The 121,896-nt window shown below is 37.9% G+C and overlaps 1 protein-coding gene and 1 pseudogene across 7 annotated transcripts; one reads left to right on the top strand and one right to left on the bottom strand.

The window, feature by feature from the left end:
• Positions 1-10,635: 10,635 nt before the first annotated feature.
• Positions 10,636-63,612, top strand: CSNK1A1 (casein kinase 1 alpha 1). Of its 7 annotated transcripts, none has more exons than XM_072630676.1 (11): positions 10,636-12,186; positions 12,696-12,802; positions 30,006-30,132; positions 33,235-33,333; positions 35,698-35,781; positions 40,814-40,953; positions 44,416-44,494; positions 46,717-46,791; positions 48,306-48,412; positions 51,189-51,337; positions 61,057-63,612. In XM_072630676.1, exons 1-11 carry the CDS (start codon positions 12,064-12,066, stop codon positions 61,062-61,064), a joined length of 1,098 nt encoding a protein of 365 aa, XP_072486777.1. In that variant the 5' UTR covers positions 10,636-12,063; the 3' UTR covers positions 61,065-63,612. The 7 variants fall into 7 exon arrangements, with proteins under 7 accessions (XP_072486777.1, XP_072486779.1, XP_072486776.1 ...); XM_072630678.1 differs by having other exon boundaries at positions 51,189-51,301; positions 61,057-62,564; XM_072630675.1 differs by lacking the exon at positions 61,057-63,612 and adding an exon at positions 58,342-58,371.
• Positions 63,613-93,802: 30,190 nt separating this feature from the next.
• LOC140518486 (large ribosomal subunit protein eL32-like) lies at positions 93,803-94,353 on the bottom strand (annotated as a pseudogene).
• Positions 94,354-121,896: the final 27,543 nt, after the last annotated feature.

Here is a 121,896-nt window from a genome sequence, read left to right as displayed (position 1 = left end):
TGTTTCCAGTTCTTTGACATAATAAAGGTGCTGTTATAAATATCTTTGTGCATATGGGTCCTTTCCTTTCCATCTTTCTTTGATCATCCTGGGGTATAAGCCTAATAGTTACATTGCTGGACTAAAGGGTATGTGACTGGATCATTTCAAAGTCCCACCAATATTGTATTTATGTGACCATCTTCCCATAATTCTTCTGATAACTAGAATTTCCTCCTTTTTTTTTGTTATCTGGGGTTTAAAGTGGAACTTCAATATTATTTTAATTTTAATTTCTCTTATTAGTTATTGGGAGAATTTTTTTTCTATGATTGTTTTTAGTTTATTTTTCGTCTTTGAAAATCGCCTTTGACCATTAATCTATTGGGGAATGTTATCTTGTTCTTATATTTATGTATCAATTCCCCATATGTTTGGATGTCTGACTTTTATCAGAGAAATTTGCTGCAAAGATTTTCCCAATTAGCAGTTGTCTTTCTAATGTTAACTGCATCAATTTAATTTGTGGAGAAACAAACCTTTTCAGTTTAATGTAATCAAAATTGTCAATTTTATCTTCTGTTTTCTGTATTCCTTGTTTGGCTAAGAATTCTTCCACTATCCATAGTTATGAAGAATATCATCTTCTCTGGTCCTCTAATTTTATGATGTGACCTTTTATATCTAGGTCATTTATACATTTGGAGCTTATTCTAGTATTGTGGTATGAATGATGGTCTAAACTTGAATTCTGCTAGACTGCCTTCTAGGTTTCTCAGCAGTTTTTGTCAAATACTGAGTCCCTATCCCAGGAAGTAGAGCCTTTCAGTTTATCAAACACTGTATTATATCCTATTGCTTCTGGGTCCCATGTATCTAATCTGTTCTACTGATTGACTTTCCTATATATTTTTTAACCAGTAACAAATCATTTCAATGATTACAGCTTTGTACTATAGTTTAAGATCTGATACTAGTAAGCCCCCTTCATCCTTTTTCCATTATTTCTTCATGAGGTTCTTGACTTTTTGTTCTTCCACATAAATTTGGCTATGTATATGTGTATGTATATATATGTGTATGCATACATATATATACATGTATGTAATATGTATTTAACTCTACAAAGTTACCTTTTGGTAGCTTGATTGTTATGTCACTAAACCTAGAAATTAATTTAAATATTTATCATAGCTGTTTGTCTTTAGTTTCGTTTCTCTGCTTTTTCTCTCCCTGGTTTAGGCATTGGAATCATACTTATCTGATAGAAGGTTTGGTAGGAACTCTTCTTTCCTCATTTTGGTAAATAATTTATACTGGAATTTTTCTTTGAACATTTGGTAGAATTCACTTGTATATCCATTGGTCCTGGGGTTTTTCTTTAAGAGTTCATTTATGAATTATTTAAATTCCTTTCTGAGATTATCAGGCTAGTTTGACCAAAATGGGGGCTTTTTGAAGGAGAATAATTATGAATTAAGACTGAAAAGGTAGGTAGAAGCCAGATAGTGCAAGGCCTCAAAGGCTGGAATTTTGTCTTTTATCTTAGAGGCAGCAGGAATTGTTGAAGATGTTTGATTTGAGGTTGAGGAGTTTTGAGGATGGATAGGAGGGATCATGTCCAATGTCAGATTTGTGTTCTGACAATATCAAATAGGCACCTGTATGGAGGATAGATTGGAAAGGGCAGATTGGATGCCAGAATTCCATTTAGGAGGGACATTGTTATTTTAAGGCTGATAGGGCATAAACTAGGCTTTTTTTGAGTGGAGACTAATGTGAAGGACAGAAAGTAAAATATACAAGTATTGGCAACTGCTTTGGTATGAGGGGTAAAGAAGAGGAAAAATCAAGGATAACTCCAACATAGTAAACTAGGTCATGGAAAACCTCCCAGAATTCCTGAATAAAATCCTTCTAGCATCACAGCAAAGGTTTCTTAGTATAGGAGTCACTCAATTGATAGTTAGGTTCTAATAATTGTGAAGATCCAAAGGTCTTTTTGGTCAAAAAGTAATTTGATTTAGATCAGAAAGTTAGGAAGCCTTCTGGAAAATTGCATGAGAACTTCCCAAGGGTATTGATTACTTTGATGGAAAGTGATCCATTTGTATCTACCTACTCCTGAAGCCATTTGTTTTACTTTCAAAGGGAGGTAAGAGTAACCTTGACCATAGCATTTTCCCTGAGATATCTGGAATTCTCTTTGTGAGCTGGGTCAGTAGCTTTTGGCAAGCAGTGCTCTGAGCTTGCTGAGTGGCCAGCTCTGTTGCAGAGTAAGCATTGTTTCCACCAGAGGCTCTCTTCATGTGGGGAAAAATAGGATGGGCTAAGGGGGATACCAATGGGAACCTAGCTTATAAGACCTAAGGTCAACTATGATTGGTTTACAAGACTCTTTACCCTCTGGCTGATGAGGTGGTTGAAGGAAGAAGGAGGTAAAGATTGAGGGTTGTGGTCAGTTTCAGTGATATAAAGACATGTGCAAGTACATGTGTAATGAAAAAAAGAGCTGGATTTGACGGCAGAAAACCTGGATTCAAGTTTTGGTTCAAGGACTGCTATGCTGTTTGCCTTGGGCAGGTTACTTTACTTCCTTGAGTTTCTTTTCTTTTTTTTTTTTTAAATTTTTAAAAATTTAATTAATTTTTTTTTTCACTTTTCAGCAATCACTTCCATATGTCTTAAATTTTCTCCCCCTCCCTCTCCCCTCCCTCTCCAAGAATCTTATATGGATTCTACATATACATTCTTATTAAATACATTTTCACATTAGTCATGTTGCATAAAAGAATTAAAACAAACAGGAGAAACTTGAGAAAAACCAAAACAAAACATAACACAAGAGAAAACAGTCTGCTTCATTCTATATTCTGATTCCATAGTTCTTTCTCTGGATATGGATGGTATTTTGCCTCAAGAGTCCTTTGGGAATGTTGTAGGTCCTTGCATTGCTGTGAAGGGCTTAGTCTGTCAGAAACAGTCCTCATATACTGTGGCTATTATTGTGTACAATGTTCTCCTGGTTCTGTTCATTTCACTCAGCATCAGTTAGTCCTTCCTGGCCTCTCTGAAGTCCTCCTGTTCATCATTTCTTATAGCACAACAGTATTCCATTACATTCATATACCACAACTTGTTCAACTATTCCCCAATTGACAGGCATTCCCTCAATTTCCAGTTCTTGGCCACCACAAAGAGAGCTGCTATAAATACTTTTGTACATTTGGGACCTTTTCCCATTTTTATGATCTCTTTGGGATACAGTCCTAGAAGGGATATTGCTGGGTCAGATGGTATGCACATTTTTGTAGTCCTTTAGGCAGAGTTCCAAATTGCTCCAGAATGGATGGATCAGCTCTCAGGTCTACCAACAGTGAATTAGCGTTCCAACTCTCCCACATCTTCTCCAACATTTATCATCTTCCTGTTTTGTCATATTAGTGATTCTGATAGGTGTGATATGGTACCGCAGAGTTGTTTTGATTTGCATCTCCCTAATCAATAATGATTTAGAGCTTTTTTCATATGACTCTGGATACTTTAATTTCTTCCTCTGAAAACTGCCTGTTTATATCCTTTGACCATTTATCAATTAGGGAATGACTTGTATTCTTGTACATTTGATTCAGTTCTCTATTTTAAAAATGAGGCCTTTATCACAGACACTAGTTGCAAAAATTCTTTCCCAGTTTTCTGTTTCCCTCCTAATCTTGGTTGCATTGGCTTTGTCTGTGCAAAAACTTTTCAATTTCATGTAATCAAAATTATCCATTTTGTACTTCACAATGTTCTCTCTCCCTTATTTGGTCATAAATTTCTCCATTCTCCATAAATCTGAAAAATACACTATCCTTTGCTCCCCTAATTTGTTTATAGTATCAGCCTTTAAACCTAGATCATGTATCCATTTGGACTTTATTCTTGTGTACAGTGTCAGGCATTGGTCTATGCCCAGTTTCTGCCTTACTATTCTCTAGTTTTCCCAAGAGTTTTTGTCACACAGTGAGTTCTTATCCCAGAAGCTGAAGTCCTTGGGTTTATCAAACAGTAGACTGCTATATTCATTGACTACTGTGTCTTGTGTACCTAACCTATTCCACTGGTCTACCCCTCTGTTTCTTAGCTGGGATCAAGCAGTTTTGATGATTGCTCCTGTAATACAATTTGAAATGTGGTAGGACTCGACAAACTTCCCTAGCATTTTTTTCATTAATTCCCCTGATATTCTGGACCTTTTGTTTTTCCAGATGAATTTTCTAGCTGCTTCATTCATGAAAAGAAGTGATTGAACTAGGTCATCTCCAAAGTCCCAAGTAGCAAGCTGGATGGTACCTGATTTGATGACAAATTTGGTGGGGGTCTATCCCAGAGAAGACAGATAGTAGCCAGGCATAAGGACTCAAGGGGAAATCTTTCCTCAAGTGAAAATATAGATGAAGACAGTTTCCAGGAAGTAGATTAATTGGGTATAAGGATAAGATGAAGGAGGGTGACAGTCACAATTGTCAGAACTGTCAATGGGAGTGGCATGTCTTCAGCTCCATGGCAACCTCTATTTTTACCAGAGCATATGGTCACACTCTCCCCTCCCTGCTTAATGTTTACAGCTATACTAGGAACCGGCTCTGATACACTGCACTGTCCTGGCTTTCCTCCAATCTTTCTGGCTCACTTGTGAGCTCTTTTTCCACTTCTATTTCTTGTTCTTCTCCTTGTACACTCACTCAAGTCATTTGCTCAATTGCATATGGTCTCAGGTTCTCCACCGAGGATTCCAATTCTCAATATATTCAATAGATTCTTAATGGGTATTGCTATGTGCAAGGTACTCTAGGGGAGAGAAAGATGTGTAAGACAAAGTTGTTGCCCTTTGAGGAATCTCCAATGTAATAGGAGCAATAAATGTAGAGGAAGAACTATGATCAGAGACACTTTGTAATAATGTATCAGGATAATTAGTGACACAAGGCAGTAAAGTTGTCAAATAAGTACTATATTTAGTAAGTTATACAGGAGCCTAGAGGATAATATGTAACATCATTTTTTTAAACCTCTTCCCTCCCCTGAGGGAATCAATCAAAAGCTGTGGAGGAGCATGGGGGCATAGGTCTGGGAAATACTGTACTCCTTTATTTTCATGGTGATGGGGTCTCAAATCTAACAATCATTTTTTTGCAAAATAACACAAAAAGTAATTTGCATTCATTCAGGCTTTCTCGATATGATTACTGCCCAGCATGATTCTATCAGAATCGTGAGTCTAGGCCCAGAACTGAGTTGGAAGACTCATTAATAGGGAGTAGCTGCATGACACTTGGGAAGGTGTGCAGTGCTTTTAATGACTACAAGATTTTCGTTAACAACAATAAGCATCTATTAAACAACGTTTATGTTAGGCACTATGCTAAATGCTAGGAATATAAAGGCTGTATTGTAAAGGAGTTCATAGTCTAATGGTTGAAACAATATACAAACAGGATATACATAGGCTAAATTGTAAATAATTTCAAAGGAAAGGCACTAAAATTAAGGTGGACTAGGAAAAACTTCTTGCAGAAAGTAGGACTTTATCAGAGATTTGAAGGAAGCCATGGCAGTTAGGAGTCAGAGATGAGGAGGACAGAATTCCAGGCACTGGGCAAGACCATGAAAATGCCTGAGGTGAGAGATGGAGTGTCTTGTTCAAGGAACCATGGACTGAAGGGTATATTAAAGGGTATGTGTAAAGTGTAAGACAACTGAATAGTAGGACTATAGAGGGTTTTACAAGTCAAATAATATTTTAAGTTTGATCCTTGAGGGAATAGCAAGTTACTGGAGTTCATTGCGTTGGTTTGGAGGTGGGGGGCATATGCGACTCAGCCAGACTCCTGCTTTATGAAGATCAGTTTGACCACTGATTGGTGCATGGACTGGGTTGGGGAGGAGACTTGAGGCAAGTAGACCAAACCAGCAGGCTATTATAACAGTCCAGGTGTGAGGTGATAGTGAGCCTCTACCAAGGTGGTAGCACTGTCAGAGGACAAAGCAAGGTGCATATGAGATATGTTACGGAAGTAGAAATGACAGGAATTGACAAATATTTCTTTCTTTGTTTTAATTCATTTTGAACTTAAATACAAAAAGAACACCCCCCCCCCAAAAAACCTAACAAAAACCAAACACCATTTCCATGTACACAATACAACACAAAAAGAGGATTCAATATAAAACCATGAATTTCCATTTCAGACTGTTTACTTTTTTTTTATATAATAAATACTACACATCATTTTCAAAGCCAACCTGCTTTTCTGTGCTTCCTTCTAAGTTTTCTTTTGTTCTCCGATGTGTACTTTTTATTATTTTTCTCCTTCTCTCCTTCTTCCACCTAAGAGAAGACTACCATTAAATACAACTACACATGTACATAAAACCATATTATACATACTTCTATTTAAGAGTTCTTTCTCTGGAGGCAGATAGCATTTTTCTCCATAGGTCCTTTGGAGTTGATTTGAGTATTTACAATACTCAAAATTACTTAGTTGTTCAAAGTTGTTCTTAAAACAATATTGCCGTTACTGTGTGTAACATTCTTTTGGTTTCGCTCACTTCACTCTTCATTATTTCATGCAAGTCTTTCCATGCTTCTTCTAAAATCAACCAGCTAATCATTTCTGATAGTACAGTAGTATTCCATCACAATCATATACCACAACTTGTTTAGCCATTTCCCAATTGACAGGCATCCCCTCAATTTCCAGTTCTTTGTTACCACAAAGAGAGCTGCAATAAATATTTCATAACATATAAGTTCTTTTCCTTTTTCTCTTATCTCCAAGGCTACACACAATTTTATAATTCTTTGGGTATAATTGCAGATTTCTCTCCAAAATGGTTGGACTAGTTCACAATTCCAACAACAGCGAATTAGTGTCTGACAACTGTTTCAACTGAGAATGTGGAGTCAAGGATGACATTCAGGTTTCAAGCCTCAGCGGATGGTGATACCTTAGTTAGGAACTAAGAAGAGGAAAGGATTGAAGCAAAGATGTGTTCAATTTTGGACATGCTGAAATTAAGTTATCTAAGGCACATCTAGCTCAAGATGTCTAAAAGTCAGTTGGAGATATAAGACTAGGCCCCTGGAGCACCTCCCTCCCTCTGGTTGGAGAGTGTAGATGAACACTAAAGAACTCTTCCCATCTCCTCCCTATTTAACTCAGAAACTCTCATCTCAGATCATTTCCACCACCCTGCTAGGTAATACCCCAATACTTTTCATCTTTTTATGCAATGTCTCCCCCATTAGGTCATGAGCTGCTTGAGGGCAGGGACTAGCTTATGCCTTTCTTTGTATCTCAGTACCTGGCACATACCTTAGTAAGTGCTTTTCAAATATTATCTCATTTGATACTCATCACAACCTTGAGAGGTAGATGGTCTTATCCTCATTTTACGGTTGAGGAAACTGAGGCAGTGATAAATGACTTGCCCAGGGTCCCACAGCTTATAAGAATCTGAGGATGGATTTGAATTCAATTCAATTGATTGACTCCGCTGTGCCACCTAGCTACCTAGGCTGCAGCAGATTACAAATGAAGAATTGTACACTAGAAGCATATATTACTGAAGAGATGAGTACTTGGAAAAAGTAGGCCAGTCATATAGCGAACGTGAGGGAAAATGGATAAATTACGTGATACACTGATATCTATGTAATGTTAAGAAATATGAATGAAGGACCCCTGGCACACAGTCTGTTCAGTTGTTCAATCATCTTCCAGTCATGTCTGACAGTGACTTGCCCTAGGTAATGAAGCTACTAAGTATCCTGTCAGGTCTTTCTGACTCCAGGCCAGGTTCTCTATCCTCTAGGCCACTAGCTGTCCACTTAGTATGTACTTAATGTAATAAATGTTGAGTGGATTTCCTGGGGAGGATTTATGAGAAGATGTAAGTTAGCACTCCAATGTGAAGACTTTCCTGATCCCTCTCATTTTGAGAATGCTCTCTCTCTCTATGTACATGTATATGTATATACATATATAATGTAATCCTCTTATATGAGGTTTTTTTCCTGATCTGCCCATTTGTTTATGTTTTTACCCTCCCCATCTCCCCTTCCACTTTCAGGAACCATAATCAAACCATAATCAAATCACTACTGTCATTTGCTACTGCTGGCTAACCTACTCCCCTGAGCCTCCAAGTACATCCAGATAACTTCAAGCAAAAATATTCCTTCCTGGTCACTATTTACCTTTAGGAATGATCTCCCCCATTAGATATAATCCTTGGAGGCAAAGACTATCTTATTTTTGTATTTGTGTCCTCACTATTGAGCCCAGTGAGGTATAGTATATGCAAAGGAACAGAAGTGAGAAAGGGTAGAATGATCTGAGAATGAGGATTAGTCCATTTGGCTGAAATGTAGAATGTATGAAGGAGTGAAGAAGGCAGTAGTGAACAAGTGAAGGTTTTTGAGATAGAATAGCATGGGTCAGGTCTAGGCATTAATGGTACTCTGGCAGTGATGGGATGGAGTCAGGAGGGAGTCAGAATTTCAACCTGGTCTTCTGACACAAGTCCAGCTGTTTTCCAATATAACTGACATTTATACAAAATTTTAACATATGCAAAGCACTTCACATATATTATTTCATTTAATATAATGTTGCCTTTTATTTAGTGATTATTTTGATGTGAAGGAAGCAGAGGAAGGGGTGAGAGAACAGAGAGTAGATACTATGGAGGGGATAATGCTTTTGGTTTGGGACATTTTTAGGGGATAGTGGGTTATCTGGATGGATACTGAAGTATATATGTTAGTTCAGTAGAATTGGAGAAGCAGAACTGGAGTTGAGGTGAGACATCTTGACAGAACACATAAAACTGGATATATCTGTGTAGTAGAAAAGAACATTGGATTTAGAAGAACTAGGTTTAAATCCTCAATGTGTAAATTATGGGCTACTATGCTTAAGCTTCAATTTTTCACCTTGCTTTTTAAAGTGAACAATGGATAGAATTTATGCTATTTATATTATGGGATTATTAGGAAAGCTCTTGATGAACTGTATGGCACTATATAAAAGTGAAAGCCATTGAGGTGGCAGTTAAAGTCAAGAGAATGGGTTTACTCTGGAGGGAACATAAGGAGAGAAGAGCAGGAGAGGCACCACCGTACTTTAGAAAGAATGAAGTCAGGGAGCCCTAGGTTCAAATCTGCCTCCAGCATTGACAAGGTGTGTGACTTGGGGCAAATCATTTAACTCCCTGATGCTTTCAGCTGCTTCCCTGGCAAAAACTGGAAGCTGGATTAATTGCTTTAACAATACCTTCTAGTATTGTTAAATCTAGGATTGTGGTCCTGTGAGTAAAGTCTTGCGGAGTTTACAATGTTAGGGTTTGGAGGAGTCACTGAAGAGAGAAAAAGAAACCCTACACTTCAGAGCTCTTCAAATTAAAGGGAGACTTTCAAGATGAGGGTGAATAACATATTCTTGGGAAACTTTATTTTCTAAGGCACCATTATCATTATTAATAGGTTGGCATGGATGAATCTCCACTCTATTCTACTACTAATTGTAATGTCTTGCATTTATATAACACTTTACAACTTATTCAACACAGCACATTTTTCAAATAGCCATGTTGGAGGTAATATGTATAATATTATTTAAAGATGAGAAATCTGGGCTTAAGTAATTTTTTCATACTTTGTGCGTGTTGAAGATTTGAACTAAGGTATGTGTGCTCTTTTTTTCATTGTGTTGCACATTTCTGCTTGGTTAAGTATCATACAGCAGTGTTGGTATCTTGCTAGACTTTTTTCTTGAACACAAAAAAGCACAGAGGTATCTCTGAAGCATAAAAGGTACCAAATTAAAATGTTTATTAGCTTTGTTATAGCCTTATAACATCTTTGATAATATCTCTTCTGAGCTACTTTGGAAGAAATATAGTGTGAAAACATACTTAGACTTGAATAGATTCAAATTTTAGTTCTGACACTCTTCAGATTCTATAATACCTAGCACTTTGCAAAGTGCTTTATATGCATTAACTCATGTAATTCTTAAACTCTTTGTGAAATAGGTGCCATTATAGGTTAGGAAACATTAGTCACAAAGCTAATAAATGTCTGAACCAGGATTCAGACTTGGGTTTTCTGAAGTCAAAGGCCAGTACTCTATCCACTGTGAGGTGGGGACAATCTCTCCTTTCCTCAACTGTAAACTTACAGGTCTGTTGTAGGGAGAAGGCTTTGTAAAATTCAAAGTGACATAGCAATACAAGTTCTTATTTCAAGTAATGTTACGCTTCCTATCAAATTCTTTGAATTTTCAGTTTGGCTTTCAAACTGCCTTTCGCTATTTTCCATCACTTGGCCAACCTCCGTAGTATAATTATTTATTTTCTAAACTATTTAAATTTCTAAAAGTTTTAAGTTTCTTTTATAAGGGCAGTAGAAAGATAAAAACCCCTCCTAACCGAGAACTACGCCTGGCTAGGTAACCCGATGCGGTGAGGCCACAAACCCCGCAGAAAGGTCATTCTGGATAGTCAATAGGCCATTGATGCGAGAACAATGAAGATGGCCAGGTTGTGCAGCCCAGAGCCAGGCAACCATCCAAGGGATAACCTTGGTAAAGCGCTTACAAAGCAAGGCATTGTTAGCATTATCAGGCTGGAGCCAAAACCTGGGGAGGAACAAAGGATTATAAAAAGGGTCCGGGAGAGGCTGGGGCTGGGGTTTACGACCCTGAGGTAGTTCCCCGGGAAAAACCACTACCGTCTACACTGCATCAGCTCGTTTCTTTCCGGAACATCCGCGTGGCCCCAGGGGCAGCTGCCACTGACTCACTGTTCGACCTTGGGAAAGTCAGTTCCTCTCTGGGGGCCTCAGTTTCCCCATTTGGAAAATGAGAGGGTTGGGGCTCCGTGACGTAGGCCAAGGTCCTTTCCAGCTCGCGGGCCTGGCTCTATGATTCACCGGCCCTATCTGGAGAGAAATCGCCTCCTCCTCGCAGGTCCCCACCCAAGACTGCCCGGCCGACAGCTTTCTCCCCACCTCCGCCCCGAGTCGGCGTCGCTTTGCCCCCGGGGTGGGGCGGGGCGGGGCTAGGGAGGCCGCAGACCCAGAGCTTCCTACCGCGGGGCCAGGTCAGGCCCGGGGTCCGCGCCAGCCTCACACCGCGGCGTGGGCCTTCTACCAGCAGCTACTAAGGGAGCCTGGGTGGGTCATGCCCACCCTCCGAGGCTTGAGCCCAGGAAAAGCAGGCTACCGAGAAAGAGAAGGAGCGAGGCCGGCCGGGGCCCGTCGATGACTAACGCCACAAACTCTCCCTGGCGGCGGCGGCAGCCGCTGCAACGACTACTACACCCTAGGCCCGGGGCAAACGCCCTACTACTAGTCGAGGAGGCGACGCGCATGCGCCCTCGGCTTTCTCTGGCCCCTCCCCCTTTTCTGCCCGAGCTACGCCCATGCGCAAACCCTCTGGCTACGGCCTGACGCTGCCGGCGTGAGACGAAGCTCACACCAATCAAGTTCCTTCTCCTCTTCACCCACGGTGTCTCGCGCCCGGCGATCCCCTTCCCAGGGTCCTTTGCGCTGTGAAGAAGCGGCTTCTGTGGGCTGGGGGCATTTTGTGTCGGCTGTAGCCAGAGGAACAAGATGGCGGCTTCGGCCGAGTGACCGTGGTCCTAGCGGGTGGGACCCGGCAGCGGCACTGGCGGCGGGTGGGCTACGCCCTCTGACTGCCTCTTTTTCGGCTCGGAACGTCGCCCTGAGCCCGCGGGGGCCCTTCTAACGGGGGGCGGGGGGAACACCCTGGAAAAGCTGCCCGGCCCGGAACCACGACCCTCCCGGGAGCCTGAGGAGGGAGAAGCCGAGCTCTGCGTGGCGGCGGCGGCGGCAGCGACAGGGCTCCCCCGGGACGCCTCAGCGTCGTCTTCACCGGGGAAAACAGGCTTTTTATTTTGGGGGTTTAGTTTTATTGAGTGCCACCATCTCCGGTCTCTGGCAGCTCGAGCCTGGTGGGTGAGACCCGCCTGATTCCCCCCAGGTCCCCGCGCCCCCCTCCCGCCGCCAGGATGGCGAGCAGCAGCGGCTCCAAGGCCGAATTCATCGTCGGAGGGAAATATAAACTGGTGCGGAAGATCGGGTCCGGCTCCTTCGGGGACATCTACCTGGCCATTAACATCACCAACGGCGAGGTAAGCGGCCGGGGCGGGGGGCGAGCCGCCCTTCTCCGCCGGCTCCGTGGGCGCCTCGGGAGCAGGCCCCGCCCGGCCCAAGTTTTCGCTTTGCCCTGTGAACCTTTTCCTAAGAGGGTTAAAAAAAACCCACTTTCGTTGGAGCTAGGGGACAACTATGATACGGCGGCTAAGTTTCTCAGCCTTTTAAAATCTTTTTCCAACGTTTAAACAATACATACCGAAAAAAGTTCAACACTTAATATATAACCTCAAGATACTCATTCTCCGGACCCTTCTTTCCCTTCCCCCACTTTGTAATAATTAGGGTAGCTTCCGACCCCCCATAGGTCATATTATTATTGGATGATTGTGCATCCGAGGAGGCCCTCTCCAGGCCGGGTGCCCCGCTGTACGGGGACGAGGGAGGATGGCTCGTGTTCCCCAAGGCCCTATTTCCCCCGATGGTGGGAATTGGAAGTTTACGAGCCGTGCCTCCACCCCCTGAGCGTCCCCTCTCTCCCCCGCAGGAAGTGGCCGTGAAGCTGGAGTCGCAGAAGGCCAGGCATCCCCAGCTGCTGTACGAGAGCAAGCTCTATAAGATTCTGCAAGGTGGGGTTGGCATTCCCCACATACGGTAAGGGCCGCGCGGGGCTGGGGGCTGGGGAGTCCGGGGCCCGAGGCGGCGTGGCGCTTGGAAGCTCCGCGGCAGCCAGTGCTTTGTTCCTGCGGGGACACCTGGCTGTTTTCTTAGAGCCTTGACTTGAGCCTGCGCGCCGAAGTGGAAGGTTCCGTGGCCGGGCTCCTCCGGCTGGGGCTGCTATTGGATCTGGATTGGGAAATGGCTGCTCTTTTGTTGTGTTTTTGTTCCAACATGTCCTCCTCCTCCGCTTAGAAAATGGCGGATCGATGTGACTCAACCCCATTTTCCTGCCCTTTTCTTTTGACTGTGGTAACAGGTCTGACTTGGTTGGGGCTCCTTCCTCTTCTTAGAGAGGATTGTACCTGTGAAAGAAGGAGAAGAGAGCTTGGGAGCTCCAGGGGTGGCAGACAGTGACTTCTCATTTGTAGTCTCTGAACTAGACGCTGTGTGAAATTGTTACATTGGGCCATGGCTACTGTTTCCACGTTTATTGAATCATTTTCATGTCATCAGTTAACTAGAAAATGTCTTTTAAAGTCGGTAGGAAGGTTCTAATTTTTCTCTCTGATGCAGTGGCAGTTGGACGTCAACAGCTGAGTTGACTAACGTTTCCTGAAGAAAAAAACTTAAATCATTATTCTACATCTTGATCAATTAACCTGTTGAATTATCTTTATGGTGAAACTGTGAATCGAGGGAAATAAGGACAACTTCAGATGGGAATACCTGTAAAACAGATTTGATTATTCTTCATTTGTTCTATTACACTTAATAGATTTTTACAAAATTTGGATTTGGAGTTCATCAGAAGATCCTTTTGACCACACTCCAAAACGCTGAAATGACAACTGTCACAGTGTTTTTAAACTTGTGGAATTCAGATAGTGATGACCAGTAATTAATGAACAGCTGTTTGTCTTGACATAAAGATCAGATTATATCTATATCGATATAGATATTAATTTTGAGGATGTATGTACCAGAAAATTCACTTGCCCCTTGAGTTAATCCTCAGTTGTTTTTATAGGAAAATGAAATAAAAAGTTTTAGTGGTTGCTAAGTAGTCATCAAGTTTTTATTATGAAAAGCAGCCTGTTTTTATTTTGCTTGCTTTCTTAAGTGTGACAGCCAGGTGGAGTGGAAAGAACACTGAATTTTGGTGTTCTGTTACTTGTTTTTTGGTTAATTTCTTAACATTTTTTGTCTTGAGTTTTTCCTCACTTGTCAAATGTAAAGGAATTGGGCTAATTGAATTCTAAGGTTCCTTCCAGGTTCAAATCTAAGATCCTAAACATGGCAAAGGGGATAGTATTGGGCTTGGAGTCAGGAAGTTCTAAGTTCTAATTTGTCCTCAGCCACTAGTAGTGTGATTCTGGGCAAGTCACTTCACCCTGTTTGCTTGTTTCCTCATCTGTAAAATGAGTTGGAAAAGGAAATAGCAAACCATTTAAATATCTTTGCCAAGAAAGTCCCAAATGGGGTCAGAAAGAGTTGGACAGACTGAAAACAACTAAACTACAAAAAAGTTAATCACATCTCCTTTACTCCAATTATGTAGGCCAAAAAGTGAAATTTCATAGTGTAGAATGGGAATTTAATTAGCTTATTTGCCTTTTCTTCAGGAAGAAAAAGTAGTGAAAAAAGGGTTTTCTGATTTCATTTACAACATGCCCAATTTACTTTCTTGAAAAGCAATGTTCTTTTTTTCTTAATGGAATGCTTAAAAATTTGAATAATGTAGTTTTGTTAGCCATGATTGAGAGTCCCTAAAATTCTCACCCAAAATATGATGCAGAATTTCCACATTGGGCACAAAATTGAAACATTCTTGGTTTACTTTTTGCTTTCATTTTTCAATTGATTTAAAACTTAACTTCCCTTCCTTCCCCCCAAAACAACAACCTCAAAGCAACAAAACTCTGTACTCTCATGTATTTCCTTGTTCACTTCAAAGATGAGAAATTGCAAAACATCTTTGCAACTATTGTTCAAGTTCTCTGGGAAATGCCCCCAATATGGTGCGGACCTTCTTCTCTCTTGAAGTTGACAGAGTTAGATTTTAGTTCATGACTTAGCTTTGCTTTTCTCCGATGATGAGAATCTTGAAGTTAGATGTATTATCCTACATCAGTTTTGTCTTAATAAATTGAATTTTGGGGATATGACATTGTTTGAGAGGCCAAGGAAGAAGGAAATAGGATAACAATGCTATTGTCCTATTTGTTTTATCTTAATTTAAGTTTCAGAGGTTATGGGCTAATAGCTAACTGATTTGAATGTCTGTAAATGGTTTATTTCATGATTTTATAATCTTAAAATATACTTGTAAAGTTCATGGGATCATAGATTTTGAGGTGACAGTCAGGTGTCTTCATTTTACTGAGATTAGTGGTTGTTACATGCCAAAGTTCACACACAGTAATGTTGGTAGATCTGTATTCAAACTCAGGCTTTTAAATACTTTGCTTTTTTTACAGGGTTATGCTACTTCAACTGAATTTTTTGGTGTCAGTTTTAAAAAACTATTTAAGTGGTCTGTTAGTGGTGTGGTGTATAGGATTTGAGCATGTATAGCCCCTGCCATCTAATTTCTGTTAAGACATAAGGTACTAAACAAGTAATTGAGTAAGGTGGAATCTTGATGGTTAAGTTGAGTGGGGCTGGGGAAATTACCACCTGGATTTATAGGTAAGGAAGGCTTTATAGTTTTTAGGGACCATTTAGGAGGGAGAAATGTTTATTACTCCAGAGAGATAAGATAGTCCTGAGTCTGACAAATAGGAATCTAAGAGAAGAAATGGGACTTAGTAAAATTGTAAGGTAGTGTAGTAGTTATGAAATAAAAAAATTTGAGGTTGAATGGAAGGGTTTATAAGAAAGATTTGTCTTAACCTTGATATATTATTGTTAGGACATCTTTTCCTTTTTATGGTTCGGAGATATTTTGCTTTTTACAACTGCCCAGCTTGTGCCCAATTTAAAAAGGCAGTGATTTCCAAACTTGGGAGATTTAAATTTAACACTTTTTATTAGTGTTTTATGCTGTCTCCTCCCTCAAGCACAAAAGTCATGTTTTGTGTATTTTAATGAATTTAACTTTGAAATGAATTTAAAAATGAATTTAACTGTAAAAATTTTTGGCATCTCTTAGAGATAATTTAAGATGGCCTTGAGTGACCTAAACATTGGCTGTGAGTCACTGACCTACATAACACTCTTCTCTGTTAGGGTCATTATTGTGTAATTTGAGGGAACCGTTTATAGAATCAAAAACATTACTTCCATTTTAGAGAGCAGAAGCAAGATGCTGTCTGGTGAGATTTTGGTCCGTAGGCCTTCTCACTTGGCATCTGATACTAATTAAATATTGATCTGGTACTCTCAAATCTTTAAATTTGGGGAAAGGGGAACTTTAATAAAATTCAAGGATAAGATTAAAAAGTCCCTTTCTTCATAATGTTCTTTTCTGCTTATAGTCCTAAAGCAGTAAGATCATCTAACAATCCCTTTGTAGTTAGGTGAATCTCAAACTGGCTAGAAATTAATAGAAGGTATCTAGGTTAGTGCAGTGGAAAGAGCACTGTACCTGGAGTCATGGATTTAAAGTTCAGATATGCCATATGACCTAGTATGACCCACAGCAAGTCACCACCCTCAGCTTCAGTTTCCTCACCTGGAAAATGGAGATAATAGCAGCACCCATCTCCCAGGATTGTTGTGAGGATGAAATGAGATGATACTTGAAAAGTGCTTTGGAAACCTTAAAATAACATATAAATACTGGCTATAATTATTGTTGTTAGCTATTAATGAATTGAATTTTGGGGATATGACATTATTTGAGAGGCCAAGGATGAAAGAAATAGGATAACAGTACTATTGTCCTATCTTTTTTATCTTAATTTAAATGTCAGAGATTATGGGCTAATGGCTAACTGATTTAATTGTCTGTAAAACACTTGCTACTCTTTGATGAAGCCTGATGTGAGGAATAAAAAGGTATTCAATTAATTTTTTTAAAAAAACATTTAAAATTTTATTTTGCACATACATAATTTATAAACCTTTTGTGAGAGAATTTAGAAATCTAAAGTACTTTCAGAATTTTGAATTCAAATAATTGTCTTCCCCTTGAAAATTTAAACCATTTTTTGTTAAAATTTTATATTCTGTGACAACAATTTTCAGTAATCTCAAGTAGATAATTCCATAATCCCCCTTATGCTTGCATGGTTACTGGAGGATTAGGTGACACCCACATTATGTGGTTCCTGTTACGAGGAGATCACAGAGAACTAGATACCTTATGTTGAATTTCTACTTGTGGATTAGAATGGAATGATTTAATTATAAAATAAAGAATTTTAGAGTTGTAAAGGAGATAATCTAGTCAAATCCTTTATTTTAGATATAAAACATCCTGGGCCCCAGGGGCTAATTAGTGAACCAGTGACTGTAGAGACCCCTTAGATCACTCATCCTGTTCACACTGTAATCACTTGCTATCAGTCAAAATATGAATGGCCAAGATGGAATAATTTCTGCTTTTAAACCCTGCTTTTGCATTTCATTCTTAAACTCATATTTGATTTATAGGCTAAGCTTTGGCCTACCTCATTTATGTGGGTTGAGAATGGGAAATTAAGTTCAAATAGGATTGGATTTGTTTAATTTGGGGTCTACATTGAAAGGAAGTATTGTCACCCATTGTAAGGTGAATGAATGACTTTCCTATACTAAATGACTTTTTTTTATATATACTTTGTGTGCAGTTGACTGTGGATTATTGATTGTTATGCTTCTGGAGCATGAGCTCTGGTAAACTGGATGAAGAAAGTTTCCAGTGTGGCTTAGTGATATGGAATATGTGTGTCTCTCTGAGGACCAGCTTAGCTAAGTTTAGAGTAGTCAGTTCTCTTCCAGCTTGGCTTAAGGAGAAATTTATTGGTCACAGCCATTCCCAATGACTATGTACTAAATGGTAGTGTGGTTATGATCTCTTGATGCAGATAGTAACCATGCTGATGAAATCTTTGGTCCTTTCAGTGTAGATTTAATTTTACAATATAATTTATATGTCAGTTTTCATTTTCCCTCAAAATTTTAGTATGAATTTGGACGTTGAATTATGGAAGAATGATTTGTCTTCTGAATAGAAAATCTAGAAGGGGAGGCAGTCTATTCTTAATGGAAAGAGCATTAGATTTTGAGTTGGAGGACCTGGATTCTAGTTCTGCTACTTAGTGCTTATGTGACCATATGCAGCTACTTAACCCTGTAGGCCTTACTTATCAGTAAAATGAAGGGGTTGAGTGCAAACCAATGATGAACTACCTTTCAGAGGGTCTCTGAGGTCAAAATACTGAAATGTAATTTGCCTTTTAAAATACCTCTCCCTTTTCTAATTACGTATCTTTGTGAATCCAGATTTCTTCATATGCTTTCAGACATGTCACAACAGATTGAATGCAGAAACAGAATCCAACTGTCTTCTATAAGCCAGATATTAAAGAGATTTACAAAAAATATGTTAAGCCTGACACTCTTCTCATTAAATTTTTTATATCTTAGAAAAGTTACTTTTCATGAAAGTATGTTATTTTATGTCTATTTGTAACAAACTCATGTTATTATAAATGAATTAATACATATTTACAACTTTATCAATTTTAGTTTTTAATGTGATAATATTGATAGGTGTTAAATATGTAAACAAAAGCTCTTTGGGGTCCTAAATTATTAAGACTATAAAATGTTCTGAGACCAAAATATTTGAGAATTATTGGATTAGAATCAGGGGTGGGCCACCTGTGGCCTCAAGGCTTCAGAGCTGCAGGTTTCCCACCTCTGTACTCTCAAATTTGCAGTTCTTTGAAAAAATATTATTGATCCTCAGATGTGTTTGTCCTTTGTTGTCGAAGAAGACCATGCCATCAGAGAAAAAATGACATGACTTGTACCTGACTTTGTTTTGAGTGAGGGAAGGCTGTGCAGGTCACCAGCCTCACTTCTCCTCTAGAGCCATCTGAATCTAGTGACCAGATATTCATCAGGATGATTGGAGATGATCCAGGATGAGGCAGTTGGGGTTAAGAGGTTTTGTGAAAGGTGGTGCTGCATTGGACTTAATGGCTGGAAATTTGAACTTTCCTCTTGTACAGACTAATCACCTTTCATCTATGCTATTCTTTATAACCTCCTGCTTGGTTTCCCCTGCTATAATCATTTCCCTCTCCAAATCCATCCAGCTGCCAAATTGTTATTTCTATAAGGCACAACTCCCTCAAATAAAAACCTTATGCCCCCTAGGATAAAACACAAAGACGTCACCTTGACATTTAAAACTTTCGACATACCTTTCTAGTCTTATTTAATATTACTTTCTATCATGTACTCTCCATTCCATTCTAACTGGCTTATACAACATTCTCTGTCCTGTGTCTGGAATTCAAATTTCTTAGAGAATCCTGAACTCATCCTTAAAATCCATTTTCCTGAATCATCACCAGGCATCCTCACTTAATAGCACTTTACTGTGCTGAAGTTAACTTTATATTTATTTTTATATTTTATTTGTTATATTTGTGTATTTTATTTGTATTTTCTTCTGTCCATGCTATATTTCCCTCAGTAGAATGTAGGTTCCTTTAGGGCAGAGACTAGTTTTATCCCTAACTTTTTGCACATAGTGACTACTAGATGTTCCTTTGAGAAAATATGTACTTTATGAAGATTATTTGAAGCTTGAACAGTATTCTTTCAGTGATTACCTAAAGCTGATACAGGTTATTTCAAAACTCATTGCATTTTTAATCTTTAATAACTACAGAAGTGTATATGCTTTTAAAATTACTTGAAAGCTTAATTATTTAATATTCTTTTATATTTTTTGTGTGAATTTTGAATAAAAGTTTTAAAATTGGGTTACACATCTCTCCCTCCCTCTTGCTCCTTCTGTATCCAGTGAGAAGGCAAGCACAGATCAATTATGCATGTGAAATCATTAAAATACATTTCTATATTAGCCATATTATGTTTTTTAAAAAGCAAGAAAATTAGAGTGAGAAAACTATATTTCAATTTGCAGTCACGTTCATCAATTCTTTTTCTGGAGGTGGATGGCATTATTCATCGTGAGCCCTTTGGAATTTCCTTCTATTGATCAGAGAGTAGTCAAGTCTTTCACAGTTAATCATCATTACAGTGTTGCTGTTACTGTGTACAACGATCTGGTTCTGCTCATTTCACTCTGTATCAGTTCATATAGGTCTTCCCATGTTTTTCTGAAACCATCCCTGTCATCATTTATTATAGGACAGCAGTACTGCCTCAATCATATGCCGCAACATGTTCAGCTATTTCCTAATTGATTGGCATTCCCTCAATTTCCAATTCTTTGCCACTGCAAACAGAGCTGCTATAGATATTTTTGTGCATTTGGATCCTTTTCCCTTTAAAAAAAAAAATTCTTTGGAATACAGACCTACAAGTGGTACTGCAGGGTCAAAGCGGGGAGGGGGGGCAGTATGCACAGTTTTTTAGCTTTTTGGAATTAGTTTCCAATTGTTTTCGAGAATGATTGGACCACTTCACAACTCCACCAACAGTTTGTTAGTCTACCTGTTTTTCATCCCTTCAACATTTGTCATTTCTAATAGGTGTGAGATGAGCAATGACTTGAAGAACTAAACCTTAATATATGGCATAGATTGTTCTGTCATGCTAAATATGACACTAGTACTTCTTAATTTGCATTTCTCTAATCAATAGTGACTTAGAACATTTCTTCTTATGACTGTGGAGAGCTTTGATATCTTCCAAAACTCCTCATATTCTTTGACAGTTTATCAATTGGGAAATAACTCTTTAAAACTGACTCAATTCCCTATATGTTTAGGAAAAGAGGCTTTATCAGAGAACCTTGCTTTAAAAACTTTTGGTAATACCTCCTTGCCTCTGGTACATTTTATCAAAATGTAGTTTCTCTGCTTGTTAAAGATTTCTTCAGTAAATTTTTGTATCTTTTACCATGAGGCCAGTTCTGTTTTTTAAGGTGGTATTTTCTTCGGTATTTTTTGTTATGTCTTTTACCAAGCTGGATCTCTTTTCATAATTTGCTTGCTTGACTCATTTCTTTTCCCAGTTTTCCTGCCATCACTTTCAGCTCTTTATCTTATTTTTCAAATAATTCTTGTTGGGTTTGGATCCAACTAGCATTTTTGAGGATTTGCTTATAGCCGTTTTCATATTGTTGTTGTCTGAGTTATTGGCTTGGAGTTCCCCGCCACTGTAGTAGCTTTTATGGTCAAGTTCTTCTTTGTTGTCATTTGCTCATTTTTCTAGGCTGTATCTGGAAGTCTACAAGTTTTCAGTGTGTACAAGCTTGTGTGATCATTGGTCTCCTGATTTGTGCTTTTTGTGAAGGACCACAAATGTTCCTCTCCAGCCCTGAATTTTGATCCAGAATAAAGATTGGTAAATAGAGTTGCTAGCAGCATGCAGTGCCAGCAGTGGGTCCCCTCATCACTTGACAGACTCCCTTATCTTTGGACTGAGAGCTCCCAAAGCTGCTGCTGCTTGTTGCAGCTATCTCCAGAGCCTGTACCAGCTGCATTGAATGTGCTACTGGATGGTTCTCACTCCAGTGTCCTAGACTTTCTGCTGTCTTCCTTAGTCTGGAGAAATGTCTTATCCTGAGCTTTTGTTGGTTCTGCTGCTCCAGAATTCAGTTTGAGGCTTTATTGTGAAGTTGTTTGTAGAAGAATGTTTTCATGGCTCCCCCTACCTCCTAGTCAACCTTAATAAATTTTTAATTTTTTGTATGATGCTTTCTTAAGTGTAGAGGTAGAGGAGATCCTCTTGCTTGGTCATCTTGGTCATGTGATCTCCATTAGATTTTCCTGTGGAGTTATGTCAAAAAAGTCAGGTACTTCATCAGAACTTTTGGGTGATCTTAAAGACAGGGATTGCAAGTGTAGTCTTTTTAGTTACTGAAGAGTAGCTGATGAGAGTTATAGCTTGGTTAGTTGATTTCTAATTAGAAATACCAGCACTTTAAAATTTTAAATGTTATTTTTTGTGTGTTTATATAAAGCATTTATACTTTTGAAGTTATTAAAGTTTAAAACTTCACTAAGACTTTTGGGATACCTTTTATTTGCTTGTTGTGTACTGGTGGATAGTACTATGAAAGGGCAGTATAGTGGAACTGAACAAATGTTTGGAAGTCAGAAACAGGTTATATTATATGATTGTGATGGAATACTACTGTGATAGAAGAAATGATGAACTGGTTGATTTTAGAAAAACATGGAAAGACTTGCATGAAATGAAGAGTTGAAATGAGCAGAACCACGAGAATGTTATGCACAGTAACAGCAATATTGTTCTAAGAACAACTTTGAATGACTGTTATTTTGAGTATTATAAACACTCAAATACAAAGGGCCTATGAGGAAAGATGCTACCCATATCCAGAAAAAGAACCGTTAAATAGGAGTATATATTGTGTGGTTTTACATCCATACGTATATGCTTGTATTTGTATAGCCTTCTTAGGGCGGGGTAGGGAGGGAGAGAGAAAAAAATAAAAGATGTGCATCAGAGAACAAAAGACAACTTGGAAGGAAGCACAGAAAAGCTGGGCTGCTTTGAAAATAATGTGTAGTATTTATTACATAATTTTAAAAAAAGTAAAGACTGAAATGGAAATTCATGGTTTTATATTGAATCCTCTTACGTTGTGCTATTGTACATGGAAATATTATTTGATTTGTTTGGTCTTTGTATTTATGTACTAAAGGAATAAGAAAAATAAGTTGGAAAAAAAAAGGAAGTCAGAAAATTCCTTCCTTGACTCTATCCTTTGTTAAACTTTGAATAAAATCTGTGGTGTCTATACTGCCTATTTTCTAGAAGATTATGGGTCATTTACCTCAGAGGGACGTACTAAAAACTTAAATGACGATATAGAACGTCGTGGAACATAAACATTCATTGAGTACATAAATACGTTCATAGGATTTGAATGATTCCATTACCCAGTCTAGAGATTTTCAGTTCTATATAAATTTAGGGATACATTGGGTAATCCTTTCACATGAGTTGGGGACTGAAACCTTATTCAAGGAATAGGATTTTGTGCTGTCTTTCTCCAGAGAAAGAATCGATGGAGTCTGAATGAAGATTGAAGCATAATTTTTTTCTTTGCTTTCTTGTGGGTTTTTTGTTGTTGTTCTGTGTGGGTGTTGGTCATTTGAGTGTATTTTAAATACTGTAGGTCAGCCATATCAAACTGGCATGCCACAAAACTGAGTGGAGCTGAACGAGATTAAAATGTAATTGGAAGCCATTTAACAAAATAGATGAAAATACAATAAAATGTAGATAATACTAATTTGAGGCTCTTTATATTTGAGTTTGATATCAGTGCTATTGATGAAGTGTTATTTCTCCTTTTTTTGTAAATATTTTTTTCAAATTATATGTAAAGATAGTTTTCAACATTCATTTTTAAATAAACTCTTGAGTTCCAAATTTTTCTCCCTTCCTTCCTAAGATGGCAAGCAATCTGATAGGGTTATGCATGTGCAATGATGTTAAGCATGTTTTCAGTTTGGAGTTGGCACAAAGTACTCTAGACTTTACCCAGTATTTCTTCCTTGGAGCATTTATTTGCCTTTGCCCAATTAAAAAAAGTTGCTAAACAAATTAATAGTAAAAATGAGATTGGAAGAAGGGGTAGTGTGTGTGAATATTTGACCTACCTGGAAGGATTTATACTCGATAGGATTCATTTACATTATAAATTGTGCTAATTATAAATAGTCTTTACCTGAACATGAGAATTGTCATAGATGGCTAGTTTTTTAAAAATTGCTATAGGATTCAGAATAATTTTTCAGTTCAGTAATGTGTTTTACTGTGGGAAATATATTTAGGTGTTTGGGTAGCTGTTTGATTATCCATGAAGTCATTCTCAAATGACTGGGGGTAGGTGGGCTATCTCAGACTTACCTAGTTTTCCATAATAAAACTCTTAAAATATATCGATTATCCATTACTCAGTCTAAACCCTTCTTGGGCTTGTATATATTTTCAGTAATGTGCAACTGTCTTTCAGGATAGTAATGAGCTGCAGAAATTTATTATCTACTCTTTTAAGTACTTTATTATGCATGTTAGAAAATAAAACTGTACATATTATAGGATATTATTCAGTCTGGCTTCCCACTTAACATTTAGTTCATACCAATGAAGTTTTTACTGTATTTGTGATAGATGTGCCGCATGCCAGTCTTCTGCATGTTTGCTTCTTTTAAAATTCTGTATTCAAATATGAAACAATGGACATTTTCTTATACGTAGTAGAATAGAAAAAGAGGATTGTACTGTGTCTTTTTAGTCTTCTGTTCTCTGCATTAAAAAAAAAAAAAACCTCAATTGACTCACTTTTCATCTTTCCCCCACCTTAATCCTGTTCTCTTTTATACTCCTACCCCAACCCAACCAGGGTGGGGAGGAGGGGTAAGAAAAACAAAGCCTTTGTAACAGAGCAAAACTAAGTCTCGTATGACTTGAGTATGAAAATTTATTATCTTATCCTGTATCCTTGGTAGCATCCTTCATCAGTCTTCTAGAATTGTAGTTAAGCCTTCTTAAGTTAAGAAAATTCTCAAATCTTTCATAGATTCTTTTATAATGTTAAATAAAATTTTCAATTCCAGTTTTTAGCATAGTACCTGCAATGTAGTTGGTGATTAATGCATGTTTATTGAGTGAATTTATGCATATCTAACCAGGCTTCTTTGGAAAACTCCATTTTATCATTTGAAATGACAGAAATATATTTCAATACGTTTGTGACGTAATTTCTTTAGCCAGTCCCTATCAGATGGGCACCCTCTTAGTTTCTGGTTCCTTGCTACTATAAGAGAGTTGCTTTTGAATGTTAGGATGGTTTCCCCTTTCTTTGGTCTCCTTGGCGCCTAGTAGAAGCATTGCTAGGTAAAGGGTATTATTTCTGCATGCAGATTATTGTGTTTCTTGTCTGGTAAAAGAAGGAAAAAGTAAAAGGCTGGTAGCAGTAGCTTTACTAGCACCTTTTTCTTAGGGAAAAAAGTTGGGAATATTTCCCTATTGTTAATTTAAAATTTTTTTAAAAATTTCACTCCTAGGGCTGGTGAGAAATTTGGCCACTAACCAGCTTTTTCAGTTTTATATAAGCAGGCACACTTGTAAATTTTTAAATTTCTCATCATATAGAAACAGTTGAAGAAAAAGGGGTTTGGGGAAAGTAATAACCTTGGTCAATCCATCAGTGTTTTGGAGCTTTTGTAAGCTCCACTGTAAGTGGCAGTCACAGATAAGAAGAAATGGAATACTTTGCTCCTGTTACTGTCTAATAATAGCATTTACATAGCTCTTGACAAATATGTCATTTGAGATTAACAATTCTGCAAGATAGATGCTATTGTTATATCTATTTTAGAAATGAGTAAACTGAGTCGGATTAAATAACTTGTCTAGGGACACAGGTTTTCTTGACTCCTAAGTCCTAGCTGCCTCTGTCTAGTTGTAGATATATACATTCAAAAATTACTAAAGACCCTTTTGTAAGGAATTAAAAAACGTGTGGTCCATACTCTTAAATTTTTGTAAGTAAGGCTGTGATCCAGAATATTGTGAACTGTTTTTTATAGATGAAATAGAAATTGAGAAATACATCTTAAAGGCAATAAGAATTGCATTAGTAAGAAAGGAAGAGAAAAGTTATCATTATGATATCGTACAGATCATCTAATCTAAGCCCTCTTATTTTTATTTTACTGAGAAGGACTTGTCAGGAATTAGTACAATGCCTAGAATATAAATGCTTGCTAGTTTGACAGTGTAGTGATCCTTTTATTGTGTTATAAGGTGGGAAGGGTCAATGACTGAAATCAACATCTTGGAATCTTAGATGTAGGACTTTGAAGGGATTGCAGGCATCTAATACAACACCCTAATTTTTACATATCATAAATAGTGACTTTGGAATGGGAGACCATCTCATTAAAGTTGGAAGTTTTTGTGTTTGGAAATTGTGGAGAAATAAAGATGGATAGGTTAGATTAATCTAGTCAGAGTAGGAAAATTACATGATAAAATCCATTTTAGGAAGATTAACGTGGCGTTTAGTCGGTCCTATGGACTAATCTAAATCTGAGATATTCCAAGGAAGAATTGAAAACAACTGTATATGGGAGAAATAGGTTGCTGAAATGTTTGGAATTAGGGTGACTATAATAGAGGTACTGAAATCCCCAAGATATTTTTTGGGCTTACCTTAAACCTTTTCACAGTTTAAGTATAACTTTGAATTTAAAAGTCTCAACAATAAAAATTAACATTTTCTAATCATCAATACTGTGTACTTTCTTGTTTGTGACAAATATTTCTTCATAGGAATGGTTATCTGTTTGTTTTTTTTTTTTTTGATAGGTCTTTAAGAACTCTGTGCTATGCTGTAGAGGAATGAGTAACAATCCTTCTAGCTATCAAGTCTTGGTTTATTTTCTGAGGAATTGGGATGTTCTGTAGCAGTAGCTTATCAGGTTTTGCTGTGTTTTTTTGTTTGTTTTCTTTTGTTTTTTAACCATGATTTCTTTTGCTGTTCTGATTTGGCAGATCCTCTTTTATCTTTGCGTATTTGTCAAAAACATGTGACTTTTTTATATACCAGCAATTGCTGCAGTATCACTAATGGTCATGAAAATGTCTTCTTCTGTGCTCTTTGAGAGCTGCTATTTTAAAAGTTGATTATTTTTATTTTTAGGTAATAAATTTGAGAATAGATCAGTCCGCCCTATTCCCCTTTGAGCAAATGCAAAAGAAAAAAATAAGGAAAAAACAAAGCCTTCAATACCTAACAGGCAAAGCGAATTTTTCACATTGGGTATATCTGAAAATGTGTATCTTTCTGCCTTTTAAATTCATCATTTCTCTGTTAGGAGATTAGTGGTATGTTTCATCTACATTCTTGTTGACTTGTGGTTTATCAAAGTGTCTGTCAGAATCCTAAAGTATTTCAAAGTTGTTCTTCTATGATGTTTTTGTATAAATTGTTCTCCTAGTTTTTGCTCACTTCACTTGACATCTGTTCATAAAAGTCTTCCTAGTTTCCTCAGAAATTGTCCACTTCGTAATTTCTTATGGTACAGTAATACTCCATTACATTCATATTCCATAATTTGTTTAGCTGTTGCTCAATTGGAGGGTTCCCCCTTTACTTTCTAGTTTGGGCTACCATGAAAAGAGATAATTTTTTTTTTACGCATATACCTTTTCTTCTTTGTATATAGGTCTAGTTGAAATGTAGGTGGATGAAAGCAATATGCAGTTTGGTGACTTTCGAGGTATAGTTCCAAATTATTTTTTAGAATGACTGGACCAAAGCACAGCTCTACCAAACAATGTACTAGATCTGTGAAGTAGAAAACTTATGGTTGCTTTAATTTTTAGTGATTTTTTAGAACATTTTTTTGTTTGGCTATTGATAGCTTGGATTTCTTCTTTTGAAAACTATCCTTATCTAGTAACCATTTACCTCCTGGAAAATGAAAGAGCTGCTAGTTTTGCACATTTGCACATTGCTAGTTTTCTTGGAGTAAGAAGCTCAGCAGAAAAGAACAATGAAAATGGTATGGCATGGAAATCCAGCTTGATACAGTTTTGTCTGGTCAAGGTTATTGAACCACTGATTCTGCCTTATGTTGGAAGCAACACAACATGACTATTGCTGTCACAAAATCAGTCCCTGTCAAAATTGCTTCTCGTTCCAACTAATTCTCATACTACTGTAAATAACAATAAAAAAGTCACTATATGATTAATACCAAATAATTTTGCAAATACTTTAAATAATATCCCACCAATGGAAGGACCATCTATTGTTCATTGAAGTGATGGGGAAAACCTAAATCTGTTAAGCATTTAAGTGCCTGCTATGCCAAGCACTGACTGCATTAAATGCTAGAGATAAAAATATAGAATCCTGCATTTTAAGGCATGTTGTGATTTGTCCCCTCCCAGGTAAAAAGTGGCAGATAATTGAATCGAGTTACTCCAGATCCAGTTTAGTATTCTGTTACATTCATTCATCACAATTGTTCTACCATTTCAATGTCAGTAAACAGTTTTGTTTGTTTCCATTACCAAAGGTGCTGCTGTGGATATTTTGTTGCACACCTTATTAGACCTTGCTGCCTTCCATGGGCCTGTAATGATGCCTATAATAATATAGTTGAATCGAAAAATAAGTAATGCAGTCTTTATTTCATTTCTCTTTATGTCCCTGTCCCCTACACAGTAAATGCCTCATGTTATATAGACAGTGAGCCTGCAGTGTTCTTTTGGTTTCCCCTCTAGTCATTTTCAAATGTTGAGAATTAACTCCTAGGTGATTCTACAATATGATAATAAAATTAGGATCCTTTAGCGGTCTTTCTCCTCTTAATTGGGATCTACATGTATCTGGAGTCTACTTGATTAAGATTACACAAGAGTCAGCAGTTGTTTGGGGATACCACTGTGGCTTATGGTTCTAGGTGGCGTAGGGAAGTATCCAGAATTGGTCTTGCTTGCATGGCTCTTACGTTGAGAAGACATGCATGAAATCATGAAGAGGACAAGTATAAGTATCTCTAGCTTCTAAATAGATTGTTCACTAAAATACCTGCTATGTGCCAGGTACTGCTAAGCACTGGAGATTACAAAGACAGGCAAAAACAGCCCCCTTCCCTTCAAGGAAGTAGTAGATTGTGAGCTATGTACAAATAAATTATATACAGAACAAATTGGAGATAATCTCAAAGGGAAGGCATTAAGGAGGATCAGAAAAATACATATCTTTTTTCAGGATCTTTGAAGAGAAATTACCTTAAAAAGGTATTTTTGAATGATAGGTTCCTAAGGCTAGCCCACAAAAACTTAATTGAAATTCTGTACTTTTGAAGCGAAAAGGGGCAGTAATCCCCCTAAATACCATTAAGCACAAGTTAAAAAAACAAGGAATTTAAAATACGCTGGGTTAAAAGATGTGGAGTGCCAGTTTTTGCAGATTCATTTGATTTAGAAAGGGATAAGGAGATAAGTGAGACTTACTGAAAATTTTGAAGGATACTTTTGAGGAACTTCAGTAAAATGTAATGTTCAACAGTTGAGAATACCTACTTCCAACTACAGGAAGTGTTATTATAAGTATTTCCCTTTGTCTTTGACTTCCTCTGGGTCTGTTTGTAAGTACACCAAACATTTATTGAGCAACTGTTTGGCACTAGACACAAACTGATCTTAATGTATAAAATTAACAATTTAAGAGTGTATGCAATTGAGAAGTTAAAAAGCAGATATAAGAATTTCATTAAAGGCGTAGAGATCTCTTGATGTTAGAAACATCATTTTTGCAGGAGAATTCTTAAACATGTTTCATCCATCTTTTTGACAATACATTTCTGTTTGATCTTGCATGAACTTGATGACCTGTTTGGAATAATTCATCATCTAGCTTAATATACACTAGTTCCTGATAATATAATGGTAATATTAGTACATTGTGGTAATACAGTTATTATGAGTAATAACTTTCAAATGATTTTTATAGCATTTTCTTTTAAGAAATACTAATTGAACAAAGGTACTAATTAAGAATTAGTTAGTTGTGTCCTAACTAAAAACAGTGGGTTTAGACTCAAGCAAATAAAACAGTAACTTAAGATTTGTTAGCATTTGCCTGAGTATTTTTCATTTTATAAATAAGTAATAGTGGAAGAAATGCTTCACTTGAAATAAGACTGGGGTTCAAATCCTACCTCAGACACTTAATGGCTAATGTGACTGGGCAAATAACTCTTCAGAGTCTGTTTCTTCTTGTGTAAATTGGGATAATAATACTTGGGGGGTTTTTTGCCTCCCATAGTGGTTGTGAAGAAAATGCTTTGCAAGCACTATCATGCTGTATAGATGTGAATAGTTGGTGGAAGAGAAGCCCAGGTCTCTGTTCTTTATATCTTTCTACCTCTTTAATCACATGAGACATTTTTAAAAGGAAAATTAATGTTATTCCTGAGATTATATAAATTACTTTACAGCTCTACCATTAGTTAATGGAAAATTTAGTTAATTTTTCATACCAAACTTTTATATCTTTATTTTGCAGGTGGTATGGTCAAGAAAAAGACTATAATGTTCTAGTCATGGATCTTCTTGGACCGAGTCTTGAAGACCTCTTCAATTTCTGTTCCCGCAGGTTCACAATGAAAACAGTACTTATGTTAGCTGACCAGGTATGTAAAGTTTATAAAGAATAGTTGTAATTAAAATTGATGTAATAGAACAGCATTTAGCATAATTCTGATACGTTAGTAATTTGTAATATGATCCTGTTTGCCCCTGTAGAAAACATTTAGTCTAGGAATCATGTAAGGTGTCCCCAAAGCCTTGGTACAGTTTCAAGCTATTCTGTCAAACTTTGCCACAGCTTGAAAAAAGAAAGTTACAAGTTTTCAACCAACAGATAATTTCTTTTGTTAAGTTCGACAAACTGGCTGAAAGGAACAAACACTGACTCATACCCTTCCCTACTCTATTATTCCTTCTTAGACTGGAAGCAAGAAGAAGGGCTCTTCGTTTAAAGCAGACTCTATATTGCTGTCATGGTTCTGCAGCTTTTTGTCAGGTTGGAAAGTTAGAAAAGAAGACAGTATGATATTATGTAGAGAATACTGGTGTAGGAAGTGAAGTTTTGGGTTCTTTCGGGGAGCTGTCAGTGACTTGAATCAGTTAGTTTCTGGGCTTCAGAGTCGCTCATCTATAAATGAATGAGTTTAGACTACATATAAGATCTCTTCTGTCTTTAACATTATATGATTCTCTGAGACAGATCTTTCCTTGAGCTTCTTTCTTGATAATTGTTTTCACAAGGTCTTAAACTAAGGTGTTTCTAAGGATGTTCATCTGAGAGAAGCCCTAAGTGGGAATGGGCCTTCCTTCCTCCAACTGAAACGAAAGCTTACAGGAATTAATGTGGGTATATGCATTTTAAGACAATTCTTTGTAGTTAGGATGGAGAGTGCACAAGATTTAGATAAATTTTTTGTTAGGCTTCTATGAATCAATTTTTCAGGTTCTTTCACAGATAGGTATACTGCATTTAGGAAGTAAAGGATAGGGAAAGGGAACATAATAGTAGATAGAATTAGAAGCAAAAGAGAGAAGGGAAAGTGCCTTGAAAAAAATCGGTTGGACATTTATGGCAAATTATTGATATAAGGTAAATTGGCACTTGAGCATGAAATCAGAGATGGAAATATATTGAAATATTCAGGGAGAGTTTGGTGTGATTTGGGAAATACGGTGGATGAGAAGATGTGTTTTGACTGCTAGTGAGATCTTGTGAGATCTCGGCCTCACAGTAAAATGAGAGGACAGTAAAAACTTAGAATTTTGAAAAAGTTTACGTAAAGGCGAGGGGTAATGGGGCAGGAAGGAAGCATCTTAAATCAATAATTGTCTCCAGTTTTTTTTAATTTTGAAAACTAAAGTTTGTTTTGTAGATTAGATTTTAATATTAGTGGTTTTCAGAATTTAATGATCACTTAAATTTATAAAACACTTTATAGTTATGCAAACTTTTGATGTCCATTATTATTTGATCTTCACAACATGAGAATGGTATAAAAATTTCAGATTCATAAGTGCAAAATTAAAATGGACTTGAAAAATAATGTAGAAATTCAAGTGGTGTCTACATTTTATAGATGAGGAAATGGAAGCGCAGAGAAGTTTAAACTTGCCCAGTCACAAAGCTAATATAAGGGGGAAGTGAAGAAAACAAGTATTTATTAAATGCCTATTGTGCTCTTTACAAACATTATCTCATTTGAATAAAGCTCATATGTGGCAAAAGACCCATGTCTTCTAATATCAAATCAAGTGCCTTTTGTATTATACCAATTACCTTTCAGAGTTCTTATTAGGAACCTCTTAGAACATCAAAAGTATTTTTACATTAAACCCTTTGAGAAGTCAGGAGTATTATTTATACTTTTGGGACAGTCCTAAGTAAAATTATGATTATTGGTACTCCCTTATTGAAGGTAAAAACCATTGTTTCCACTTGTACAGACAAGTTATCTGTAATTATAATTTGTCTACCAGTTGACTAATATACTGAAAATCAGAGTTTTTATGAACTGAATTTGATAGTATTTTTCCTCTGGAAAAGAAAAGCCAGAGCAAAGAAATGATGTTACTCACTATATATAATTCCTAGCTCATTATTCTCAATAGGTGTTCATTAAAGAGTTTTAGTCCTAATTTCAGAGGATATCTATATCAAGATTTAAGGGTAAGATTATGAGATATATATATATATATACACACATATACATATAAATATACATATGTATATATAGCTTTAAAAAAGCATCCTTTAGCAAAAAATAGGCAAATGAAAAATAGGTGAAGATATTCCGAGTACTAAAGACCAAAAAAATCCAGATAGTGAAACGAAGTACCTGTTTTGTAATTCAGTAAGCATTTATTGAAGTACTTACTACCACATGCCACATTGTTAGGTCTTTGGGATGTTAACATAGAAATGAAAGCCCCAGCCTTCAGTGAGCTTACCTTGTACTAGAGAATACAACATATATACAAGTAAGAACAAAGAATATATGAAGGAATTTCAGGATGGAGACAGCATTAATAACTGAAGCCCAGGAAAGGCCCTTGGTATGAGCTGGAACAAGAACTGCACTTTGAAGCTGAGGCAGAAGAGGGAGGGAATGTAGTTCAGATATGACTGGACACTTGAGCAAAGGCATGGAAATGGGAGATGCAGTATCATACTGGGAATAGCCAGCACAACATTATGACTGGAATGGGAGTGTACATTAATGGAAGTAATATAAACAAGAGGCAGAAAACTACTATATATTCCTATGTATCACCATTTTTTTTCTTCCAACTATTTTCTCTCCCCCCCCCCCTTTCCTCCTTCTTACTTACTACGTTAAAAAAAAATCATGAGAATTAAAGGGCTATAAATGTTATTTTTATGATGCATTAGCTGTGTGTTTGTGTGTATGTTCATTATACTACAAAGAAATCCTTTGATGTTCTTATGAACTGTTAATAGAAAAAGAGACTAGCCATTGGATCTATAAGAACTCTTGGACCAATGTCAAATGGTGACTTTTTGCAAGAATGTGTTTGGTTTTTTAATCTGTATAATTTTCTAAAATATTTCTCTTATGACCTAAAAGGGGTTGCTGAAGAGGGCTGAGGTGCACTTTATAGTGTTTATGAACTTTTTGGTCAAATGAACTTGTTTATAACTAGGATGTCCTTTTTTATTTTAACTCAGTTCTTTTTTTTTTTTCCAGATGATCAGTAGAATTGAATTTGTGCATACAAAGAATTTTATACACAGAGACATTAAACCAGATAATTTCCTAATGGGTATTGGGCGTCACTGTAATAAGGTTAGTCCGGTGTTCTTTGCATGAAAGAACAAAGTATATCTCTCTAATCTGTGATAAAATTTCAGCTTAAAAAAATCCTTAGTACTTAAATTAGATATTTGTAATTGCTTATGAAGATTGTTCCACAAAGACCAAATCACCTAACTCCTAACTTGTTAACTTTTGGTTGTTTGCCAACTCCTTTAGCCAAGACAGTTAGTTAGATCTCCATATGGAAATGTTTAACCTAAAAGTCCAAGTGCTCTATAAAGAAACCTAATTGTCTATGTTGTTAAACTTCTGAACTGCTGTGTTCACCATTCACATATTAAAATAGTGGAAGTCCCCATATATTTTTGTAAATATTGAAATTTGATAATAACTTTGTGGCTCTCAGTTTTGGATTTCCTGACATATGTGTTTGTGCCAGCATTGGAACTACTGACCCACCTGTGGCATTAAAGTTTGCTGACTGAGTATGGTTGGTAATCAGAATTTTTAGCCCCTGAATCAGTGACAATGAGAGTGCCACCCTTGAGCCTGTTTCAGAAGTAATTGACAATTTTATCTGTATGTTGCACTTGCCCAGATGCTAAGTTGGGAGGGCTTTTTTTTTTTTTTAAAGAAGCAATTTAGAAAAGTGAAATTGTCATAAAACCACTTTTATACTTTGGGATTTCTGAGAGCTGTTGAACTTATGTGGTGAGTGGGTTTTAGTTAGTGATGCATGATTGCAGTCAAAAACCGTGTAATCGTATAGAAACTTTCTCTTCAATGATTAGTTTTGTTGAGTGAATTGCTTAATTTACCGATTCAATGTTCAGCTCGGGCAGACAGGCAGCATTGGCAATGCACTAAGCATGCTGTGTTCTGATAGAAATTCTCAACTACAGGACAACTATACATTATTTTTTTAAATTGGAAGCAAGATTCCCATTGTTTTGTTAAGTTATCACAATGTTTGGTATTTTTAAGCTCTAGCTGCAAATGTTTACCTTTGTTTGCCTGTATGAATGCCAACTTGAAGCATTAGACATGGAATTGGTTGCTAATGTGTGAGATGTTAGTGTCGATCTGACTTAGTTTTATAGATATAAATTTTTTTGGTTGAGAAACTGAGCTTTTTAACAGTAATCAACAATCTACACGTAACTTGTTAAATCTTGCCCATTCCCAAGTTACATAGTTTTTGACTTGTTATTTCTTTACTATAAACTAGCCAGGGTCTTAGATATCCTGGAAAAAAATCTGATAGTAATTCAGTTGGAGGAAAAATGAACTATTTGTTTTAATTTTTTAGCAGTTTTGTCAATTTCTCAATCTTTCCCCATATTTGGCCATTTCCTGACCCCCTTCCCTTCATTTCCCTATCTCCATTAACTTGACTCTCCCCCTCTTAATACCCACTGTCTGCACAGTCATGCTGAATTGACATTGCAGTATCTTGTTTTTACTTTAAATTGAAATAATGGCCCAGAATATGCTGCTTTGCATTTTAAGAAATAGTTTTGCTAGTCACGTAGATGTAATAGGAAGCCCAAATTACTCCCACCTATGTTCTGTCTTTTCTGAGTGACAGCCATAAAAATATCAGGGATTTGTCTTATATAATTTATATATATTCTGGCATAGACCTGCAGTATTTTGCTTATTTAAGAATCAAGCAACAGATCATTTTAGATTAAGAATTGATTCATTTTAGCAGCTTCCAAATGTAAAGTAGTGTTTTATCTGTAGGTGATTTTTAGTGTTTTCTATACTATAGTAAGTAAAACCAGCTGAGTAAAGACTGGATTCTGTGGTAATCTTGTTCCAGTAGTTTTTATTAATAGAAAAATTATTTTTTTAATAAATGATTTTTAACCAAATTTATTATTTGGAAAATTGTTCTGAATGGATATTAAGGAGTGACTGCTCCTATCTTTAAAAGGTGAATTTATTCACCTCTGCCAATAATCAGCCCTGCATGCTTATGAAAATAAACTTTTAAGGTGACTAAATGCCTTCTACCTCTTCCTTACTGAAGATTTTTTCCCCTATATACTTTTTTTGGGGGAAGGGCAGTTTGTGGTATAAAAGATTGCAAAAAATAAATTCCTTTTTTAAAACAGAGCCAAATGTCACCATTGCTATCCCTGTTTACAGCAGTGGCACTATATACAGTGACACTTACAATTAAGTTTTTTCTAGGATTCAAATTTTCTTGAGCATGTGATTCTTCTCAATATTTCAAAAACTGAGAAGCTCCAGTGCTTGGTGGAAGAAGGATGGCATTTGGCTACCCTTTTCTTTCTCTGATGCCTCGGTGTTGCCTGTCTGCGCCGGCCATTGTTGCAATGTAAGCAATCCTGTTTGATGCACTGCCACCCTCTATTGTCTGTTTAGTGTTTAGAATCTCCAGTGGGGAAGAGGAAAAGAAGCATGACTGTTAGTACTTCTCAGGACCCATCTTTCTCAGGATTAAACCAGGTCTGAAACTGTCTCCTATTCCAACCTCAACCCCAAATTCATGTGCTTTTTTTGGTTTTATTTTTTTGTTTTGTTTGATTTCTGGAGAATGTAGACCTTGCTCAAGCACCTCTTACGTTGGCATTATTCAGACATACTTGGCAAACATGTAACGTTACTAAGATGTTTCTTTGTGGCTGTTGCTTAAACTATAAAGTTTAGAGAAAAGTATGTGTAAATAGGATTAATTTTAGATATCTAACATCTATGTGAGAAAATGCTGTGTAGTTCTGGCATCAAAAATTATTTAGAGTGTCATTTGGGTTGAATTTAAGGGAATAAATAGCCCTGTTTATTTTATTAAAATGGTACTTGGAATAGCAGATCTTAATGCATGGGGGAAACATAGCTGGTTTTAGCTACATCTCAATACTCTGTATCTGAAATTGCTTCTGAAAACTCCCTTGTGTCCCTTTTTTCTGACCTTAATGAGTTTCAGGTAAGTCAATTTAAGTTTCAGATCTTGGGCATTTGGTAAAACGATTGATCCTAGTTCTATATTCCTTTTTTCTCTACTTAGGAACTAAATGGCTGTTCAGTACACTAAATGTTTTGGAACCAGAAATCTTGGTAAAAAGTCATACTACATTAGTATCTCAGTGATAGTAGTAACTGAACTTTGTTTAATACTTTATAGCTACAAAATGTTTCATACTTTTAACTCACTCCTTACAACAGCCTCTGTGTGGTACAATTATTGCCCTTAATTTTACAGGTGAGGAGATGAGATTCAGAGAAGTGAAATTGATTTGTTTGAGAACAGTTAGCTAGTCAAATAGTGGAGCAGGGACTCAAACCTGGGGCTTTTGGTTCCAAGTCCAGTGGTACTATACTGTCTCACATCTCAGTAATGTGTTTAGAATGTTCATAATCCTGTTAAATATGAGATGCCCAATCTGATCATTAAGATAAACCAGAAGTTGGATAGCTGTGTAACTGATAAAATATGAGAAAATAAGAGTCTTTCTTGCATGTGTTACAAAATATCTTTTCATTGTTTATTAAAGTAGTGAAAATAGAGTGCCTCCATCACTAGATTTCTTCCCCAAAAAAGGACAAATAACTCAAGGTTGAATGGCTTTCATATATCATATGATCATGCATGTACTTTTTAAAGGCTGCTTGAGAGTCTAAATACAGTCAACTCTTCTTTAACTGTGCTGATGAAGGAGAACGCTGGACTTACATATATAATATGTTCCCCTTTCCCCTCTCCCCTTTCAAATTCTTCGAGCTTTGAATGTTAGTAAACTTTCAATTAAGATTTCACTGTGTATTATAGACTAAAATTTTAATCCCAGACTGAGCTTTTGATGTTGTCCACATAAATACTTTTGGTTCAACCTTTCCTTTGCATTCCTTTGTTGCTAAATGCTCAAGAAGTAAAAATTAATTTGAATTGTAACAAAGCAAAACCATAATAAGAAAAATACATTTACTTGGTGTTACACACGTTCCCCATTTGTGAGTATAGATAATCAAGAGTTGACTTACATTTTACAGATTTTGCAGCATTTTTACTTTTTAGTTAATTTGAAAATGTGCTTATTTTTCCAGTTGGATGGGTAAGTTAGATGAAATTTAGGAGTAGTGGAAGATGAGTTAAAGTTTAGCCACAGATTTTAAAAAATGGCAGCATGTAGTTGTGTTGACCATGTTATTTTCTTCTATTTACTAAAGTTGGAAAAGATCTTGAGGAGAAAAGTACCTTTATTGAATGAAAAATTCATCTCCCTGAATATTGTAATTTCTTTGCCTTCTTTATCAGAGACAGCTTTTTGGAATAATTAGATTGTTTAGAGCATATATGTAATTTTTCTTTGAATAGGCAGTTAGTAGAAACCTGGGCAGCTTTCATTACCAAATTAGTTTAGTTTTGCATATGTAGGTTTATCAAAAGGCCTCCTTTTAAAGACCCACCATTGGTGACCTACCTACCTGATTTACCTGTTAATGTCTTTATTTTATTGAATCTTAAGACTTCCTGGGTCTACCTAATTATTTACTATTTCAGAACAGTGTTATCTTCTGACATAACCACATTTGATCATTTGATTTCTTTGAAACAGGTCATATTAAGTGAAATAACATTGTTTGAGACATTTTGTTACTGTTTACTGTTCCATTGTTTAAATGAGTTGTATTTCTGGGTGAAGGAGGGCAGGGTTTGGTGAGGTGATAAGGGTTGGAGAACTAGGCAGACACACAAGATGATTAGAATAGCTGAGGCAGTGGGTTTAGGATGGGTTGGATAGATTGATCTTTTGTGGTTGTGCCATGTCAATTTAATTGAGATTTTAAGGTGGGCTTTGTTATTTTATTGAAGATACTATTTCATAGTTGCGTTAGAGCAATTGTATATGTCATACATCTATATGCAGTTGTTTAGAAGAATTAAATTATATTGCATATAATCTCTTTAGGGATTTACATAAGCATTGTTTATTGTCACTAGTGAGGGAGAGTATGGACTTGGTTTTGGAAGAAAAGTTTAGAGACGTGCTAATTTGTATTTTGACCCCTTTTACTGATTTACCTTTTCTTCACTTAAGATAATTTTCTTTAGTAGTCATAATAGGATTTTTTCTTTACTTATTGCTAGCGAAGTTGGAGTTCAGTTGTCTCAACCTGACAGTGGAGTTAGGAGAACTTATTTGGATGTTCAGCGAGACAACATATTTCATTGAGAATATTCTCATGACAAGTACGGTTTTCCATTAAATTTATAAAAAGATGTCCAGTTCTGGTTTTTAATAAAACTGTTAATCTGAAAGTATCTTTGTAATTTCTTACAATACATGCAACTGTTGTACTTTACCTTAGCTATATGTGAGATTTTTACATTTTATTTATACATACATACCTACAAATATACGTACATACATACACATATATGTATCAACTGTAAAGTTGAATTCCTCCTTTCATGCTTTCACTTTTTTCACATGCTTTCAGGGAAGGGAATCCTGACTTATGGTTTCATCAATGTAGGATGCTCCTGGTACACAGATGCCCTCCATCAATGTAGTTGGACAGCTCTGTAATGTGTTAGAGGCATGATGTGAATGAACCTTGTGGAATCTTCCTGATTCTAGGGCAGGGCTGGCCCTTTACACACTAAATCCATGCTGCTTCTTGGTTGATAGACTAGACTATCAAAGGGAACTGCTATGTAAAATATTTCAATTCTGCAGACTTGTTTTACTTGTTTCCTCATTTCTTGATAAGTTTCTTAGTATTGATCATGTGTTGGGGGAAATTTAAATTTTAATAACTAGATTATACATATGTACATATACATATGTGTGTATGTACATACATATGGAGAGAGACACTTGTATTATTGTACAGTGTTAGAAAAGACTAAAAATAATCTCTTCATTTTGTAAATAGAAGCCCAAAGAGAATGATGGTTCTTGATTCTTTTGCCTCATTGAACTTTATTTTGTGAACAGAACTTAGAAATTATAATCATCATTTTTACTTAGGAATTCATTTAAACTTGTTTAAATATTTGAGTCTTCTGTCAGTTTTCTTTAAAAGAAAAATCTTTATATTGATGTTAACCTGATTTCTTAATATTTAATGCCTTTGTGATCCCTTACTACAAGGAAAGGGTAAATGTAAATAGTTTTTAATCTTATTTGGAAAGCTTTGAATACTAAATTATAAATAAGAATGTCAGTTGGTTCATTTATAGTAAAACAAAGGAAACATGTTAACAATTCCACTTTTGGGGAGTCAGAGTTTTACTGTCCTCAACAGTTCAAAACATAGCCACATACAGGCCTCTTGATGGCCAAAAAAGTTACTAACCAACCTTACATGCTATATGCCATAAAAGAGAGAGCTCACTGAGAACATCCTGACTTCATAGACTCCTAGGATTGTAACTGTTAACACTACTTTGTGTACTCCTTAAACGCTTACTAAGCTGCTTTTCAAGCCAGCTGAAGATTAGAAATAGGGAGAAGTGATAGCACAGAGGCATGACTAAAAAGCTGGTATAACGGCTGTGTAAGGGCAGTAATACCTGTACTTACCTCACGGGCCCTAAAGATACTGTTTTATTACAAGACTATAAATAATGTTCTTCATGGTTGTGAATTACCAGGAAAAGATTACTTTATATTCAGAACACTGTAAAAAGACAGTTTATTTTAGATTTTCATCCAAAATAGTTTAAGGTTTTAAAAACACTTCTAGATACTGTGTGAGTGATGCAGCACTATCTATCTGAGGTTCTGTAAGATCAATTGAATTTTACTCCTCAGTTCAATAGTGTATAAACCTTTTAGTTCATTTAGTCTCTTGGTTAATTTTAGCTTATTTCATTTTCAGTGCTTAGCAAAATGCTCGTTAGAAATTAAGCCACTTTGATATATAGGCATTTAACTTCATGATTAAATACATAGTCACCTTGAATTAGTCAGTGTGTGATGCATGATTCTGTAGAAGTACTGTTAATTTTGTTTGCAACTATATGTTTCGTTTATGTAAAACTTTTAAATGTATAGTTATTTCAGAAAATCAGATTTTTGGCATGTTGAGCAGCATACATAGCATTAGTAGATAAAATGGGAATTTGTTGGTTAAAATACATGTGAAATAAATGAGATTTCAAAAATAATATTTCAGTTAGGATTTCGTGGCTTTGTGGGAAATTAGCACTTCAGTAGTATATACATTTATATAAAGAAGAGGCTACATGCCTGTTTAGCAAAGAAGCTAAATACATTTAAGGGTTAATGAACTTGGCATGCTGAATAGTGCAAATGACAAAATGCTTGAGCTAGTTGTGTTTTTATCTAATGGTTTATTGGTGAAGGCTAATAAAAAAATCTTACTGTAATAAGTGTCTTTAACTGTCCTTCAGATATTTTATTTTGAAATGTTTGCATCAAAATAAGGGTAACCATATTTGATGAATGAGAAGATAGGATTTGAAGTAAAGTGTTTGTAAACCTAACTTATCTTCATTTCTTTTTTAAAGTTATTCCTTATTGACTTTGGTTTGGCCAAAAAGTACAGAGACAACAGAACAAGACAACACATACCATACAGAGAAGATAAAAATCTCACTGGCACTGCCCGTTATGCCAGCATCAATGCACACCTTGGCATTGAGCAGAGGTAACTTTTTAAAGTTGACTATGCTTTCCAGAGGCTGTATGTAGTAACTGTTCCTAAAGTTTGTAGGTATTAATTACTTTTGTCCTGTGAGGATAATCCTGTGGCAGAGGATTTGAAGGGTGCTTATAAATCTTGTACCTGCTACCTTGCAGAGAATAGAAGGCTAATTAAATGAAGTCTGTTTTTTATTATTGTTGCTTTTTTTTTTTTTGCATGAGAATGTCTTGGCAGGATTTTATAATAGAAAATCTTAGAGGCACAAATGCACTATGATTTCATTTTGATTCTAAGTTATATGAAGCAATTGCCTCCTATGGGGACTAATATTTTCATTAAAAAAATTTCCTTACAAATGGAATCACTCTTTAGGATCCTTGAATGTTTGAATCCAAAGAAGGAGCTTTAGGTATAATCACATATAGATGAGGAAGCTGAGATCCAGGAAAAAGGTAGTATCTTTTTCCAAGGTTATACAAGGTTGACTTAGTGCCAGAGGTTCTAATTAAGAAACCATGTCTTTTTTACTAGTAGTCATTCTACTACTACTTCAACTACTCGGTGCTGTCTCTTAGATTTATTTTGCTTTCTGTGCTTCATAAATAATTTTTAGGTTTTTCATTTAACCTTACATCTGTCTGGTTTGTTTTCTGTGGAATTTTTTGAATAGCAATCATTTGTGGCTTTCTTTTGTCTTATTAGTAATTGAGATATAGTATGGATCAATGCAGTGGATGTTGAATTTACAGTCTTGAAGGCTTGGGTTTAAATCTTGAATTTACTACTTTATTATTTGACTTTTGAAGTTCCATCCAGTTCTAAATCTGTGATACTGTGAAATCTTAAAGCATCATTTTTTTCTGGTGTTGTACTGCCATTTGTTTTAATATGTGACTTTATGTGTCTTAGAATTTGAAAGGAAGTATCTTCCTCATTATAAATGTAATGCCAGCCAAAGTAGGTGTTTAGGGAGTAGTGGGGAGGCAGTATACAAACAACATTTAAAGTGATTGACACTAGAAGCTGAGTAGAGGCAAGGTTTATAAAGAAGAATTGACATTTGAAATATTTATACTTTAGGTCTATATAATACCTTCTTTTATATAATTCTTCAAAGTTTTTACATGTCTGTAGAGCTTTACAACCTCTTACGCATGCCCTTCCAACTCCCCCTAGTTTTCTCAGCTGTAAAATTTCTATTACATTTAATAGGAAAGGAAAATAGTTATACCATTTAATTAGTGTCTAATCGGTAGTCATTTTTCTATAATTCTATATAATTTCTGTAATTCACTACTGAGACATGTTATTTAGAGATGCTGATAAAACTGAAAATATTTAGTTGGTAAGTGTGGTGTGGTTAGATTAAGCGCACTGATCTTGGGAGTTCTGAAGACCGGAATCCAAATTACATCTCAAATGCTTGTGAACTGTAAGGAAGTCACTTAACTTCTTTTTACCTCAGTTTCCACATCTGTAAAATGGCTCCTTAACTGATAAGTATAATTTATTAACAATTCAAAGGTGAAGTCATTCAGTAGTCTAGTTATGATTTTGGGGTATGATAAAATCTCAGTTGTCAGGGGCCATAGAGGCTATCCTAATGCACACCTGAACAAAAATCCTTTGTAGAACATACCTCATAACTCAAGTGAGAGTTTAATACCACCTAAGACAGCCTAGTCGACTTTTAGGTAGCTTTAATTATAAGGAATATCTACTTTAGACTGAATAGAATAAAAGTCTGTTCCCCTTGTGGTATGATAGTCCTTGAAATACTTGAAGATAGCTGTCATGTACTCTTCTGAACTAACCAATCCAGTCCCTTTAACCTCTTCCTCATATGACCTAATTTTAAGACCCTTTATTGACCTGTTTTTTCTGTGGATATTCATCAGAAGCATCCTTTCATAAAATATGCCTAGAAGTAAGTACAATTCTGCTATTGTGGTCCGAACAGAATAGGATTATCATTGCCTAGTCTCGACGTTATTCTTCATATTTCTTCTTGCTGTGGTCCTGTAGATTTTATTAACTTAGCTGCCCATCGTTGTTGATCATTGAGTTTTTTTGTCCCGTCAAAACCCCAAAGATTTTTTTACACAGACTATTGTCTAGACACAATTCCTTTATGTGTTATTTTTGAAGTAGTGTTTGGGTTTTTTTTCTTTTGGTAAACAAGTGCAAACTTTCATATGTTGCCGTTTAAATCACATCTTATAGATTCTGCCTAGTGTTTTATCTAGCTTATCTTTTTAGATCTTGGCTCTTTTATTCAGCGTATTAGCTTTTCTTTCCTCCTTTTATCTGCAAATTTAATAATTATGTTGTCTATGCCTTTATTGGTTATTACTTTGGGGGGAACAGGCTAGACTAGTAACTTCTGTAGTGAATGAGGGACTTTGATGAGGAAACTGCACTTGGATCTTGCTTTTCAATTTATGGAGCACTACAAGAGCATTGAAAGAAAGTGACTTACCTAGTGGCACACAGCTGTTTTCTCTGAAGCTAGACTTGATTCTGAACTTTTCTGGGTCTTCCTAATTTTGAAGTAGATTCTCATCTTCTGCCCTGTGCTGCCTCTCCTTGGGCCTCTGGGACTCTTCACAAATCATCAATAAAAATATGAAACAGCACAAGGCCAAATACATATCCTCTGGAGCATGAGACTTGAGAATGACTTCCAAATTGATACTGAAATGAAGTTTTGAGTCTGAGTTGTACTGTTATTTAGTCTATATCTTACTATTTTCTCACATAACAGAATGAGAAACTATGTCAAATGCTTTGTTGAATCTGTTATGTTATACAATAATAGTTTTGTCTAAGTCAGTCATTTTTAAAATAGTGGCACTTGGTTCTTTAGTTGTATATGTAAAGATGTGTTAAACTTTTTTTTTTAAATCTATATGTGTGAACTTGAAGTAGTTGAGGATTTTTTTGCTTTTAGTGAGGGTAGTGTTCAGTTGGTAAAGATCATACTTCAAAATCCAGATACCTGAAGGTAATTTTCTTAGATTGTGGTTACTTAGGAAAGTTTTAGAAGCATTCTCACTTAAACTCTAGGTACTGTTAATTTTAAAAACTGAATTCATGCATTTTATCCTGCTGTGCTACTGAACACACCTGTTTTAATTTTACTGTGTTCTTGCAAAGCTGCCAGATGGTGCTGCAGCTTCCAATAAAGTTATAACTTGTCTGAATTGTTTTGTTGTTGTTAAAGTCAAGTTGTCAAGCACTGCAAAAAGTTTGTTGTTTCATTGACTAATAATTCTTAACATTTCCTCCATTTATATAATCTAGTCATTTGTTTAGAAAACAGCCTGGTATTAACTTTTCCTTTCAAGTTTTTTAAATTTCTTATTTTATCATTGCCAATTCACAAAGATATTCTTTCAAAAATAGTATGTGTATTATATATATGCACACACACAGTTCCTAAAGTTCTTTTCCCTTCTTCTTTAGTCGTCGTGATGATATGGAGTCTCTAGGATATGTGTTGATGTATTTTAATAGGACCAGCCTGCCCTGGCAAGGATTAAAGGTAGGTCATGCTCCTGCTAGGCAAGGACTCTTAACCTGAGGTCTGTGAACTTGTTTTTTAAACACAACTGCAATTTAATATAACTGGATTTCCTTTGCAATATTATGTACCTTATTTTATGCATTTTCAAGCAGTATTTTGATGAATTCATAGGTTTCACCATACTGCCAGTGGGGTCCATCACACAGGCACGCACGCATGCACGCACACACACGCACGCGCACACACACGGTTAAGAACTCCTGTACTTATAGTACAGGACTTATTTTTTTATAGCATAAAGAACATAGATAAGTCTGTCTTAATTGATTTATTGGGAGGAAAAAGTAAGAGAATTCTGGAGGGTTGGGGAGATGGGGAATTCTAAGACTTTGGGGCTTACTTGTCTTTTAGTAGCAGTTGATGAAAGGACCTTTTTCCCTTGTCCTGAGATCTTTTCCCACCAGCATCTGAAGGGATGTAGTTGCAGAGATTTTAGCTACCTGACCCATGCCACATTTTGTGCTGTATCTTGCTGCCTCATAGGCTGGCTCTCACTTGCTCTGGTGGTGCTCTTACCTGTTGAAGATGGCTCTTACACTGTATGCAAGTTTTTCCCCTGAACTGTGAGTGAGTGGGGCTGGGCTGGAAGCAGATCTTGTTTTCTGAGATGTGCCTCTGTTTTCAGGGCTCTTCTTCCTCAAATAGGGCTCCCTCGGCACCTCCCTTCCCACCTCCCACACTCACTTTTATCCCTGATAGAAGCTTATGACTTTTTTTCATTGACAAACTACACCCTGTCACTGTCACTTCATTTGGGCGGGAATATGAGCTGAGCTAATCTTCATTTTACTTCATAATTTGCAAACTACATTGTATATTTTTATATACATTATATATATGTATATGATTTATATCCATTATATGATGTTATATTTATATATTGTTTTTACATTTAAATCTCACAGCAACTCTTTGAGGTAGATGTTATTTTATTGATGAAGAAATTCAGGCTCAGAGTCCAAATATTTTTGTGCACATTCTTGTAGGGCTGAGACTTGACCTCATATCTTTCAGACTGTAAGCGTAACATTCTTTCCACTCTGCCATTCTGCCCTTTTAATAATGTTGGTCTGTTATGCTGTGAAGAATAAACATACTTTTTGTGTAAAGAAAAGTTGAAAGTATTTCTTTGAAAGTATTTAGCTTTTTCTAGTAGGTAAAATTCTTGCTATTTGACTTTTTTTTTTTTAAAATGAATTAACAACACTCCCATAAATTCTGGATCACTATATTTAAGTACAAGTAGTGAACATTGAAAATAGTTTTCGTCTAGTTTTGATTTTTCTGTTATATTTGTATTGGACAAAAGTATTTTGTTTTGTAAGAAAAAAACATTAGACAGTATTAAATTACACTGGATTAGGAGACTTCTATTGTTGTTTCTCCCTTCTCTCCCAGTGTTTTTGGGGACACATCTATAAAACCTGTGATTTCACTGGTGGGTGGAAGAGTGAGGAAGCGCCTTCTAATAATGTCCATTGTCAATCCTTTTGTAACTTTACTGTCTTAGAGAGTTGCATGGAATATTCAGGAATTGATGGATTTGCCAAAGAGAAAATAGCCGGTGTCTGTCAGAAACAAGACTCAGTCCCAAGTCTTGTCAACAAACTTTCTATCCACTGAGTCTCCTTATGTCTCTTACTTAATCATGTAGGGGAGAGAAGGAAGTTACCATGATCAGGAGATTGTTTTCCTGTGGTATGAGGTTCAGTTTTGCACAGGTGCTATGCTGACCAATGAGATTTCCCCATGGGAAACTCAACTGTACAGTTTGTGGTGTCATTAAAAGATCTTTGTGGGTGATTCTTCTGACTGGGACAAGCAGATTTCCCCTACTCTTGCTCTTCACAACTTAGGATACTTAATGAATAGCTGTAGCTTACAATGACGCCCCCCCCCCCCCCCCCCCCCCCCCCCCACTTTGCTAGATTTGCCTTTAGATAGCAGGCCCAAATACATTCCTGAAAACTTGCTGCTTTATATGACCAGCCACAGTACAGGTGCTTTTATGTACCCTTTGAGAACTCAGAATTGATGTACGTTTCAAAACAGAATATAGGACATTAGGCTCAAATATTCTGAACTTTGTATTTAATTCATTTGCTTATTTAAAAAATTCCTGTCATTGTGGCCCCTTTATAATCTGTCAATGACCATATTGTGTTTCTCATGTTCCATAGGCTGCAACAAAGAAACAAAAGTATGAAAAGATTAGTGAAAAGAAGATGTCCACTCCTGTTGAAGTTTTATGTAAGGTGAGATGCATTTAATTGAATAGCAATCAAAAATAATTTATGACAAGCATTAAAACTAGAATTTACCGTCAGGGTTGTCAGTTACCTTTGTGAATTTGCTTTGCTTTATGCTAATGCCATAGTATTTTAATTGACTTTACAGTAAATTGGCCCTATGTGGGTGATACAGAAGGTAGCCCATGATGCCAACATTTATTTTAGTCTGTTTAGGCTAATTGCTATAGGGCCATAGATTATGGTAGAGAGATTCATGTTAAAGAGGTAAAGATAGACTTTGAGAAAAAGGTGTAGACATAAACTCTTCTGATCAAATTCTGCTAAGCAATGAAAAAGATATCCAGTGTATTTATGTTGGCTGAGGGAGTCTTCAGAAGAAAGAAGTGGTAGATATAGTAAAGAGTAGAAGCACAGGAGTGGACAGAAAGACTCTTGATTTCTGCATATTTTCAAAGGAATTAAAACTCATTTTATCTGAAAGGAGTAAGATGAGAAAAGGAAAAAAAAACTTACATCCTATCACACATTTTATATTGTATGCTTATAGAATCGCTATGTTTTTTATGTATCATATAAAACCCATGCCTGAAATACTAACAAGTTTTGTGTAACTACTGTATACCCTTGATTCATGGGAATATAAGGTATGTTGTGTGCTTTAAAGGAACTTACTTTGTTAGGGAGAGATCTGATATGTGGTTGTGGTGTATATGTGTTTCTGGAGGTATGTATTCCTGGGTTCCTAAATAAGCAAATTGACTTTTAAAATTAAGTGTACTAAAGAAATAAAATTATTTTTCATATCTCCATTTTTCCTTTCCCTAAGATGGGGAAAGGCAGATGGTAAGGTTTGCATCACATGTTGCATGCTTCTAAATATCTAGAAGTTTTCTCTTAATGTAAAATATTAAGGGAAGATTTTGGAGATAGAGAAACAGTTGGATAGAAAGGTAAAAAGGTAAGAATGGATTAGGACAGAGGACATGTATCTGCTATGTGCCCATTTCCTATCTCATTTGACTCCTGTAACATCAGAAAGCACTTGAGTGCTTTGCAGTATTTATGGCAGTGTGCTGGGAGAGACAATTGCAGTTATGCATTCCATTGAGTCTTAAAAGACAACACATTTCAAAGTCCAAGATAGAAGGGGTAGAAATGTATTCATCAAATGTCAGAAACATTACCTTATAACTAATTTGCCCTAAAACTATGTGTATAACTACAATTTAGCAGTGTGGTTACTACTTGTAAGGTTGGGAAGTTTGATTCCCTTGGGGTCCCTTCCCACTATGCCAGTTGGTGCAATTGAGAAATTATTATTAAGTAATGAACAAGGAAATATGATACTGGTTACATAGCACAGGCAAATCAAATTTTAGAGTAGTTGGTTTTAAATTTTTAGATCTTGTGAATTGGTAAACATAGCACCCTGTTTAATCACACATATAAGTGTGTGTTTTCTATTAAGCATGCAGTATACTTCTTCAACTCACCTGTTTTCATTCTTGATCCTATAGGGATTTCCAGCAGAATTTGCCATGTATCTAAACTATTGTCGTGGACTACGCTTTGAAGAAGCACCAGATTATATGTATTTGAGGCAACTATTTCGTATTCTTTTCAGGTCAGTTTTGAAATTGTTGAGAATAAAGCATCCCACCCAAATTGCTTCATAATGCAGCCATTCCTTTTACTTACACTGTACCGTGTCAGAATGAACTAAAAGTTATCTAAGGCTTTACTAAAATAAATATGTTAACATCTATTGTGTTATCTACCAAAAAATTATGATGAGGATCCAGGTATAAAGAAATTTGGACTATTTAAATGATGATAATGATAATTTTCCAAGATTTCAAGGGAAACATTTTGAGTAAGTACAAATTTCATAGGAAATTGAGAGGCAGTATAGAATAGTAGTGCCATAGGATTGGCGCACAGTAAACTTGATTTACAGTCCTGTTTACTAGTTGTTGACTTGGGCAAATTATCTTCTTAAGTATCTGCCCCACTTACCTCATTAGGCTACTGACAGGATCATGTGGCATTACTGTGAAAATATATTATTAACTATAAATCTTTTTTACTAATGTAATGATTGCAAATGATAATGACATTTTTTCCAGTACTCATGGAGTAAAACTTTAGATTAGATCTTTTGCTTGAGTATAGTAATGGGGGGGGGGGGGGGAGTCAAACTTTTTTTACTTAAGCAAGCACTGAATTTTGAACCTAGTTGTGTACTGAGATGCTTGGTAGCATCATTTGTTAGGTTAGAGGGAAGACCTACTGTTTTATATATGTATGTGTACCATTATAAAGTGCTTAGCACAGGTGGTATAGATAGATATCTGTATCTATGGCATTATAAAGTGCTTAGTACAGATATATATATGGAAAGAGATCTATATTTATATGTGTGTGTATACATATCTCTGTATATACCATTATAAAGTGCTTAGCATAGTGCCTGGCACATAAGGGCTATATAAATGTTAGCTATTGTTATTATTGTTACTGAGCCACCAGAAAAGAGCATTTGAAATTAGCAATTGTAGGGCCACAATTAAGATTTCCAGATGTTTACTTGGATTTTATTGGCTTTTTCTACTTTTTCTCAAGGTTATGAAACTTGATGTTAGAAATAAACTACAAATTTACAACAGTTGGAGTCTTCTCAGAGATAAACTGTTCATGGAGATGAAGTAACCAAAATGCCTTTGTCATTTTTCTTCCCTTTCTCAGAGATTTTCCTAGTCTTTAGATCTTTATCTGAGCCAAGTGTTGATTTTAACCTTGTTATCACTACTCCTTTCTTTATACACTTTATCATACTACTTGATAACCCATCTTGAAAGGAAGAGGTAGGGGTGTGTGTTGGGTGTGTGGGCGTGTGCGCTAGCACCTGACTAGCTTAACAAAAACAGGGACCACAAGCATGTGAGTGATCGTGTGTGAGATCTATATCATGACAGAAATTAGGGTTAGGTAGTATACTTGGCTTCATCTCAGTGTGAGTTTGGGTTTTTGAGGTTTAACCTGTGTTTTTTTTCTTGCCTTTTAATGTTTGAAGCTTATATAAATATATTATGGAAATATATATTTGAAGTGGTTTTCCACATATACACAAACTTTTTTTATTGCTCTATTTTCATGTCTTAAGATACAGGAATAAGGTGCCAGTGATGGCCAAATTGTCTCTTAATCGGAGAAAATGTTCTTGTGGCTGATGTTATTCGTTTCTCTGATAAACCTCTAAATCCATGCTGGCATTTCCCCAGCCAATATAGATATCTTCCTCATAGGCTTCTTGTTCTATAAATATAATTTACAATCCCAATTTGTGGGATACAGCTGTGGTTTGATCACTGCATTTGGAATTACTAGCTGAGTTTTAAAAGTCCTACTCTGTAATTCACTAGCTTTGTGACATATTAAAATCATTTAAAGCCTCTTTTTACTCATCAGTAAATTAGGTGTGAATACCTTCACTAACTATCTCACTCAGGTTTCTTCTGATATAAAAGATGTATTAAGCACTTCATAAATTATAAAGTGCTATACAAATGCCAGCTGTTGCCACTTTGCTTCTTTTTTTTAAGTCAGATCTTTTTGATTTATCAGCCTTATAGTTGACAGTACTTATTTGAGACGTTTTTTAGACTGCTGCTGTTGTCACTACTTCCCTCTTGCCCCTCAGTATTTCAGTAGTAAGTGCTATTTCATCTGAGGTGATTGGGATACTATATATTGTTATCAAATTTTGATCCTGCTCTGGTGTGTGTGCATGTGTATGCATATGTGAGTATATACATATGCATGTTTATACACATTATGCGTTTATGTACACATCCACAAATAGTAGTTTGAGGGCTTTGGGATTTTGTTACATGAGGGTTTTTTTGGAGGAAAGAAGTAAAGAAAGTTAATCTCTGAACTTTTGCAAGACTTGCACAGTAAAACACTTGGAAGAAAGAATACTTTGATACCATGCATCCTATATCTAAAGAGAGGATGAATTACCAGACTAGTTCTGAACTAATTTATAGGAAGGCAAAAAAATCTGTTAACATGAATTGTATTTTTATTTCATTTAAAATTTTTAAAATTGGATTTTTATTTTCAGTTCCTACTTTTCCCTCTCCTCTTCCCCCTCCACCCCCCATTTCCCCCACCTCTGAGGAGGCAAGAAGTACTATTCTTATTATATATGAGAAGAAAAAAAGTATGCTTCAGTATATTATCTGAGAATATCAGTTCTTTATATGAAGATGTATAGCATAAAAATAAATTTTATTAGCCCTTAAGACATAAATTGGTATATGAATTGTCTGTCCTTGATATTTGAGTGTAACAGTTACCAAGTATTGGTATGAAAGAAATTATTTTTCCCTCCCCAGGACTCTGAACCACCAGTATGACTACACATTTGATTGGACAATGTTAAAGCAGAAAGCAGCCCAGCAGGCAGCCTCTTCCAGTGGGCAGGGTCAGCAGGCCCAAACCCCCACAGGCAAGCAAACTGACAAAACCAAGAGTAACATGAAAGGTTAGTAGCCAAGAACCAAGTGACGTTTCAGGGAAAAAATTTGAACACACAATTTGGGTCAGTCAGTAATTTATAAGTGTTAGATCAAGGAGGTGGTTTAAAATACACACACACATTTGGCTCTTGATTTCAAAAAATCAGACGTCCTTGGAAAATTTGACTACTAACTTTAAACCCAAAATGTCCTTGTTCATATATATATATGTATATATATATGTGTGTGTATATGTGTCCATATATATATGTATATATATATATTTTCATATATATGTGTGTATATTTATATCATTTCTCTTGGGATGTTGGGTCATTTTTAACAACTGCATCTTTTTACTCATGCATTAACCCCCTTTCCAAACAAGAACCATGACTTGGTGTTGGGAATGTGATCAATGAATTATTCAATCCAAAATCCTAGACCTAACACTTGTTGATTTTTTTTGCCCCCTTTTTAGGGAATGGATTTGGTTAGCCATGCTATATTCAAACTAACAGTTAAGATTTTTTCTTTGCATGATAATTTGGCAGTAAATGTGGAAAATTGTGAGTATGATATCACTAGGTGAAAAGGTAGCATTACTATGAATGCTCATGCTCATATGAATGAGTGCTTCTTAGTTGAAAAGAATTTTACTGAATTAGATATTTAGATAATGGAGGTATTGAATAAATCTTTATGTATAGCTGTATCAGTTATTGTATAAATTCCAAATATTTAAGGGATTACAGCTTAAGGATTTTAAAGAAAATATGCAAGTTACTTGGATTATAATTTAGAGGTTCATTATATTCTCTTTATACTTAGAGCTTGCGACTTGAAGGTACCTATTTTCATGGGGCAGGGGCTGGGGCTGGGGCTGCTGCATTACTGGTATCTTGCCCTCTTTACTTACTACTTTGTTTTCAGGGAGCAGAGGTTTTATGGCACTTGCACTCATTATGTCAACTGCCTTGAAACCCCACTTTCTTTATGCATTCTTTTTCCTTGGGGGCCTCCTGGAAATTTTGCTTGACAATCCTGGAAATGGTGATGGGATTTGATTTTTTTTTTATGGGGGGAGAGGTGATGTCTTCATTGTTACATGAATTGATTGAGTTTGAATATAGTCTTCGGTTTGCCCTTGGTCTGTAATCTGATTAAAACTTCTTATAATAACCAACTTTCAAGTCAAAAGGTAAAAGATACTAAATCTAAGTTAGTTTCAGAAGCCATAATTTGCTGACGTTGTCCTTATTTTAGTGGCTAATCTTCAGTGTACACAATAAACTCATAATGAAGTTATCAAAGAAAAAGCCACAATTAAAAACAAAGGAGAGCAAAATGTAAGCAGCATACAAAGGAGAATTTGTTTCTCCCCTGAGTTAGATTTGAGGTGGTCTTTCTGTGGTATAAAAAATAACAGTTTAAATTTGGGTTTTGTAGGTAATAGAAAAATTCAGTTGGAAATCAGAGTTAAACTAACACATATTGCTTACTGGGACCAAAAATAGGTTTCTGAGAAAAAGAGAGGAGGCAGCAAGTATAGATTGAAGCTGTGGAATCCACTGGATGAATCCGCTCTCTGGGTAGAGTTTGAATCTGCCTAGAATTGTTTCTCAGGAAAGTTAATATTTAAACCAGTGACCATCACTTTGTTTCTTAATATTAATAATTGCCCTTGTAAAATTCAGACTAGAATTTATTTTTAATTTGTAGTTGTACAGTGACTAGAGGAGAACTGTCAGAATTAATTGAAGGAACTAGGGATATTTAGCCAAGAAAAGATAAAACAAAGGGAACATTAATCCATGCCTGCAGATACCTGAAGGACTGTCATGTGGCAAAAATACTAGACATAATTCTATATAGCTCCAATAATTCTGCTTAAAAATTGGAATGCCTTGTTTTCTTGGATTTTTTGAGTTGCCTGTCAGTGAATGTTGTATAAGGCTGTGATTCTTGAGTTTATTGAGAGGTTATACTAGATGATCTCTGAGGTTCCTTTCTTATTTTGAGATTATTGAAATTGATGCATTTCTCTTGCATAGTTGTTGCTATGAATAGAGTTAACAATGCAGGTTTGAAGAAGTAATTAATGACATGATTAAAATGGAAAGAGTGGCAAGTATTGCCTGCTTGACCAGTGCCTTGGTAATAGGTTTTATTTAGGGCTTACTGTGTCTCTTACGCATGCCAGTTATTAGATTTATACTAATTGTAGTAGTGTTATTGAAGGAAATAACTGGTGTCCGTGAGTTATGACTCATTAGGGGAGGGTAGCTCTGGTGTAATTTTCCTTACAAATGAAATAATTTGTTACTGCAATAAACTGAAAGAAATTTTCAAAAGCTAGTGAACATCCATTTTGGAAACTAAACATACTCCAAATTATATTGGAATATCAGTTAACCTGGAGCATTTTAATTCAGGCATTAGGTAACTTTCAGAAAGAATTAGTAAAGCATTAGTTTTGAAAGCTAGAGATTTTTTTATTGTATTAGTCACCTGGCTGCTTAAAGGTTGCATGTCCTGAAATATTCCTGATAAGTAAACAATGTTACACCATTGCCCTTCCAGTAACAGTTCACTCCACTTTTGGAGAACTCTTAATTGTTGGGGAATTTGTCCCAGTTCTGCTTTTTTCATGTTATAACTAACAATAATGTCCTTTTCTATGTTAAATACAGTATAGGTTTCTGAACCACTAAACAAGCAGAAGTAAGACCTTTTATTTCTAGATCTCAAAGGAAAGATTCTGGGTGTATCGAATTCATATTTACTTGTAAAAATATTATAAAAATTATTTTTAAAAATGTCTATGTAATGGGGATTTTTCTCTTAAGCAACTTTAATTTTTGCAAAATAATCATATTAGTCTGCTAGTTTTCTGACAAATGATACATTCCTTCTCCTTAACAAAAAAAGATGGCCATAAAGATTTGTTTATAAAGTAAGAGTTTTTGTATCTTTTTAACCTGAAGCAGCTCACATTTCATTGACTGTCCTTTCAGAGAGACAGTCCAGGGAGAAAATATTTGCCCCTTATGTAAAATATTACTTGTGATCAAATGCCCCCACATCCCAAATGACCAACAGTTATTACTTGAGATCCCTTGCATGTCAGGTGCTGTGATGTGTAGTAGTTTCTGTGGGTTGGCAACTAGGGAAATCTTCTCACTGGCATAAGACCTTTTGCTTTTGTAGTTAGTTTTAGTTATTATTATAGTTAGAGATAATCTTTTCTCTGCAATGTTTTCCTAGCATTTTTAAGAATTTGTAAATTGGGGAAATTTTAGTCACTTGTCTACATTTGGATAGTTGGTAGCATTTTTGGTTGGCTTCAAAATTCTTTGTTTCATATTCTCTAAATGAAGTTGAATTATTTTAAATCAAAATTCTAGTGCAAGATAGTTAAAGAAAATTCAAAGCCCCAGACTGTTCTTGCAGTACTGGCTTTTATATAGCGAATATTATTTGTTTCCTAGTTATGAACTTTGCTTGACTTTTCAGAAAGTTAAATTATGCTTTTAGAAAACCTGTCAGTCATTTAAAAAAGTGTTAAGTAACCAGTATTTCTTTTCTTTTGTTTGGATCCTACAAAATCCAAGCATCAAAGAAATCCCAACTTCCTATATGTTCGTTTTTCTTCATTCCCTCATTTCTAGGAAAAAAAATTGTTTTCCTTTAGTAGCTTCCTCTCTTGCATATTCTTTTTTTCCTACTTTGAAACATACTACTAACCTGCTTAATAGAGCATTCTAAGATGAACAGACCTTTTCTTTAACAAATATTTTTACAAGTGACTAAATTAAACAAGCTTTCTGTTGTCTGAAAGTGGCTGGTCGTTCACTCTTCAGTCAACCGTCAACCCCCTTCCTTTTCCTCCTTAGTTCCTTAGCCATGATTCCTCTTTGACTTCTTTCCTAAGACAGGTGTGCTGGATTGTCATATTCTTAATGCTGTGTCTAAATAGTGAAGTGAAACTGCCAGTGGGCCCTTACACCCAATAAAGATACTGAAAAAATAGAAATACACATTTTTTAGTCAATTAAAAACTCATTTTTCTCTTTGCACATCTACTTTACTAATACTGGAATATTTTTTGAGAACTTAAATTTCCTACAGGAAGAAATTCAGGAGATAAGTTACAGTTAACCTGAATAAATAAGGGTGTAACTCTTAGAAGTAATGAAATTTACTAAGGGTGGTACAGGATAAAACTGTTCACTTAATTCTAAGGGCCCAAACAACTCATTTCCCCCCTAGAACTGGAAGAGGGAGATTCAGGGAGTAAATATATTAGAAAAAAGTACAAGTTTTGTTGTCTTTAGTTGGAGTATGCTGTTTTGATTTTGCCAGTCAAAAAGCATTTGTGTCTACCAGGGCTTTTTTGATCTTATAAGAGCTAAATGAGGGTTTAACATAAATTTTGATGGACAATAACTTTTAATAATGAGTACCTAAATAAATATACAAAATGGTGCTATCAAGAGCACTTCATACTAATTTTTAGAAAGAAAACTTGAGTAGAACCTATAAAGTTAGTAAATTAGATACCTGTGACATTAAAAAAAGATAAACAGGGTGTTCCAGAAGTCTACCAAAGCTTAAAACTTTTTGAGACACCCTTTATTTTGATGCATGTCACGAGTAGGACCCTGTTCAACACTTTTATCAGCAACTTGGATGAAGACATTGATGAAACACGTTCATTAAGTTTGCAGTTTAAAATCTAGAAGGAACCAGGTAATATGCTGGATGACAGAGTCTGGATTCAAAAATACCTCAACAGGCTTGTTGGGTGGAAACTGGTAATGTGAAATTTAATAGGTGTAAATGTAACCTTGAAATTTATGTTAAAAATGGCTTAAAGCCGTTAGTATGAAACTGAATTTTGAGTTTGTGTTATCTACAGGCTTAGCATAAGTTTAGCTGTGCAGTATAGCTATCAAAAATGAGAATACATTTTTCACCTGAATTAGTAAAAGTTTGTGTTCAGAATTTAGCAAGATGATAAATTTTTACTGTGCTTTTTTTTTTTTTTTTTTTTGCTACAGTATTATTTTTTCAAGAGGTACATAGGTGAGATATATCCAGAGGAAGAGGGTGTTCAGGGTGCAGGGTGCTTACAGGTCTTTTGGCTATGTCGTGAATTTCTTTTGAAGGAATCTAGAGATGTTTTGTCCTAGAAAAAGAGCACATGGAATGGAAGCGTGGGTAAGAGAATGATGAACATAACTTGAACTGTGTGAAGAATTGTTACATAGAAGAGAAAGTAGACTATCTTTGTTTCAGAGAACAGAATTAAACCTATAGATAGAAGTTTAAAGGGAGATAGATTTCAGGCATAAATTATAAGGGCGACCTTAAAGGTAAAATAGAGCTGTTAAAGATGGAATGTGCTTTGATGACACATTGATGACAAGAGTCGTCACAGGTTGTGATGATAAAGGAAATCCCTTGCAGTTTTGAAAGGTTCAACCGGGTTTCAGCTGGATTCTAGAATGAAACGTGAAGGAATATAATTCATTTGCATTGTATCATAAAATAATAACACTGGTATCTTTTGATAGAAAGAAAAGGCAAGAATATGTTCTAAGGAATGTTGGAAGCGTGAAAAAATTGTTTGTTTGTTACTTCCCAGATCTCTCAATCTGATGTTTAAATATGCTTAGCATTTTTACTAAATACTGCTATAGTCTAGAGAGCAAAGCCAGTATGTAATATAGTTTGTTGACTTGAGATGATCTTTCTCTGCATTGGGAGAATGTTGGCATTCAAAACAAACAGAGTGATACTATTTCATCATGCCTACCTTACCAGTTTCTTTTCTTACCCTCCACTGTTTACCGGACTTCAGCTTCAGTTTTTGTTCTACCATGACTTTTTCTCACTTCACCAATTACTGCTGGAAACATGTCTGGTTACTTAGTAGCATAGTGCAAGTCACAGGCGAAGATCATGAACCGTGTCTGGAAATGCTAATCTACTCAGGAAAAAAATCTGTTGAGTCTAATGAGGTGCCAGAAGAACTGTTACTGCCTGCTGGAATCTAGAAAAGTTGAACAATAACGCTGGATTGTAAAGATCTAAAAAATACCAACAAGAAAGAAGATAAATGTCAAAGAATCTATTGTGATTTGAACTCCCATCTTTTCTAAAAACTCACTGAATCCTTCATACTCTTGGCATTGCTATATTTCTGAGTAGCTCTATAACGAGGGAGAAGGCCTTGTGAATAGCTAACTGGAGTACGATGTTGCTGTAACACAGTGATGATGTGGAGTAGCTTCCAATTGGAAGAGGAATCAGTCCAGCGGTCTATAATGCAGAATGTCTTCCAATTGGGAGAGGAGTCAGTATAACAGGTATTACTTTCAAATAAAACAACTTCACAAATCTCTAAAATGGTGACCTTTGTTATAGTAAAGCTTTGAAAGCATTTAAGTTCATTAAGTTTTATTGTGGTCATCTTTGAGCTAAGTGAGATAAATATTGTACCTGCTATGTTTAATCCTTACTTGTCCTTGTTGTAAAGATAAGAATAAGGCTGTTTCCTTTATCTCTTCCCACCTACTGGCTGTTTTTTAAAGTTAACTGTGGGAAGGCAGCATTGCTGTTATTAATTTAACTTTGTATGCTGCTGTCGTAGAGTTCAGGTTCTAGAATTTTCAAAGTTGATTTAATTAAATTTTGGGTTATTAAAAAACTGTTTGAAATGTGGTATAATAATGAAGAGTGGAAAACTCCCCTTTTGTGTTTTTAAGGTATTGCTAGTTTTTCTTTAATCATTGGGATCCTAAATTGTTAAGGCCTTGCTTCCTGTACTAGATAAATAAGGATCAGTTGACACCAATTTTTGATTATTGTTCCGATTTGATACTAAATGGGAAAAGTGGAAATTTATAGTGCAGGAACATCAGCAAAGACTGCACATATGTGGGCTAATATATAATATTTAAACTTAAGGGCTCTACTGACATATAAAACTTAACAATTTTTTTCTTCTTTTTAATATTTATAGGTTTGGGAGAAACTTCAAAGTAAAGAAAAATAGCCAGATGCATACCACTTACTTTTGGACTATCACCTTAACTTCAAGCTCTGGTTTTACTGTTTCCAGGAGGAGAATGATTTAGCCCTTAGTTTAGCTGAAGTTTCCGTGAAGATGGCATCTTTAAGCGACCTTTATCTTTTGGAAGCCAGGATGTTCCTGGCTTCGTCTGGACTGAAAGATAAAAGCCAAGGAATAAAGGATTATGCTAACTGGCAAAAGAATTCAAGAGATTATTTAATGCTTGAAGATGAGATGCAAAGCCCAAATGTTAAATATATGGTGGATATGCGTATTGGTTCTCCTTTCCTCCCCTATTCCTCACCCCAAATAAATGTTTATTGAGCTCCACTGAAATCCTAGGATAATTTACTAGAGGAGTGATCATCCTTGGGTGGAATAGCCTACTGTTGATCCTTTTGGAAAGTTGAATCTGGAATTAACTACCACTACTTCCAATAACACTGACCCAATGGCCCCTCCTTAAACATTTGTCTCTAAAGAAAGTGGTCTAGTTGGCACAGAATAATTTTCAAAATAAGTCAGATTAAATGAAACAGAAGTCTTGTATAATTGTAGTTTGGATACTTCTAAAAAATGGAAGCAAGATTGACCTTCCCCTTTTTCACTTTCCTTCTCAAAAAAGTGGATGAATATAATAGTTCAGCCTTTAATTATGTTAGAAATTATGGCCCCATTTCTAGTTTAATGTTAGATTCTGGTCATATGATAACTAAAGATTCACATTTTCACAAGGCTTCTTTAAAAAAAAGATATATTTTTAGGTTATAACAGCAAAATTTTCAAGAATTACTGCAGGCTTTACGATTAGAAAAACAAAAACAAAATCTCATGTCCAGTTAACTTGCAGTTTGGGGTCTGGCCATGAAAGAATTGGGTTTGCCTTGAATTGTACTATTTCATGTAATTCTTTTAATTTAGGTAATTGAGCATGGCCTTTTTATATTGATTTGGGAATTGGATCTACAGGCTTTATTTTTTAAAAAATATATGTCTAGGTTATCCCAAGTAAAATTATAATCTGAACAGCAACAAACCTTTATATGTACCAGTCAGTGCATACTCATCAGGTAGTATAATAGATACTACTTCTTGTCTCAGTAATATTAAGAGAATCACATAAAATTTTGAAAATATAAACAGTTAAAGAGATAAGTTGTAAGTTGCAGTTTGATATATAGCTATTCAAGAGAGTCACGTAGAAGTACATGGATTGTCTAGCAAGTAAAATATAGAGGAGGGAAGGATCAGATCTGATTGAGTAGAGAGTCTGAGAAAAATTTCATGGAAGAGGTAGGACCTATGCACAATGCTTAAAAATAACCAAAGGGTTTACTTCAGTTGTGAAGAAAGGGTTAAAGGATAGGCGCTGATGGTATGTTTTTCATACTAGGTGGAAGTAAGCTTATTCTGTGGAGTTGTACATGTTGAAAAACAGGAGGCATTTCTGTGTTTCCTTCTTCTGCCTTTCCTTAGAAATTTAGAAGTCCTGTCCATATTCATCCTCATTCAGAGTGTTCAATTGCTGGTGTGAGGAAGAATGTCGCATTTCTTTTTTTCCATCACCTCTGCCTTTTCTTTACATGGAACAAAATAACCATTTAAATGATGCCTCACAACCTCTCCTAGCATAAATAAAAATACTTTTCTGTGATAGAAGTTTTTGGTATTACTACATATGGTGGTTTTGGAAAATGAGGTGTTTCTTTATATGTAAAGCTTAAGTTTGCCAGATGGATTTTGGAGTGCGGCAGTGATAGTTATTCTTTCAGTGGCTACTTTTAAGGGCAAGTGAGGCATTTTCATAAAAGTGATTGACTTTAATGCCTCTAAAGTGGGATCCAGTTTGACATCTATTTTTAAAAAAAGGAATCTAAAGATGAAAGTGAAAACCAATTTAATCAAGAGGCAAGAGAGGTATCAATTGCTGATGAAAAGTAATTATAACTTAGTCAAAGTGACAGTAAGCTCATTTACCTGGCTTGGCTACTAGTGCTAGGAAGAGTTTTGTTGAACATTGAATGAAAGTACAGAGACATAAATAGACATAAAAATCTGGTACTTTGGTTATTGTAAGATTGGGGAAATTCTATAGAAAACTAGCTAAATTTAAGCAACATGTTCCTATCAGTTTTTGAAATCAATTAAACTAAACCCTCAAGGATTTAGTAGGAAAAAAAGGATGTTTTGTAAGACCTATGTTGTCTATCAGTCTTCAAGGATGCAACCCAGACTTTCTTGATCAGATTGCCTTGGACCAAATTCAGTCAAATAAAAACAAATTACAAGCAATAAGGGTATTTTTTGCTTATTAAACCTAAATTATCCCAGTTTGATGAACATTAGCTAATTTACAGTTGTTAAAACAATCCACAATTTAGGCTTACCCTAATCAAATATCCCTTCCATTTGAGAATTGGACACTACTAGACAAGATTTGCCAGGCTATAGAGCCATAACATGCAGTATTTAGATGAGAAAACAATCTTCTAATTATGAAAGTGCATTCCTTAACTTTAAGAATACAGTTCCAAAGGCTAACAGGAGAAACTCCATTTCTCAGATTAATTTTTAGCTTGGCTCAGTACCCCTGCTCTGGATTTAGTTTCTCTTTTTCAGTTTGAATTAACTCTTGTTTCTCTCTTCTCTGTCTCTTTTGGGCAGGTTTCTAAACATGAAGAGGAACAGATGAAGCAGAGCAGATGATCAGAGCAGGACTTGTTACTCCCCAAATCTAGAAATTTTAGTTCATATGTACTGTACCAGTGGTTGTGGGCAACCATTTACTTGGTGTAAAGAACTTAATTTCAGTATAAACTGGCTCTGGTCAGCATTGGTGATGCTGCATTCTGAGTTGTAGCCGCTGTAATTGTGAATGTTAACTGAGATAGTGAAACATGGTGTCCAGTTTTCTATTGCATTTTTTCAAGTGGAAAAGTTAACGAAATGGTTGACACACAAGTGGTGGAGAAATTGTGCATATGCCAATTTTTTGTTCCCTTTTATTTTGAACTACACTGCTTTGAGATCTCGTTTAAGAAGAACGGCATGAACAGTTTTCAACCACAGTTGTGATTATTGTAAATGTTCACAATTGTGCGCTCCTAGGGTTTTCCCCCTTTCTAGGGTTTGAAAGTTGTAAACTTACACATTCTTAAAATTGTTGGCTTCTGTGTGCAAGTCAGCTGATGTGGTAGCAACCAAAGATTCCAGTTTTTAAGCATATGAAAGACTCTGCCTGCTTACCGTGCTAGAATTAGCAGCATCTAAAAGTGAGGACTTAAGAAAAACTTAGTGACTACTAGATTATCTTTAGGACTCTGCATTAACTCTATAATGTTCTTGGTATAAAAAAGAAAAACAACATATTTGTCACAGAAATTTAGTTTAACATCTTACAACTAAACCTGTATGTAAGTTGCTTAGATCAATGTAATCACTGTAAACATCTATATGGTCTGGGATTTTGTTTTTATTTTGAAATGGGAGCTTTTTTGTTTACAAGTTCATTAAAAACTAAAAAAATGTTTCTGTAAAAAAATATTTTTTTTAAAAGAAATGCCTTGCTAATTCATTGATAGAATCAACATCTCCCCAATTTTTTTTAATAGACTACTTGATGGCCATTGTTAAATAAGTCATATTACTTTGCAAATCATTTTAGATTTAGTGTTGTACCTTTTTTTTTTAAATAAATTTTGTATTTTTTTTCCTCAAGGGAGAAGGCATTCTTGATTTTTTTTTTTTAAGTTCTTGCATTAGTAGTGCAACTGCAGGACTGGTGTTGGTAACTCTGGTGTTGCCATTGACTAAACAGCTGGACTGATTTGTGTTGTTCCTTTTAAAAATAAGAATGGAAGTGTTAAAGGATTTTGCAAACCAAGGAGATTTTCTTTCAAATTCTTGTGAAGTGGCTACGACCAGATTGTTTCTTGTTCTTAGATTGCCTCACACTGTAGTGTTCTCATGATTACTATCCCCAGCCCTCCAAGGCGGCCTGTGTGAGTGCTTTTTCCAGCTTATTTGCGCGTTTTCTTTTTCTCTTATCTCTGACCCAGCAGAAAGAAAAAAATTCTATGATTGCTGGTAATCCTTTAAACAGTGTAATTTATTCATTTATAGCATGTCAGAATAAATTAAAAAAAAAAACATTGTCTGAAAATGCTACCAGATGCCTATGTGTAAATGTGGTGTTTTGTACATTAACTTTGTTAAGACTGTAAATTTACACACGTTAAGGTTTAGTTTTGTGCCCTTTAATTCGTTTAGTTTTTTTTTTCTTTTTTTTTGGAAACTGCCTTAGCAATAATTTCACAATTGCCACATTCAGCCATTAAGGTATATATATCAGAACTTCAATACTGAAAGCATCTTAATAAATGAACTCTTGGGGGTAGTCAGCTTATGGTAATGATTTCCTTTTTTTTTTTCTTAACCTTTCTAGTTTGTTATGGTGTTAGTTGCTTTATTAATAAACCCTTTCTTTGGTACTTTAGCTAGAAATCACTCTCATAAAGCTATTTTTAAGTATGGTTTGTGTAAAAGAAAAAAGGAAAGGAAAAAGTTTGGCTTGGTTAAAGGTTTTACCAAGTTGAACTTCCTCTGGCAAATATTTTCCAGTGCTTTCATTTACTATGCACTTAGACTATGCACTTTTTCTGAAATATTTTTGTAACACTTAAACCTTTTTGTATTTTTGCCATTTGAAAAGGTTGTGGTGTAGTCCATTTGTAATTAAGTTACAGATTTAAGACTGTTTAGCTTTGTAAATCAAAATGTAGGTATTTGTCCTGAGTGTATTGTCATTCCATCTGCAGCTGGAGCTGGAATCCCATTCATCTTGTAGCTACCATTCCTTTTCTTCACAGTTTGACAAAAGAAGAATTTGAAATTCAGTGAATGCACTAACAAATCCTGACTGGAGAGGAATCTCATTTGAACAAAATATAAATTACGCTTTTCCACTAAAATGATGGTACAAGTTGAAGACAAGACACTCTGAAATTGGACAGCCTGACCACTTATGACTCCACAGTGGCTTACTCAACTGAACTCTAGGTTATTCCTATTCTGTTCACCCATTGGAGGTGCTGTTTAAAAAATGTTGGGAGATGGCCATTCTAACTATTGTTTGAATGTCTCTGTTTGGGAAGAAATAACAAGCAAATAAAAGTGGAGGGAGAGTCTGGTTATCTCTTCCCCATATTACTGTGGATATGATCTTATGGCCTACAAATGCCTTTTTAAAGGGGTTGTTTACTGTGAATTTACCACTGGTAAGCTTAAAAGTTGAGTTTCTGTTATTCTTATTGTCCCTGCCATACTGCCATTATATTGTCCTATTATAACAAAGTTCTGGCAATAGTCTATTCCCCCTAAATTCTTAAATGACAATTCTTGTGATAAAAGAGGTTTAAATCATTGCTCATATTAACAGGGTGAACCTCAAGGAGGCAAGGAAACTGGAACCTGCTTCATGATCTTAATTATTGAAAGAAACAGCTAAGTTCAGTTATTTTCCCTCACTTAGGGTATTGAATGAGTGGTTCACATGTTGCAGTGTCCTCAGTTTCTTAAATAACCAGTTCTGATTTGATTACCCAATTTGCTCGTACATTTTCCAAAGTAAACATTTATATGTATAATTAAATGGAAGGCTATTTTAAAAATTTAGTTTAGGTTACTGTATGGCTAATTGATATATTCTTTTCTATTAACTGGAACACAGGACTAAGATTTTTAGCATCTTTTTGTGCTCCAAGTGGCAAGAGTTTGTTTGGTCATAAATCTGTGGGTTAGTCATGTGCCTTGAGATTGAACTTTTTTGAGTCATATTGAACTATAAAGTTGTCTAAGTTACATGTTTGCCAGTGAAATGAAATTGTTGCTCTCCCTGTACAGCTAATCATACCCTTCCTCATGCCATACTTCATCACATTGCTTTTCATTGAAGTGTATCTACATAGTTTCACTACATTGCTTTTCAGATCACCATTCACGTTTAAAAATAATCTAAAATATTTATGTTCCCCATAAACTCCCACACAGAATGCCACCATATTTTTTGTGTGTGCCTGAACATAATTCTTATGAAATAGCCCCATGTTCTCTGGGCTTGTTTTTGTGGTGGGGAGGGATTCTGGAACCAATTAGTCAGGCTATGTCTTTTATAGAGCTAACAAATATACACAGTTTAGTATGAATGTGTTTTAACTTGCTAATGCTTAACTAATGTTATTAATAATGGGTTGGGTTTTGTTTTGGGGTTTTTTGGTCAGGAACTGACCAAGTACTTTATTGTTACACAGCATTTTCTATTTTAGACTAAATGTGGGAGGCAGGTATATACCTCAGAGCAAAAGTCTGAAATGTCCATTTACTTCTGTAATATAAATGACTCTAATGACTAATTTACCAATTGCCAATTTAAAATAGAAGACTTTTTCTTAAAACATTGAAACAAAGTAATATTTTAATTTTCCTTTATAAATTCACAATAAGCCAAGTCAGTTCCCCTCGTTTTATTTACTTTTGTTTGCCATCCCCCCTGTATGTCTGCTTGGAGATTTTATGGGGACTTGAATCCATATAAATATAAAAATTATTATCTGGGATAAAGTAGGCAATCGAACTCAATAAAGACAGTTAATTATTTTATTTTTAAGGGTAGAAAATCTGTCCTTGATTGTATGGATTAGGACTATACCATTTTGAAAAGCAGATACGAATGTACAGGTAAAAGGACAGACCAAAAGATTTCATTGGTATGGGGAACATTCCCAATGCTGAAGTACTCTTTGATTATGACCTCTTTAAGTACCGAGGTCAAGTGAAGTGACTGTAACAGGTTTGCTCAGGGTATGTCAGAGGTGAGACTGGAACCCACTTAGATGGCCTAGAGGCCAGCTCTTCACTATACCAAGCTGCCTCATGTAAAAATACATTCTTTAAAGTTTTAAGGAGAAATTAAAGAAAAACATATGAAGTTACTTTAGGATTTCATTTTTACTTCTCTTTTTTTTTACATCCCTCACCTTTTTTTAAAGTCTGAAATTTAATAAATTGCCACTCACTGTCCTATTGCTCCCTTTAGTTTGTAATTTGTAGTGAAATTTTAGGTGCTTCCATGCACTCTCTTTTTATTATAAAAGCTTGGATTCATTATTGAAGCAGGGCAATTAAAGTGTACAGTTTTTTCTTCAAACCTGCCACCTTCAGATCTGAGTAGAAAAGCTTTGCTTTGGAGTGTGCTATTATTAGCTTAAACTGGTGCAAAGTTTTGTGCACTGTCAGAATTAGATTATATATTTGTAGGTGGGACTTGCCAAGGAGTGTGGAAAAGAAACTTAATTTTAAAATGTGCATTTTATGCAGTTCAGAATAAAAATCTGTATATCTCTAATAATTGGAAAACAAGCTAGTGTGGGGTTTTAATTTTGAGCAAGTTAAGGGTTTTGCTTGCAATTTTCTAGGTAAGCCAGTCATTTGCAATTAAGACTAATGTCTTGGCTTGACTCTTAGGGTACATATACCTGAGAATTTATTATAATTCTGAGCCAAATCAAAACTTGCTGATTAGTCAGTAAATGTGTACTCAAAAATTGTACAGAAATTTTCTTATCAGGGAAAGCAAAATGTAATAACATGGCAATGTATATTTTTAAGCATAAATAGTAACTTCTAGAGTGGACTTTTGTTTTAATAAGTGTTGGTGAATTTGCCATTTGTTTTAAGTCTTAGGTTAGATATAATTACACTTTATAACAGGACCATAATATTTTTAATTTTATGTAAATATGTCAAGAGTAATCCTATAGAAGAAATACTTTAGGCCTTGCCAAGGTACTTTTTTTAATGCTTGTTAGTACCTTAGTACCTTGTTTTATGTCTTAGTAACACTAATGGTCATTAAAGTTGGAGTTGTTAATCAACTATCTCCAGTTTTTTACTTTTACCCTTTACCACCTCAAAGATAGCCCCCAGGACCTGGCTTACGTTCCTGTGCTGCTTGCTTGTCTTCAGGAACCCTGTGTGGAAGGCAGTGCAGGAATTTCATAAGGGAGGAGGTACAGGCTCAAAGATATGATTAGCCTGGTGTCAGTAAGTGGACAAGTCACATTAAGACAGGCATATGACTACATAGAGAATGAAGAATGAAACTAAATGATTTTCTCTTGTAATTTGTTGAAAAAGCGACTACTGGCTAGTCCAGTCTTTTGTTTCCTGCTTGACAAACTAGAATCCCTATTAGCACATTAGTTCACAATTCTAGAATGTGTGGCATTTTAAAAACTGGGTCTAAAGTAGTACTTATGCTTTTGCTATATGAAGCAAAATTTAGCTGTCCTTAAAAAGAAGGCAGTGCCACGCTTGGTATCTGAGATCATCTGGGTTTGAATCTTAGCTTTGCTGCTTCCTTTCTTTTATGGCCTTGGGCAGGTCTCTTTACCTTTGTGGGTTTCAGGCCCTAATTACTTTCATCTTCAATATGACCCCAAGCAGTACAATCAGTTCTACTTAAATTTATCACCTCATTTCCCCCCATAAACTTTTTAGCTCTTTTGATGAGTGGAGTGGTAGGAAAACAAGAGTGCCTTGGTGGAAAGAATATAAAGGTGTCAAAGGAAGTTTAAGGGAATCCTCCAAGAGCCACTTAACAGAAGTTACTAGTAAAGACGTGAAGGTCATGCAACAGGCCTAAAGATGTGAAGTGGCTTGTCTAACCAAGGTCACGTAGCTGGCCTCTGAACTGCACATCAAAGTATTGATTGTACTATTCTGCCTAAGCTAGTTGGATCAAGGAGAACTGGGGGCTGACTGAGAAGTCACTTATCTGAAAGTTTTGACTGTGGTCTGATTCCTAGTCTGGTGCTTAGGACATTTTTCTAATTTTCATGTAATTCAAACGTGGCTTCATAGAGTCATTTATGTAGTTTTGCCAAAAGCAAGGACAAAGAGAAGAGTAAATTTTGTTTCTTGAAAAACTTAGGGGAGTCAGAACTGTTAACTTAAAATCAGGTGGTATTATGGCCTGTTTTCATTGCACTTTTCTCTGAGAAAGTACTAAGATTTGCTTGTTTTCTTTGGAAAACAACTGGACCAAGTTGGCATTTATTTAGGTCTGGATCATTTCAGTGTATCCAGAGTTGTTGGGGTTGATGTTTTCTCAGAAATTTCCAGTTTTGCTCTTTGCAAATAATCCAGGGCCTGTGCTTTGAACATAATTGAGATGGCATTATTTAATGCCTGGTTTTGAGGATAGAATATGTCCCTAAACATTTTCTTAGTATGTTATGTGTGATGCATACAAAACTGGTAGTTAAATTTTTCAGTTTTCTGTTTATGTGCAAACTTCACAAATTCTATGAAGTAAAAATGTTGAGTCACACACTGTTGGAGTTAAATACCTGTTTGTTAGAAAGTGTAGTGTACCAAATGTACTTTGTTTCACTCAGATGCAAGACCAGTTTGCATTGTCTAGTCTAAATCTTTCTGGAGGTAATAGAAAGTAGAGGCCCTTTTTAAAAGGCTCCTTTATGAAAAATGCCTTTTTCAGTAGTTTTGGAAACTCAAAGTCAGTGTGTAGTGTGCTCATATTTAATAAAGTAATATTTAACTATCTCTAGTGATTGGAATTACAGCCCCTCTATAACTTTGTAAATGGTCTTAGAGCTGCTGTTAGAAAACTGTTCTGTGACCAGTCTGGTAATGAGCATCTTTGAAGTGTGTCTAGGCCAGTCTTTGTATGACTAGCATAATCAGTTATCCTTATACACCAGGCCCAGACTCAAAACTTTTTGTGTGTATTAAAACACTGATTTATTTTTTGGTCTGCAATGCATTGAGGTACAGAACACCTCAAAAAAGACCTCAAATAGGAATTTTTAAACACATAGAATGATGAAATATGTAGATCACTGGGTATAGTATTAACGTCACTATATAATTTTTGGGATAATGAGGTTTTTCCCCTCAAAAAAATATGTGAGCAATGATATTTTCAGTATTTAGAAACCTTGAAAAGGGACCCATATCCCCAGATATAAAGCAGGTTATTGTTACAATTTCATGTGTATACAATATGAGTGTAATTCACTTAAACCCCTATGGAAGAAAACATCCATGATAGAAGTAAGGCAGTGAGACAATTCATTTTACAGAAGGATTATTTGAATATAGCAGATTCATATTAGAATAAAAGCTTTAGGGATTCAGAGAAAGGAGAGCTCATCAAATTGGAATGTTAGTGTGAGATGAATGTAGTCTTGATAGGTTACAGGTATCAAAGGAATCCCATAAATTCAGTTCGAAGTGCTGTATGTAAAGCATTATTCTAATATAAACTTATGTATTTGACAGTCATCTTACTGGACAAGGTGTTACATATACCCTGTTCATACATTCACTTGTGTCCACTCATGGTGACCCCATTTGGAGTTTTCTTCACAGAGGTACTGGATTGGTTCGCCACTGAATCCATTTCATTTTACATATGAAGAAACTGAGGCAAAAGGGCTAAGCGACTTGCCCTGGGTCACAGAGCTAGTAAGTGTATGAGGCTAGATTTGAACTTGGGAAGATGAGTCCAGGCCAGGCACTCTATACCCTGTGCTGCCTAGATGCCCTACAATATGTCTTGATTTAAAAACAACCAACATAGCTAGACAACAGCATGTGTGTAGAAAAGACCTAGAGGTTTCAGTGCACTAAAAGTTTAACCTAGTAGCTGCTAATTATACTTAGCTTTGCAAAAAGGTAGAAAGAGAGCTAGACCATCCACCCATCCCTTCACTTGGCCATTTTCATTCAGCCCCATCACATAACAAAAACTCTTGAGTAGTGCTTTTCTCAAGACAATAGACAATGCAGAGCTGAGACTTGACCTTCTTTTGTCTGATTTCATCAGTGCTCTTTTTGCTGCCCCAAAATAGACCAAAAAAGGCAATGAGCTCTTGGGCCACATTCCCAGAAGTTGTATCCAGGGCCTGCATTGTTGAAGCTCCACGGGCGCTGGGGACTGGGTTTAGTTCCAGACATTTTGTAAGGATGATTATGAGGTGGAGAATATCAAATGTTCCTCTGGAAAAGTGCAGATTTAGGGTGGGTAGTGAAATCATCACCTTTAAATATTTGAAGGGTTGACCACAATCCCCTCTCAGATGCCTGGTGATCCAGGAAGTCATTTAACCTTTTGGTTACCTCATAATACCTCCCTCAGGGTTCTGAGTATCAAGCGAAATGTGTGAAGTCTTCTACAGACCTTAAAGTACTATATAGAGACATTAAATATTTCATAGCCCCAGAAGCTATGGGACTTCTAGGGAGTCCCATAGACTAGGGAGTCCCTAGCAAACTAGGGAGCAGTGAACAAGTTACAGTGAAAAGAGCTCTATGTGTAGAAATGTGAGAATTTGGCTTTGTATTTTGTCCTGACTCACTGCCTATGAGAACTTGGACTAGTCACCTAAATTCCTCTGAATCTCAAGGTCCTCATTCCCAAAAGGAGGGGAATTGTACTTGGCAGAAATCTCTAAGGTCCCTTCCATCTTTAAATCTGTAATTCTCTGGTCCTAAGTAACAAAGAGGCTGATTTCAGCTCCATCTAATTTAATCAGAAACTTGGAAGTAGAATGGGAAATGTTGGGAATATTATAGATGGGATCTCTGCTCAGGTAAGTATTAGACTGGCTGACCTCTAAAATTCTTCAAATTCGGAGGTTCTAGGGAATACACATTAAGCATATACTATGTGCCAGACATTGCTAAGTGCTCTAGAGCTATCATTTGGTCCTCACAAAAACCTTGGAAGGTAGGCGCTGTCATCCCCATTTTACAGGTGAAGAAACTGAGGCAGATAGTAACTTGCCCTGCATCATACCCCTGAGACCCTGAGGTCAGATGTGAACTTTGGTCATGACTTCAGGCCTGGCACTATAAACTGTGTAGCTGACTCAAACTTTCAGGACAAAAGTAAAAGCCACTTCCCTCGACCTCCACCCAACCACCATCCCAGTCACTTTCTGTCCTCCATTTTATCAAAGTTTACCCTTTTTTTAAAAAAATCTTGTATTTAAATAAAAAATCCATGTATTAATGGATAACTCAAAAATTCAGACATACATAAACATACTAAGATTTATACGTATATATGAGTGCATGTATGTATACATAAGTAGCTATATGTATGTATTAGTTGTCATCTTTGCCATTTACGATGTGAGGTGAAATGGCATTTTAATTTTTATTTTGGTGATTTGGAACATTTTTAGATGGTGGTTGATACCTTGCACCTCCTCTTTGAAAACTTCCTATAATTTGATTATGTACTGTGGTTAAAGTCTGTTTAAAAACCTATTCAAACATAGTTGGAGTTCAGGTTTTTAACAAGAAAATTAAAAATTTTCCCATACTTATCCCAGGGAGAAAAGTGACAAGCTATGAAGATCAATAATGATTTATGCATGTGGTAAGGTCATTGAGATCATGGAATGTTAGCTAGATAGGAATTTAATGACCCAATTGTCCGGTCTTTGAAATAGGGAGGAATCAAAGACCCTTATGAAGAAAGTGACTTACCTGAAATCACACGAAGAATAACCAAAAGAAAGTGCCAGTATGGATTTCTGCTAACACCCAAACCAAGGCTCTTTGTTCTCCATCTTTGCATTTCCAGTGTTTGGATTGCGGAAAGGTGAACTTGCATTTCTGTTCAAATGTCACAGATTTCCTTAGAGTAGTGGGTTTTGTTTTGTTTTTTTTTACTACAATATAGGTCTAGAGATAAATCAAATATAATTTCCTGATCTGATGGCAAAAGAAAAAAATCTCATTACTGTTGCCTTTCTCTAAGATACCCTAATGGTTACAATCAGTGTTCTTAAGCCTGCCACATCCCAAGCCCTGCTTGGAAGAGGAAAAAATGTGCCCCAGTCATGGACATACATCTATGAGAATCAAAAAGTCTTTCTTGTTCTGAGGACTCTTGTCTTAACAGTGACAGTGCTGCTATTTAATGAAACTCAGCTAATATTAACATGGAGTGCTGGACCTAGATAGAAAGACCCAAGCTCAAATGTGGCCTTAGACATAGCCTAGCTGTGTAACCCTTTGCAAGTCATTTAACCTCTTTACCTTGGTTTCCTCATCTGTAAAATGGAGATAACACCTATTTCCCAAGGTTTTTAGGAGAGTAAACGAGGTATTTCTAAAGTGCTTGGCACAGTTCCTGGTATGTAGTAAGCACTATATCAACGTTAGCTATTATTGTTACATGAGATAGTGTTTGAAAGTGTTTAGCGTGATCCTTGGCACCTATTTTAATTCTAGGTACAGAACCAGACGGTGGCAGATCTGGGAGGAACATTAGAGAGCATCTAATCTAAATCTCTTAGGAGGAAATTGGGGCCCAGAAGGGGGAAGGCAATCTTAGAAGTGTTTACTTTCAAGTTAAAGTGCAATATTACTATCAGTAAATGCAAACTTTAGCAGAAAGCTTGCTTGTTGGCTATAAATGGATGTTAAATTCTTTTTCCTTTTGTGCCTGCTTTTCTTACTCAAGCTTGGGATATGCAGTTGTAATTCTTAAAAAAACAAAAAAACAAACCCACCATTCATACTGCTGTCAAAATAAAATCTCTCATAGGCATTTTAATGTTAAAGGGTATTGCAGTCCAAGATTGGAGTGGCACAGTGGGAAAAGATGTGTCTAGGAGTTGGGAGATCTGGATTCTAGTTTGGATTGTTATTTTACTGTGCGACCTTGGGCAAGTCACTTCCCTTCTCATCCTCAGTTTCTCTTTCTTTAAACTGGAAAAGTTAGAGCAGATGATCTCCAAGGTTTCATTGGTGTATGCTTCCTCTCTGCCTCCAAACCTCTACTTCCTGTGATACAGATCCAGTTTCTCCACAACTTTGTAGAAAGTTCTCCAAGAGTTGCTGAAACAAGAATTCATCCTTGGAATGTTCCAGTCAGTCAGTAAACATTTAATTAAGACGGCACCTGTCCTCATGGACTTTATAGGCAAACAAATCCACACCAACAAACTGTACAGGAAAAATAGGAAACAGCAGAGGAAGATAGTGGCATTGATAGGGGTTGGGAAAGGCTTCCTGAAGAAGCCTGGAAAGCCAAAGATGAGGAAAGAGCATTCCAGATAGAGGAGAAAGCCAGAGAAATTTCCTGGAAGAGGATGAAGAGGAGTATTTGTGAAATGGAAATCTACTGATGAGACACTACATGGTTTGCTAGGCTGGGATAGGCAGTCTGTTTGTTACTAGTCCATATACCCAAACACTTCCAGTTAGGCAGAACAAGACAGGGCTTATGATCTATTGGCATAACAATTTTTTGTGTTGATGTTTAATTTTAAATTTCTATCAAGGCATTTAAAAATGCCCTGTATGCAGCTAGATGACTCAGTGGATAGAATGCTGGGCCTGGAGTCAGGAAGACCTGTGTTCAGATCCAGCCTCAGGCACTAGCTGTGTGTCCTTGGGCGAATCACTCAACCTCTGTTTGCCTTAATCCACTGGAGAAGGAAATGGCAAACCACTCCAGTATCTTTGACAAGACAACCTCGTGGACGGTATGGTCCACAGGGTGATGAAGAGTTGGACATGACTGAAAAATTACAACATAGACTGCATGGTATTACAGATTCAGGATAAAGGAACACTGGGTTTGAATATTGCCTCTATCAACTACTGCTTATGTGACTGAATAAGCTGCTTTCCCAATCTGAGTCTCAGCTTTCTCCTCTGCAAAATGAGAGGGCCAGTCTGGATGACGTCTTAGGTCCCACCCGATTCCAACTCAAAGGGGGAAGCCCTTTAAGAGCAGAGACTATGCCTTCCGTACACAGTACCCTTCTTGAGTTAGGTGCTCAACAAATGACTGATGGTCATGGCATTGAGGAGGGTTCCTATCCTGTTCCTTAATTTCCTGTCTTCCAATTATAGGTGCCTAGTTCAGAACATGATAGGATTTAATGCAGGAAGGAACCATATACACATATGAACAATATAATCCTACACGCACACACACACGTAGGTACACATGTGTGTATGTGAATCTGCCCATTCCACAGGAAACTGAGGTCCATAGAAGTCACATAATAAGTTAATAGAAGAACTTAGGTTTAAACCCAAGCTGTCTGATGCCAAGTTGAGTGTTATCATGAAAAAAGTTATATATGTAGCTTGTTTGATCTGTTCCCAATTCCTTCTTAAAATAACAATACTTTTTTAAAATATATTTTTTAAAATTTATTTATTTAACTTTTAACATTCATTTTCACAAAATTTTGGGTTGCAAATTTTCTCCCCCTTTGTCCCCTCCCCCAGCCCAAACCACCGAGCATTCTGATTGCCCCTATCACCAATCTGCCCTCTCTTCTATCATCCCTCCCTTCCCTTGTCCCCATCTTCTCTTTTGTCCTGTAGGGCCAGATAACTTTCTATACCCCATTACCTGTATTTCTTATTTCCTACTGGCAAGAACAGTACTCGAGAGTTGTTCCTAAAACTTTGAGTTCCAACTTCTCTTCATCCCTCCCTCCCCACCCATTCCCTTTGGAAGGCAAGCAATTCAATATAGGCCATATCTGTGTAGTTTTGCAATTGACTTCCATGATAGTCGTGTTGTATAAGACTAACTATATTTCCCTCCATCCTATCCTGTCCCCCCATTGCTTCTGTTCTCTCTTTTGATCCTGTCCCTCCCCATAAGTGTTGACTTCAAATTGCTCCCTCCTCCCATTGCCCTCCCTTCCATCATCCCCCCCACCCTGCTTATCCCCTTCTTCCCCACTTTCATGTATTGTAAGATAGGTTTTCATACCAAAATGAGTGTGCATTTTATTCCTTCATTTAGTCGAATGTGATGAGAGTAAACTTCATGTTTTTCTCTCACCTCCCCTCTTTTTTCCTCCACTAAAAAGCCTTTTGCTTGCCTCTTTTATGAGAGATAATTTGCCCCATTCCATTTCTCCCTTTCTCTTCCCAATATATTTCTCTCTCACCCCTTAATTTCATTTTTTAAAGATATGATCCCATCCTATTCAATTCACTCTGTGCTCTGTGTGCGTGTCTTTGTAATCCCACCAACTACCCAGATACTGAAAAGTTTCAAGAGTTACAAATATTGTCTTTCCATGTAGAAATGTAAACAGTTCAACTTTAGTAAGTCCCTTATGACTTCTCTTTGCTGTTTACCTTTTCATGCTTCTCTTCATTCTTGTGTTTGAAAGTCAAATTTTCTTTTCAGCTCTGGTCTTTTCATCAAGAATGCTTGAAAGTCCTCAATTTCATTGAAAGACCATTTTTTCCCCTGAAGTATTATACTCAGTTTTGCTGGGTAGGTGATTCTTGGTTTTAGTCCTAGTTCCTTTGATTTCTGGAATATCATATTCCACACCCTTCGATTCCTTAATGTAGAAGCTGCTGGATCTTCTGTTATCCTGATTGTATTCCCACGATACTTGAATTGTTTCTTTCTAGGGGCTTGCAATATTTTCTCCTTGACCAGGGAACTCTGGAATTTGGCCACAATGTTCCTAGGAGTTTCTCTTTTTGGATCTCTTTCAGGAGGTGATTGCTGGATTCCTTGAATGCTTATTTTGCCCTCTGGTTCTAGAATCTCAGGGCAGTTTTCCTTGATAATTTCATGAAAGATGATGTCTAGGCTCTTTTTTTGATCATGGCTTTCAGGTAGTCCCATAATTTTTAAACTGTCTCTCCTGAATCTGTTTTCCAGGTCAGTTGTTTTTCCAATGAGATATTTCACATTATCTTCCATTTTTTTCATTCTTTTGGTTTTGTTTAGTGATTTCTTGGTTTCTCATAAAGTTATTAGCCTCCATCTGTTCCATTCTAATTCTGAAAGAACTATTTTCTTCAGTGAGCTTTTGAACCTCCTTTTCCATTTGGCTAATTCTGCTTTTGAAAGCATTCTCCTCATTGGCTTTTTGAACCTCTTTTGCCAATTGAGTTAGCCTATTTTTCAAGGTCTTATTTTCTTCAGCATTTTTTGGGGTCTCCTTTAGCAAGGTGTGGACCTGCTTTTCATGCTTTTCTTGCATCTCTCTCATTTCTCTTCCCAGTTTTTCCTCCACCTCTCTAACTTGATTTTCAAAATCCTTTTTGAGCTCTTCCATGGCCTGAGCCCATGGAATATTTATTTTGGATGTTTGGGATACATAAGCCTTTATTTCTACATCTTTCCCTGATGGTAAGCATTGTTCTTCCTCATCAGAAAGGAAGGGAGGAGATATCTGTTCACCAAGAAAGTAACCTTCTATGGTCTTATTTTTTTCCCCCTTTTCTGGGCATTTTCCCAGCCAGTTACTTGACTTCTGAGTGTCCTTTCCACACCCACCTTGCCTCCAGATCCACCCAACCAGCAACTGGGGTCTGAGATTCAAATGCTGCTTCCCAGCCTCAGGGCTTTTGGCGGGGGCAGGGCTGCTATTCAGTGTGAGATTAAGTTCAGGTGCTCAGGTGGGGGCAGGGCCGCCTCCCCGGGGCTCAGTTCCCTCAGGGGGTTTATGCAGAGACCTTCAACAATGGATCCAAGCTCCTGCCTGCTTTGGGAGTCCCTGTCCCCGGCTGCCTCTGCTGCTGCCTCCCCAGGGCCCTGAGTTATGGGGACAGCCTTCTCCCCTCTTGGCCAGCCAAAAAGACCCTCTCACCAACCTTTGGCACCTGTGGGTGGAGGGACCTGTGTGGCCCCTGGAGATTCTGTCCTTGAAGCCTGCTCAAATCTGCTCCTCTGGGTGCCACAAGGCCAAGGCAGGGCTGGGCTCTGGGTCTGGTGCGCCACAGACCTTTCCTGTCGATTTTTCAGGGCTCTCTGGAACAGAAATCTCCTCCGCTCTGTTGTTCTGTGGCTTCTGCTGTTCCAGAATTTGTTGGGAGTTCTTCTTTACAGGTATTGTATGGGCTGTGGGTTTGGAGCTAGCATATGTGTGTCTTTCTACTCTGCCATCTTATCTCCTCCCCCTCCATAACTTAGTACTTTAAAGAAAAATTATCACCATCATTTTCATATTCTACTGGCATCATAAGATCCCAGTATCATCCTCCAGTCCATAAAGAGGCACTGGAAGAGAACTTCTGGGAGACATGAATCTCATAGCTACAAAATCCTACAGGGAAGGCTGTTCTGCTTATGCATTAAAACAGCTGCTTTAGCCAGAATTGCTGTGGTGTCAGAGTTGTGTTTGTATTTCGTTTATTTTCTTTTTCTTGACATCCTTGTAAGCATAGAAAGGAGACAATCACCCTTTCACCATGGTTTGCACTAATGCTTCTGTCCAGTACTCATAGGAATATTGCCTTGAAGCGTTAGGTGGAAGGTGAGTCTCACTTCCTATAATTGGTGGAAAGAGCCCTAAATGTAGAATCAGAATCCTGAGCTCTAGTCCTGGTTCTGCCACAAACTTGCTTTGAGACCTTGGGCAAGTTTTTTAACTGAGCATCAATTTCCCCTTCTGTATGAAGTTGATTTCTTTTTGTCTGTTATATTTTATTTATTTTAAAAATAATATTTTTTTAACATTTAAACATGTGAATTCCAAATTCTCTCCCTCCTGCCTCTCCCCCACCCATTGAGAAGGCAAGCAGTAGATCAGTTATACATGTGAAATCATGCAAAACATTTCCATATTAGCTATGTTGCAAAAAAACCCAAAAACAACAACAATAAAGAGAAAAAATATATATTTGCACTCAGACTTCCTCAGATCTTTTTATGGAGGTGGACAGCATTTTCTTCATGAGTCCTTTGAAGTTTTCTTGGATCAGTGTATTGATTTGAGTAGCTAAGTCTTTCTCAGTTGATTATCATTATAGCCTTGCTGTGACTGTGCTCAACAATCTGGTTCTGCTCACTTTGCCCAGCATCAGTTCATATCGATCTTCCTGTATTTTCCTGAAGCCATCCCACTAAATAATTTCTTATAGAACAATAGTACTCTATCACAATCACATGCCACTTCTTGTTCAATCATTCACCAATGTATGGACATACCCTCGGTTTCCAATTCTTTGCTTCCTCAAAAAGTTGCTATAAATGTTTTTGTTCATATAGGTCCTTTTCCTTTGATCTCTTTGGGGTACATACCTAGTAGTGGTATTGCTGGGTCAAAGGGAATGTGCAGTTTTATAGCTCTCCCCCCATTTTCACCTCCTCTGTAAGCTCTTCCTTGTGTGCCTCTTATGTGAGAAAGTTTTCCCCTTTTTACCTGTCCGTTCATCCTTCTCTCAGTGTATCCCTCTTTCTCCATTTTTTTGAGATAATACCAACATAATCAGCTCACACTGTTACCCTGTCTGTGTAGACTAACTTCCCTAATAATGATTTCAAAAAAGTTCTTAGGAGTTACATGTGTTAGTTTTCCCATGTAGGAATGTAAATAGTTTAATCTTATTAAATCCCTTACGATTTCTCTTTCATGTTTACCTTTGTATGCTTTTCTTGAGTCTTGTATTTAAAACTCAGATTTTTCTGTTCACCTCTGGTCTTTACACTGAAAACCTGTGAAAGGCTTCTATTTCATTAAATGTCTATTTTTTATTATACTTAGTTTTGCTGGGTAGGTGATTCTAGGTTGTAATCCTAGCTCCTGCGCTTTCTGGAATATGATATTCCAGCCCCTCTGGTCTTTTAAGGTGAAAGCTGCTGAATCTTGTATGATTTATAATATTTGAATGGTTTCCTTGTGGCTACTTGCAATATCTTTTCCTTGACCTGTGAGCTCTGGAATTTAACCACAATATTCCTGGGAGTTTTGGGGATCTCTTTCAGGAGATGATCAGTGAATTCTTTCAATTTCTCTTTGACCCTTTGTATGTTAGATATTAGAGCAGTTTTCCTTGATAATTTCTTGAAATATGATGTCTAGGCTCTTTAAAAAAAATCATATCTTTTAGATAACCCAATAATTCTTAAATTATCTTTCCTTGATCTTTTTTCCAAGTCTGTCATTTTTCTGATGAGATATTTCACATTTTCTTCCATTTTTTTCATTGTTTCATTGTCTCATGGAGTCATTAACTTCCACTTGCCCAGCTCTAATTTTTAAGGAATTATTTTCTTTATTAAGATTTTGTACCTCTTTTTTTTTTCTTTTGGCCAATTCTGTTTTTTAAGGAGTTCTTTTCAGTGAATTTTTTTTGCCTCTTTTACCAATAAGTCAATTCTGTTTTTTTAAGGTATTATTTTCTTCAATATTTTGAGGCCTTTTTTACCAAGCTATTAATTCTCTTTTCATAATTTTTTTGCATCATTCTCATTTCTTTTCCCAGTTTTTTCTCTACCATTTAACTCTTTAAAAAAGCCAAAATCCTTCCAGGTCTTGTTGGGCTTATTGGGCAGTTAGCATTTTGCTTTGAGGCTTTGATTATAGGCGTTTTCACACTGTTGTCTTCTACTGAGTTTGTGACATGGTCTTCCCTGCCACCACAGCAGCTTTTTGTGCTGAAGTTATTTTTTTTTTTTTTTTGTTTGCTTCCTCATTTTCCCAGCTCATTTCTTGACTTTGAACTTTATGTTAAAGTTGGACTTTGCTCACCTGGGCTGATAGGGAGGCACTGTCCCAAGAGTTAGGTATTTTTCGTTCTACTGTTTTCAGAGCTAGTTCTGGGGGTCTGCAAGTTTTCAGTGCTTCTGTTATGTGATCCAGGGAAAGGTGTGGTCACTACTTTTCTGGTTTGTGCTTTGGACTTTTTGCAAGAAGGCCCCCTGTTCCTCTGCAGCCATAAGCACTAGCACTCCTCTTGGCCCTAGAACTGTGACCAGGTTCCCTGCTCCCTAGTGACTGACCAGAAGGACTCTTCTTTGCCCTGTAACTGTGATCCAGAACTGTGTATGCGCAATAAAGTTGCCAGTCAGACACAACTGTACCCAATGCCAGCAAAGGGTCCCTTATAATCTCTTTCTGACCAGTTGACCAACCCCTTTACCTTTTCTGGACTGAGAGCTCCCAAAGTTGGTACTGCTACCACTGCTTTGGCATCTTCCAAGGCCCACAGCTGGTGCTGCCACAGGTGTGTTGTTCTTTGGGCTGGCCACAACTTCAGTGTCATAGACATATGTATGTACAATATGCAAAAGTTGTAAAATGTCTCACCCTGACCTTTACTTGTCTCTGATGCTCCAAAACTCATCTTGAGGAATTATTTTAAAATTGTTTGGAGGGAAACATTGGGAGAATTTGGCTGCGTTGGTGACTGTAATCTGCTATGTTAGCTTTGTCCTCCTGGACTGTATTTCTTTTTTTTTTTCCCTCCAAATTTATTTATTTATTTGTTTTCAATTTTTCAGCAATCACTTCCATAAGTTTTAAATTTTCTCCCCTTCCTTCCTTTTTCACTCCACCCCCAAGACAACAGCATGCAATCTTATATGAACTCTACACATACATTCTTATTAAATATATTTTTACATTAGCTGAACTTGATTTCTTAGGTTCCCTTCGACTCAAATGTTCTAGATCTCCTTGTTGTTTTTATGGTACAGGCTAAGAAACAGTCATCTATGCCATTGTGTGGGCCCTTTACAAGTTGTATTTTGAAAGCCAATCTGTTTATGTCCATCAGAACACCTGGAATTGTCAGAAATAATTGACTGCCTTTGTGAGCAAGTCAGAAAAGTAATGACTCCAACTCAGTTTTATTTTCACTAAGCAGTTGATCTGACCAGGTCATGAGTCTTTAGAGCTGTAAGACACCTTAGAACCTAGAATGTCAGCGTGGGAAGGTCCTAGGAAAAGAGGACATAGAATGTCACCACGGGAAGGGTCCTGAGAAGTCTTCAAGGCTGACTTCCCCATTTTACAGAGGAGGAAAAGAGGTCCAAAGAAAGGAAATGAGTTGAGAACAAGCTTTTATTAAGTGTTTACTATGTACCAGGCACAGGCTAAGCACTAGGAATACAAAGGCAAAAATCGTCCCTGCTTTCACAGAACTCACAGTCTAATGAGAAAGACAACATGTAAACTATGTACCAAAGAGCTATGTACAGGATGAGTGGGAGATGACTTCAAAGGGAAGGCACTATAAGAAGAATTAGGATAGGTTTCTTGCACAAAGTGCCATTTTAGCTTAGACTTGAAGGAAGCCCAGGAAGCAAAGAGTTAGAGGTGGGGAGGGAAAGAATTCTAGGCATGGGAAACAGCCAGTGAAAATGTATGCAGCTGAGAATGAGTTGTCTCAAGTCAAGCAGAACTATATAGCCTGGGTCACTGGACTCTCTATCCACATAGCCTTTGTTCTAAACTGTGTCACCCGCACTTCTGTCACCAGACTGCCCATCCATGTACCTTTCACTTTAAACTGTGCTGTTCCATGAGTGTTTGTCATGCACTGTGCCTCATCAAAAGGCCTTCTGTCATTGCCCACCCTGCCCAGGCATCAGGCCGCATGTTCAGTATAGGAGCATCATCCAAACATCCCCTTGTTGCTAGGAAATAGGTCAACACAGTAAGAAATATCTGCTGTGGGGCTTGCGTTATGACTGATATAAGAAGCCAACAGTTATTTGACCTTTGCAGGCAAGTGTTGCTCTCTGTGGGAAGCTGAGGGGAAAGAGAAGGAGGAGGAGGGCAGCTCAGTTAGGCTTGAGAGATGTACTCATCTTGTACAAAATCAGTTCAGGGATCCTTTAATGAAGAAAGTGCCAGGAAACATAGGCCCTGGTAACACTATCAAAGGGAAGAGGTGCCTGGGGTAAATTTCTGTTTCCTTAGTGTTGAAAGGGGGCAGCTGAGGAGCCCTGGAGGTAGAGACAGAGGTACAGAGGTGTTTAAGCAACCTCAACACTCATATGCAAGGACCAAAGCCTGGGCCTATGGGTCTAGCTGAAGAGCAACTGCATTTCTGGTGCTTACTATACTGGGTCTTAGTCATTGCTGGACATTGTAACTTTCTGAAGACATCAACTCTTCCTCAGAACTAATCCAGGGGATTTCTGTCTTCTCCTTGAATGACCTCTGATCTTTGTTGAGGACCAAGGCTTCTGACCTTCTTGGTGCCTTGTTATGAGTATTCCTGCTTACCCACTTTCCTCAAGAGTGCTGTAGTTAATATCTCTATGAATTAGGGATTCATGGTTCCATGTAGAATCCTTTTGTGATCAACTGTGTGTATTGAAATGTGTGTCTTTTTAAAATTTGTCTGAATGTTCAAAATAATGAGTTTATGGCAGCATACTATTTCCTCCCAATTTTGGTAATGCAGTGATTAGCAGGTGGTACCTTTTAGCTGTTTGAATGGGGAGGAGAGATAGAAGAGCTAGACCTTCCCCTACCTTGCTGCTGCCAAGACAGGAATAATCCCCAGTTGCTCATAGGATTGAAGGAAAGACTTTTATCAAAGACAGAGCAATACAGTAAACCATGAGGAAGAAAGTATGCTTCTATTCACTGTATGGGGAGTTTGTCCCCTCACTTCCAAACTATTTCTACTGGCAAAACTTTCAGTGTGGTTGAGCAAGATTTCTCATAAGGAGAAGGATCATTTATCCAGAAGTATCTGAGGCTGGATCTGAACTTGGGTCTGCTCTGAGCCCAAGATTAGTGTTCTGTCCACCTATTACCTGTTATGAGTCCTTCAGTTAATTTCTCTACCTCTTCACATGCAATAGCTGTTACCACCTAAGTTTCTTTTCCTTTTTTATTTAATTTTTTAATGAACAAAAAGCTAATTTTTGTCCCCTGCCACCTCCCCCTGACACTGGAAAAAGAAAAAAGAGAAAGAAAAACCAAGCTCTTGTAAGACATATGGATAGTTAAGCAAAATTAATATCCACATTGTCCATGTCTGGGAAAAAAAAACACGTCCATTCACTGAGTCCATCATCCATCGGTAGGTGGCTTATTTCATCTGCAATTGTTTTCTTGATGGTCTTTCTGTATATGCTGATCACGAGCCCAGCAGTATGTGATGACCAAATGACCTATGACACCATGTTTTTGGTTACCTTTGGACACATAATAAAACTAACTCAGCTAACTCTATTTGCCTCTCCAAGGAGTGGCTGAGTCATCCTTCCATTTAGACACAACTTCTCTCTGTCTTTGGGTTACATTTATAGCAAGAATGTGGAGATGGGTGAAATTTATCTCTTCAAGAAGCGTATCTACTTGTTGGTGCAAAGATTTCACATTTAGTGACATAACAGAGCTAAGTTAATGTTTATAAATGGTCTAAAAATGATGATTCCTATGCCCCTTTGCCCCACCCCTCTGCCACTGTCAGGGAAAAAGTAGAAGGGAGCCAGAACTGGGCTGAGGGATGGTTTATATTTTTCTTTGTTTAATAGGTTGCTATGGCTAAAGAATTCATCCCAAAGTGGCCAGCCTGCTGGTGATGAGCCTCCCAGGACTTAGCTAGGTTTGTGCTCCAAAAACAGACCCAGTCTGTTGCCAGGACTGCTCTCAAGCCTCTCAAGTATAGGAGAACCTGCCAGAGCTTGTCCTGGGCTGGCATTGCTTTAGAACCCCAGCTAACCTCTACAACATGATCAGACCTTGGAATAGGACTTTGAGGATGTTTAGAAGTAACTAAGCTACAGCAGGCCCCTTTGTTTAGATGAAAAGGAAAGGATGGCTCATCACCTGGGGAGTGATTAAATAAGGCATAGTATGTGGATGGAATGAAATTACTCTGTTGTAATAAGCAATGGATCCTGGTGATTACAGAAAGCATGCAAAGACTTAGATGAACTGATTCAAAGTGAATTTAAGTGGAACCAGGAAAATGCTATACACAATGAACACATTTATTGCATGGTGCTCCAATACAAAGATAGAATGGTAAGGACAGTAAGAAATATTTGGAAAATATGGTTCAGGATTGTTGTTATGTTTGTCCTTCATTCTCGAAGAGGACCATGAAATGAAAATGATGACGTGACTTGCAGTTGACTTTGATTTGAGTGAGGGAGGGCTGTGCAAGGTCACCAACCTCACTTTCTTCTCCTGAGCCATCTGGGTTCAGGATTAACAAATGATAAAGGCTGATGACTTATAGACTCCACAAAAGCCTCATGCCTATGTTGGAAAAAAGTATCAGGTGTTGGACATGGTGAGTACCATAACAAATGAAATTGATTACTTCCTTACGAATGGGAAATGATTCATTATCGATGGCAGAGTCATTCTTGAATCCTTTGTCTGTGTACTATGAACTTTTTAGAGCAAAGACCAATTAAGAGAAAGCTAGAAAAAAAAAAAAAAGAAAGATATGGCATGAAATGAAAACAACAGCAACTTGACCTATTTAAACAAGTTATTGTTTAAGTATAATCTTGTTCAGGTAATTTATTACTTGGAAAAAATGATGGAAGATTATGAGCAGTATTGCCTCATAAAAAACAACAGGAAGTTGTGGAGGGAAAATTTTTTTGAAGAAAGTTTAGCAGGAGACCTAAGCAAGCAATCATCCCATGGGTATTTAAGGATAAAACTGGAAGGAAGCTAGCAAATAGATGAAAGAGGGGAAAAGATCTGTAGTTTTTTAAACATTCTTTTCACCTTCAAAGATTATGAAGCTGCATTTGGATCGTAACATCACAATCTTAGTAATGTTTATAGAAGAAATGGAAATGGGATAGAAGAAAACACAGATAGGAAAAGTAGTTATACTAGATTAGAGGATGTGCCCAACAGAAGTGATATGTGTTGAAGGCACATTTTAGGGAATCGAGAAATTATTTCTCAAGTATTAAAGGACAGAAAGCACAAAAAGGAAAAGTCAATATAAAAAAAAAGGAGACTGAGAAAACATAATTACCAACTGATATGCCTATTTTCAAATAGATAGATGAATTGCCTATAAACCCTAATCATAGATGCCCTCAATGCATGTATAGACTAGTCTCATAATGATTATATATTTTCATATTTGAAAGTAAGATTGAAAGTAATCTAAACATATATTACATATAATCTTTATGAGACTAATCTATGCATGCATTGAGGGCATCTTTGATTAGAGTTTAAAGTTAATTTATCTATCAACAAGCATTTATTAGTTGCCTATTATGTGCTAGGGATTGAAATCTGGTGCTTAGGATATAAATTAAAAAAATGACAGTCCCAGCCTTTTAGAAGTTTAGAGGAGACTACATATGTGCTAAATATTTGCACAATAAATAAAAGGTAAATTGTTGAGAAACCTCATCAACAATTGGGATAGAGGAGTTGGAAAGGCCCCTCATATAAGGTAAGATAATAAGAAGGCTCACTAGTGATATTCTACAGTACACTACATGTTTACCATCATACAATTCAATAGAAGATATGAATATAAGGGACAATTCTGATCATTGTTTATTGACTACAAAAAAAGCACTTAATTCAGTAGAGCAAAACTCCAAAAGGCTCTCCACCAACAGAGCATCGCCAAAATATATATCAAGATTATTCAACATCAGTGGCTTGAAAGATATAACACCAAAGACAAACTTGTTTGCCCCTCTGATCATTAATGTCAGTCAAGGAATAAAACAAAGAGATGTCCTGTCCAAAGATGGTCATTATTATTAGGGAGATGATTCAATACTGAGTTCGGATTAAAGAGGTCTTCCCTACAGGTGAGGTGCTTCAGATTTTCCTTTTGTAGATGACATTGGCCTGCCTGCATCAATCCCTGCAACATTATAGAACTTTCTAAATGAGTCCATAATTATTCTTAAGAGTTTGGCCTAATTCTCCACATGGGAAAGACTAAGTAGATGAAGAATACCTAGAGTCTAGTTTAGGGGTTCTTTACCTGGCTCCATGGATACCCAAGAAATTGTGGATAGATTTCAGGGGGGTCTGAGAACTTGAATGGGAAAAAAAAGTGACATTTTTATTTTCACTAGCTCATTTCTCCCCTGGCTGTTTAACGTTGGGACTTCTCTAATTAAATTCTCTACCCTGCCCCAAATGATCCTTGAGGGCAGAGGCTGTGTTTCTTTTTTATGTTTGTCTCCTCAGTGCTTAGCATGGCAGCTGGTACATAATAGGTGCTTAATAAATGTTTATTGACTACTTTCAATTACGAATATAGACCAAAAAACAAACAACATTATTCTAATAAATGGTTCATAGACTTTTCCAAACTGTCAGGGGATCGTGACACACCAAAAATGTAAAGAAACCCTGCTCTAAATTGATGTGCAGTTAAGTGGACAACCTATAGAGCTCAACCACCAGTAAACATCTTGGATAAGAAATGCTGAAAATGTACAATAAGTTGGATCTAGAATTGAACAGGAAGGGTGTGATGAATTACCTTTGATAGCAAGTGGCCCCAAGCTATCCCCTGGAACAAAGGTCTATTTTTCTAATACAAGTATTCTTCTGTTACTACTATATAGCTTTCCAGTCATGGAACACTGTAGTTTCTGAAGAACTGATATTGAGAATCACCCTGGGCAACTAGGTGGCAAAGTAAATAGAGCACTTCTCCTGGAATCAGGAAGACTTGAGTTCAAATCCATCCCCAGACACTGACAGTGTGACTCTGGGTAAGTCACTTAACCTGTCTGCCTCAGTTTCCTCAATGAGAAAATGAGAATAATAATAGCATCACTCTCCCAGGGCTGTTGGGAGGATCAATTAAAATAATATTTGTAGAGCACTTAGCATCATGCCTGGCACATAGTAGGCATTTAATTAATGCTTGTTTCCTTCCTTTTCTCCCAAAGAACAATAGGAAGGTTCATGGGGTGGGGGAAGGGGCTGCTATGTCTTACAAAGAATTAACAAAGAAGTAAATTAAAGAATGCCATTCAAGAAAAATGTATAATTCTAAGAGAAGATTGGACTGGTCGTGAGGACACATAAAGGGAAAGCCAATTGACAACTTGTCTGCACCATTGGTATTGTCTCAATATCAGCAAAAAGCAAGGAAACTCCCCAGCGTGTGGGTGGACCTCTTATGGTGAGCATATAGGAGGTGGCTCAGTGAATTCAACACTGGGCCTGGAGTCAGGTCTGAGTTTAAATCTGGCCTCAGACACTTACTAGCTGTGTGACCCTGGGCAAGTCACTTAACCTCTCTTTGCTTAATCCACTAGGGAAGGAAATGGTGAACCACTCCAGTATCTTTACAAAAAAAAAAAATACATATAGGGTCACAGATTCAGACACAACTGAATGATTGAACAAACTAGAAAGGGCAAGCATGGATGGACTGTGAACTTTATTGTCAGAAGGTTTACCCACATTCATGAGATCACAAGTTCACTTGCGTATCTATCTGAGAATACTTTGGAAAGGTCAGACTTGCCAATCGCTGCATCTGTGAACTTGACTTCTTTCTTTTTTCTTTTTTCTTTTAATTTCTGAGCTACTATTTATTTTTTTTAATTGAATTATTTTATTTGTTTTCAGTGTTCAACAATCACTTCCATATATTTTAGATTTTTTCCACTCTCTCCCTTTTATTCCCCCCTCCCTCCCCACTCCCTCCCTGAGACAGCATAAAATCTTATATAGGTTCTACATGTACATTCTTATCAAATGCATGTTGCATAGAAGAATTAAAATGAATGGGAGAAACCGTAAAACAAAACAAAACATAATACAAAAGAAAATGGTCTGTTTCTATCTGCGATCAAATTCCATAGGTATTTTGCCTCAAGAATTCATTGGAAATTTATTTACTTAAATAAGTGTTAAGTCTGAGCTACTATTTATTTTTTTTAATTGAATTATTTTATTTGTTTTCAGTGTTCCACAATCACTATCATACAACCCTTTTCTTTCCCTCCCTCCCTCTCCCTCTGCCCCACCTCCCCCCTCTCTCTGTGAGATGGCATAACAATTTTATATAGGTTCTACACATACATTCCTAGTAAATATATTTTCACCATGGTCATGTTGTATAGAAGAATTAAAATGAATGGGAGAAATCATATAACAAACCAAAACATAATACAAAAGATAATTATCTGCTACAATCTGCGATTGAATTCCATAGTTCTTTCTCTGAATGTGGAAGGCATTTTGCCTTAAAAGACCATTGGGATTTTTTTTAAGTCCTTGCATTGCAATGAAGTTCTAAGTCTATCAGAAAAAGTCCTCACACACTGTGGTTGTTGCTGTGTAAAAAATTCACTCAGTATCAGTTCATATAAGTCCTTACAGGCCTCTCTGAAGTCTTCTTGTTCATCATTTCTTATAGCACAATAGTATTCCATTACATTCATATACCATAATTTATTCAGCCATTGCCCAGTTGATGGGCATCCCCTTGATTTCCAGTTTTTGGCCACCACAAAGAGAGCTGCTATAAATATTTTTGTACATGTGGGACCCTTTCCCATTTCTATGATCTCTGGGGTAGAGTCCCAGAAGTGATATTGCTGGGTCAAAGGGTATGCACATTTTTTATAGCTTTTGGGGCATAGTTCCAAATTGCTCTCCAGAATGGTTGGATCAGCTCACAGCTCCACCAACAATGAATTAGTGTTCCAACTCTTTCACATCTTCTCCAACATTTATCATTTTCCGGTTTTGTCATGTTAGCCAATCTGATAGGTGTGATGTGGTATCTCAGAGTTGTTTTGATTTGCATCTCTCTAATCAATAGTGATTTAGAGCATTTTTTCATATGATTATAGATAGCTTTAATTTTTTCCTCTGAAAATTCCGTGTTCATATCCTTTGACCATTTATCAATTGGGGAATGACTTGTATTTTTATACATTTGACTCAGTTTTCTATATATTTTAGAAATGAGGCCTTTATCATAGACACTAGTTGCAAAAATTCTTTCCCAGTTTTCTGTTTCCCTCTTAATCTTGGTTGCAATGGGTTTGTTTGTGCAAAAACTTTTCAATTTAAGATAATCAAAATTATCCATTTTGCACTTCATAATGTTCTCTATCTCTTGTTAGGTCATAAATTTCTCCATTCTCCACAAATCTGACAAATACACTATTCCTTGCTCCCCTAATTTGTTTAGAGTATCAATCTTTATACCTAGATCATGTATCCATATAGACTTTATTCTTGTGTACAGTGTCAGGCATTGGTCTATGCTCAGTTTCTGCCACACTGTTATCCAATTTTCCCAGCAATTTTTGTCAAACAGTGAATTCTTATCCCAGAAGCTGGAGTCCTTGGGTTTATCAAACATTAGATTACTATATTCATTAACTACTGTGTCTTGAGTACCTAACCAATTCCACTGATCTACCCCTCTGTTTCTTAGCCAGTACTAAGTGGTTTTGATGGTTGCTGCTTTATAATACAATTTGAGATCTGGTAGGATTAGGCCACCTTCCCTAGCATTTCTTTTCATTGGTTCCCTTGATATTCTGAACCTTTTGTTCTAGATGAATTTTGATATCTTTTCCTAGCTCTAGAAAATAATGACTTCTTTATTTTTTCCAAGTATTCCTTCTCCTTAGTAAGCTGGTTTTTAGAGTGTCTTCCTTTGCTCAGATGCTTGGATATTTATTCTGTCAAGAGTATATGGAAGCAAGGCAGAACAACACACTCAAACCTATTTAACAGCTGGCACTGGAGTCTGTACCTTAAATGTTCTCAATGTCCTTAGAACCCTGAATCCTGGGTACCCTGCTGTCTTATTGTATATACTATTGCTCACAAACACCACAATATTTTCTGAACTCTTATTCAGAATACTCACCCAATCCTCTGAGGTTCTTGATTTGCAGCTGCTTTTTTGGCGGGGAACGACTGATGCTGGGGGAGATTGTTAGTGGGGTCAGACTATACTTTTATCTGTTGGGAATAAAAACTGTGTAGAAATTCTCTTTTCTGGCTTAGGTTAGTGTCTAGTCTTAAAAAGTTTTTCTGGGCACTGAGAGGTTATTTGATTTGTCCATCCATGGTCAACCAGGGTAGTATGTGTCAGAAGTAGGACTTCAGAAGTCATCTAACCTGCAAGTGTGAAACATGGCCAGCCACCAGAATCGGATTAAAACATAATTGGGAAATATTTAACAAAATGAATAAAAACACAACAAAATATAGATAACAGGACATTTAAAAACTAAGTCAATATGTTGGCAGCTAGGATCCTTATGTATGAATTAATGGCCCCTGATTCTGTTTGTTTGAGCCCTCTGATCTCATCTAACTTCTATCCAAGTAGAATTCCTTCAACAACATTCTTGAGAAAGGAGCATTCAATATTTTGAAAACCTCCAGTTATGGAGAATTCATTATCTACTGTATCTACTGGTTCCACTATAGGCCATCTTATATTGCTATGAAGTTCTTCCTAAGATGAAAGTAGCACCTGTCTCTCTGCCATTTTCATGTTTTATTGCTCCACAGGACGAACCTGGGCAGGGCACAGCAGGGAAGTCCAGAGTGCATCCTGGATGAGAAATGAGGCCACGGATGTCCTGGGTACACTCCTTAAATTATTGATAAGTAAATAATTATGTTTAAGAACAAAAAGTCTCATCATTTAGTTTCTGTAAATAGAAACAGGTTGAGGCCTGAAAGGGAAAGTGTTGAATGAGGGGATCATTTTCCCTTTCTGACAGATTTATCTCTCAGATCCCTATTTTTTGTTGAATCCCTAACCCCCTTAATCATATTAATCAATGATTACACCCAACCCAGCTTTAGCCTGGGATCACTCCCATCATTCATTGGCTTCATTCCTGTACGTATGCTGCTGAACAAAGGTAGAAATAATCATGTAACTGTTCTGACTGTTATATAAAATGAACATTTTATAAGCTCAACTGGGCCCTCACTGCTGCTTGGCAATCTCCCTTATCAACTCACTATCTCACTCTCCATGATGACTGTTCCAAACCTTTTCATTCCTCCTCAGATCTCCCTTGGTGCCTCCCCCTCCCTCCAATCTCTTAGTTGGAAACTTTGCTCTTATTTTACAGAAAAAAATGAGGCCATTATCTGTGAGCTCTTTCTCTTTTCCCCTCTTCCTCATCTATCACTTGACCTTCTTCTACTCTCTTCTCCTTCACCCCTGTTTCACATGATGAAGCGACCTTATTCTTTATCAAGGCTAACCTTTGATTACACACTTGATCATGTGATCCCATTCCATCTTATCGCCTCCAATGGATTCCTCCATCCCCCATCACCTTCACTCTTTCACTTATTTTCTGTCTCTCCCTATCTGCTAGCTCCTTTCCTACTGCCTACAAATATGCCCATATCTCAAGACTCCATCCTGAAAAAAAACCCTCATTTGATCTTTCCATCCCTTTTAGCTATTATCCTGTATCTCTTCTACCCTTTATAGCTAAACTCCTTGAAAAGACCATCTACAATAGATGCTTTCACTTTCTCTCTTCTTACTCTCTTCTGAACCCCTTATCATTCCATTGAAATTGCCCTCTCCAAAGTTACCAATGATCTCTTAGTTGCCAAGTCCAATGGCCTTTTCTCAGTGCTCATTGTCCTTGACCTTTCTGTAGCCTTTGATACTGGCGATCCCTCCCTCCTCCTAGATATTCTCTTTTCTCTAGGTTTTCAGGAACCCATTCTTACCTATATGACTATTCCTTCTCTGTCTCCTTTGCTGGATTTTCCTCCTGTTCACACCCTTTAGCCATAGGTATCATCCTGGACCCTCTTCTTCTTTCCCTCTATACTATTTCACTTGGTGATCTCAACAGCTACCATGGATTTAATTACCATTTCTATACTGACAATTCTTAAATCTACCTTTCTTGTCCCATTCTCTCTACTGACCTCCATTCTCACATCCCCGGCTGCCTTTGAGACATGTCAAATAAGATGTCCAGTAGACTCAATATGTCTAAATCAGAACTCATTATCTTTCCCTCTAAACCCTCTCCCTATTTCCTAACTTCCCTATTACTGTAGAGAACATCACCATCTTCCCAGTCCTTCAGGTTTGCAGCCTATGACTATCTCTGACTTACTTATCACTATCTCTTGTCTATCATATCCAATCTGTTGCCAAGGTCTGCCAACTTCACCTTTGCAACATCTCATAAATATGCTTCCTTCTTTCTTCTGACACAGCCCTCACTCTAGAACAGTCCCTCATCACCTCATGCCTGGATTACTGCAAGATCCACTGGTGGTGGATCTGCCTGCCTCAAGTCTCTCCCCACTCCAATCTGTCTTCCATTCAGCCACAAAAGAGATTTTCCCAAAGTGAAGGTCCAATCATGTAACCCCTCAATTCAATAAACTCTAGTGGCTCCCTATTGCTTCCAGGGGCAAGTACAAAATACTTTGTTTGATATTCAAAGCCCTTCACATAACTCAGACCCCTCCTACTTTTACAGTCTTCTTACATCTTATTTGCTACCACATACTCACTGATCCAGTGATCCTGGTCTCTTGACTGTTCTTAGAACAAGATACTACATCTCTCAGCTGTGGGTATTTTCTCTAGCTGTCCCCCATGCCTGGAAGACTCTCCCTTCTTCTCCTCTTGGCCTATTAACCCTCACTGGCTTCCTTTAAGTTCCAAGTAAAATCCTATCTTTTGTAGGAAGCCTTTACCTAATCCCTCTAAATTCTAGTGCTATCCCCTCTTTGATTTCCTTTTTATCTTGCATTATAGCTTGCTCTGTATATATTTGTTTGCATGTTGCCTTCTGCATTAGATTTTAGGTCCCTTGAGGTCAGGGACTGTCCTTTGCCACTTCTTATATCTCCAGTATTTTATATAGTGCCTACAACATAGTAGGCATCCTATGATATGTACGTACATAAATCTTGATTGGTTGATTGAATGTAACTATATGATGGTTGTCATTTTTTTGGGAACCTTGACCTGCCAGCATAAGGGCAGGTTGGAAAGAGTGATCTGGCCCAGAGAATCAGGAGGCATCCACACTCTCTACAGTATGGGTGGCACTAAGAACCACACGGAGGAAGAATGGAAAATTTCCAGGTCTGCTTTCTGTTAAAATGGTCTAGTTTAGGTTGAAAATCTCCAGGTCTTTCTCAGAGCTAGAGCCAGGTTAAATCCATGTTTCCTTCCCTTCTTTCCCCTCTCTGCTGTCCTTACATTCATGTAATAGAAGCTCATGCTGGACAAGATCACTGTCCACCTTTACTAGAAACCCAAGTTATTGCTTGAGAGTGTCAGGATATCCCTTGGACAAGGAAACCATAGATCCACTGCCTTGGTCATTATTTACCTAATTAAAAGTCTCAGTTTATACCAAGGACCTTCTAAAGAACCTGATTTGTAGATTTTCATTCGGCCTCTTTAGTTAATAGCATTGGCCTCTTATTAAAAGGCATTGAATTGGCCAGTTGCCTTAATCACATATTCATTGCTAGCAACAGCAGGGTGTGGTGATCTATGGTGACTTCAGAGGATTATTGATAAAGCCTACTTTCTATTTCTCAATAGAGTGGTGGTAGAATGAAGGATGTTTTGGATAGAGTCAAGTCAACATGCATTTAATAAGCACCTACTATCTACCATATACTTTGCTAAGCATTGATGATAAAAAGAAAGGCAAAAAAATAAAACAAACAAATCCAACACCTGCCTTTGTTTTCAAGGAGTTTACAATCTAGTGAGAGACAGCATGCAAACACACACACATATATATGTATATATGTGTGTGTGTATATATATATATATATATATATATATATATATATATATAAATGATATAGACAGGATATAAATGTGTATAAATGGTATAGACAGGATAAATTGGAGATAATCTAGCACCTAGCATTGATGGGGACTTGGTGAGTTTCTTAGAAAAGATAAGACTTTAGCTGAGACTTGAGAGAAATCAGGGATGTCAGGAGCAGGGAAAGATGAAGGAAGAAAGAATTCTAGGCCTGGGGGAATAGCCAGTGAAAATACACAGAGGCCAGTGATTACAGAGTAGATGGAGGGGAGGGAGTGTAAGAAGACTGTAAAGGAAGAAAGCAACCAGGTTATGAAAGTCTTTAAAAACCCCAAAGAGAATTTCATATTTGGTCATGGAGTTATTGAAGAAGGCTTTATTGAAGAAGGGAGCGTCAGTCATAGTGTTTTAGGAAGATCACTTTGATAGTTGAGTGGAGGATGGTTTGGAGTGAGAAGAGACTTGAGGCAGGAAGACCCACCAACAGGCTTTTTATTACAATGGTGCAGGTGTGAGATAATAAGGGCCTGCCCCAGGCTGCTGGCAGAGAGTCAGAGAAGAGACAAGGGTGTAAAAGAGAGATGTCATAAGGGCAGAAATGACAAGACCTAGCACTTGGTTGGATGTGGAAGGGGGAAGGGGGGAAGGGGATTAAAAGAGAGTGCAGAATTGAGGATGATGCCCAGGTTGGGAGCTGAGTAATTGGAGGATGGTGCTACTCTGCCTGCAATAGGAATGTTAGGAAGACGGGGAGGGCTTGGAGGGAAAGATAGAGAGTTCACTGTTGGATATGTTGAATTTAAGATGTCTATAAGACATCAGTTTTTCTTTTCTTTCTTTTTTATTTTTAGTAGTTTGAGGGTTTATTTAACACAGATAAAAATGTGCAAAGCTTTTTACCTATTTTCTTCAGTCCTCAGTCTAACATTTGGATTGGTGATCTTGATGGCTAGCTGAGCTACTCTCTCAACAATAACTTTCTGATTCTTAGAAGAAACATTGTGAGCAATCTCAGCCATCCAGTTCAATGCCTTATTTTTCAGATAAGGAAACTGAGGCCTAGTGACTTGTCTACAGTCACAGGAGCAATCTCAGCACAGATTTGTTGCATCTCAGGAGCACTTCTAGCTCTCTGACATTGTGCACCAAAAACTTCCTGAATCCACTTGGTAGCATGTGCTTTGTCTTCTCATTGCTCCCATAACTGATACTGGGCATCTGATCTGGCCCTTGAATCATCCTTGCATCCTGTTGTCAGTGCCTCTTGGTTTTTACCAGTTTCCCTTGATCTTGACATATCTGTCTGATTGGTGCCAGATGAACTTTGTGGTCCTCTTCTTGACGATTTTAAGCTTCACAAAGGGTCTGAAGGCCATCATGGCGCTGGCAAAGAGATAGAGGCCCCTCCACGGGAAGTGCTGACATTAAGAGAGACATCAGTTTTTCAATGTCCAATAGGCAGTTGGAGGTTTGAGACTAGAGGTCAGGAGAAAGTTAAGGATAGACAGATAGATTTCAGACTCATCTACTTAGAAATGATAATTGAAGCCATGGGAGCTGATGAAATGACTGAGCAAAATAAAATGGAAGGAGAAGAGACTAGGATCTAGGACAGAACCTTGGATAACACTTAACAGTTAAAGGGCGTGACTTGGATGAAGCTTCATCAAAGGAGACTGAGATAGTGCACTCATGGCCAAAGTGATGATTTGTTCTCCTTAGCTGTACTTACCTGCTATGAGGGGAATCATTTTGGGGAATCATTAGGAGGTACAGAGTTGTTTTCATGTTGTCTTCCTCATTAGAGCAAGGGCAGGAACTATCTTTTGCCTTTCTTTGTATCCCCAGTGTTTAGCATAGTGCCTGGCACATGGTAGACATTTAGTAAATGCTTATTGGTTGTTTTATCAATTGATGTGCAACAAGATTCACGCAAAGAAAATAGCATCAATAAAACATTTTAAAAGAAGAAGAAACAGAAAGTAAATCCCCCTAAGTTACTGTCTCTCAATTTCCCTGAGTTATTTAGCTTAGAGCTCCTGCTCTCTTCTTGGTTCTGTCCTGTCCTTGAAGGTCACAGTGGCCTCAGCCACTTCTTAGCTCTGGTTTGACAGCTGGGAGTAAAGTCATCACAGATATATTGGATGAGATGGTTGATAAACTCCTGGTTTTGACCTTCTGGCAGATAAGTGTCATGCTTTCTTTTTCCTGCTGTTTCTGGGAAAAAACTCCAGTCTGGGAATCAAGAGGTCAGGACCAGGTCCTAGGTCTGTCTGGTCCTGCCAAAACCCAATGTGGGACTCTAAGATCGATTCATTTCTTCCTCGTTGAGCCTCAGTATTCATTTGCCAGGGGAGGGAGCCAAGAAACAATTCCCGAGTGGAAAGAACATTGGATTCGGAGTCAGAAGACCTGGGTTTGTTTGAAGCTAAATCCTGCTGATGATTATCATATATTTAGGGTAAGCTCCCTCCCACTCTGTGTCTCACTTTCCTCATCTGTCATAATCTAACTAGATGATCTGTTAGGTCTCCTGCTCAGAATCTTCTGTTCATGAAACCTAATTTCTCAGTTCCTTTCAGCTCTGACAATTGATAATGTATATATGATATTGTGGGAGGTCTGACCAGCCAGACTTGGAGTTTGGCATGTAGTGGAAGAGCTCTTTGCTGCACCATGAGGCCTCTGAAGGTGATAGGATTAGGAAATGACCTAAACATATCCTCTAGATGAGAGAAGCTAGGTTTCTCTCCTATGTGATCTTGAGTGAGACACTTTCCCCCTTAAGGCCTTACTTTCCTCTTTGGGTTGGACTAGATGAACTTCAGATTTCTTTTTCATTCTCTAAACAATGGCTATGATGTTAGGCCCCAGACCTGGGTTAGGGAAAGCCGATGAACCAGTGGGGCAGGGCAGGGCAGGGCAGGGCCTGCCTGAAGCTCTGCCCCATCCTCCTCTCTCTCCATTCACAGCCAAATGTATCTGTAGCAGCTTCAGAAAGAGCTGGGGGCCAGGAGGTGGTTCACAGGGTAGGCAGTGACTCATAGACTAGATAGAAGAAAGCTACTAGTTTGGGCAGTTCTCCCTGGAAGTTCTTGCCCTCACCAAAGTCTTTCCCAACAGGAAATGCTGCTGGTGTCCTTTTAAGGAAAAAACCACAAGCCTGGCGATTCTTTCTCCTGGAAGACCAGCCCAGACTTAGATTAGGAGGTGGGGCAAAGGGATGTGAGGCAAGACTGCAGGCCAGGGGGATGGAGAAAGTTAGTCACCTCAGTAAGACACAATTATAATGGATACTCTTCTCCCTCTGTTTCTCTTTCTTACTATGGGAAACACATTTGTTTCCCATTTGCACGTTTGTTGAATTAAAAGGATTGTAGGAGCTGATTTTCTGACCCCAGAAGCCACCTAGTTAACTCCCCCTCATTTTTACAAATGAGGACACTGAGGCCCTGGAAGTTGAGAGGATTTCCCCAAAGCTCTGTGTTGGCGCAAGACCTGGATCTTGGTTTAGGTAGCTCTCAGCCAACTAAGACACCCACGTTATTGCAATAGAAGGCAATGGAATCAGGGCCATAAGAGAAGGAATAACAAAGTGATTTTTTGGGGGGTGGTTCCTAAGGAGGGAGGACATGTTTTTGGTTGGGGGTATCAAGGAAAACTTCTTGGAAAAGAAGAAATAAAGGCAGAGTAGAATTTCAAAAGTATTTATGGGAGTGGTAGAGTGGGAACAGCTTAATGACTATGGAAAAATGCTGAGAATGTTTAGGGAATGGGGAGTACTCTAGTCTGGCATTTGGCGGTTGTAGAGAGTAGTAGAGGGAGACAAGACTAGAGAAAGAGATGGTACGGCCAAATTGAGCGGAATTCTTAATGACTAAGGATTTTTTTACTTTATTTGGTGGAAAATGGGAGCCAATGAATGGATACAACAGGCAGTGGAATAAACATTTATATAACACCTACTTATGTGTCGGGCACTGTGCTAAGCACTTTTCTCCCTCTTTGTTTTTAAACAAATATATCTTCTCATTTGATCCTCACAACAACCATGTGAGGTAGGTGCAATTATTATACCCATTTGTCAGTTGAGAAAGTAGAGGCAAATTGAGGTTAAGTGATTTGCCTGTTGCTGTTTACTGTTCAGTAATTTCTGCTGTGTCCAATTCTTCGTGACCCCATTTGGGGTTTTCTTGGCAGAGATACTGGAGTGGTTTGCGATTTCCTTCTCCAGGTCAATCTCCAGGAAATTGAGGCAGAGTTCAGTGACTTGACCAGGGTCACACAACTAATAAGTCTCTAAGGTCAGATTTGAACTCAGGTCTTCCTGTATTCAGGTCCAATGACCTGAATTACCCACTAAATCACCAACTGCCTCTGACGGAAGGCAGGAACAGAAGAGTGTTTTTGGTTATGGAGGGGGTCAGATAAAATAAAAAGTAGACATGAGCTCTTTTTTCTAAGACAAGACAGTGACATGTCCATGAGATTGAGACCTGTGGGTGAATTGAGTTGTGCCAGGGCCTCCCTTCTAGGGCCTGGGTTGGTTAATGGCTTTGAACCCCTAGCTTGGCTCTTCTCTGTCCTTGGAAGGGACTGCAAAACAGATTAATAGAACAGAAGAGCTGAAAGGGACTGAGTCCAACTCCCTCGTTTTATGCATTGGGAAACTAAGTTCAGGCATAGAGAAAAGAATGGGTATGGGGGGACAGAGGGGCTCGTGGAGTACTATGGTATAGTTGAATGAGTCCTTCATTGGGGGGTTCTGTCATTTACATGTAACTTTGGGCAATGCAATTCAACAAGTCCTATTAAGCACCTATAATGTTTTAAGGCTCTGTGCTTTGTCCTTGGGGCAGAAAGGCAAAATAAAAATAACCCTTGCCCTCAAGTAGATTATATTTTGCTAAAAGAAAACATGGACAAAGACAAATCAATGCAAGGTAACTTTAGGGAGTGAGGTGAGGAGAACACTACTGAAAGAGATCAGGAAAAGCTGAGTCTAGGAGGTAGCACTCACTTTACTGGAGCTTTGAAGGGAGCTAGGAATTCCAGTAGTTGGAGATAAGCAGGGATGGCATCATGGGCATTGGGGACAGCTTAAGCAAAGGCACTGAAGCAGGAGATGAAAGTGGGGAGTAATATAAAGTAAACATGGAAAAATAGGATGAAGTCAGAATGTGGAAGGTATTCAATACCAGGGGAATTTGTAGTTTAATCATAGAAAGGAATAGGAAGCCACTGCAGGGGTAATAGAGAATCCCCCAGGTGAAGGATATAGTGAGACTGTTGCTTCAGATCCATTTGGTAGCTGTGTGGAAGATGTATTAGAGAGAAAGGGGGTTGGTAGCAGGGAAACCAAGGAGCAGGCTATTGCCATAGTCCCAGACTAGAGTGTGAGGAGAGAGGAGATAAATACAAGAGGTATCACAGAGGCAGAGGCAGACCAGTGTTTGGTCTTGAAAGGCTGTTGCTAATAATGACCTAGAATCTGACCTAGAAGTTTTCAAAGAACAGTCAATTTAAAATCTCTTGGTGTGATTCAGGGAATGGATGATGCTGAGGATGTAAGCATGGGCTGTCTGGAAGGATCATGGGGCCCTTGGCAAAAAGAAGAAAGATAAAAAGGTTAAGTTTCGAGGGAAGGAAAGGTTATGACTTCCATTTTGGATATGTTGAGTGTAAGTTGCCTATAGGGACATCATTCATTCAATCAATAAACAAGCACTTTATTGAGCACTTGCTATATACCATATGCTGTGTTTGTTGGTGGCAAAACAAAGATGAAAATGAAACAGTCCCTGCTTTCAAGGAGCTTATATTCCATTGTGGAGATGTTATGTATGTGTATGAGTACATAGAAAATAAATACAGTTTGGGGTAACTGCAGTATTGTGATGGCACTCAGAAGAGTTATCTGCTTATAGATGATGACTGAAATCACAGGACTTGATGAAATTATCAAGGAAGTATAGAGAGAGAAGAGAAGAGGGTCTGTGAGAGAATCCTGGGGTTGCACCTACACATAGAGGATAGGAAATGGACAATGAGCACCTTTTGGGAATTTAGTACCAACATCTTAGTCTGACATGATGTGATTCTGATTTTTCTATGACTGCCTGACTTGTTTGCACTTCTGGGTGTTGTAAATTTTAGTAGACTCTTGAAGGAAGTAACCTCATTAGGAAAAAACCTCCATGTGACTGTGTATATCCTCTACAATAAGTACAGAGATTTTAGTTCTGCTTTCCAGGAAGTGGGATAAAGGAGAGCTCATCTCAGCTTAGAATTGAAGGGGACCTTTGAGGGTCATGTTCAACCCCATCGCTCTACAGAGGAGGAAGTTGAGACCCAGAAAGGGAAAGTGACTTAACACAGGTAGTTAGGGCAGAGCTCAGATCTCTACCATGGTCTCCACCAAAGTCCTCAGCACTGAATGGAGGTGATCCAGGTACTTGAAGGCTGTACCAATGGAGTTCCTGCTCAGGTTCTATTACATTGGAAAGGCAACAGACTATGTCTGCTGTTCTTGGACCAGCCCAGCCAGCCACTAAGTGATGGATTTTTCTGATAACCCAAACAAGCTCCTCAGAATGCAAAATAGCCCTCAGCCCCATGCAACCCTGGCATTCAGAAGGGGAGAAACTGGTCGAGCCTATAATGAGGTTATGAGGATACCAGGACCTTCTGGTCGCTGTTGTCCCCCATCTGGCTTTCTGACATTCTGAGGGAATTCACCCTCATGAAGCAAGCAGGAAAATCACCTGCTGACCTTGATGGTCCTAGGCCCTCAGTATTTCAAATCCATTTTCCAAATCACTGACCCTGTCCATTCATGGTGGGATTGCAGAGGCTGAGGGGGAGAGGAGTGAGGAAAAAACCGAAAGAACCAGCAGCACTGTTGTTCAGAGAGAAATATTTCATGCTATTTAAATTTCTGCTGCCACCTTGAAAGGTTCAAGAGAGAGAGAGTGGTATAGAATAGAGTACTGGTTCTGGAATCAGAGGACATGGGTTCAAGTCCTGTCTTTGGCTCTTAATTACTTGTGTGTGACCTTGGCCAAATCACTTGCTGACTTTAAACCTCAGTTTTCTTGATTATAAAAATAAAGGTGTGTTGACCTAGATGAGTTCTGAGGACCCTTCTAGTTCTACATATATGATCCTAAGTGTTGTACAGGATACCAATACTTTCTAATCCCTTATCCTTGGCCCAGCCCTTTCACAAACTAACCCTCCTTGTAGGGCCCCAGGGTCAGAGCACCTAGTCCAGAGTTTCAGGTTTGTCAAGAGCAGTGTAGCTACAGGCACTGGGATGGGTCTGAGTCACTGGGGTGGGTCTATGCCTTGCAGGCTTTCTAGCTGAGAAACTAGAGAACCCTCTCCCCCAGAGTCAGCATTTTTCCAAGTCTTTTTCTTCTAAAAAAGTGCATTTTTGCTTTTTATCATGAGACTTTCCCAGTTTTATGTTTGCTCCATAGTTTAAGGCAGCATCACCCAACTCCCTAGGAACTTCTGGCTCAGTCCAAGAAATGATTGGCCTTCATGTACTACACAATCAAACCCAACTGGGCTGGGCTGTTTGTTCTCTTTGCTGGGGAAGAACGTTGCCTGCCATCTCTGCTTGATAAGAACCTACTCAGTTCCAAGCCCTAGTTCAAAGGCCACCTCTTTCTGTTTTTTTTTTTTTTTAATATTGGCAGTGGTTTTTTAAAAAATTAATTTATTTGTTTTCAGTTTTCAACAATCACTTCCATAAGTTTGAAATTTTCTCCCCCTCCCTCTCCTCTCCTTCCCCAAGATGGTATGCAATCTTATATGGGTTCTACATGTACATTCTTATTAAACACATTTTTACATTAGTCATATTGCATAGAAGAATTGAAACGACTGGGAGAATCATGAGAAAAGTCAGACCAAACAAAAACATAACACGAGAGAAAATAGTCTGCTTCATTCTGTGTTCTGATTCCATAGTTCTTTCTCTGGATGTGGATGGCATTTTGCCTCGAGTCCTTTGGGAATATTTTAGGTCCTTGCATTGCTGTGAAGGGCTTAGTCTATCAGAAACAATCCTCTCACTCTGTGGCTATTACTGTGTATAATGTTCTCCTGCTTCTGCTTATTCCACTCAGCGTCAGTTTATATAAGTCTTCCCAGGTTTTTCTGAAGTCTGCCTGCTCGTCATTTCTTATAGTGCAATAATATTCCATTACATTCATATACCACAACTTGTTCAGCCATTCCCCAGTCGATGGGCATCCCCTTAATTTCCAGTTTTTGGCCACCACAAAGAGAGCTGCTATAAATATTTTTGTACATGTGGTACTTTTTCCCATTTTTATGATCTCTTTGGGATACAGCCCTAGAAGTGGTATTGTCAGGTCAAAGGGTATGCACATTTTTTATAGCTTTTGGGGCATAGTTCCAAATTGTTCTCCAGAATGGTTGGATCAGCTCACAGCTCCACCAACAATGAATTAGTGTTCCCACTCTCCCACATCTTCTCCAACATTTATCATCTTCCTGTTTGGTCATGTTAGCCACTCTGATAGGTGTGATGTGGTGAGTTGTTTTGATTTGCATCTCTCTAATCAATAGTGATTTAGAGCATTTTTTCATATGACTATAGATGGCTTTAATTTCTTCCTCTGAAAACTGCCTGTTCATATCCTTTGACCATTTATGAATTGGGGAATAACTTGTATTCTTGTATATTTATTTGACTCAGTTCTCTATATATTTTAGAAATGAGGCCTTTATCACAGATAGTAGCTGCAAAAATTCTTTCCCAGTTTTCTGTTTCCCTCCTAATCTTGGTTGCATTGGGTTTGTTTGTGCAAAAACTTTTCAATTTAAGATAATCAAAATTATCCATTTTGCACTTCATGATGTTCTCTATCTCTTGTTAGGTCATAAATTTCTCCATTCTCCATAAATATGACAAATACACTATTCCTTGCTCCCCTAATTTGTTTAGAGTATCAATTTTTATACTTAGATCATGTATCCATTTGGACTTTATTCTTGTGTACAGTGTCAGGCATTGGTGTATGCCCAGTTTCTGCCACACTGTTGTCCAGTTTTCCCAGCAATTTTTGCCAAACAGTGAATTCTTATCCCAGAAGCTGGAGTCCTTGGGTTTATCAAATACGGTAGATTGCTATGTTCATTAACTACTGTGTCTTGAGTATCTAACCTATTCCACTGGTCTACCCCTCTGTTTCTTAGTCAGTACCAAGTGGTTTTGATGATTGTTGCTTTAAAATATAATTTGAGATCTGGTAGGGCTAGGCCACCTTCCCTAGCATTTCTTTTCATTATTCTGAAACTTTTGTTCTTCCAGATGAATTTTGATATTATTTTTCTAGCTCTAGAAAATATTATCTGGTAGTTTGATTGGTATGGCACTGAACAAGTAAATTAATTTAGGTAAAATTGTCATTTTTTATTATATAAGCTCGGCCTACCCATGAGCAAGGCCACCTCTTTCAAAACCTCTTTTTCCTTCTATTTTCATGCCTAAAATAGGATGTGACCCCTTCTGGAAGAAAGACCTGGCAAAGCCTAACCTTGCTTAGAGGGGAGTCCCATGGTGTTTCACCCCTTTCTAACTGTGTCTCCTTGAGCAAAGATGTCCCTGTTGTGGGTGTGAAGGGGGTGGTAGAACTGTAGGTATAAGTGTAGATTTGGGAAGGTGTGGGGGGGTGTAAGAGTATTGGAAATCAATACAGGTGAAAGGGGAGTATACAGGTATGGGAATAGGCATATATGTGATTTGGGTTGTGGTGTAGGGGTATGTGTTGGGCACTTTAGGTATGGGGAGTGTGGGAGTGTAGATAATAAGTATGGATATTGGTATGGGTAGAGAGGAGTGGGAGGCAGTACAGGTGTGGGAGGGGTGAGTGAGTTTGGGAGTAGGGGCTGCCTAGATGTAGGGATGTATGTGAGTGTAGGTGTTGGTGCAGACGTCAGCTCCTTTACACAAAGTCCTGCTCAGCCTGGAGCTAAGAGACTAATTGAACTTCAAAATCTGCTGAGTGGGGAAGTAGCTTAGGTTCAAAGTCAATGCTAATAACCTGGCAATTATTCTGAAGTTTTCCTCCATAAAGCTTCAATTAGCATGAGTTAACAGCAGTCCTTATAGCCTTGTACTTCTTTGTTTTTCTTTGGGGAATCCATTTATAGGGAGGATGGCATTGGAAAGGTTGTCTAAGAAACATTGTGGGGAAGGGAAAGAACACTGAAGTTGGATTTAAGGGACTATGGGTACTCATCACAGCTCTGTCACTTACAGGCTTTGTGGTCTTAAATGAGTTGTGTACATTCCCTGAGCATCAGTGTCCTCATCTCTAAAATGGGAATAAAAATACTTTCTCATAAGTGATAAGGAGGTAAATGCTTTGTAAACCATTAAATACCATGTACATGTGAACTATTTGTCATTTTGGAAGCTTGGTCAGCGAAGATCCGGAAATGTTGCTTCTGGTGGCTCTACAAGAAAGGAATGTGCTCATTCATACACAGGATCAAAGGTTTAGAGTTGAAAGATGTTCTTACATGACATCTAACTCAGCCTTCTCATTTTACAAAAGAGAAACGGAGGCCCAGAGATGTAATGTGAAATACCCAAGATCACTGCTCACAGGTAGTAAAGGAACAAATCTAGTGCCTTTACCACTATACTATCCTCCCTCTTTTGCTGGCTTCTCATTGTTGTCACTCTGTGTTTGTTGAAGATAATTCCTACTAAATTGTGTTTCTGGTGGTAATTTCTGGTAGGGTTCCCTCAGAGGCTGCAGCCATGGTGATGAGTTCCTACCTAATCAACCATTTGGTAACAGCAACAGCAAAGAGGAATAACTGCTCAAAACCCAAACCATCTTATGTCATATAGGTAGTTAGGGGAGATAATGGAAAAGTAAGGGAGTTCCAACCAGAGTGAAATACAGTGGGGTCCTTATCCCTTGAGACTTTCATGGTAGCTATGAAGACATGATATGATCCCTGAAAGGCTGGGCATTTGAGCTATGGTCATGCCACTGATTGGGTTAGCAACCCTTTCAGTGTGATGAGACTGCTCCTATGAATCTAAGAAATAGATGGGGTATAACGCAGAGTTCAGGTTGGCCAAACATGAAGTTTTCATCACCTTGATGTGGTGAATAGCAGAGTAAGTGGTATTTCTTCATGTTCTAGTACCCCAAGAAGGTACATTGGAAAACATTAGAAATACCAATATGCCACATTCTAGAAATGTGTCAGTGCAGAGGGAACTGACCACTGAAGTCAGCAAAACACATGTGCATATGAAATGGAATAAAAATATGTATACTTTCATTATGCACTAATAACTACATACAGGCATACATATACACATATATATGTGATATATATGTATGTGTATGTATATATGTACGTGTGTGTGTGTATGTGTGTGTGTACATCCTGGAACAACTGGAAATGAAGATGGGATCTGGTACAATGACCTCTATTTGAAGGAGCTGTAGAGGGTGAGCACTATTAATATAATGAACGACAAAACAATTACATTAAGGGAGGTGACTGAAGCTCTAGCTTCTCTGCCAAACTAGAAAGTGGCAAGTCTAAATAAGATCCATAATTACTGGCTTACATGCTTTTCAGAAGCATCAGAATTAGTAAAGCACTTTCCCAACTTCCTCTCAGACAAAAAAGTCTGATTCCTCCTTTCTCAAAGTGGCCATTACACATCTATTACCAAAAGATGAAAATATCAATTACCTCTTCCAAATGAAGTGCAATTATGAATTTCTATATTTTACACAAAACATTCATAACTTGTTTCCCTAAAAAAAATCTATAGACACAAAATAAAACAATAAGTTGAAGCAAAAAGGCTGGTTCCAAAGGTCACTGAGATATAATGAACAGCTGACAATTGGCTTGATAATTATTGAATAAGCTGCCCCTCAAAACTCCATAACATTCATCTTACCTATGCTGCAAAGCTCTGGCTTAGTTCCATGCAAAAGTTTATTCATATACTTCAAATATATGAAAATAGAGTGAGAATACAGGAGTATTTGATGTCCCCATGGAAAACTTCTCTTTATTTGAGACATGCTACCACAAATAATTGGAAACTGAGAGGATGCCCATCAGTTAGGAAGTGGCTGAACAAGTTCTGGTATATAAGTACAAAGGAATACTATTGTATTATCAGAGATGATGAGCTGGATGATTTCAGAAAAACCTGGAAAGACCTATATAAACTGATGCAAGTGAACAGAACTAGGAGAACATTGTACCTGTTAACAGCAATATTGTAATGATAATCAATGGTGAAAGACTTATTTTCTCTGATCAATACAACCATCCCCAACAGTTCCAAAAGATTTAAGATGAAAAATGCTATCCATCTCCAGAGAGAGAGAACTGATGAAGTCTGATTGCAGATTAAAGCATATTTTTTTCATTTTCTTTATTTTTCTAGCTTTTTTCACACATCATAGCAAATGTGGAAATACGTATTGCATGACTTCATATGTATAATGAATATCATATTTCTTGCCTTTTCCATGGGTGAGGAAGAAGATGGAAGAGGGAAAGAATTGGGAACTGAAACATTTTAAAAATACATGCTAAGAAAATACCACCATCACAAGAATGCTAAGAACAATTGTTATAAAATGTGTCATTTTTCAGAAGTACAGCTGAAGCTCATTATGGCTGTGTCTGGCTTTAAATCCATCATTATCTGTCCTTAATAGAATTAAGGCTTTCCAATTAAAAAAGACATATTATTAATCATTTAACATAAGACATATTATTAACCATTTGATGTGTATGATTGACATCAAGCTAGAGATCTCCATTGAATTAAACAACCCTTCCTTTTTTTTTTTTTTAATAGGAGATTACTCCAATGATATTAAAAAAGTTATTTGGATTCTATGTAAAATTCTTATCATATTTCAAAGAAATCTAAATATAAGCTTTGAGTTTGAATCTAGAGGTCACATTAAACCAGTGGATGAAGGCAATATCTACAAATACCTTGGTTCCCCTAAGGTAAAACACATTGAATGTAAAAGTATCATAGAAGTCTCTGGTGAAATACATTAAGAGGCTTACTGGCATCCTGAAGTCAAAAGTAGGAGGAAAGAACACTTTAAAGCAATTAGCACCAGTCTTAAAGTACAATTTCAGAAACGTAATTTCTGATTACATAGCCACAGCAGATCTGGAACGTTATCCAAACAAAAACCCATTCAATATTAGTGAAACAGAAGGCCTGTCAGGCCTAAGATGGCTAGAGAAAGTTAACACTTCCTTGACAACAAAAGAGGAAAAAGATTGATAGACATTCATAGATTGTAAAAAGGTAAAAAACAAATAGAAATATTTTTTAAACATGAAGATATCATTTTAGCAAAAGTGGATATCGCTGGATATGTTGAATAGAGCTGAAATTGTTTCATTGCTGTTGTTTGGCCTCCCTTTTCAAAAACCAATGATATTATGGGGTGGCGTCTTGAGTCATGTGAATTGGATTTATTTGAGGCAGAGTTGTGCAAAGTCATCAGTCTCACTCTCTCTTCTGAGTCATTGAAGTTCAGGAGCAAGACAAAGGCCAAGCTGACTGGCAGTGGCCCAGGAGGCAGTAGGTGACCTTGGTGTCTTTGACGTCCAACTAAGCTCTAAGGGCTCCCTTGGAACACGTTGTTCTTATCTTCCCATTCTGCCGGGAAAGGCTTTTCATCTTGGGGTAGACATTCCCCTAACTCACTGACAGGTTTGTGGCCTGTCAGTTACCCTCAGCTTGGCTTAGACTGTCTGCTGAGATGGTTTTAGCCGGGTGTGGCTACTGTGCATTCTACAACTTCTTGAGGCTTAGGTGAGAGTTGGGAGATGGGGACACCGAGCCCTCACACAAGAGGTATTAGTCCTCCTGAACACCCCATAAACCCTGAAAGTGTTTTTCTCCTCAGTAGAACCTATAAGATGGTTAAAATCTAAGAAGGTAATCCAAAGTCTGTTCATGGGCAATGGTCATCAAATTAGGAAACAGTATGTCAATAAAGAAACATCAAACAAATATCTGAGTCATGAGGATTTGTTTGTGAGTATAGGGGTTTATGGTGGCAATTCAGGACCAGGACATTGGCCTGATTTATGGAAATTGGTTGAAGGTGCTGTGAACATTTAGCCTAGAGAAGAAAGGGCTCAGGAGGGTGGGGACATGACAAGTGTCTTCAAGCATTTGACAGCTTTTCATATGGATGAGGGATTGGACTGGTTTTGTCTGACTTCAGAGGGTAGCAGTAATGCCTGGAAGTTTTAGAGCCCAATTTGGGGTTAAATTTCCTAATAATTAGAAGCTGCTTTGGGAGGCAATAGGTTCCCCTTCATTGAAAGTCTTCAAACAGAAGCAGCGTTTTATGAAAAAGCTAAATGAATTTTCGAGTGCTTGTGTTGTGAATTTCTTGTTTCTAGGTATGGGTTGATTCCATCTATATAACTTTGTGAGTCTGTGATCCCTTCCAGTGAAGGGGATCTCATTATCTACCAGCACATTATGGTGGATGGAAGAGCACCATGTTTAGAGTCAAAGGTAAACATTTTAATCCTAGCTCTGCTCCTTACTGGACACAACTGTGGGCAAATCACTGAAATCCTTCTAAGGCTCAGTTGCTTGACTTGTGAAATGAAGATAATAATACCTGTACTATTTGATTTGACCTCTCAGCTCAGGTTAAAGCAAAAATGTAGGTTGGAGAATTTCCAACAAATTGATAGAACTTTATTATTATGTGGTGCAGCAAGAAGGTAAACAAAAACACACATACACAAATACACACACATACTCACACAAACACACACAAACACACCCACACCCACATACACACACACACACACACACACACACACACACACACACACACACACTATGTGACAATCTAACAAAGAGAGGTTAATCCCTGTGAATGCAAGAAACTCACCTGGCAGGAGAGTGAGGAAGATATGTTAGGGAAAAGACATGCTCTAAGTTGAAGTTCAGGTGGTGAAATTATATACATTAAGAAAGAGCTTGGTTGAGACCAGATATAACTGGTGACAGATGTAGGAACAGGCATTCTTAATCAGAAGCAGATGTACTAGAGAAGTTCTGGGGATCACTTATCAAAGCATGCTTGGGGGAGGTTCAAGTAGAGGACCACAAACCAAGTTAACTATCTAAGACAGCAGAAAAAGAATGACTCAAGACCCTTGCAACCAGTCAAGGGTTTTATCCCATCCAAAGTTTTTAGCATTATCTGCCTAACCTTGAGTCAGAGAAGTGGAAAAGTGCAACTTTGGCTATCTGTGAGCAGTAGACCACTTAGCCCAAGTGACTCCATGTTGGAGTCCTATCATTATAACTACAACATCAAATAACAGAAAGTTTACAATAATCACATGCATTAACTACCTGATAGGATGTTGTAAGGAGCAAATGAAGTAAAGCACCTTGATGGCCTCAAAATATTATACTGATGTCAAATTTTATTGTTTCCTAGTAGCCTGTTTCATTGCAGGTCAGCTGTGGAGGAAAGGATGGTAGTAACAAGATGTCAATGGAATCTAGATAATTTAATTTAAATAATTTAGTAGTTAATATTTATGTAGCACATCAAGGTTTGTACTTTACAAATATTATCTTATTTTATCTTCACAATAACCCTAGGAGGTAGGTGCAATTATTATCCCCATCTTACAGATGAGGAAAGTGAGGTAGACAGAAGTGAAGTGACTTGCCCAGGGTTGCACATCTAGTGTGAGACAACTGGATTTGAACTTATATTTTCTTGACCCCAGGTCCAGTGCTCTATCTGCTGTACATCTAAATGAAGTTGCCACTATTGTTTAGTTAAGTACCTGTGACTAGTAATAATAATAACCGCTATTTATCTAATATTTTAAAATTTGTAAGATATTTTCTATAATATTATCTTACTTGAGCCTCACAACAGCTCTGTGAGGTAGGTATTACAGGAATTGTTTTCCCATGATTATGGAACTGATGCTCAGAGATGTTACTTGTCTGTGGTGACCTGACTAGCAAGTATCAGGGTCAGGATGTGAATCCAGGTCTTTCTGATTCTAAGTCCAGTATTCTGCTCACTATGAAAAGGAAGAGACAGAACCCTCTGAGAGGATCCATGGATCAATGGAGGACCTTTTGGAGACAAGAATTACCTTATTATCCAGATCGATTCTCCTAGTCTCTCAAGCCTCTAATAACTACGATTTATGTCTGGAAATGAGGAACATAGTGTTAGAAGTGAAGATGGAACTTCAAAACCATTCCTTCTCTAATACTGGGTCATCTTGAAGCTTCCCTAAGCTCCTGGGGCCTCCTTGTACAGGAATAGCCTTCTGGCCCTGTGGCCTGCACATCCTGGAATATTTCTGGCCCAGGTGGGCTTCTCTTAATGGTGGGCTCCTCCTGCTCCTCTTTCCATTGTGTGGAAGGACCCAGGCCAGTCTGCCTTTATCCTCCTTTCAATCCTGTTCCTGACTTTCTGAAATTCCGAATCAGGACCCCTTGCCAGATTTCTCCCTCTTCCCCAGTTCTTCTCTCTGTCCCTCATGCTTTTTAGCTCCCTTTTATGTTAGCTTCCTCCATTAGAAGATGAGGGCAGGGGTTGTTTTCTTTTTCCTTGTATTTATATTCCCAGCACTTAATAGATGTTTCCTCCCTCCCTCCCTCCCTCCCTCCCTCCCTCCCTTCCTTCTTTCCTTCCTTCCTTCCTTCCTTCCTTCCTTCCTTCCTTCCTTCCTTCCTTCCTTCCTTCCTTCCTTCCTTCCTTCCTTCCTTCCTTCCTTCCTTCCTTCCTTCTTGCCTGCCTGCCTGCCTGCCTGCCTCGCTTCCCTATCTAGCAAGTTGGGGAGGGTGGGACAGTAGCTTGGCTAGTCAGATCACCACCTAGAGACCAGTCTGACCCTGAACTGCCACAGTTCTTTCCACACTTCCCAAAAGGAGTTGACTGAAAATCTGAGCATCATAGACCCATATAACTTTCATATTGGGTGGGGCTTCCAAGATCATCTAGTCCAACCCACTCTTTCTATAGATGGAGAAATTGAGGTTTAGAGAAAAGCAATTTATCTAGAGAATTAGTGACAGAAATAGGACAGTCAATCATTCCATTAGCATTTAATGTCTATTATGTGCTGTGTACTGGAGATACAAAGACTGGTTTCCTCAAGGAACTTATAATATCGGAAGGAGAGAAAATATGTGTATGTGTGTGTGTACATACAGAAATACAAGATCCTTGGAGAGTGAGTGGGGCGAGGCAGTCATAGCAAGGATAATCAGGAAAACTTCATGGAGAAAGTTACATGAGCTGAGCCTTGAAGGAAGTTAGGGATCTTCAGAGGTAGAGATGAGGAGAGGGTGCATTATAGACATGGGAAGTAGCTTCTTGGTACACAATCAGCTCTTAGTAAATGTTCAGTCATTTTTTTAGTTGCTGACTCTGTGATCCCATTTGGGGCTTTCTTGGCAAGGATATTGAAGTGATTTGCCATTTCCTTCTCCATTTTACAGATGAGGAAACTGAGGTAAACAGGTTTAAGTGACTATGTCCAGGGTCACATAGCTAGTTAGTGTCTGAGACTTGGGTTTGAACTTGGGTTTTCCTGATACCAGGCCCAGTGCTCTAGCTACTGCACCATTGATAAACAAATGCTTGTTGAATGAGACTGAAGATAGAATGCTGTGGGGGAAACAGTAAGAAAGTCAGTTGGGCTGGAACATAGTGTGTGTGAATGAGAGACTAGAAAGGTAGGTTGAGCCCAGGTAGTCAAGGGCTTTACATGATAAACAGAGGCCCTTGTATTTGAACCCAGCAGTAATAGGGAGCCCTTAGAGTTTATTGAGGAGAAGGGGGACATAGTTAGATCTGTGCTTTAGGAAAATCACATTGGCAGCTATGTAGGGGATGAATTGGCCTATGGAGAGACTTCAGAAAGGCACACATAAGAATTTCTCTAAGACTTGAATCCAGGGATCCTATCTCCTAATCCAGTACTCATCTCACTGTACCATCTAGGACTCTGGAGAGAGGAAGGTCACCATATTAAGGGAGTAGGGAGATATTCTGAGACTGGGCAAAGGATGGGGTCCTTGCTACTGGAGGAAATGTTTTTTTCTCCCCAGCAGGGAATGCTAATCAGAGCTAAGTAATATGGGAGCCAAAAAGGAACCCTAGCCTGGGAGAGGATTGTAGCACAAGACAGGGGCCCCAGCTGGCCATGGGGTTGCTCTCAGAGGCTGTTTGTGTGTCTCACACTTGCTAATGTTTATTACTGTTGGTGACTTATAAAGTTAAAAGCCAGAGAGTTTCCTTAAATTTTAACTTTTAAACTAACCTACTTAGTAAACCAGAAATTTCTGTGCCTTTTTTACAATTTAACCATTGGGTTATCTATTTTAAAGGTTGAAAGAGAAATCTTCCACAAAGCAAAAAATGTCAAAGCATGAAGGTGTCTGAGAGCCAAAGACTCTGAGATGGTCTGTACTTGCCATATTAAAAGTGCCCAGTCAAACCAAGGACCTCTTAAAAGACTTTGCTGACTTTCCAAGATAGCTTCTTAAGACATTAACAATGGCCTCATGGTCCACAGGACTGAGCTGGCTCTGCTCTAATGACAAATTCCTTGCTGAAAACTACAGGGCATAGTGACCAATAGTGACTTCAGTGCCCAGGAATTCCAGTACTGAGTGCAGCATTTTGCACACAGTAGGCATTTCATAGTAAATGTTTGCTGATTGGAATGAAATCATAATTGACTTTAGAATCAGAGAATTTAGAGCTTGAAGGAAAGTGAGAGAACAGATGGTCCAATCCTTTCCTTTTATGGATAAGTGAAGGCCCTGAGAAGGGGGAAGGGCTTGTATAGAGTCACAGTTGCTTAATGGCAGAGCTAGCGTCAGAGCCATAACTAGGGCAGGATGGCCAAGATTTTCCCCCAGGCAATGACATGGGAAAGAATTTAATTCCTTCATTAGCAGTCTAGAGACTACCATTCTTCTCCTCTACACCTTATAGTTCTTCATTAACCCATGCCTCTGAAAGGGGAATCAGATCTCAGGTATAACTGGGATGGGGTAACAAGGTGGTGGAGAGACAGGTTTGGGTGGGTTAGACCACTTGCTTTTCCTGTACAACTGTCCCAGAGAGATAAGCTACAAACAGGAATGTCTGGAGAAATTCATTCCACCCAGACAGCATCTGGTGTCCATTCCTGGCCAAGTAGTGAGTGCCTCAACCCCAGAGTCCTTGGGGGTGAACTTTGGTTGAAGTACCTTTTTTCCCCTGGCTTTCTTCCTTAGTATTCCCTGTCCTCTTGGTGGAGAGCACCACCCCAACCCCCAAACTTAAAGAGTGTTAGAAAAAATTTATTGTTGTGTTCAGCATAGGAAAGAGCCAGAAAAAAGTGTAGCTCCTTCCTTGAATCTCTGTGAGGTTTACATTACACAGAGTTCAAACAAGAGAACCCACACACAAGTGCTGCATGTAGGGAGTTTGTTTGAGATGTGTATCATCAGGTAAGCATAAATATTAAATAAAATTGGAGCTAAACCAAAGCAAAAGCTTTGGGTAGACCCCAAACAGCATCCCAGAGTAGCACTGAGCAGGTCTAGGCCTTCCTTACATCTGTCTTGATTTCCCTAGAGACCTCTCAGGTCAGTCTGACCTCTATGGTAAGGTATCCAGTGACATAAATTTAGGTTCAAACAATGTTAATAAATGATAAATAATAAAGTATTCATTCCCACAGTCCCTGAAAAGCTTGACCCCCTCTCTGTAGTTCCCAAGGGCCCTCTAGTACATTTTGTACTGGTTGAAATCCACAGAAGCACGCACCTCCTCCCAGGAGTAACCTGATGCTGTTGGTGCACAGTATGGGCCTTTTGATTTCTTCTCCCTGTATTACCACAGCACCTCTCCACTTCCTTCATCATTCTCCTCACTGAGGTAGGACATAGAAGGGAGGATGGAGGAGGCAGGGAAGGAAGCAACAGTTTTTTGTCAAAGGTGAAAGAAAATTTCCAGTTATTCATTTGACTAGTAGTAGAGAGTAGCTTGGTGGTGCAGTGGCCAGAGCACTAGGCCTGGAGTCAGCAAGATCTGCATTCAAATCTGGCCTCAGACACTTACTAGTTGTGTGACCCTGGGGAAGTCACTTAACCCCCATTTGCCTCAGTTCCACGTATGTAAAATGGGGACACCCTGGAGAAGGAAATGGAAAACCACTCCAGTATCTTTGGCAAGAAAACCTCATGGATAAATATTCCACGGAGGGTGGGGGTCACAAAGAGCCAGATATGACTGAACAACTGAGTGGAGAGCAAGAAGTAGGAAGACCAAGTTTTATGTTTTTCAGCTCAGAATACTTTCCATTTCATATCCTGCCTCCCAACATTTCTGGGGTTTAGATGGGGAAAAGGAGAGGAAAAAGGTTTCTTTCCTTGTAATTCTACAAATCTACAGCCACAGGAAGATAGATAAGGATTTCCTGGCAAAGAGAGGGAGGTTTCCAGGCCTCCATGGCTTAGCTCAGGGATGTAGCTGCTTTGAAAGTCCCTCTCCCCTCCCATCCACCCACTCACAAAATGAGCCCCTGCCAGACCTGTTCATTGTACTTCACTAGCTAACAACATCACTGGTTCTATGTGTCAGGGCCCACTTTGGCAGAGGAAAAAAATCATAACTCCTTGCCATGGCTGGTATTTGCCATATTGAAAACCATAAACTAAGGGCCTGTTGGTCTCAGAGTTTGATTCAGTGTCCTCTTGCCAGAAGGCACTGAGCTGTGTCTGCCTTTATCCCAGAATCATGGGTTGAAGCTTGCAGGGTATGTGTGTGACCACTGATCACTTCAAGGGATGGATGATGAAGCAGATTTCCTATCTCTTTGGCAGAGAGGTGGTAGACTATCGATGTGGAATGTGGTGTACATTGTCAGACATAGACAGTGGGATGATTTGTGTTGCTTGATTTTTATACATATTTGTTACAAGGGTGTAAATGGGAAATGATTGTGATGAGACAATGGGGTTAAAAAAAGAGCAGAAATAAAACATTTAGAGAGATAGAGGAACAAAACAATCCCCAAATCCAACCTGCACATGTGTAGTGGTAACCCTTGTTTATTATCCTTGAGCATTTCAGCTCTGCTTTTTTGCTTTGGGGTCTGGTCAGGTCTGTGTCCTCTTATAGATCATAGTGCTCATCTTCGGATGGCTTATGACTCTGATGTTCCTTAACTCTGGTTTGACAACTGGAATGAAGTAACTGCAGAAATATTGGATGGGACAGATGGTTAACTCTTGGCTTTGACCTTCTCCCTGAAAAACAGTTCACCCTCATTACTGAGGTGTAGCGAAACCATTTCACACAGTCCAGTGAAAGAGCCCCAGATCTGGGTGCTGGTTCTGCCCATCCCCAAATCCATTGTGTGAGTTCAGGGAGAGGGGGTTTGCTTCTCTGTACTTCATGCAAACCCCAAATGAAAACTGAAAGTCAAATGAGCAACAAAGATTCCAAAACAGGGTTTGAATAGATCACTACTAGAACACATCAGTATAATGAAATAAACCATAGGTTCTTTCTTAGTATCTGGCCTCAGAGTTTTACTAGCTGTGTGACCCTAAGTGAGTCACTTAAATGCTACTTGCCTCAGTTTCCCCATCTGTCAAAGGAGGATAATAATAGCACCTATCTCCTAGGATTGTTTGGAGGATCAAGTGAGATAAAAATTGTAAAGTGCTTAGCACAGTGCCCTGCACATAGTGAATCCTGTATAAATGTTAGGGTTGTTAGGGTTTTTTAAAAAAATTATTTTCCACCCTTCTTCAGTAACCTCTCAGTTCTGAACATGTCTCAATCCTGAGGCCCACTCCTGATTGACGAGTCCCTAGCTGAAACCGCCATTTCCTAAAGAGCCCAAACAATGCTCACTTCACTCTTGGCTTTTCTCCTTGTTATCTTGACTTTTTCAACAGCTTGTCTGACCCATTCCCACCCCGAAGAAAGCTTCATCCATGAGATTCCGCTCTCCTGGTTGGTTGCTGCCTGCCCAGAACTCCCTCCCCCTCTCCTTCCCTCCCTCCCTCCGCCCGCCCCCTCTCTCTCTCCTTGCCTAGGGGACAAAGCAACCATAGAATAGCTGTTAATCTACAGTAGTAGGGTAATTATCTCACTGGAATCTGCTTATATAGATGAAATCACAAGTTTGGACTAAAACAAAAACCCAATAAAACACACCTTAATCAAGTTCATACTTCGTGCAAGGAGAAGTGTGCTAGGCCCTGGGAAGACAGTGATATAAAATGACCAACAGTACCTGTTCCACTCTTCTGGGGGAGGGTATGATAGCTACACAAATAATAATACAAGGCTCAGCACAGGAGCAAAGGAGAGGGGTCTGGGGGAAGTTCTCTAGAGAAATTTGAAGAGAAGGAATAATCTTTTAGCTGAAGGACAAGGATTCCCTTCTTTGTGGAAAAAGTATAATCTGAGCTGAGCCTTGACTAACCAGAATTCTGAAAGGCAGAGATAAGGAGGGAGTAGGGTCTAAGCATTAGGGATGGACAGCTTGTGCGGATGAGTGGATATAGTCAAGGAGAGGCTGAGAGCCAGGAACAATTAAGAGTCCAACATGGGCAGAATGTAGAGAGTGTGAAGATAAATAATCTCGGAGTCAGATTATGCAGGGCTTTAAATGTCTGGTTAAGGAATTTATTCCACAAGTCATTTTTGTTGTTTAGTCGTTTCAGTCACATCTGAATCTTTGTGACCCTATTTGAGGTTTTCTTCACAAAGACACTGGAGTATTTCTTTGCCATTTCCTTTTCTAGCTCATTTCACAGATGAGGAAACTGAGGCAAACAGGGTTAAATGACTTGCCGAGAGTCACACAGCTCATCACTGTCTGAGGCTGCATTTAAACTCAGGTCTTTCTGATTCTAGACTGGGCGCTCTATCCACTGTGCCACCTATTTGCCCTGTTTTATAAGCCATAGCTACTGAAGTTTCTCAAGCAGGGGAGGAACATGGTTAATCTGTGTCTTTAGACCTAGTGGAGGCAAGGTGAAACAACCACCTTTTGTGATAAGATCCTAGGCAAGCCAGTCTGACTGGTGGGTAGCCCCAGCCAAGGTGTACTCATCTAGGAAAGGAGAGTTGGACTAGATGTTATCTAAAATCTCTTCCAAACTAACAGGTGATGAATTTGTGATTCACAGACAAATGTAGACTCTGGCCAGCAGCAGTCAGACCCAGCATCGTGGGTTGTTGAGAATCAGCTTGGTTTGGCCAACTTAGCCAACAGATGAATTAGTGAGACCCAGAGGGGAGATGTGAAACAGGCAGAGTCAGGTCCTGAACCTGGAAGTTAGTGTTCTTTGGGCTGAATATACCAGGTAGGCCCAATAGACGTAGTTGTTTGAGACCACTGAAGATGTTAGCATTAGGAAGTGACTCCAGACCATTGTCTAGGTGGGAAAAGCTCGCGTCTAGCCTTTTTGAGTCTCAGTGCTGGATGAGGTAAAGCTGAGGAGCTGGTGGGTAGGGGCAGGGCCCACCTGCTGAGGAGCAGCTGGGGCAAGCAGTGACTCATGAACTAGGCTCAGGGCACCTACCAGTCTGGGGCAGTTTCTACTGGAAGCTCCTTGCCTTTGCCAAGGCCCCTCCCTGTAGAAAGCATTACTGATATTCCTGGCTGCCCTTCAAAAAAAAAAACAACAAAAAAACCCAAACCCACAGGTCCAGTGATTCAGTCCCCTGGAGTATCAACTCAGAGTGGGTTGGGGGTGGGGAGGGGAAGGGGAAGATGGAGGGCAAGGCTCTTGGCCCAACTTGAAAGGCCAGATCCCTGGGAAGGGCAGAATAGCGAATGTACCTCTCTTCCCCACCTCCTACCCCCCATTCACTCTCACATATTCACACAGTGGGAGTATGGGGTTGGGGCCAGACCCTGTAGGACCTTGAATATCAAGTTAGGGAATTTGAGCTTTAGTCAGTAGGCAATGAGGAGCCTTTGAACCTGTCTCAACCAGCAGAGATTAGTGTTCTCGGGGTGGGGGGTGGGAACAAGACAGGAAGCAGCCCCAGGCTCTTTTCTTTAAGATAGTACAATGATGGATCCATGAAGGATTTTTGTTGACAAAAACAGCACCTGGGACTCCTATGGAGGAGTTCTAAAGCCTTGGATAGTGACCAATGAATGAATGGGCTACTTTCTAACCTCTGAGCCAAGGTTACCTATTCTTCCCTGTCCTTGGAAAGAAACATTAGAAAATAAAATACTGCTGAAAGAAACTTTGAAATATAGACTATTTGAGTTGGAAGGGACCTTAGAGACCATGTGTCCCACCCCTCTCATTTTATAGCTGAGGAACCTGAGGCTCAGAGAGAGAAAGTGAATTCTTAAGACGGCATAGTTTGGTTGGTAGGGCTAAAACTAGAATCTAGGTCTTTTGATTCTATAATTCTAAGGCGTCTTCCAACCATACTCAAAGAGTTTACAGTATACAATAATTATATACCCTTGTGCTAGATGGCACAGGGTGCTGGACCTAGACTTAGGAAGATTTGAATTCAAATCTGGCTTCTTACTGTGTGATCCTACATAAGTCACTTATCCTTGTCTGCCTCAGTTTTCTCAGTTATAAAATGGGGATAATAATAGCACCAACCTCTTGTGAGGACCAAATGAGATAATATTTGTAAAGTATGTAGCATAGTACCTGACACTATGCTTGTTCTCCGCCCCTCCCCCCACCTTCTGGCACACAGTAAGTGCTTAATAAATGCTTGTGGATGGATGAATTCAGGCATCTTGCTTTGCTTTGTGACCACTTGTACACAGGAGCAGAGGACTCCCATTAGCAGGCAGTGTGGGGGAAGTAATAGGGAATGATTAGGATAAGAGTGGCTGAAATTCAGCTCAGAGAGATTCCTGGGAGGGAGGCAGTTAGGGCAGACACTCATTATCCTCAGCTACAGCTGCTAATAATTCTCATCAGCACAGATCTGTGGGGATTATGTGGCTTCCTTGCAGATGACCCCTCATTAGTGTGAAGGCCTGTATTAGAAAAGAGACAGGGCTCCTGCCCTCAGCCCTTGTCAAACTGACTAACTGTCTGGCTCTGTCTGGCTCCAAACTCTCCCCCAGGACATTACTTTTCTATGTCTTTGCTCATTCCCTAAGTGTGATGTCATGGATGGGGGGGTCTAGACTGATGTGATCTTTGATAAATCAATCTCCTCCTCTGGGTCTCAGTTTCCTCTTCTAAATAAACTGAGGACACTGAATGAGATGGTCTCTGTGATCCTTTCTTGCTCCAACAGATTATGCTATGAGGTCTTTCTCAATTCTCTATGTTGTAAGGTCTCCTCTAGCTCCGCCATTTGAAGGTCCCTTTTTGCTGTTTTATGTCCTAAGATACCTTCTAGCAAGCTTGGACAGCATGGTTTCTAAAGTCCTTTCCAGCCCTGACATCCTGTGTTTTTTATATCCTCAGCTACTTTCTAGCTCTGACATTCTAAGTTCCAGGGTCTTTTCAGCTTGAATTGTCTATCATTCTCGAATTTTCCCAAGGTGAGAGTGCCACTTACACATCTGTCTCATTGATGGCCATTAAGCCACCGTCATAGCCCTGTTTATCTGAGTAGCACCCATGTTTAGACCGATCATCATTGCCTTATACTGTTAGCTAACTTTGGGGGTGTATGTGTTTTGTTTCCCCTAGTAAACTGTAAAATCCTAGAGGCTGGAAACTAAGTCTTACTCCCTTTTATATCCTTTTTCAGAGCTCGTGTGTGACCACTTCTGAGTTTAGAGGGGCTAGGAAACTACATTTTCTCTTTCTCTTCACTGATGAGTCCCTCTTAGTTCTAGACTTATTCGTGTGCACCATGTTCAGTCTGGAGAAGTCTGATCACTTAAACAAAGATCAGGCTCTTTTGCTCTCATTCTTTGCACTAAGACTTTTGGGATGACCAGTCTTCACCTGGTCCAGTGATGGCCTACAAGTAAGGAATGAGGCATACACTGTCAGACATGTTCATTGCGCCCATCTGTTCAAACTGGACAACTTCTCCTTTCAACTTTTTTAAAACAGAAGATGCTTCTATTGGTAGCTTGTGATGAGTGAAACATGAAGTAACTGAAGAAACAAAGGTTGAAATTTCTGAGTATATCAGTTTATTCAGCAAAGCATGCTAATTGCATAACAAATTGGTACCAGAACTCCCAGCTTGGCACTGTACCCCTGAATACAGGGGGAGTCAGATTTTTATGCATTAAAAGAAAACAACAGGATATAAAGCAGGATACATGATTAGGTATTATGATTTCTAATTGGAGGAAGGATTAGGGGCTTTCTGATTTGGGAAGGAGATGAGTGAGTTTTGAGAGTCAGGAGTGGGGAGAGTAAGCAGAACAGACTTTTCTAGATATAAAAGACTGTCACTCAGTTCCTGCAATTAGCAAGCAGGTGGGATTTACAGGAAAATAAAACTTAGGTCTCAAAACAGAGTCAGTTTTACAAGATAGAGTCAGTTTAGTTCACACAATTCCAATAATTCTCTCAGGCAGAAGCTTATTAAGGAAGAACAATGATTTATAGGCATTTTTAAAGCCTTAAAAAGTACCTAAGTCAAAGCTTCTATCCAGATGAAGTCAAATTTAACATGTTGAATTTTCTGACTGAAGGGGTTAGCTCTTGTGTATGGTCTCCTCAAAGGGAGGGAAAATGTAGAAAGATACTGTTCAATATAAATCAAACATAGGACAGCTTTTTACTTTCTCTATGCAAAAAAGAAATGTTTAACATATAAAGATCCAAAAATATCCATTGACAAAAGACTTAAAGAAGAATACATTAATTTAAAACTACAATTATATTACCTCAAGAGACTGATACTTAACACATCAAGACATGATACAACTTTTGGGACTGATGAGTAGGCATTTTTCCTTTTTATTTTAGCTCTGCCAAATAATTTCTGTTCAGATAATTAATTGTCTACATAATTTCTTCTAGGTTCATGTCTTCCACCATGTGAGGCCAGGAGCTGAGCTTTCCCTCTGTAAATTGTTACCCTTTCCAATTCAGAAACTTCCCTGTTGCCAGTCTGCTTTGATTAAGGAACCCAGGACCTCTGAGACTTTAGAACTCATCAGTAAGGCTGGCTCCAAGGCTGACAATCTCAGGACTGCTGTTCAGTTACCTATGCTTAGTGAAGAATGTGAACACAAGAGAAAGGCAGCTAGATCTCTGAGGCTCAGTGTCAGGCTTGGCTAGGCACTTTGCATATTTTAGGTGCCATTTCTTCATAGTTATCCTGTGTCTGCGATGCTGGAGGGGCACCAACCCTCTCCTCTTCCCCTTCAGGGAGAAGATTGAATTATCCTAAAATGATTACAGACATGAAAAGTGAGATACAGGTCTGGCCATTCTCTTTTAGATATCCTGAATCAGCAAGTGTTCCTGTTCAGTGACCAGACAGTCAGTCAATAAGCATTTATCAATCACCTACTATGTTTCAGGCCCTATGCTAAGTGCTGGGGATATAAAAGGAGGCGAAAGACAGTCCCTGCCCTCAAGGAGAAAGGTATAAGGGTGGAAAGTGAAGTTATGATGGCTCTAAATAAAGATTTTGTATTTGTTCCTGCAGGTGATAGGGAGCCAGTAGACTTTATTGAGCAGAGGGTTAAGGATGTGTGGGTGTGACATAGGTGGAACTGTACCTTTAGAAAATCACTTTGGTAACTGACTAGAGGATGGAAACTGAGACAAACAGGGGTTTAGGCAACTTGACCAGGGTCACACTGCTAGCAAGTGCCTGAGCCTGACAGAAAGGAAAAGAGATGATCTCCCAACTCATTTTTCAATTCAACAAACATTTACTAAGCATCTACTATTTACAAGGCTAAGGTAAAGTGCTAGGTACTGGGAATATAAGGGGAAAGAGAGCAAAGATAAACTCCCTTTATTTTACAAGTTTGCCCAAGCCTGTCTCCACCTAAGAATAGATAGAATACCATAACATATCCAATGTGCTTTGGAAGTGTCGAGATGAGAGTTGAAAATACATTCTTTGAAGTCCCTGTACCTTTTCAAAGGTTCAGCATGGCCCAGACCTTTAACTAAACAAGGTTTCTCTTCTTCCTGTTCTTTTTTGCTATATCTTCAATTACAAGGGTTCTTTGTACAGTAAAACATTCCATCTGTGCAACAAATAATATGCTTAATCAATATCTTTTGTACCTCCGGGCACAAACTGCCCTTGAGGGAGTCAGGCTCATGAAAGGAAACTCATCAATGTTTCATGACCTACTGCCTCCTCCTGGAACGCTGACCTTAAACCAGCTGATGAAAGGAAGAGGGTGGGGGTGGAAAGGAGTTGCTGCTTCAGGACTTTAAGCAATGAGGCACCTCCTTTGCAGTATCATTACTCAAGTGGATTTATAATCTCCTATATTCAGGCCTTCCCTCCAACAATTCTGTGCAACTCTTGTTCATGTGTCCTGCAAGATTGATTGGGGTGTGTGTGGGGGAACTGGTGGTCACCCACTGTGTTGGAAATCTCCTCAATTTCTTCTGACACTGGGAGCATCAGTGGAGCATTTTGGCAGTCCATCTGTTACCCCTTGATATTGACCCTTCATGTCTCCCTGTCATACAGTTCCATGATGATGCCCTTTATTCTTGTTCTTCTTTGTGATTTCTTGTTGGGTGTATGCTACAGCCTGTTCACAGCCACCAGGTGCTTCCCCATTGCCCTCTAGGAGATAGTCATCTCTACCTCTTCAAAGGGAGTGGCATTCCACTTCTCACTGCCAGTGTTGTTCATCCTTCATTTTTTGAAGAGGAC

Source organism: Notamacropus eugenii, chromosome 1 (assembly GCF_028372415.1).
Source record: "Notamacropus eugenii isolate mMacEug1 chromosome 1, mMacEug1.pri_v2, whole genome shotgun sequence".
In the NCBI taxonomy this organism is placed as follows: domain Eukaryota; kingdom Metazoa; phylum Chordata; class Mammalia; order Diprotodontia; family Macropodidae; genus Notamacropus; species Notamacropus eugenii.
The sequence above is the reverse complement of the archived record's forward strand: the minus strand, read 5'-3'. Positions and strand labels throughout refer to the sequence as shown.

What these genes read in the sequence shown, in the direction of transcription:
- CSNK1A1 (XM_072630675.1), top strand. Translation starts at nt 12,064, where the DNA reads ATGGCGAGCAGCAGCGGCTCCAAGGCCGAATTCATCGTCGGAGGGAAA. An exon ending in TTGGGCGTCACTGTAATAAG is followed by an intron (nt 33,334 to 35,697) that starts GTTAGTCCGGTG and finishes TTGTCTGTTTAG; the next exon opens with TGTTTAGAATCTCCAGTGGG. An exon ending in CTTTCTCAGGATTAAACCAG is followed by an intron (nt 35,782 to 40,813) that starts GTCTGAAACTGT and finishes TCTTTTTTAAAG; the next exon opens with TTATTCCTTATTGACTTTGG.